General features: G+C 38.3%; 7 protein-coding genes and 1 non-coding gene across 17 annotated transcripts in view; 4 read left to right on the plus strand and 4 right to left on the minus strand.

The window, feature by feature from the left end:
• LOC134798191 (potassium/sodium hyperpolarization-activated cyclic nucleotide-gated channel 2) overlaps positions 1-3,887 on the minus strand; it is a 287,708-nt gene extending 283,821 nt beyond the window's left edge. For 6 of the 8 annotated variants that reach the window (XM_063770544.1, XM_063770542.1, XM_063770552.1 and 3 more), the window contains exon 1: positions 3,738-3,887. The gene's annotated coding sequence lies outside the window, so the exon portion shown is untranslated. The other 2 variants (XM_063770540.1, XM_063770541.1) reach the window with 2 other exon arrangements.
• A 15,481-nt stretch (positions 3,888-19,368) lies between these two features.
• Positions 19,369-51,384, plus strand: LOC134798179 (dynein intermediate chain 2, ciliary). The gene is made up of 18 exons (XM_063770527.1): positions 19,369-19,505; positions 29,062-29,172; positions 29,842-30,046; positions 30,878-31,006; positions 31,877-31,993; positions 32,629-32,762; positions 33,378-33,512; positions 35,078-35,207; positions 36,730-36,897; positions 45,153-45,296; positions 45,619-45,728; positions 46,618-46,795; positions 47,168-47,289; positions 47,639-47,745; positions 48,502-48,601; positions 49,804-49,937; positions 50,639-50,732; positions 51,211-51,384. Exons 1-18 carry the CDS (start codon positions 19,491-19,493, stop codon positions 51,295-51,297), a joined length of 2,220 nt encoding a protein of 739 aa, XP_063626597.1. The 5' UTR covers positions 19,369-19,490; the 3' UTR covers positions 51,298-51,384.
• On the plus strand, positions 50,493-50,565 carry Trnat-ugu (transfer RNA threonine (anticodon UGU)). Its single transcript has one exon. It is a non-coding gene; the product is annotated as a tRNA-Thr (tRNA).
• A 2,156-nt stretch (positions 51,385-53,540) lies between the features above and the next one.
• On the minus strand, positions 53,541-60,217 carry LOC134798180 (ribitol 5-phosphate transferase FKRP). Its single transcript, XM_063770528.1, has 6 exons — positions 59,408-60,217; positions 59,139-59,321; positions 58,415-58,587; positions 58,025-58,165; positions 56,902-57,040; positions 53,541-55,939 (listed from the first exon to the last, which is right to left on the minus strand). The coding sequence occupies exons 1-6, from the start codon at positions 60,137-60,139 to the stop codon at positions 55,817-55,819; spliced, it is 1,491 nt and encodes a 496-aa protein (XP_063626598.1). The 5' UTR covers positions 60,140-60,217; the 3' UTR covers positions 53,541-55,816.
• Positions 60,218-62,329: 2,112 nt separating this feature from the next.
• Positions 62,330-68,879, plus strand: LOC134798181 (ATPase ASNA1 homolog). The gene is made up of 5 exons (XM_063770529.1): positions 62,330-62,552; positions 62,639-62,744; positions 67,285-67,470; positions 67,669-67,806; positions 68,128-68,879. The coding sequence occupies exons 1-5, from the start codon at positions 62,434-62,436 to the stop codon at positions 68,587-68,589; spliced, it is 1,011 nt and encodes a 336-aa protein (XP_063626599.1). The 5' UTR covers positions 62,330-62,433; the 3' UTR covers positions 68,590-68,879.
• Positions 68,880-71,515: 2,636 nt separating this feature from the next.
• LOC134798182 (GPI ethanolamine phosphate transferase 3) lies at positions 71,516-84,965 on the minus strand. The gene is made up of 12 exons (XM_063770530.1): positions 84,246-84,965; positions 84,030-84,159; positions 83,567-83,788; positions 83,325-83,345; positions 82,782-83,029; positions 81,723-81,874; positions 80,167-80,822; positions 79,690-79,806; positions 79,189-79,440; positions 77,920-78,111; positions 72,250-72,389; positions 71,516-71,947 (listed from the first exon to the last, which is right to left on the minus strand). Exons 1-12 carry the CDS (start codon positions 84,780-84,782, stop codon positions 71,774-71,776), a joined length of 2,841 nt encoding a protein of 946 aa, XP_063626600.1. The 5' UTR covers positions 84,783-84,965; the 3' UTR covers positions 71,516-71,773.
• Positions 84,966-85,121: 156 nt separating this feature from the next.
• Positions 85,122-114,679, plus strand: LOC134798201 (olfactomedin-like protein 2A). 3 transcript variants are annotated; one of them, XM_063770566.1, is made up of 9 exons: positions 85,122-85,525; positions 86,301-86,476; positions 104,020-104,165; positions 104,946-105,059; positions 109,115-109,351; positions 109,987-110,062; positions 111,429-111,665; positions 112,155-112,191; positions 112,238-114,679. In XM_063770566.1, exons 1-7 carry the CDS (start codon positions 85,407-85,409, stop codon positions 111,464-111,466), a joined length of 906 nt encoding a protein of 301 aa, XP_063626636.1. In that variant the 5' UTR covers positions 85,122-85,406; the 3' UTR covers positions 111,467-111,665; positions 112,155-112,191; positions 112,238-114,679. The 3 variants fall into 3 exon arrangements, with proteins under 3 accessions (XP_063626636.1, XP_063626635.1, XP_063626634.1); XM_063770565.1 differs by lacking the exons at positions 85,122-85,525; positions 86,301-86,476 and adding exons at positions 91,225-91,337; positions 96,551-96,982; XM_063770564.1 differs by lacking the exons at positions 85,122-85,525; positions 86,301-86,476 and adding exons at positions 91,230-91,337; positions 96,572-96,982.
• Positions 114,680-114,708: 29 nt separating this feature from the next.
• LOC134798197 (2-amino-3-ketobutyrate coenzyme A ligase, mitochondrial) lies at positions 114,709-121,673 on the minus strand. The gene is made up of 9 exons (XM_063770559.1): positions 121,514-121,673; positions 120,201-120,364; positions 119,885-119,950; positions 119,704-119,805; positions 119,144-119,351; positions 118,729-118,909; positions 118,370-118,562; positions 117,552-117,729; positions 114,709-115,539 (listed from the first exon to the last, which is right to left on the minus strand). The coding sequence occupies exons 1-9, from the start codon at positions 121,542-121,544 to the stop codon at positions 115,379-115,381; spliced, it is 1,284 nt and encodes a 427-aa protein (XP_063626629.1). The 5' UTR covers positions 121,545-121,673; the 3' UTR covers positions 114,709-115,378.
• Between the last annotated feature and the right edge of the window lie 268 nt (positions 121,674-121,941).

The raw sequence follows: 121,941 nt of genomic DNA on the forward strand, positions 1-121,941 counted from the left end.
GTCATCACTTCTTTATATCTCGTTACAATCTTCGAACATAAATTATTTATTTCACGTCACTACTATAAACCACGCTCTGCTACCATATAAATATACTGAATTAAACTTGTAAAAACATAATAAAGGGAAACATATTTTATTAGTTAGACAGATACAGGAAAAACAAGAAGAACGAAATTTGAATTTTAAAAACCAAAGACAAGAATAAAAGCAAATAGGATTGTTGCCAGAGGTTACAATGTAAATGTACATTATATTAACAACACTAATAATATTTTTTGCAATATTATAGTTTGTATCTTTAGGTACATATTTAAATAAAGTAAACAAAATCTACCCTTAAAATGGCTCCTTAAGCCAGTTGAAGGTGGAATGATGAAAACATTACACGATCAAATAATGTAGGTTAAAGTCAGGTCGTTCAGTGACAGATCCAGGTGGTTTTGTATTTGGTTGGTTAACCAATAAATGTTATAACTACTCGAAAAAGTACAAATATTTGTTCACGTTTATTGAAATATAGGTACAGTCAAAGAATTTAATTATTTACGACCTGTTTCCGACCCATTTCGTACCTTAATTGTCACAGTGACAACGAATATGACAGTCGCTAGGGACCTCATACTATTGTCACTGTGACAAAGTACAAAATGGGTAGGAAATTAAATTATTTGACTGTTTGTACCTATTGGAGGTCTGTCATTGACGTCTACATAATGTAATTGACATCAGATTGAATGCGATCACTTAAGAAAACGAAGCTTGTATATGTATAATGAATTACTTGTGTTAATCACTTCTAATCGCGTAATTGCTAGTTTTATGGTGCTATATAACCGCCGAGCGACAATGTTCGCGAAAGGTTCGCGCGTTTTATGTATTGCCGGAAATGCTGCCATAAAACGTAAAGTAACGGCAACCCAGACCTCATTCCCGGGGTAAGTTTTACATACTTAATCATTTAAATACGTACTTGGCTTTCAGTTTCCTAATTCTTTCGTGTTGTTCTCCAATGGACAATGTAAATAATATATATAATCGTCATTAACACCGTCTTAAAGGCTACAATCTGCTACAATGGACCGGGAGACCGCCATTGTTACGAACCCCTAAATATTATTATACACGTTGTCGGTAAATTTAGGAGTTCATTAGCAGAATAAATTGATGGGATGAATGTGTACAGACAGCTGCAGAGAAAAGTGACCCTCCCTGCATAGTTTGTATGCAAAGGTGCTAAGCGAATAAGTAGTATGTCTGACTGTACATAAAAATCTTTTTATTGTTTTATTTTTGCCCCAAAAAATGTAACGGATTAGTGTATCATTATACCTTATAATCAAATGGTGGCTATTATTATGATTGGTACTTTTTGATAGGTACTTATGTTAATTTTTTTTATGTGGCCCATTTTTAATCAATATTTCAAATAATTAATTTCAAAGCTTTCAGTCACCTACTAAAGCTTGCCGATGAAATGTTTGCTAAAATATCAGAATATCATTAGACAAGGTATGTAATGTATGTATGTATGTAGTAGTACTAAATCTTGTTCCATCAAAACATGTTCCATTTCATAAACCCCGTCATAGCCAGACCCAACTATATCGAGATCTTCTATTTCTTAAACGAACGGTCTGTAGGTCGCTTCTCAAAAGTATAGATAAAGCGACGTCGCTTTTCTGTCACCAGCAGTATCATGATAAATGGTTATTTTCCTCGTCTGATTTTTTGTCCAACTGTCCTTCTATGTCTCCCTATAAATGTACTAAAAATGGACCATACAAAACATATTCTTTGTAAAACAGGTACCTACTCGTAACTATTCTTTTGTTTTTATTGTGTAACTATAGGACTTTCAAGTAAGTACCTATTTCACTCATATCGAGAGCTCAAGTCGAGATTGTATCAAGCTATACAGCAGCCTTACGTACGCGCCACATATAGAAAAGCTGGGTAAGAAACTCCAAATCCGAAATAATATCCTGCACAAGCTATCGGGTACTACTTGGGGAGCAAATGCTGATGTCCTTCGAACCACCTGCCTCAGCTTGGTGTACTCAACAGCAGAGTACTGCGCGCCGGTGTGGCTCAACAGTGCGCATGTGCATCGGGTGGATGTGCAACTGAGACAAGCTATGAGATGCATAACAGGAACCATCAAGAGCACCCCCGTAGAGTGGCTACCTGTGCTGAGCCACATAGCTCCTCCGCACTTAAGAAGGCAACATGCTTTGGTCCGAGAAGCTCAGAAGATTCTGGCCAACCCAAATCTACCCGCCTACGACGATCTCAAGAACCCTCCACCCAACCGGCTGATTTCACGTCAACCGCCACATAAGACTGCCTCGATACTCTTAAACACCTCCTTCGACGTTAATGAGAGATGGGCCCACGAATGGAACGAGAACTTGCCCGCCAACCTAATGACAAACATCGACCCTCTAGAAAAACCAGCAGGCTTCTCACTACCCAGACGAAATTGGTGCCAGTTAAATCGCCTACGAACGGGTTGGGGTAGAAGTCGTGAGTTCCTGCACAGATGTGGCTGGAGAGAGTCGCCAGCATGCGAATGCGGGGCTGCGGTGCAGAGCATGGACCACATTATCCGCGAATGCCCACTCACCAAATACCAGGGCAACCCCGGGGACTTGTTCACCCTAGACAACAATGTCACCCAATGGATCCAGCAATTGGGCGTACTGCTATAATATACTATACTCGTATATCATATTATGAACGATTGTATTTTTGCCATACGAATAAATAATAATAATATACAAGAACGTGGACAATTTTGCCGAGCTAGATATTCGCGGGAAATCTCGTAAGATTTAGGTCAAGTAAGGCGGGAATAACTAAACTAATATCGGTACATGTACAACAGCGGAACTGAGTTCGTGTTCTGGTTTATTTAACAAAATTGATTAGCAAGTAATTAAACATCCCGATCGCACATGCCTACCATGAATAAAAAGTGTTATTGGAGGGGTAGTTTCGATCGTATATTAGGTAAATTATACGGTAGTATCGATTTGTAGAATAACAAAACAGTCTATAGGTACTTATGGCGCAATCTACGTAGGTTCCCTAATATTATTGATTATGTAGTTTTAAATACATCATTCAAAAGTCGTCTGCGAAAAGTAAAAATTATCTTAATAAAAACCCGGAACTCTACCAGAAGCTTCCACGAGCGGGCAGAATTCTTCGCATTCGACCTTCCAATTAGGCAGTGCATGTGAACCTTTTTGCCTTCCGTCCCTCATTACACGTTTTTGAATAGACCAGTGTAGCAGCAACTTTAGATCTAGGAACTAAATAAAGCTGTTCTTGGCAAGGTAAATTATTACGACATATTTTATTTAAAAAAATGATGCTTTAAGGCTTTATGTATATTCATTTTACAAGATTGATGATTCATTTTGATGCTGTCCTCGAGAAATGGAAAGATTTTTGCAGAAACGGTTTCTCGACCGGCGTATCTAGCCGCTAGCTGTCTCGAGTCGAGGCTCGAGTCCCGTTACATAACGCACCTGCCGCATGCCAATATTCGCACTCGTCGATCACCGGTACTTACTGCATCGATTATGTCACCTCTCCAGCTGACGATTATTGCACAACGAACGTGTTAGCCGAACGCGCGATTCGCTATCGAGCCACTACGCGATCGCGCGAACGCACGCGCGATTTAGTCGGTGTTACGTGGGGTTGGTGGAGGTTAGAGGCAAACTCACCGTGTGGATGGTTACATAAGTCGCGTGGCGGGAACGAGGACACGTGTGGCCCCTCCGGGGCTTGTGGCGCGACTAGCTCGGGCGCCGCCCGCGCCCATTGAGGCTCGCGGGGCGCCCGCCGCCGGCCACCCAGACGCGATTAGACAGCCTTCACGTGCGCTCTCAGCCGAGGGGCTAATAAACCTTACGCATTCATTCCACCATTGCACTTTATCAACAGATACAAAAATACATACATAAAAGTTTTTCTTTAATATTATATCTTATTATTATATGTATAACAATTCAAATAAATCCGCCCCCAACTCATTTTTATCTATTTAAATGAACTTATCAAAAAAATTACCTACATGTTTCAACTTAAATACTTAAGTCTGCTTAAGTGATTAAGAATGCTTAAAAACTGGCCAATTCACACATGTAAAAATAGATACAAAGAACTCACTTACAGTACCAAAACATTCCAGCATTTCCAGCCGGCCTAGCCAAGGTGACAATCGGTTGCGCTACGACAACAAAACGCTTTCTGTCTCTCTATAGTCTCTATCACTCTTCCATATTAGTGCAACAGTGATAGTTGCGTTTCATTGGCTACGGACCGAAAGCGACTGGCATGTTGGCTACGCGGCCAGTGCTCGACATCCTAATGCCAAAGAGAATAGATAGTATAGAAGGGTCCTGTCATAGTAAATTTTGTAGTCACAGTAAATTTATTGCCATCTATCGACACACGACTAAAACTAAAAATGAAAACGTATAAAATTTATATATTTATGGATAAATGATTTTATTATTTTTATATCATTATGACCCATGTTCATTCACTGATATCTATGTGTTAAAATTATTAAATATGAAACGGTGTCGTCACGCCATCTAGCCGAGCATAGGCCAAAGGTGTGTGCGCCATCTATCCGAGAATGACCTTTTCTTGATTTGCGAGGCACGTTTTTTCCTTAGACTTTATTCATCTTATACGAAGTTACATATGTCTTTGCTAATGCCTAATATCGGCCCGATTCGAACATTAAGATACGTCAATTAATAGTGTCAAATGTGGCGTTTCTTCAAACAAAAACGTCATTTTTGACACTGACACATCTAATCCATATCGTTTCTGGATCTATTAATTGTCGTACTATCTTAAAGTTCGAATCGGGCAGAAGGTCCGCTGATACTATGCTGTCAGAGCTGCTAATGTCCTAATGACATAATATAACTCTAAATATGACATGTAGATACTAGGTAAAGCCTGACCTGGAATATATGATCACGCGCCATGTTGCGGAATTTCACTGGAACAAATTTTTTCATACTATACTGAGCTGTCGCCCTATACAATGAGAATAACAGCGCCCTCTTCAGGATGATCATTTATTACTGGTGGTGGAGAGGCTTTATGTATATTGGGACAGTGACAAAAATGACGTTTTTGGTTTAAGAAATGACACTTTCGACACTGACGGATCAGTATCATGTCAGAAACAGATCGGATTCCTAACTAAAATTGGAATACGCCGGCAAGTCAAAATATGTACTAGAGTTAGACCAAGACAAGTCTGCAGCGAATTTGATAGCCCACGCAGTGCAAGTGTTATTTATACGTTATAATTTAATAGAAGTCTGACGTTTGAAAAAACACCTGCACTGCGTGGGCTATCAAAATTGCTGCAGACTTTTCTTGGTCTAACTCTATAATAATTCATAATTTCATTAATAATGACTCAAGGATGTCTGTTAAAAACTGGGCACGTGCGTGTACATCTAAAAAAATTAAAGATCTCCCTTGATTACTTTATCGGGCTTCTATTATTGACGCCTTTCTGGTGGAAATTGGTCGGCGAAACAGTTCGGAATCGGAACCATCCCTAATATTATTTAGTGTGCGTTTGAGCATGGTACCGGAACCATACTGGAACCCCAAACCTAGAGACATTCATTCAGGATAGATAGGAATCTCCCGCGTGGTGACGTAGTCAAAATGGTTGTTAAAACTGAGCAATTCACCGACAAATGTAAAATTAAAACATGAAAAAAACTAAAAATATGATTATTAATTGATTGAATAAGAATATGATTGGTCTTTCATATATTTTTAATCCAGGTTTTTGTATTATAATACAGTATTATAATTTTTGTATTATAACTTAGCCAAATGACTTGACTCCAAATGTGATCCTAAATTCAGTCAAGTTTTCATCATAATGGGTACAATATTATCTGTAAAATTGAACTGTACTTAGTTCAGTGTGATTTCGCTCAGTTCGAACTGTTTCATGATATCAGACAGTACGTGCAAGTTATTTTGTCACCTCGCATTGGAGTTTCACAGAATTATTCAGGACATTCTGGCATGCAGCCCGGTGAAACTGACAGTGTCCCCTATTCCGAACTTTTCGAGGTTTCCAAGCCGTAAGTAGGTTACGTACCTAAATGGTAAAGTTTTATTGGCGTTTTGTATCTCGCTTTCAAGGGAAAGGTTTCGTGGTGAATTCTTACTTTGTGTGACAAATTTGATGTGTTTTGGCAAAATATAACATCTATACTGACGCCTTGAAAAAGGGTTAATATTAAAATACTTACATTGTAAATGCCTGCAAAACGAACGTTCCTAAAAATTTAACCAAGAACAAACCTGTATTCAAATTTCCGTAAAAGACTCTTATTTATTAAAAATAAACAGAGGGAGGGGTCTGCCGATACTTATTTTTTTCTTATATATTTAATTCCCCATTTAAAAATTATATCAATATATAATAATTGTGACAGATAAATACTTAATATTTGATTCACAATAGATGCTGCCACACAATGCTAAAATAATATTGCACCACCATCTCCAAAGAGAAAGGCTAAGGTTAAAGTAAATATTAATTAAGAGCCCATCAACGTGCACACTAGCGCCACTGCTTGACGAATCCACCAACATAAAAACTAGTTTGATGTATTAAAAAGGTACTTAAATACAAAAACAGTATGTAGTGGCCCCCTTCTTAAAATATACATATTTCGTTAAATCACGATTATTTAGCAGTAGCGCTAGTGTGCACGTTGATGGGCTCTTAATCCGTGAAGACCGTCCTACATGGTCGGAAATTAAGAACCGGAATCTCTATGATCACATAATAAATCCAGAGGGGAGGAGTCTTTCTCTATGGTATCTGATTTTACAGAAAAAACAGATTTTATTCCGTAACCATAAAGATTCAGGTTATAATTTCAGACCGCGTGGGATGCGCCTCAAGCTTCTCTTCACCTACTCACTTATAACTTCTCATTTCTAGCCAACTGTGTATATTTATAGTACTAACTGTACTCATGATATCCTTCTCATTTCATTTTTGTTTGTACTATCAAGTACTATCTAACTATCTGTTTCAATAACTATGTAAAATCAATGTGCCGTCCACAAGCGTATATTTTTTTGATTTTCAGTCGTAGAAAATAAACTTTTGATTGATGAAAATAAAAGCATTCGCTGCTTTGTCGACGAAATTATCACCTGTATTGTATTCACCTATCATATGTATTGACCTTAAGTACTAATTTGTTTTGCCAGTATTATTATGGAGACTGTACCGGCTCCAAATCCTAAGTGAGTTAATTAGGTACTTATCTCCATTCCTATGTACGCTTCATACCCCCATAATCTTTTAAAGCGTTCCGTGACGATGCATATTTTTTGTTACGATAACACAAGTGGCTCTTACTGCTCTTACATGATTATTCGAGTGAATCAGATACATTACCCTCATTTCCCATTCTCTTGTTTACGCGCAAATGTGAGCATTCCGGGAACACCGGGCGTCCTGTGATGGCTGGTTATTATGGACCAGGGATGTTGCGAATATTCGCATCCGCATCCGCATCCGCGGAACATCCGCATTATTTTCAACATCCGCATAAAATCGATGCGAAGCTCATGCGGATGTGGATGTCGACCAAGTCGGTAACAGGAACGTCTTAGCGGCGCCGTAAGTGCTAGGTAATTTCGTCATTATATATAACAAAATCGTCTAGATCTCGAAAAGTCGGCCAAGTTACTGTTTATTAAATAAAACGCACCTATATTCTTGCTCAAATACTAAACATTTCGTTATTTTAAATAAAAATTACTAAGAATGTAATATTTGACGTTTTTTAAGTACCATATCTTGACATCCGCATCCGCGGATGTGAGGCTTTAAATATCCGCATCCGCATGCGCATCCGCGGATATCAAAAAATCTGCATCCACAACATCCCTGTTATGGACTTAATCGAAAGTAACATGTCAATGTAGAACCGTGTATACTTGTATAGGGTGTAATATTTAAGTATTCTGATTGCGACAATGATTTTTTTAGGATTTGTCTAAATGGTGATCTGTTTTGATTTATTTTTACCTAAGTACCTATCCGCACGATTTCATAATTACTTCATATTTTATATTTATTTCTGTATTCTATCATTCCTCTTTATTTATTATTCCTATATTTAATTATTGTTATGGGCTCCGATTTTTTTCAACACTAAAATTGTGTCGCTTAACTTCGAACTCGGGTAAATCCATTCAACCCTCTCAGCAAATACCTACCCTATTACCTTTTCTTAATACCAAAATCGCATAATCTGACAGTTACCCGAGTTTGAAGTTAAGCGACTCAATTATTAAGACTGCGTCGACCGTCCAGTATTCATGAAAAATTCGCAGTTTTTCGAGTGGTGCAATGTTAGCACAGGGTCTTTTGAAACTGCAAACTTGGATATACGGTACTAATTAAGTTTATGCGATAAAAAAAAATCAGAAGTAGCTGTTAGTTAATGTTCGATATGACTGGCCTAACATAATGGCCTAGTAGAATTACGTTTTGCAGACGTAGTTGCAACGCCATCTAACGTCGAGTAGTAGAATTAATTTTCACGTACATGAATAAAATAGCTACCGCTTGAGTCATGGGATAGTATTTTGTTATTTCAGACAGATGTCGTTTGGGAGCTCGAGTTCGAATCATTACGAACATAAATATTCATTTCATTATTAATTATTATTTACAGAAATAAGTAGAATGAGGATTTTTATTTAGCACTTTACAAGGCTAAATGATGAAATAATCTAAACTATCACCTACTTATTACCTACATATGAAAATGTTATCTATACCAGGCATGGCTCACTCCGCGATTTCGTCGCTTTGCTACAGGTAGCTAAAAGTACATCCGTTCCACACAAATATTGGTGGCTAGCCATAAGCAGGCGTGGCTCACTCCGCGATTTCGTCGCTTTGCTACAGGTAGCTAAAAGTACATCCGTTCGGCCCCAATTTTGGGGAAAGCCATAAGCCGCGCGTGGCGCTGTCGCCACCTAGCGGCCATATTTGTGCTGATCGTAACAGACGCGTTTTGTTAGAGAGTGAGTCTTCTGTACCTAGTACTATTATTTATTCTGTGTCTATACGCAATAAGTAACTGGTTATGAACCTGCTTACTTCGATAAATGTGACGTTCCATGAGTAAAGATACCTTATGGCGGGTGCGCTAACGTCGCTTAGCATCGCATTAGTATTGGAGCGTCGTTAATAACATCGTAAGCGCCGACCGCCAAGGTACCTTTACCTGTAGAACGACACCAATACTCAATAAATTCCATAAAATGGAAGGGTAGTAGACAAAAAAAAATGCTATTCTGAATATATTTTATTGTTGCCAATAGATTCTAGTTAACATTTTTTCACATAAAATTATCATACAATTGAACAACATTTAGAAATATTTCCAGTACACAAATAAATTACTTTTTGACACATTTACAGGTGGGTAAATAGATGACCCATCTTAAACAATTTAAATTTACATTCGTAATAAAATCTATCTTTCTTTCTCACTCTCTCATCTCTATTTCTTGGCTGATATTCCATTGATACTTATAAATGAACTTAAGCGCTAGTAAGAGATTTAAACTAATCGGTACTTTTGTTATTAAACTATACATGATGACACCTCCACACTTCGTTCTATAAAAGTCGGTACAGAGATTGCTTGAGTTATATGTATCTCGAAATCCGTACTATTATGGCCGTCCAAAGCACTAAAGCCACTAAAGGGGCCTCGGCCTATCGGGGTATCGGCCTGTCAGTTAGAACAAAGTTTTGGACTGTTAATCAGTGGGCCCCTTAAGAGTGAATGTCAAACGTTTCAACTATGTATAGTTTAGTAATAGCTAAGTACATTTAACTGCAGTGCAGATACCTCCATGCTTATTTTTAACGGGGTTAATTTGAAAATATTAGGTTAAATATAGACAGTTGAAGGTAATAAATATAACATTTTAAAATCAGTCTTTAATAACACGTACCAAAATATATTCTGAAAATATATATATATGGAGATATTATTATGTATTTCCCAAATTTTCATTAATTATTTTATAATTAAAAAAACTCACTGTTTTTATCTAGGCAGTGCATTATAAAACCTATAAGAAGATTTCGAAATCATTTTTTACCATAATTGACAAGAATGTGCACACGTTTCATTCATATAAAATTGACATAACTTAATTCTTCCTTATATACATAATTATATGAATAGTAAAAATTGGCCAAAATAATTAACTAAAATTGTTTATGCGAGATTCTGCAATTCAATTGCAGATAAATGGCATAGGTACGGTCAGCCAAGAAAGTGGTTTACCACTTTTCGACTCTATCAATCAGATGATAGAGTCGAAAAGTGGTAAACCACTTTCTTGGCTGACTATACCTATTGATAAACTTGTAAGGTCCCTTAACTTTACCTATATTTCCGTATATATAATTACAGTAAATATAATTAGATAGAATTACAGATTGTATATGTAAATATAGAGGGTGAAAATGTAACCACGAGCCATACCTACTCTGCGTAGTGACCTTATAGGTCATACTGAACAACTTTTATAATGGGACCAATGCCGAAATCGCGAAAAAAAATTTGACTCTCAGAAATCAGCGGGATCACATCAGCCAGAATGTATGAAACAGCCAAAATTGATTTCGGCATTGGTCCCATAATATTATATACTGACTACAGCAAGTGTTTCGATAGGATTGATCATAGGTTACTGATATCTAAGTTGTGTGACATGGGAATACATATCTTATATCAATAATAGGTCTCAGGCCGTCGTGGTCAACAACTATATATCTGGATGGGTGTCAGTCCCGAGCGGCGTCCCTCAAGGGTCCTTGCTCGGTCCTTTATTATTCAACATTTTTGTTAACGATATAGGCAAGTGTTTTTTGCACTCTAAATTTCTTTGCTTTGCAGACGACATGAAAATCATTAACAAGATAAAATCCAACCATGACTCAATGTTATTGCAATCCGATCTTGAACGTCTTGATGAGTACTGTGAACTAAATAGGTTAGAGCTTAATCCCTCCAAGTGCTTTTCAATTACATTTTCCCGTCAACGCAATGTAACCTCCACATCATATACATTAAAGGGCCACCCGCTTGAGAAAATAACTTATATGAAGGACTTGGGTGTTATTCACGATTCTAAACTTATATTTGACAAGCACATTGATAGTATTATTAATGGAGCACTAAAAGCGCTAGGCTTTATAATGCGAAATTCTATATACTTCACCCAGGCTAAAACCCTTAAAGTGCTTTATTGCGCATATGTGAGGAGTAAACTGGAGTATGTGTCACAGGGCTGGAACCCTTGCTATAGTACTTACGTTGACCGAATTGAACGCGTCCAGAAAAAAATTATAAAATATTTATGCTATAAACTGAAATATCCCTATAGTTCATCCAATTATTTAAGTATTTGTAAGAAACACCATCTAGTCCCGTTACAAAAAAGACGTGATATATCGGACATTACCTTTCTCCTGAACATCACCAGTGGTGTAACTGACTGTTCCGAGCTACTTGGTAAACTTTCTTTCAATACTCCCAATCGTTTTAAAAGGTACTATCCCCCATTATCTGTTAAAACTGTATCATCCAAGTATAGACAAAATAGCTTCCTAGTTCGCGCGAGTCGAAGGCTAAATGAGCTATCGAAGGAAGTTGATATCGATATATTCAATTGTAAAGTTCCCAGTGTGAGGCATAGTTTGGTTAAGCGGTGTTTTGTGTGAGCGACCTTTCTACTAATGTATTTAATTCATGTACCTACACTTTCTGTTTTTCTTTTTATTTTCTTCATTAGGCGAGCAAATGCATTGAATTTATCAACTTAGTGTATTAATATACTGACATTACATAACATATTCATTAACTAATACCTTTCTATCTGATAAATTTTATTTTAATTTGTTTTCATCTTTTGAATTCTGAGACCTCTGTTATTCTAGGTGCTATAAGTGTAAAAACTTAGCTATAAGTGTTAAAACTTAGGATCCATTTATTGTAAGGCTTCTATTGCCATTTTCAATTATGCTTCTTTTTACTCTCTCTTTTTGTACGCATGTGTGTGTGCGTAGGTGCTAGCATTAGTTTTAAATATAATACTTTGTAACTACCTGTGAGTTCCTGTAATTGGCTTCCTGTTTTAATCTTGTTGTCTATTGTAAGTTTTAAAGCTGTTGGTTCTCCTAACATAAATAAATAAATCAATAAAAGTTATTTAGTATGACCTATGAAGTCACTACGCGGAGTATGGCTCTATGATTTAAATTTCACCCTAAGATGTCATCTTAAACAAATAAATTATATTTAAAAATTTAAAAACTTTTACTTATAACAGTTATGACATAATAAAAAATCCATAGCATTCATTTAGATTACATTTGTGATATTTTAATGGTAATACCTGTAAGTAATATTTTCCCTTGCGGTAATTAGATAAAATAATTGCGTTGCACTCGATAGAAAAGTTCATCCACCTCTCGTTTCTAGAAACCCTCGCCCTCTCCCCTCGCTCGCTGATATTTGTCTTGATATTGATTATATTTGAGCATTATATTTAAGTAGATAGGATAATTCTGGCTTATTGTGTTGAACCAAAAACGAACTCTACCAACATTTATAACCACTCACATTCAAATATTTGTATTTGTATAGGTATGTATACCTACCTATGCATTTAGGCAGACGGACGGTAAAACAACCAGGAGAAACGTTAAATTAAGTTGATTAAAAGCCTGTGTATATACCTACCTGCATCTCCCGTTTAAAAACTGACAAGAAATTACGAACTAAATGAAAAACAAATATCTGAAACTATCCAACTTGGGCCTGGGGTAAATATCGTCACCCATAAAACATAGAGCATTAGGATTTTGTAAGTAAAATAAAGTAATAAATCAAACTTATTGTATACCAGCACTGTCCTTTCATTATCCATTGTATTGTTTCAATAAGCTTTATCCTCCATAAGGGCTGATTTAGACGGCGCGCGAATTCGCATGCGATTTTAGTTACATTGCCGACTGTTGGTTACGTCCAATTCAACCGACCGATCAAAACCCGCAATGTAATGAAACTCGCATGCGAGTTCTCGTACCGTCAAAATGAGGCCTTCAGATACCTATAAAGTGACCATATTGACAGTTTAACTTAAGGTAAAGTACCTACTTAATTACGTACAAATTTATTGTGCCATTACAGTTACGTAGAGTGGTTAGGTACTGCAATTAAAGTTATGACTTTATGAGCACGTAGTTAATGACTAACGAGCCTCGGCCATCTGCTATCTCGGCTACCATTTACGGTAAAATGAGATTCTACTTAAAGTGGACCAAAACACATTGCCAAAGATTAACTTTATGCGTAAGTACCTAGTTAACTGTTGTATTTTTCATCTGTATGACTTTGATCTGTATTATAATAATACTGTGGGCTTAAAACCATATCCATGAAACAACATTCGACTAAGTAATTCACGTATTAATTAATTGTTTGTCCCATGACTGTTTCTACTTACGAAAACAGCATAGAAACCCGAGATACCTTGGAGCTCTGACCTTAGTTTTTAAGGGAGACGACGTGGGCAGCTTTTGGTACCGTGGCTGTTGATATGGTATTATAAGTTCGAGTACCGAAACGTCGTCTTCATCGGAAGCGGTGAGCTCGACTTCGAAGAGCGACGGTGAGACGCGCACGGAGCGCTCCGCGAAGGACCGGTTAGGGTGTTGTGCACAATACGGAACGGGCATTTCGATCTCGACGGTGACATCGCTTTCTTCGTCGACACTGTCCTGTAATAGTAAAAATATTGATCTTAATGATACTAACCCCAATGGACTTATTACGTCTGAAATAAATGATTTTTATTTATTTTTATTTTAAGGCGCGGTGTGTAGTAAAATGCGCTTTTTTGTCACCATATTTACAGACTTTTACAAGGATTTCATGCATTATTTTCTAGTATGTATAACTTCAGTCCTTGAACTACGTTATTGCTTGTCAGAAACACGACGGCTCATTATTTTCTCGATAGAATCTTAAGTTGAAAACATGCCTAACACTGTCTTTATTTCCTTATGTTAGAAGTACTACGACGAAAATGTATATGAAACTTACTTCAGTCGATAGCTTTTAAGTAAATCTTCATTATTGCTTGTCCTTTTTCGATACGTTAATTTTTTCATTCATCATTTGATGAATTCAACATTTTGCCTACTAAATTACATCCTACGCGGCAATACCTTGCGCCCATTCCTCACGCCAGTACGCCCGTGACCACTGTCAGCGTCGGACCTATGCTAGTTTAGCGGACGTTTCATAAAATGGGTAATCACAGTATAAATATGCAAATATGTTATACACACAATGTTTTTCAACATACTTGCGAAGAAAAGCAAAATAATTCTTAAATACGGTGACATTTCAGACATTCGTCCGTCATATTGTCATTTTATAGCAAGTTGGGCAGCAACGGCACACACCCATCTAACCAATCCGGAATTCAGTCACGATTGATAAATTGTGTAAACATATTTTAAAAGGCTATAAAATTAATCAAATTGAATAATTTTTAAACATAGATATACAGGATTCAAATATTTTAGACGGGTCATATTTTTCATAAAATCGATTTCAATTGGCAAATCGTATTACTTTTTGGCAACCGGGTTTTTTAACCTAATTAGACCCCGCTGAATCCGAAATTGCTGGTTGCTTGATCGAATTCTTGACCGGAAGTGAGATATTTGATATTAAAGGACCCTTATTTTAGTTTTTCGTAAATAACTCTTAAACGGTGGCGCATAGCAAAAAATATTCTATTACATAAGTAATCTGCATAAAATTGCCTACAAGAAAGATTTAGTACAATTTTTTGCTAGGATCAATATTCAAAGAGATATTAACGCGGAAAATTCAATTATAATCAATTCTAAGGTCCCCTTTTTTAGATTTTCGTAAATAACTCGTAAACGGTGGCCAATATCAAAAAATGTTATAAAACGTTAATAATCTACACAAAATTTTGTACCAAAAAGATTCAGTACACTTTTCGCAGGGATCAATATTCAAAAAGATAATAAAGAAGGAAAGTTAATTATAATAAATTCTAAGGTTCATTGTTTGTATGTTTTCGTTAATAATTTGAAAAGTATGACTCATTGCATCTTATACATAAATAATAAACATAAAATTTCCTACTAAACATGTAGAACTTTTCGCTAGGATCAATATTAAAAAAGACAAAGCAGCGGGTAAGTTAATTATAATCAACTTTAAAGTCCCTTTTTAGTTTTTTGTAAATAACTCGTAAACGGTGTCCCATAGCAAAATAGGTTTTAATTAATAAATAATTTACATAAATTTTTCTCCAAAAACATCTTGAACTTTTTTTCTCTAGGATCAAATTTAAAACGATATTAAAGGAAGAAAGTTAATTACAATCAGTTCACAGGTCACTTTTTTTTTAGTTTTTCGTAAATAACTCGTAAACGGTGGCCCGTTGCAAAAAAATATTATACATAAATATTGAACATAAAATTGTCCACAAAAAAGGTTGTTTACACTTTTGCGCTACGATCAATATTTAAAGAGGTATTAAAGGGGGGTAAGTTAATTAGAATCAATTTCCAGATCCCTATTTTTAGGTTTTCGTAATGATTCGTAAAATAAGGCTCATAGCAAAATAAGTTCTTAATGTTCTTGTAAATAAATAATCGGCGTACAATTTTCTACGAAAAACATAACACTTTTCTCTAGGATCAATATTTGAAACGACGAAACGTTTTCTTAAATCAACTTTTTATCTCTTTGTTAACTTTAACAACCCTAAAGTATTGATCGTAACGTAAAAATAAAAAGATCCAAATTTGTAGGAAGTTTTATGTTAAAACTTTTGTTATTGTTTTGTACCTATGCTATTCGTACAGACATTCGAGATATGAGCAAAAATATGAAAAAGGTACCTTCACCCCCCTCCCCCCTACACCCTCAGCACACCCGCTAAGCTCGAGGACATTAAGTATGGTTATCTGGACACCACAAGGTATAACTGTGCCAATTTTCAAAATTATACGAATTATTTCCGACATTTTTTTTATTTTCTTGAGCTATTAACTAACTCGAATGTCGAAGTAGAAGTGTTTTTTGTCATTACAATCTTTAAATGCTTGACTTTTACTCGTCAATTCAAAATTAGAAAAATAGTGAGTAATTACAGTTAGAGTTATAAATTGTTATAATTCTTTTTGTGAAGATAGCTAAATTATCTTAGCTTTGCTAGTATTCTTCCTTATTTTCACTACCTACTTGCCCGAAATCGACTGCTAGAGTTAGACCAAGTCTGCAACGATTTTGATAGCATAGGCAGTGCAAGTGTTATACATAATTTCATAGAAGTTTGACGTTTAAAATAACACTTGCACTGCGTGTGCAATCAAAATCGTTGCAGACTTTTCTTGGTCTAGCTCTATTACATTTCTAATGTCTATTAGTAAGAACTATTATTTGTCTCATAATAATTTGGTATCATTTGATTAGATTCTCAGTTTGTCGCGGTATACACTCATATTGTATATATAATTAATAATTATTTACACTCACCGTCTTACCTACCATTTTTAATTTCATTAAGTACTCATCAAAATTCGAATTTGCTAATAAATCTTATTCAATATTAACTGCCGGAAAAAATCCCGGAACTGACAATTCAGAATACCGATGTCGTCAGAATAAGGACGTAGACGTGCTGCGCGGGAATGGTGCGGTGCGCCGCGCGGGGCGCCCGCCTGCCCGTTCTACCACGCGTCTGCTTCACCCCCTTGAAAACGTAAAACTCGAGTATAAGAGCACGGGAACAAAGCTGAGAGTGACATGGTTATTGCCTACACGGTAAGATTTGTTGAAGTGGAATAACCTATTGGCTTGGTAGTGTAGTGGATTTTTTCGGTAATGCTGCCAAATAATTTTAGCTACCTTATTGACTTATACTCATCCCATCCTAGTGGAATTATTTGCTGTTACTATCAATATTGCTGCCAAGTCTCTTCAGTCATCTGAGACTCTTAAGACACGGGCATCTCGACTTTGCACTTACCTCATTCTAGTCTAGTATTCGCTGCTGCCGACGATGCTGCTGCCAAGTATCTTACACAGCCTTTCTGTGGCGTCAGCCTTCGTTTTGCTGGCGCTAGGCCAGCTCTTGTACACCGTAACTGTGTGCTTACCTCATTCTGGTATTGGCGGTAGTGGGGCTTACTGTCTTTACCAGATGGAGTAGATGGGTTCACGTCCGCCCAGACTGAGGCCATCCTGATTGTGTACTAGCCTCCTTCTGGTGATGTCCTCGTTCTGACTGATGGTGACGACGTCTATCTTTGTACTTACTAATAAGTGACTGTATACCGATAACATTGTTAATTGCGACGGCAATATCGGCCGCGTCGCTCGCTGTCCATCACGTCGCTGTCTACCGGGCAGTAGCAGCAGCTCACCATCTTAACCTACATCTATATTAGCTAGTATCTCTCACAAATTCATGTCGACTATATATACCCACCTCGTTCTGCCGTGCTTGGCGTCGGCCGCGTCGCTCGCTGTCCGTGGCGTCACTGTCGATGCCGCTGTCTGCCGGTTTCTGTGCCGGCAACACCCATGAGCTATAGCACTTTCAACTATACCAACTACCGACCTCGTTCTGTCGTGCTCGACGCCGCCCGCATCGCTCGCTGTACGTGGCGTCGCTATCGTTGCCGCTGTCCACCGGGTCCTGTGCCGGCAACAGCAGCCGACGCGTCCATGTGGTCTGTATACCGACCTCGGTCTGCCTTGCTTGACGCCGGCCGTGTCGCTCGCTGTCCGTAGTGTAACTGTTGATGCTGCTGTCCGCCGGCTCATGTGCCGGCAACAGCATCTCAGGCGTCCATGTGGACTGTATACCGACCTCATTCTACCGCGCTTGGTTCCGGCCGTGGCGCTCGCTGTCCGTGGCGTCGCTGTCGATGCCGCTGTCCACCGGGTCCTGTGCCGGCAACAGCACCGACGCGTCCATGTGGTCTGTATACCGACCTCGTTCTGCCTTGCTTGGCGCCGGCCGCGTCGCTCGCTGTGCCGGCAAGCCGGCAAAAGCAGCTCACACGTCCTTGTGGACTGTATACCGACCTCGTTCTGCCTTGCTTGGCGCCGGCCGCGTCGCTCGCTGTCCGTGGCGTCGCTGTCGATGCCGCTGTCCGCCGGGTCATGTGCCGGCAACAGCAGCCGACGCGTCCATGTGGACTGTATACCGACCTCGTTCTGCCTTGCTTGGCGCCGGCCGCGTCGCTCGCTGTCCGTGGCGTCGCTGTCGATGCCGCTGTCCGCCGGGTCATGTGCCGGCAGCAGCAGCTCTCGCAACTCGGGATCCGCCAGTGTGAACGCTTGCACCTTTGCTGGAAATTTAAGTCGTTTTATCAATAAGAATATTTTAAAAACAGGGCAATACTGAATTAAGAATTAAATTAACAATCTGTTAAAGTTTTGATTTGTTTATGATAAGACCTTGATTCGAATCCCAGTGCATTTCGCGTGTACTAATTAGCGAACGCGAGCGTCAAGATGGCATCATAACAAAGAATCGACCTTCAACTCAACAATATAAAATTTTTTGAGGATTTTTACTGTCTTGTCCGTTAAATTAAATAGCTTAAAATTAATCTTATTATTTATGATGCGCACCTTAAATATAAAAACGTAAATAGAGTTTGGCCAAGAAAAGTCAGCAGCGATTTTGGTAGCCCACGCAGTGCAAGTGTTATTTATGCCTCATAATTTCATAGAAGTTAGACGTTAAAATAACACTGGCACTGCTAGGGTTGTCAAAATCGCTGCAGACTTTTCTTGGTCTAACTCTAAAAAGGGAACATATTGCTACATCATATATATAATTCTGGCATATCGCCAATTTCTTTAATCACAATAACAACACAGAGCACTGCGATGACCGTGAAAACCAGGATTCCTATTATATCTTACAATGCCGATATACGTCGATAGTAATTCTTTAGTTACTTGCTAGAGGTGCACAGAAGCAAGTTCGAAATAAATAAATTAAGGCTCTAAAACTGATGTTAAATAATACATACATTTTCTCTGCAGTTCGCTGTAGCTTTTAATCGTTACACAGACACGCGTGAAGCACAGTAGATTGTTGCGAACGGGCTACGGCCCGGCCACGTCTCATGTAGCCCCCGTCCTTGGTTGCCATAGCAACCGGCGTGCGCGCGCAACCCATTCTGACGTTGTGTTTTGACAAAATTGTTTCGAATTTGTCAAACTTTTCTTATCGCTACATTCTGTAATTTTGTGTTTATTAATAAAGTAGACAAATGAATTAAAATGCCACCGAAAAAGGTATGTATTATTGGAGTAAAGAATATATTATAGTAACAACTTTACTTAGTATGTTAAATAATTTTGTAAATTAGACAAAGATCAGTAAGCAATTTTTAAAGTAATTCCTCAGGCTTATTTTATTATTTCTTATTTAGAAGTATATTGTTAAACTGATAACTATAGTAAAATGTATTTCTTTATTTTATTAAGGGTATAAAAAATATGTACTGATTATGTAATGCATCATTCACATTGATCAAACACATACCACGTTGCTACTCCACGACCCTCACTACTAGCAAGACACGTAACAAACTACGTTATATAGCCTCACTAATCTCAAACGGTATCCCGCCGCTACTAAGAATTACTTACATTAAATTTTCATATTGCAACGTTACGTTTACCTATAAACTCTAGCCCATAACTTTGGATATGATAGTAAAGCCTTGCTGTGCTAGGGGAAAATGATGTCATCTAGTTTTGGTTAGTCATAGAAATTGGTAAGTAAAAATGTATTTCTCTGCTCAATTTACCGATTCTCTTGAAATTTTGTGAGCAGGTTCGGTAGTTATACTCTGTATCTTTAGGTACTGAAATAATTTGTACATTTTCGGGTGGTTATAACATTTATTGATTAACCAACCAAATACAAAACCACCTGGATCTGTCACTGAACGACCTGACTTTAACCTACATTATTTGATCATGTAATGTTTTCATCTACCCTCAACTAGCTTAAGAAGCCATTTGAGGGTAGATTTTGTTTAAGTACTCTTTTTTAAATACCTAAAGATACAGACTTATACATAGATAGAACTTTTCTGTCGTTTTGTGGAAAATATTCAAAATCGCGGAAATTGGCATAAAGAACTTGTGACAATAGGGTCTAAATACAAAGGGTCGATGGCAGTTAACACCACTTTGAGTTGGCTGTGATAATGACTCGACGTAAGGTAACGGGCCCCAAGTCCGTGTTAGTACGTTATTTCGTTTGTTTTGTTTCTGGCGCAAATAATAAGGAATTCAAATATTTTTTATTAAAATTATACATATGAAAAAAATCTGTATAATTTAATCTCTTCAGTAAAATAATAACTTAATAACCAATATTTTAGTGATTAAACTGAGAGTATTACGGCGGTCGAAACTGTCAGACGGCCGCGAACAGCTGTGTTGTATGCGTGCACTTTTTTTAGGTGTAAGGTGCGCGCTCTCACTTGTTAAGCTTATAGGAAGGAAAAGCTATTAAACCCATTCGAATAAAAGTTTTTGGGAATGTTTCTGTGGGTTCCTTAGTAATTGATTTTATAAGAAAAAAAGATTTAATATATGCATAGAAATACCTTAAAATTGCAATAAATCGACTCACGAAATAGCGGTCATTTTATTTTACGTGTGTCTCCTATTTCGTGCCACTAACGAATCAAGGATTTTCTAGATACATTTTGAGTGCTTGTTTTAAATATAACAACGAAGATAATTAAAAAAATAAATTAGAAAACAATTAATGTATTTAATGAAGTTTCGTATGAGCGAAATTCGGTATATGTTTTTTTCACTAGAATTCTCATAAAACGAGTTTGAATGTGACCCGATTTAAAATTTTAAGGTATATTCCACGTATATTCTCATATTAACTACTAGCACGATTTTATTTATAATTAAATTTATTTGATTTATTTTTGTGTATGTTTATATATATTTAACGTATAAGATAGTTAAAAAATTTTTTGTAAATATTTTAATTTTTTATTTCTTTTTTTTTTTTTTTTTATATAGTTCGGCTTTTAATCAAGTATTAAAGTACCCATATGGTTTACAAAGTCTTAATTCAACCATTAAAGTCGACGAGTACAAAAAACTTTAAGCTAGCTCTCAAATTAACATTTTTTTTTAATATTATTTTTAATTTGACCTTACAATTACTCGTAAGTAGGTAAGACCGTTAAATATTTAAAATGATTATCAGTAAATTATCACCAATTACTCTAAGAAAATTACGACACGAATTCACGAACTTAGGAGCTGAGCTAAATTTGTATCACGAAATGGGAGCCAAATAAGAGGTTCACGAAAAAATTCATATAAAAAAAAGTTTCAACTAAAACCCTATAGGCCTATAGTTTATACATTAAATTATTAACATAAAACTAATATAACTTACTCAAAAGCTTTCAAGGTATTGATATGCTTAGTAATATTTAAAAAAACATACAAACTCTCAAGAGTAAGGCTCTGACCTGCCGAAACAGGGGCCCTTTACCTTAAGTACTTTTTTATTTTCACATTTTTTAAGCTTTATGAAGCTTGTCGCGAGGTCTACAGCTCACAGAGCCACTAGTATAGTATATAGTAGGTTGAGGAAGATACCTTCTAGCATTAGCAGATAGCAAGACTGTGAGTATGTAACGTCCCTAAGAAATTATTTTTGGTCTAGCAAGGTTTAGATGAAGATTATTTTAGTAACGTAATTGTAATTAAAAACGGGATTTATTAATTTTCTTAATTAAATCACTCATCATTATGCAGAACAAATACAGTTCTAATTGCATGTTAAAGTAAGTACACATTACATTTTGTAAATTATAATTTTATAACCAATTCAATACAAAATACATTGTGTCACTAAAATATTACGCTACAGATACTGTCACAATACAATAACTGAGAAAACGACACAAGAAATTTGTATTAACGATTTTAATGATTTGCTTAGCTCCCTACTCTACCAGGGATGAGTAAGCAGGGCTCGGTAAAGTTGCCAGAGCTCTGGCGAAATAAGTCCAAGGAGAAATCTCTTGGGACGCTACTAAAGCGTCTAACTGTAAGTATTGAGTCAATAGGACCCGATCAGTCATGTCTAGACGCTTGTGCTGACGTCATATTGTAAATACGTGTGTTCTGTCTGTCTATGTTTGTGTGTGTCCTTGGCCAGCTTCTGGGATGTTCGCGAATATCATAGCTTTCCACATGTTTGAGTGACGTCACAGGTTGCAAGCATTGCGACGAAAATGCCTGTTTGTGTCTGTTTCGCATAAAAAAACTAGTTGTTTCATTGCGTGAAAAGGACCGGTTTGTTTAATTTTGACCTGAGTTTAGCATGTCTGTTCATAGTGTTTATTCAAGGTGGCCCTAAATAACCTGCTCAACTTTAACCATGACTGTTGATAAGTGAACCTACTTTATAGGAATTTACGCTCTATTCAAAATCTATTATTTTTCCAAAATCGACAAGTCGTAAACATTTTAGGCATACTCATTAGTTCTTATCGATTGTCATACGCCAATCATTGTTTAGCTATCAATTGTTATTACCTTGATGCAACAAGGAAAAGTAAATCTAGACCAAGAAAAATCTGCAACTCTGCAGCGATTTTGATAGCCCACGCAGTGCAAGTGTTATTTATACATCATAATTTCATAGAAGCTTGACGTTTAAAATCTATTAAAACCGCTGCAGACTTTTCTTGGTCTAACTGGTCTAATTTTATTTCAAAACATACTTATCATCATATATATAAAATTGAAAAACCAGAACGGGATAAAAAAAAACCAGGGAAGAAGCGAGATGGCGCCTTACAAATTTCTAAAAAAGTTTTTGACACGTTTCTCGAATACGACGCACGTATGATAAGAAAAACCTGTTCGAATCAATTATCTACATATGGGAATAGAACTAGAGCATAAAAACTATCGCTTTCGATGCGTATTTAATTTACAATAAGGAAAAGAAAATTTCATAACAATCTTCATTTTACGACATCGGCCATTTCTCGGCAACTCTCGGTTGCTTTCGTTTGGCGGTGCTACAGATTAGACCAAATAATCCGTAAGTTAAAGTAAACTAAATTATGTTTGTCATGTTGGTATACAGTTATTTCGTCGTTTTTTTACACGAAGTAAAATAAAAAGTGCCGTCAACCTCAACCTTAGTCTATAGAGCCCATACGAGTGGTTTATGTCATATATGACTTATCATTCTTATCAATCAAAGTAATTACTATATTATTATTATCAATTTGTATTTTGTTGTTTTAAATTTATTTTTGAGTTATATTATTCAGATTGACTTTCACGGCTTCGGCAAACATTGCCATTCATCCGGGGAACGGGCTAAGAATGCTGAGATGGGCCAAAAATACAAAGTTGATAGTAAGTTATGTAGGTAGATTAAAGTGCATGTTCAGATATTATTGAGCGACCTGATAAAAAATAAGCAAATGTACAGTCAGCAGTCAGCCAAATATCGTAATATAATTTTGTTGCCATAGAAATAAGGATGTGGTCCGATATAGTGGCGAAATATTGAGAGACAAAAGCGGCTAAATTCAATGGTGGCTCGGACACAGAGAGAATGGGAGAGGATCGTACCGTGAAGAGAGCGCAGGTACTTGGGACAACAAAATGGGAGACGCCCGAGTGGACGTCCTAGGTACCGCTGAAACGACGTAGTTGCTCAAGACCTGCTCAACCTCGGCCATGGCGACTGGCGAGAGCTATCGCAAGACCGAGAGGACTAGACTACCTATGTTTGTATGAAAAGGCGATTTAAGGGCGGTGGTCGTCCATATTCGTCTTAAGGCGAAAATTAATCTAATGAACGTTTTTGCAACTAGGCTTATAAGAACAAATAATAATTTTATCATGAAACAAGTTTTAAATAAATACGTGTAGATGAAAAAATACAATCTTGCCTTTTATCAAATCACATCATTTTTTGACAAATTTGCGAATTGAGTTATCCAAATAACGGCTACAAATAAGAAATCCCTATCACAGTTTTAAACCATGGCTGGGTTGAATACATAATAATGTCGGTATTTAACTAAACATTAGACGAACTCTTTATTTCATTTACGCGAGCGGAGCTGCGGGCCCGTCTAGTCTAAAATAAAACGGCAAAATGGGATCAAAGATAATATAACATTATTTTCTCGTAATATCATCAGGAATACGCGATTAAAGTTTATCAGGTTATTGGGGACCACATCATACAATATTTTTAGTCAATAACTTGCAATGTGAATGTCCTATCACCATGCGATCTCTTTTAAATATTATAGCTGGGGCCTAATTTAACCCTTGTCCAGGCCACACCAATCTACAAGGTTTTCCCAAAAAATCCAAATATATTCCAATTAATCCAGCTTTGATGATTGATTTGAAGACAAGTCACATTTCCCGAAAATCCAATCTAATTTTAACCTTAAATCGGATTGCTAGGGTTGAAATTCTCTTTGCGCGTATGTGGTCGATTAATGCCTGGAAAAGGGTTAAGATCCTATATGAATATAGTCATACAGTCAAACGATTAAAGAAACATTAGTTACATAAAATCTATTTCCAGTCTGCGAAATGTCAACCTGAACACCGAATAGACCTTGAAGGGTATTCTGATTGTAATAAAAGGTTATGAATTTGATCTGGATTTGTTACGGATAAGATCTGCCAGTATCAAAAGTGACGTTCATAGTTGAAGAAATGTTACCTTTGACAGGTCATATGCCATAACAAATCCTATGATATCATATGATATTTACCAGTTGCTTTTCGGTGAAGGAAAACATCGTGAGGAAACCGGACTAATCTCAATAAGGCCTAGTTTCCCCTCTGGGTTGTAAGGTCAGATGGCAGTCGCTTTCGTAAAAACTAGTGCCTACGTCAAATCATGGGATTAGTTGTCAAGCGGACCCCAGGCTCCCATGAGCCGTGGCAAAATGCCGGGATAACGCGAGGAAGAAGGAATAAGGATATCCATAACAAATCCAGATCAAATTCATAACCAGTTATTAGGTACAAGCGGAATACGCCTCGCGGATAGACCGGCGATAAATATATATGCAGACGTAGCTGAAATTTCTAAAGGTTAAAGCCTTTCAACATGCTAGAAATGTCATAAACCAACTTACCTTCCGAGTCCAATGTAGAAATGCACCCATCAAATACGTCTTGCTGTACACGACCCGACCGAAGGGCGAAACATTCTGGAATGGGAAGTTATAGTGGAGTACAATCGATATTAAATCGTATTATCTCGTTACGCTTATCGATATCAGCGTTATGTTCCCGTCGATCCCCTGGCTGTCATCGTTCATTCATCAGAAGCACGCAAGCATAGACTAGGAATCCTCTAGACGGAGTTTAGAGCAATTATTTCATGAAACCGATGCTGCCAAAAACACGGGGGTGCGGGGGACGAGGTGAGCGAGTTCCCGTGCCGTGATTGGTCCGTTCAAAGACACGGACGTCACACAAAGACACTTTCGACTCGAAAATGGAGTAAAACTATCGTATTTGTGGCAGAGGGGGTAGAGCTACTATGCTCAGTCTGGAGGATGTCTTGTCTGTGCACGCAAGGGAACTCGGAAAGGACACCCGATCATAAAATTTTATGCTTATATCAATAAACTCTCATTTGTATTTTGCTTCACCCGGTCACGGCACGTTTGTAAACGTTTGTCTGAAACTAGCCATAAATAGTTTGTACTTTCTCGGTCATGTGACCACTTTTTATGAACAATTTAATGAGTTATTCTTTATAGTTGACGCAAGCTACAGTATAGTATTTCTAGTGTAACTTGCTCGTACTTAAGTAACAATACAAAATGATGTCAAAATGTGGTCCATTAAAAAAATAGAGTGCCACTTTTGGTCTCCGTCTTCAATTTTGATTCATTTTATACTAATAATTTTATTATAACCTCTGAATAGCCCCTTCAAGCTTTATAGCTCTGCTACGAAGTGCTACGCCGTAGCTTGTAGCAAGTAAACTTCGTTACCTATGGTGAATGATCACATAAAATAAGAAATCCGATAACATTCTGTACTAGACGGGATTGGGGTTTTTCAATGATTCTGAAAGAAATGCTGCAAGTTAATTTGCATTAATTGGAAGATTGTGAGTAAACGAAAGTATTGATATACAAAAACAAAATAATAAATCACAAAAATCAAAAACCCACTCGCAAAAAAACAAGTCAAGTAAGTGAAGGATTTTTTTACAAACGCCATGCATTACAAAAACCTTTCATTTACTAAGCGCCACTTGCACCATCCCAGTAACCCGGGGTTAACCGGCTAAACCGTTAACCCAGTGTCTAATTGTACTGGTAACCATGGTAACTCCAGGTTTAACCGGTTAACCCCGACTTAGTGAATGGTGCAAGTGGCCCTAAGCAATCCTAACTTACCAACATACGTGATTAGGAAAATTTATGCAATTTTCTTTGTTATCAGTAATCACTGCACGTCTAAACAAAGGCTTATCACTATTTACAGATAACGTTTATCCTTTAGAAAGTTCTCAGTGAAATGCCAACGGGTGGTATGCTTGATAGCGAGCCGGCTAGTCCGCGGGACCCGATGTCGTGCCTTAGCAGTACTAGCTGATGCCAGACACGGTGGTAATTAGAATTTGGTGACACGCTCAGCCTGGGGACTCATTTGCGAACTTAGGACCGTCTGCAAATGATACAATTCAATGTTAATTAATATAATATTGCCGTTAAGAGGAGCGTCCATCAGACGAGTTTGTCCACTTTATTTTTTGACAGCAGGTGTGTAGATGTGGCTATTGTCCGCCGCTCCAGCAATACTTATTTTTCTTCATTTATTTTATACTTCACGCATTATTTTATGCCACAATAATTAGGGCGCTATACAAGTATTCAATTCGATATATTCATTGAAATGTTTCATCCAGATATTTCAGAGCTCATCTGCTATGATTTAAGCCCAGTCATTACTTTAAATAAATAGACCTATCATAAGTTTCCAATAAAATTTAAAATAAGGATTTGAAATCACTAATAATATTCGAGTCTCGTTGCAATGTTGATTTACACTTTCCTTTTGCTACTATTATTTATTTTCTACATGAGTAAAGAAAGAAAAAAGAATTCACCTCGCTATAGGTACACATAACGACATTTCATTAATATTATGTTGTCGTTACTTTTAGCTGATTTGATACAATTTACATTACGGTTAATGTTGGTAAGTAAGGAAGTTGAACGCTATTAGAAACAAGTTACTACAAAGTTGCTTAGTGGGTACAATGCAGCAAACGCGTTCGCAACGGTTCGCACCGCAGTCGTTTTAAACCGTTCGCCGAAATACGTTAAATAATTTCGTAGCTACTAATAAATAATGTCTTTCGAAATGGATAGTGACAGCGATGTAAGTAATTATAAATGCTATAAAAGATAAATAGGGAGACTGAACCGATCGAACGTTTTTATTTAGTTCTGTTCGCTAGAAATTTCTTCTAACCATAGTAGGTACCTATTGCGTGACGTTAACTTTTTGATATTCATTTCATACCACAAAACTACCATAAAATTATATTTATTGGTTAACAGTGGTTTATTACCGCCATCAATACTACTGCCATAAAAAATAATGGGAGCTATTATAAAACCACTTGTCAAAAAGACAATATGAAGCTCTTAATTCAAAATGTTAAGTATATTTTGGTTTTATTGTGTGTATGTACTTAGCGATGTCGCTCCAAAGCTGCGTATAATAAATGAGTTCTTTGATTAGTCGTACGTCGTAGCTACTTGTGTTTTTTGTCCATATCAAAAAAAAACATTAAAATTTGTATTTTACGTGACTCGTGCGTTCTCCTTTGGATTTTATCACATTGGAAGACGTCGTTTATTTTTTTAATATCAGACTACGTAACCGCGAATTGGGTAATTTGGGTTTATTTTTTGGTACATAAATATTTACATACACATTTCTTTGAAAATTGCGCTCAAAGTGTTATAAGCATTGAGTTTTTCCTGTTGATGTTGTGTATGCATCGCCTGCTTTGGTCCTTCTCCGTCCATGGTCCATGAAAGGTTATATAAAAACTCTTTAATAAAATAAAGTAACAATATCAAGAATAGGCTTGTTATAATAGATAGTCTCGTAAATGTTTGACGACTTGGCGGTTTAGTCATTTTTACACGTAAGTATTTAGACAATGAATATATCTTATGTAATTATTAGTAACATGTTTGTGATCTTAACTGTACTTGCCTGTTCTGAAATACCACTTATATGTAAAATGCTGTAATATATCAGTCACACAAGTCTAAAATTGAAGCATTATACAAGCACGCAAACCTCTTTAATAGTTTGTTTACGCATGCCCTGCTCGAATTAAGTATGTTAGCCATATTTTAATAGTCTATTTACATGATCAGCCCTAATAAAGACCTACAACGAATGCCATGCTAATTCGGCAAGCTTTTCAAATTGATATAAACCTGAACAGTCTCGGTTTTGCTGCCAACCGAGACTCGCGTGTCTCGACGACTTAAAGACGAAAAAAGATTTCATTATTTTTTCCATCATGCTGAGGGCTATGATAAAACGTGCTCTTGACGGAGACGAAGAAAATGCTCTTTTAAATAAGACGATTAACATTTTAAATGTATGTTGTTCAAATGTTCATAGTAATGTGTTCGGTTGTATAACTAACCCTTTACCAGGCTGGCATTTTTAAAATATATATATATCCCTTAACCTGGTAAAAAGTTAATGGTTAATTTTGTGTAATTAATGGTTGATTTTGTGACAGAAAGAAGCGCAGAAGTCGAAGGGCAACTTATCTGAGGGAGACGACGCTCTAGATTGGCTGAAGCCGCGGACGCTTATCAAACCTGACGACCAGGAGGACATTCCAGAAGCCGTAAGTTTTGTTTAATTAAATAGCATTTTTAGAAACAAACCACTTAATCTGTCTTCTACCACTTCTCTTCATCTTAATGTGACCTCTTAGATATAATACCTAATTGAGTCGCTTAACTTCAAACGCAAGCCCACGACTGGAATCCCCAAGGAAAGCGGAAACGTGGCCGCCCTAAGCAATCCTGGCGACGGACGATCATCGCAGAGGCGGCGACCATTGGTAAGACGTGGTGCGAAATGAAGCGCGTAGCTCAAGACCGAACGGGATGACGTAGTACTGTGGATGCCCTCTGCCCCATCTAGGGGACATAGGATATTAAAGAGAAAGAGAACCTCAAACTCGGGTAAATCCATCTGTCAGATTATGCAATTTTGGTATTAAGAAAAGGTAATAGAGGGTAGATATGTGCTGAAAGGGTCGAATGGATTTACCCGAGTTTGAAGTTAAGCGACACAATTATGGGTTATACTCGTACTTGTATAGATTTTTGTATCAATTCTTAAAAACGACTCTCACGATATTTAATGACATTTACAATATGAAAGAGTATACGGATGAAAATTAAATCTAGCTTCCTTTGCTTCATAGGAATCCTTCCCGTTCATCCAGACATTAGGTATACGTATTTTTTCAAAAAATGGTAAAATATTTGATGCAATAATTTCCTAGGACCTTGACGAAGATGTCGGTCGGATCCTGACACAGATCAACCCGCAGTGGGTCGCGGATGAAGTCGCGTACCACTACGGAAAGGCCATGTACACGTATAAACCTAAGCCAACGTTTGGGAAGTCGTACCCGCTGTTGGTCTACCAGGGCACCGCCATTCGTAAAGATTCCGACGAAGCTAAGGCACAAATTGCGGCCGGTTATGGTAAGTTGATAAATTACGATATTTAGACATAGGTAATTAATATTCCAAGTGTTGATTTTTTTGATACCTATATAAAAGGTTTTCGATATTTGGATAATGGATTAATTATCCTGTTTTACTTAAGAAACCAAACATCTTTTAATAGTTTTAACACACTAAGCGCCACTTGCACTATTACGATAACACGGGGTTAACCGGTTAAACCTGGAGTTACCATGGTTACCAATACAATTTGACACTGGGTTAACGGTTTAATCGCTTAAACCCGGGTTAGTGGGATGGTGCAAGTGGCCCTAAGTAATGGAGGTAATTAATAGAGATTTTTTCTTAGTAGCAACTTGTGCCACGGAATATCTTTTTGAATTGTAACAAACCACATGTTTGTAATATAACTTCATTCTATTTAATTTCTCAATAAGTATTAAGTTTTACAAAGTGTCAAAGAATGAAAGCAGAATGAAATCAACGACGTTATAAATATTTGATACCTAAACAAAGATAAATCTTGGAGACCTACATATGTTATATATAGTATGCTATATGTAGTATGTATGTATGTATAAGTATTATTATATTGTTGTAGATTTAATATTTATAGGTATATTCTTCAGAAGTATGTAGTTTCCAATTTAGTTTTTTGCACCTCCTAAGTAGTTTAATGAACATTATCATTTCTCCACTACCTAAAGGTTGTCTGGAAGAGATCGCTCTTTAGCGATAAGACCGCCTTTGTTGCCTCTGTCTTCATGTATTATGTATGTCTCTCTGTAAATGTTTTATTGAGGTTGTGCAATAAAGAGGGTTTGTATTGTATTGTATATGTTTAATAAGGTATGGTGAGTTTCGACGACGCGGGGCCAAAGCGCGTGAAGGTGAAAAAGACGAAGCAGGACGCTGAGGAGGAGGAGGAAGCAGAGCCAGAGGCGCCGCCGCCCGCCGGCGAGGAAGCCAAAGTGGAAGGTCATACAATATTTTACAACTATCTATTCTTATTGTACTTTTATGCGACCATAATAAGAGCGCTGGCGGCCTAGCGGTAAGAGCGTGCGACTTTCAATCTGGAGGTCGCGGGTTCAAACCCCGACTCGTACCAATGAGTTTTTCGGAACTTATGTACGAAATATCATTTGATATTTATCAGTCGCTTTTCGGCGAAGGAAAACATCGTGAGGAAACCGGACTTAATCCAATAAGGCCTAGTTTACCCTGTGGGTTGTAAGGTCAGATGGCAGTCGCAGAAGGCGCGATGGTCGCTTTCGTAAAAACTAAGCCTACGCCAATTCTTGGGATTAGTTGTCAAGCGGACCCCAAGCCTCCCATGAGCCGTGGCTAAATGCCGGGACAACGCGAGGAAGAAGAAGAGAATACGAATACCGATAACGTAGGTAAACTTATGTTTATGATGCCCAAACTTACATCACTGGAGCTTGCACTATGTGCATTTTGCCGCTCGAGCACATCATTATTTTAAAGTCTTTATTCTAAATTTAACTTTATTCCTTTTTGATGAATCGTACCAAAAAACATCATACAACTTTTCTTGATTAGAATTGAATTTATTATTAATTCTTTTATAGACACATTTTTTCCTAAATTTAATACTTTTCTCAAAAAACCGTCAACAGGGACATATTTATTTAATGCTAAAATTGTGAAACGGGGGACTTTAGTGTGAATAGCCATACCCAAGGATATTCATACCTACTATATTAGTTTCAAAACTGAATTAATTATTTTCACTTCCCCATACATTGGAACCTAACTTGACCGAATCAATTAGATATAGATTAACGAAATAAATGCAATTACCAGTTAAATGTTTAAATATAGAGGAGCAAAAGCCGGAGGAAGAAAAAGAAAAGCCAGCGGGGGACCAACCTCCAGAAGTGGCCGAAGGCGAGCAGCAAGAAGGAGAGGCCGCTGATGATCAGGCCGAAGCGGTTGAGGGTAAGCATTAGGTTTCATAAATTTTCCAACAGGCATTTTCGTGGAAAAAAAAAATCTGGGTTTTCCAGCGTGAAGTAAAACTTTAGCACTTGTGATAACAGCTTAATGGCTAAGACAATGACGTCATTCTTGTGGATGGACAGAATTTTCTGATTTCGACGAACAATTTTTGTTGTCTTAACAATAATTTAGAAAATTTTGTAAGGATAGTGGGAAACTGTTCTAAATTTTACAATTATTTGTCAACACCATAAAAAGTTATCATCGAAGGACAGAAATTTCTCATGTCCAATCACAAGTATGGTGTCGTTCCACAGTGGTCAGTTTGCACATACCACAATTGATAAACTGATCAAAGTCACTCAGAGAGATCTTAAATTTCCCATGAAGTAAAATTTCGCGAACGTTTTAACGGTAACAGATGATTTGTTTCTGACTCCAAGGAAAGAAAGAACACACAAATAACGAGACCCGTGTTGAGGAGCAAATAAAATGTATTTTATTTTTTATAACGGGTTAAGTATGTACCTACAAAGAACTAAGAAGACACATGCCAACCCCCGACTTAGTTCCTATCTCTCCTATCTTATGTACCTATAGATGACTCCACATTTTGACCACTCTTATCAACATAGCCGAGGAAAAGGGTGTGGATGCCGAACCACCCTTAGGAGATGAAGACATTGTCATCAGGCCCCGCGTCAAGAAGCTGGCCAACCAGTTCAACTTCTGCGAGCGGGCTGCTCTCACATTCAACAACCCTCGACGTGTGAGTCCTGTTTTTATTTAGATCAGTGTCTCAATTTATCCCGTTGTAGCTTAAAACGGCCCGAGAGCTTAAATCGGATTTACATTTGAAAACCTGGCGGTAAGCAAGGGCGAAGAATCGTACAAGAAATCTTATAAATTGGCATTACCTAACTCAGGGTAGTCTTAAACTATGCTGGGGCCCTTGGGCACATAAGAATTTGGGGCCCTTTTGGAAAGTAAAGAAAGCGAATTAAACTACCATTTTTCTACTATGATCTTCTATTTATTATGGGTAATCAAATATTCTGTTACTATCTGTCCTTCGGGGCCCCCCAAGGATGGGGGCCCTGGGCACGGGCCCCGTGTGCCCTTATGGTAAAGACGGTACTGGCCTAACTTAAGTATGTACATATGAGTTTTCAAGTGAGTGAGCGTTTGAGTAGTTTTCGAATCCTGACCACATGTTCAGTCGCCTTCCTGCATTTTTTATTAACGTTTTCTTTTGGTGTACCTATACGAACTGACCAATATTACTAATTTATTTATTTCTGGATATCTTCGTGAATATCCTACAACCTTTTAAACATTAAAATAAAGTTGTAATTTAAAAAAAAAACGATAATTGTAACTTCAGTCAGTGGAAACTCAAACGATACCACCGGCGCGAGCGAACTTCAGTGCAGTGGCCCTACAGAGCATCATATTCGACTTCTACCAAGAGGACTATGCCAGGAAAATGAAAGAGAAGGAAGACGAAAAACCTAAGAGAGTAAGGATAGTTACGCTATTAACCTGTAAGATTTTAGCACTTTATTCTTCATAGTTTGCTTAGTTCTTAATTCATAGAAATGGAACATAATGTAGATCGTTACCACTTGCGTTCCATTTGTGTGAAATAGGTAAAAATATTGTCTCCGATCGATTTCATAGTAGGTACCTAGCTGTGTTAAGTAGGTACCTGTTAGCAAAACTATTAGCTTAACAACCCTGCATACAAACTTGTATGCAGCGGTGCCAAGCTAAAGCTAAAGTCAAATGTTTACGTCGCTTTTGACGCATTTCATTATTTGATGAAACGATGACAAAGCAGTATTAAAAAACCGGCCAAGTGCGAATCAGACTCGCGCACGAAGGGTTCCGTACCATTACGCAAAGAACGGCAAAAAAATCACGTTTGTTGTATGAGAGCCCCACTTAAATATTTATTAATTTTATTATAGGTTTGCGCGATGTACAAGGGAGGTAAAACTTACCTTATTTAAAACGTACTGTACTTCCCTGTATACGTGCAGCCTATGGAGGTTCTATACCCAGCGGGCCTACGGGGCCCTTCGGATCCAATACAACAACGCGTTCCGGGTATTGATGGGGCTGCCTCGTTTCTGCAGCGCATCAGGGATGTTCGCAGAAGCACGCGTGGACTGCTTTTATGCGACTATGCGCAAACGATGCACATCCCTGGTGCGCCGGGTGCGGGCCAGCCCCAACCCTATCCTGTGTGTGATAGCGGACAGACTTGACTGCCCGTATATGAGACACTGCTGCGAAATGCATGTTTCCAGCAGTGTATATATATTGTAATAGTTAATTAGGTACTAACATTAGGAACGTAAGTCTACTAACAAATCTGTATGAGTCCATAGTTGCTCGAAATAAATATTTTTCATTCATTCATTCATTCATTCATTCATTCATTCATTATTGTCTGTTTTTAATATTTGCTGTTATAGCGGCAACAGAAATACATCATATGTGAAAATTTCTCCTGCCTAGCTATCACGGTTCATGAGATACAGCCTGGTGACAGACAGACAGACGGACAGCGGAGTCTTAGTAAAATGTCCCGTTTTTATTTTTACTTTTTGGGTACGGAACCCTAATAAATGACAAGACCTTTTAAGCACTATGAGGCATTCTACCAGTGTCGCTTAGGAATATTATTCTTTTGAGACGCCACACTATTCTTATGTGTACCTACTTCTGAAATTACAGGAAAAAACGGACTGCTTCGTCTTTTTAACCTCCTCAGTGACATCACTATAGATGGCGTGTACTTTCATATACAAAAATGCCTTTAGGTATTAGATATACCTTGCTGCTTTCATTGTATAGTTTTGTGCCTGTGACAACGTTCAGCCGAGTCCAATTTTGCTTTTCATTGTTCTATAATATCAGTGAAACTGTCAGACGCACAAAACTAATCTCAAAAATATAATAAATAAATAAGAGAAGTCAAATACGTAGATAAAAAACCATAGTCAAGTACAAAAACAAGCTCGTTAATAAAAGTGTTTTAAATGAGATACAAAGTTAATTCAATAATTTTACGTCCAGTTGCGAAAGAAAGCGGCCAAGCATGCGAAGTCCGCGCAACAGATTCACGACGAACAACTCGCACAGCGCGTTCGCGAAGCTTGGGCCGTGCTAGAGCGGCTGGTCAACCAGAACATCTATGACGATATTGGTAAGGCGAATGCACTGCTTATTTCTCACACACTTTTAAGCATCAACATGACTTTAGGTACCCGTTACTCTTCCAAATAGATTGGTATTTCAAGTAGGGCTCGCGGTCGTGTCCGGGTTTCGTGTACACGTGTTCGGTACCCGTTTCCGAACTACACGTACACGGTTTTCTGACCCGTTCTACACGTGTAGTCGGGTACGCGTGTAATTAAGATCCGTGTATCCGGGTACCCGTGTACCCGTGTACACGGCGAAACGGACCTTAACACATTCAACACCAAGAACCCGACTGTCGGGTACACTGTTCGTAGCGACTACGCGCTACATACGACGAAACCGTGAATACGCGCTACGAGCGTAACCCGTAGCACTTAGTGGTATTGAATGTGTTAAATACACGCGGGCCTAACCCGTCCTTAGCGTGTAGCGGAGATTGAAGTAATGTATAGAGTTTTAAATAAAACAAAGGTTCAGGTTCAGGAGCTCCGATTGTTTAGCAGTTTTATTTTTATCGGATGTTCAATGTGATTGATATGTGTTGTACCAATTTAATTGTTTTTTCACCTCAGCAGCTCGAACAAGGGTACTTTGCTACTTAAAAACAGTGAGCAAAATGCGATTTTGCTAAAGGAAAATATAACATATTCCGTTCGTGATAGTTTCAGTAAGCATAACTATGTACTTTTGTATTAGATAATCATTTAGGTTTACTTTAATTATCAAAAAACTACATCAATTAAGAAAATGAAATACCTATCAATGAATTCAACGGTTACTAAGATATTGTTAATTTTAATATTATGATTATTGAAACAAAGTGTACTTACCTACCTATTATTGACATTACCAATCAATCCAGTAAAACTGCAAAGTAGGTAATTGAATCTTCCTAACCTCCCACATATTCAATCGTATGTCTTCATAGCACGAATCTCCGCTACACGAGAGTGAAGGGTCGAACCGGCGGGTAAATAAGATCCGTTATTTCGGGTATCCGTGTACCCGTGTACACGGGTACCCGTGTAAACGTTTCCGAATCCGGGCGGGTTCGTGTAGTTCGGGTTCTTAAGCCCGGCGGGCTTAAGAACACGGGTACCCGTGTCAGCGTGTAACACGTGTATCGGGAGCTCTAATTTCAAGTTTCCTATTTCAACAGAGGTAGAGAAGAAAGAAAGGTTACCAAAGCATGAATTTTAACCAAGATTGACGATTTTATAACACTTTAAACTGTCGCGTTTTGTACACATAACGTTGGAATTTAAGGTAGAAACAATGATATTATATCGCGGTAGACCCGTTTTTGTAATTGAATATATTGTCGATTTTCTTCTCCAACAAACCGCTCATACGAAACGTTACTCTTATTCTTATTCAACGCCTAACATCCGTTGCGTTCCGTCAGCGTCATACATTCTGCCTCTAATCTGTAGATGTCTTTCAATCTGTGCCGCCCTCAGTGGGTCAACTGTGTATAGTTTGCAAATTACAAATTGGCAATCAATATCATGATGTATTGTCCTCAGCTCAAGACTACCGCTATTGGGACGATCCGTCGGACGAGTTCCGTGAAGGCATGGGCTCTCTGCTGCCGCTTTGGAAGTTCCAGTACGAACCTATGCGCAGCCACGCAGTCTGTGAGGTCGCCTGGAACCCGTACTATCAAGATTTGTTCGCTGTCGCATATGGATCGTGTAAGTAACTCATTATGTGAAGCTTCTCTGGACTGGTCAAGTTATTATAAGAAAGTATTAGCTAGCGCAAGTTCGCAATTTCATGTAGGTAAGTAGGCAAGTTCTGCAAGGATAGCCGCTACTTGAACAAGACCACTTGAGTTGTTGTGGAAATGCACGGACTCGTTGGAACCAGGCAATCAGTTACAGGTACAGTCACCACACGGGATTGTTATGCCATTTTGGGTTCTTGCTAAATTGGAAATTTTATACCTAGCGTAAGTATTGAACCAACCAATTTAGCTAAATAGACCCTAAATGGCGCAACAATCGCGGAGCGTGATGGAGTGGTATATAATAATATACGTCCAATAGGACGTGGTATATTGGATGGACCTATAAATTGTTCGTTGAAATATCAGCATGAGCATCCGCGGGGTGTCCGAAATTCGTTCTGATTAAAGTTACACAACGAGTAGCATTACGAATGGGTACCTAAGATTATGGGTACAACTTTACTTAGCCGTTTTTTCTGGTATTATATTTTTATTAAAAAATTACACATATAGTTTAACTAGACGGGCCCGCAGCTCCGCTCGCGTAAATGAAATAAAGAGTTCGTCTTATGTTTAATTAAAGCCTGACAACAGTTTATTTAACCCTGAGATAGTGTCGCTGCAAACAGCTTACGTATGGCAATAATGTGCGTACGTCATGTATAGTCGGGGTAGTGGGCATTGGCTTCATGTTGATACTCGTATAATGTCAGAAACATTGCTTACAGAAAATTCGGTTCATTCAGTTTACCTATTCGTCAAAATCTGATTCTAAATATTCAATATTAATATATTCATCGTTTTCTGAGTCTGACGAAGTCTGATTTTCATCAGATGTTGTGTCGCTTTCAACCACCAACCTCGATTATAAAACGTTCAGTTTCCAATTCGATTATAGGATTTTTATCGTCGATCTACATAAACCTTAAATGAAATATTAAAGTTTAAACCAAACAACTAACCAGTTCAATAAAATCGCACTATAAAATGTCAATACCGGTCATGTCAACAACCAACTTCAAAACATTGTTTATTGGAATGCTATGTAATCCTTCGTCTTTTTTAAGCTGTAAGTATTTGATTGCATTCACTACAATTTTTTCGCATCTTTGGTATTATTTTTTGGCATTTTTGTAATAAAACCGTTTATATTTGAATATATTCGTAGATATTTTCCGTTTGTTTACATCGGTGACATTCGATGACATCCAACGTTCGTTGTCAAAGAGTACTTGTTGCCAGTAAAAGAAATTAGTACCATTGAAAATCCGCAAAATGGCGAGGGTCAAATAAACTGTTGTCAGGCTTTAAATACCGACATTATTATGTATTATGTATTCAACCCTGCCATGGTTTAAAACTGTGATAGGGATTTCTTATTTGTAGCCGTTATTTAGATAACTCAATTCGCAAATTTGACAAAAAATGATGTGATTTGATAAAAGGCAAGATTGTATTTTTTCATCTACACGTATTTATTTAAAACTTGTTTCAAGATAAAATTATTATTTGTTCTTATAAGCCTAGTTGCAAAAACGTTCATTAGATTAATTTTCGCCTTAAGACGAATATGGACGACCACCGCCCTTAAATCGCCTTTTCATACAAACATAGGTAGTCTAGTCCTCTCGGTCTTGCGATAGCTCTCGCCAGTCGCCATGGCCGAGGTTGAGCAGGGGCCTATTTCTCGTACGTTACAAGTTCACAAGTCTACAAGCTTACATTTAAAATTTCATTGTACAAGTGTGTTTTAATTCTGTTTCTCGTAGGAATGATTCAAGGCGGCTGTCTAAAGTTAGAAAATAGGTTTGTTTACTATGCAAAAAGGAAATGCAATGGCCATTATAAATGTTATCTTAATGTCAATGTCACTGTTATGCATCATAATCTTAATAAGAGCAAAATAAAATGGCTGACTTGTGTTTTCGGAATATACAAGCGTATAATAATACAAGTAGTAATGAAAAGCGTTTCTCAAAATTATCAATTACAAGTGTAAAATCAAACTCAGTTTCGTCAGTCACTCTATGAATGTTTACCTACAAGCTTCAGGGTGGGTCAGTTTTTTTTTATAATACGGGTGAATTCGTTACAAAATTATTATGTTATTGGTCATTTACTGGTTCTTTCCCAATTATAATAATTTCATAGGAATGAGTTTACTGTTTTTTTTGGAGAATAAAAGCTAAATTTAAATAATATTACTGATTTTAACGAAGTGCATTCAAATCTTACACGTTTAAGATCTTAAAAATGCAATATCTTCATTTATTTATTAATCGATTTTTACCAAAAACGCATATTAGCAGTTTATACTGACTCCTCATTATTTCGTGATAAGTCACAAGCTACAAGTATAAAGTACAGCTTTTGAGAAACGAAATTACTATTTTAGTATATAATATCTACTAGTGTTTGTCAACTTGTGAGACAACAACACTTGTGAAAACTCTTTTATCCCCGCTCTTGTAACAATTATACATTTACGTGAAACGGAAACTTGTAAAAAATATAGAAATACAAGCGTTACCATAGATACACACTTGTATTACAAGACTTGTAACGTACGAGAAATAGGCCCCAGGTCTTGAGCAACTACGTCGTTTCAGCGGTACCTGTCCACTCGGGCGTCTCCCATTTTGTTGTCCCAAGTACCTGCGCTCTCTTCACGGCACGATCCTCTCCCATTCTCTCTAAGTGTCCGAGCCAACACTGAATTTAGCCGCTTTTGTCTCTCAATATTTCGCCACTATATCGGACCACATCCTTATTTCTATGGCAACAAAATTATATTACGATATTTGGCTGACTGCTGACTGTACATTTGCTTATTTTTATCAGGTGGCTCAATAATATCTGAACATGCACTTTAATCTACCTACATAACTTACTATCAACTTTGTATTTTTGGCCCATCTCAGCATTCTTAGCCCGTTCCCCGGACGAATGGCAATGTTTGCCGAAGCCGTGAAAGTCAATCTGAATAATATAACTCAAAAATAAATTTAAAACAACAAAATACAAATTGATAATAATAATATAGTAATTACTTTGATTGATAAGAATGATAAGTCATATATGACATAAATCACTCGTATGGGCTCTATAGACTAAGGTTGAGGTTGACAGCACTTTTTATTTTACTTCGTGTAAAAAAACTCAGAAATACCTGTATACCAACATGACAAACATAATTTAGTTTACTTTAACTTACGGATTATTTGGTCTAATCTGTAGCACCGCCAAACGAAAGCAACCGAGAGTTGCCGAGAAATGGCCGATGTCGTAAAATGAAGATTGTTATGAAATTTTCTTTTCCTTATTGTAAATTAAATACGCATCGGAAGCGATAGTTTTTATGCTCTAGTTCTATTCCCATATGTAGATAATTGATTTGAACAGGTTTTTCTTATCACACGTGTGTCGTATTCGAGAAACGTGTCAAAAACTTTTTTAGAAATTTGTAAGGCGCCATCTCGCTTCTTCCCTCGTTTTTTATCCCGTTCTGGTTTTTCAATTTTATATATATGATTGCGAAATTATACGAAGCGTCTCGTTCGAAGATGATAGATAACATGTAGTACTGTTAAGTATGCTTAAACTTCACAACGTTTAGAGATTTAAATTTGAAAAATATTCCCGCGCCCGACGCTATCACGTCGCGCGCGCCCGTGCCGGACGCCATATATTTTAGAGTAACTATGCGATATCACAGTTTCGTGTAAGATGATTACAGGGATGGGTTTCACTTTTTACGGTATTCATTTGAAATATCACTTCTTTTTTATGGGTGGGAAGTGATCATCTTCGAACGAGACGCTTCGTATAATTTCGATCGAACTTCGGCCGCCTTCGGCGGGCTCGTTTGATCGAGCAATTATACTACGCGTCTCGTTCTCGATGATAGATAACATGTAGATTTTTAGAGTCTGTGATAGAGCTATGTTTAAAAATATTTGTACTCTTTAAGTATAACATTTAAATTAAATGATACAAATATTTTATAACTTCGGCACAGTCTTTATTAATTATTCATAATCAACAAGAAAATAACAATTACAATATTTATGACATGCATATAATTAGCACAGCCTTATTTATTTTTAGTTAGAATACTAATAGCGAACTTATTATTTGTTTCTATAATAGGTTTGTTATAGAAACGTGCGAATGTTGTTGACCCCTCTGTCCAACCCGCAGTTCTTCTAATTGTATCAATGTCTATACCTCTCCTATAAGCAGTAGACACAGAGGCATGTTTTGCACTATATGCACTAAATTTTTCAGTATCAATGCCAGCCTTACCGAGTAAGGATTTGATCCAATGACCAATTGTCTGAGGACTGATTCGATTGTGAGGTTTCACCGATGACAGAAATAGTTTTTTATTTCCTCCTCTAATTGTTTCTGTTATTTTTAAATAATGAAGGATTATGGTGGCTACACAAACTTTTGGTCGTTCTCTGAAGAAAGGAATCATGAGTAGGGGTTGATTTTTTCCAAGTTTTGATGTCTTTATCCTATCAGGAATTTTTATTTGGAGCCCTGATGAACTTATATTTATCTCATCTATATTAATCAAGGCTATAGTTTGTAACCTATGGGCTGTAACGAGAACTAATAGTGTAGTCGCAATCTCTGATATTATTTTTAGGTTTAGATTCTCTAAATTACCTTGGCTTTCAATATATTCTAAAACTTGCTCGATATTCCATGTTTCTGAGTATTTAGGTGCAGAAGGACGTCTTCTGAAAATGCCCTTAAAAAATCTGGATATAATGACATCATTGGATATGTCTCTATTTGCTATGAGAGAAATTGCTGATCTTGTAGAATTTAATGTACCATAACTTGCATTTTCGTTGAATGTCATTGTCAAAAACTCTATAACATTAGCACTGGTAGGATCAAATATGTCATATTTATTACTTGTAGCAAAATGTATCCATTTTTTGAGACATCCTTTATATTGCTTAAGAGTGGATTGTGCTATTGAGTCTATAATAAAATCAACCGACATCTCTGGAACTCCTTTTTTCAGGTACGCCTCCCTGATAATTTCCCTACCACTAGAGAAAGTTTGTGTGATAGAGGATGTATTCTGCTCCTGCAAGGAGAAAGGAGTAGGTCAGTTGAAGGTTCCAATATTATAGGAGATTCACACAAAAGTGATGTAAACATCGGGTACCACGCTTGCGTGGGCCAATTTGGTACAACTACTATCCCTGTTGCTTTATCATTAATTATTTTCCTCAATACTGGTAATATTACAGCAAAAGGGGGAAAGGCGTAGAAATGTTCTTTTTCCCATGAAATCGTAAACGCATCTACTACTACTGATGCTTCTGGATCAGGGTAACGGGAGCAAAATGTTTTGCATTTGGTATTAATTCTGGATGCGAACAGATCAATACTACATGTACCAAATTTTTTTACAATATGCTTAAAATATTTGCCCGCTAGCTCCCATTCGGTGTCTAAGTTCGTATCGCGGGAAGCAGCGTCTGCGTCGACGTTTTCTTTTGACGCAATGTAAGAAGCTATATACTATCCATATTTTTCTGCTTTCACACCACTGCCATATTTTACGGGCTAATTCACTCAAGTGGGGAAATTTGACACCTCCGGCCTTATTAATGTAAGAAATAGCTGTAGTATTATCTATTCGCATTAGAATTTCACAGTTACTTAGTTTAGAGGCAAAACACTTGAATCCGAAAAAGGCAGCTAGGAGCTCAAGATAATTTATGTGAAATTTTTTATCATCCTGGTTCCAGAATCCACGGGTAGTTATTGAATTGGATTCTGCACCCCGAAGATATTTCATAAGTTGCATGTGGTCCACTCCTTCTTCGGGGTTTTCCATTAACATTGATATAGCTGCCCCGAGTGAAATCAGTCCGGTACCCACACAATTTTGGGTGTCGGCAAAGTGCTGATCTCTCTTTTTAGCAATTTCTGTTAAGTGGCTCACTATCTCCATATTTATTTTGGGTGCTTCGGTGCGAAGAGGTCCTTCTCTAGAATATTTTTTGATAAGACCCTTTCGAGTCTCCTCTGTTAGACCCTTTGCGATCCAATGAGTCCACTGTTTCTGTATAGTCTCATCAATATTTGTGGTTGCATTAGAGCAAGGTAATTCCTCTCCCATCATTTCTAGGAACTCCTGGTTCCAGTCTTGTGGAGCCTCAGTTGATTCTTGAATATTATCCTAGGGTGTAATAATATCAACGTCGGAAGAAGTGGAGAGTTGTAAGTTACAATTATTAGCAGATTTGTCAGAGTCTTTATTAGATTAGATTAGATATCTCTGGTATATTTTCTTTATTAGCCTCCACAACATCTGTAAATGAAAATATATGTATATACATATATATATGACGTATTACGATATTGCACTTGTAGTGACGCAAATTCTTTTAAAAGTGAGTACTTTTTGTACAAAAAGCGAACAAGTTCTTGTTGAACTTCGTCCGATTACAGCAATAATTGCCGTATTTTAAAGAAAATATGCTTGTATTTCGAATGGAAAAAATTATAAACTCATGTTCGTATAGAACTGAACAAGCTCGTGTGGAGCTGCTCAATATATGATGTTCGCGTAGAACGTTCATATTTAGTAGCTTTGACATACAAAACACCTTTATATTCCTTACCTGGAGTATTGTTATCCTTTTTTTGGCTTTGGATAAACTCCGTCATACATTTTGTTAGGTTATCAATTTGTTCCTGCATTAACTTGAGTTTTTTACAAGTTTTTCGATCTTCCCGGTCTTTAGATCGCGAACGTGACCTCTTTGGCATTGTTGAAACGTGGTTGAAACACAATAAACGATAATAATTAATTAATTTAGTTTCTCGAACGTTAGAAGCTTTGCACAACAAAAACAATATAGCGTCCGGCACGGCGCCGGGCGACGTGATAGAGTCGGGCGCGGGAATATTTTTCAAATTTAAATCTCTAAACGTTGTGAAGTTTAAGCATACTTAACAGTACTACATGTTATCTATCATCGAGAACGAGACGCGTAGTATAATTAGTGCTTTAATAATAAGTAACATTTAGTCCTGGGAGATCACGTAAAGCATATGGTTTGGACAATATTTACCTAATCCTCCCGAGTAACTACAACGATTTTGGACAAATACTATATTAGTTCGTTTTTTTAGCATTAGAAATAAGGTAAACAATCTTGATGTGTCATTTAATTGAAAAACTCATTTTATAAATAAGTTACGGCAAATATGTAACAATTATGAATCTAATACGATAATTTATATTCTTCTGCTTTCATAAGTAATAGTTACTGATTTTTTAAAAAGCGTTTTTCAATTAAAAGAGATGTCAAGATTGCTTACCTTCTTGCAAGTTCTTTCTAATGCTAAAAAAAACGAACTATACAAGATAATTTGCGGTTTGCGAACAGACGAGATATTACACAAAAAAAACGTACCTACTATGAAAACAGCAATTACATATGATTCGTAAAGCGAAACATCTGGGCCTAGTCCAATCATTTCTTTTAGTTGGAAAAAAAGTTTTGGATCTGTGCATGGTGGCCTTTTAGAGAATATGGCACGTTACTTACGACAACCCCGACTTTGGTATACAATATAACCATCATGGAGCGTTTCTATCGACCTGTTCTAACCATGGTTCAACGCCATGAATGTCCGTTAGGCTTTGGATTTCGGTAGATTCTTTTAGCTGTTTCCCTCATTTCGCTGGCGTCAGAAATTGACGGGAATCCAAAATGTTGCATAATAAGTCGTTTTCATGTAAAGATAAAAAATTTACCACATTTATTCTGTGGATGTTCAATTGAGCAATCATGAAAAGGACACTTAGATGGCATATTTTGGCAGCATATTAACCCTTTGTTTCTTTAAATCGTACCAAGGAATCGGTGAAATAGTCTCAAATTAAGCTCGATAGGCTTGTCCAAATTATATTTGCTAGACGGTATTAAAATCATCATAAACTCCCTAAAATAAAATAAATGTAAAACCTTCTTATATCAGATATGACTTAAAAATACCCCCAGATTATACCTTAAGAACATAGTAATACAAAATAATACACACGTCAACAGTTAGACCAGGTTTTATCTGTACCCATAATAAACGATACAGTCCTTGTTTTTGAATAAATTTCTTCTATTCTATTCTATTCTATTCCTTACTTAATCTTCTTATATTATTCGCGTTTTTTCCTTCCAGTGGATTTTTCCAACCAACAAAAGGAGGGATGCCTGTGCCTGTACAGCATCAAGAACCCCGCATACCCCGAGTACGCTGTCGTTACTGAATCACCTCTCATATGCCTCGACGTCTACCATGAGACTCCTTACCTTATTTGCGTTGGTAAGAATAAATACGAAACAAACTTTAGAACTTAAATATAACTACTTTCCTAACGTCCCTAAAGCCGACCAGTGACTAACAGGCCGCCGGACGATATCGGCCTGTCAGTTAGAACAAAAATTGGACAGTTCCCAACAACTGAACGGCCGATATCGTCCGGCGGACTGTTAGTCAGTGGTCGGCTTAAGCAGTAGGTAATATTTATTTTTTAGATAAATACAATACTTAATACCTATGTTTCCTTTATGCAGATCGTAATGTGCGGGGCACACTGTACAATTTCTTAAATTTGGTAGAATCTTACAGTTTTCTTGTGTGACAGGCCGCTACGACGGTAACGTGTGCGTTTACAACGCTCAGTTGACATTGGAGTCTTCTTACCAGTACAAATCGGATTCCGTCAAAGATAAACACACCAGTATTGTGTGGGAGGTAAATTGGACAAGCTTATTTTTATCTTTGATTAACCTTTCATATGCCTTATCCCCGTATAGGACCGTCCCGGACAAATTCGGACTGTACTTTATAAGTAATTACAAGGTTATTCATTCAGTAGCAAAGCTACAGGCATAGAAAGGGTTCAAATTCATAATTTTTTAATTTTTAGGGTTCCGTACCCAAAGGGTAAAACGGGACCCTATTACTAAGACTTCGCTGTCCGTCCGTCCGTCCGTCCGTCCGTCCGTCCGTCCGTCCGTCCGTCTGTCACCAGGCTGTATCTCACGAACCGTGATAGCTAGACAGTTGAAATTTTCACAGATGATGTATTTCTGTTGCCGCTATAACAACAAATACTAAAAACAGAATAAAATAAAGATTTAAATGGGGCTCCCATACAACAAACGTGATTTTTGACCAAAGTTAAGCAACGTCGGGAGTGGTCAGTATTTGGATGGGTGACCGTTTTTTTTTTTGCTTTTTTTTTGTTTTTTTTTTTGCATTATGGTACGGAACCCTTCGTGCGCGAGTCCTACTCGCACTTGCCCGGTTTTTTTTTGTTAAAACGAGGCCTTATTTTATTTACTTGCTCACCTTCTTGTTCCATTATTAATCCCTCATCATCAAGTTTAATAATGACATGGACATACCAAATAAGTCCAAACTTGAAAGGTGTCTTTCTTTAGCCACTGAAGAGTTCTACTATCTATACATTCTATACCATGGTACCACTAGCCATTTTAAACTTTTATAGACCTGTTTTCTGAATTTAAGCATGAATTATAATAGACCTTTTCAGTTTGCGTTAAAGTCCAATTAAAAATATGACGTTCCCGACATGCATTGCGATCTAAAAGTCCGACAATGATTTTATATCATCCAGATCCGCTGGGGTCCCCGCCTGCTCGACGGCGAGGCCTCCTTCTTCTCTATATCCGGCGATGGTCGCGTGGTCCAATGGGCGGTGATGCCGGGCGAGCTGCAGGCCACGACCATCATTACACTGCAGTCGCCTGTAGCTCCGATCCCTGGACCAGACGGGACCATGCTCACCGTTAACAGTAACTACATTTATTCTGTAATCCGTCCCGGCGAGCGTGCATTCTCAGTATTCCTAATCAGCTTCATTAGTGAACAGAAGTCAAGGAATGTTTAAATAGGCATTGTAATTACAATTATTTGATCCAATAATTCCTCCTGATGCTTTTTAAATGATTCCTGCATATTACTTTAAATAGTTTAAATCCGTCACTCGATCCACTTTGCTTGTAGATACCCCTCCTACGTTTGATCTCATTTAATTAAACGTTCAACTCACCGAGCATATTGGGGATCTTCTTTTGTCCAGAGCGTTGAGAAGAAAATAATATTGGAAGATTCCTAGTTTAATGTAGATCCTTAAATAAACTATGCACTTCTAAATTTGATTTAAGGTTGCGGCAGCTGTATTTGCTTCCACCCCGAGAAACACGAGATCTTTATGGTGGGAACGGAAGATGGCATGATCCATACTTGTTCCTTGAAGTACAATCGTAACTACGTGCGCTCTGTCCAGGTATTGTTTTACATTAGTTAGACTATAAGAAGCTCTTAATAACTTCACTGTTTCTTAATCCCTAAATACGGTGGCTAAAAAATAACTGCATTCCCGTTGCCAGGGAGGTTTTGGGATTATACTGAGCTACTTTTACTATTCGACCAACACCAAAATCGCGAAAAAAAGTTTACCCTCCCATAGAAAATGGACCATCCAAAATGTATGAAACGGCCACATTTTTTTTTCGCGATTTGGTCCCATAGTAAAAGTTGCTCAATATGATCCCAAAACCTCCCTGGCAACGGGAATGTAGTTATTTTTAGCCACCTGTATATACAAAACGAACCCACTAGTATTTATCTTCCAGGCCCATCACATGCCGGTGTACAGAATCAACTACAACTACTATAATAACAGTATTTACGCGTCTTGTTCCGGCGACTGGAGGGTTAAGATATGGGAAGATGGAAGAGAGTAAGTAATTTATGGAAAAGGTAAAAAATGCAGGTTAGCTCCCGAACCGAGCAAATTCAATGCCAGCTAGCTAACGCATATATTTCATTATATTTCATCACCACTACATGACGGAACGCACACTACTCGTTTATTTATTTTTTTTACATTTGACTCTTTAACACGAACTTGCAAAAATGAAGGTACAAACTTTAGTTTTTGACAATGTCAATTTTTATTTGAACTTGCATCGACCTTGGTTGATATCCACCGAGCTGCGCCAAACTCGGCCACATAAATCTCGTTTTTTGTGTTTCCACATCATGACTGGGTCTTTATGTCGTAGAAAGAGATATGACGTGGAAGAGAACCAATATCGACGCAAGTTTCATATAAGAGCGCTGGTGGCCTAGCGGTAAGAGAGTGCGACTTTCAATCCGGAGGTCGCGAGTTCAAATTCCGGCTCGTACCAATGAGTTTTTCGGCATTTATGTACGAAATATCATTTGATAGTTAGCAGTCGCTTTTCGGTGAAGGAAAACATCGTGAGGAAACCAGACTAATCCCAATAACACCTAGTTTCCCCTCTGGGTTGGAAGGTCAGATGGCAGTCGCTTTCGTAAAAACTACGTCAATTCTTGGGATTAATTGTCAAGCGGACCCCAGGCTCCCATGAGCCGTGGCAAAATGCCGGGATAACGCAAGGAAGATGAAGAAGAAGAAGATCGACGCAAGTTTAATCAAGTATCGAAGTATTAAAGCGGTTGTTTATTACAGTGAGCCTCTGTTCATGTTCGAGCTGGGCGCCGCGGTGGGCGACGTGAAGTGGGCGCCCTACTCCAGCACCGTCTTCGCGGCCTGCACTGCCGAGGGAAAAGTAAGATCGTTTATATTATATTATTCTTTATTGCAACCATGGTATTCATACAGTTCTTAAAGATAGAGTAACAGAGTATCTCATGGACCCAGGCAAGGGCATAGCAAATCACTGATACGGAACCACACGAGACAGCTCTACCGCTCACTCTGATACGAAGCCGCACATCACACGCAAGCGGGACATCACACTCATATACCGGAGCGACGTGCGAATTCGCATCCAATGCGAAGACAGTCTATGCACGTATATAGTGGTATCCTGCTCTCACATCGGAGCGGCGTGAGCATCCGCATCCGCAACACGCAACGAATATGAAGATCGCCTTCTGTCTGGCCGATCAATATTAAAATTGCATGCAATTCTAAAACAAAAAATATGACAACCGAATCTAATATAAATACTTACAATATATATACAGTGGTACTACTAAACGAAATTAATAACTAGCTTAAATCTAAAATAGGCCCTTGAGGCATTGTACCAAGGATGCTGGCGGCATTTCCTCGCTGTATCGCAATGCTGATACGTTGTGCGAGGTAGCCGCCAACTCTTCGGTCACCAGTTACGTCAACCAGACGCTTCGCGATTTCTGCGAACAACTTGTACTATAAACCTTTTAGGCTTCGGTGATGCATCCGAGCGTGCATATGGAGGTGTATAAGGAGACGAAGTGACAACTCGGCTGGTGTGTTCCAAGTCGAAGGTCAGTCCCCTTAAAACAGTCTCCGTTGCGAGATTGGAATTGTGTGCTGCAGTCCTCCTGGCGAAGCTCATGCGGAAGGTGCAAGATAACTTCTAATAATATAAATACTTACCTGCCTTATAAACTGGCCATTTATAAGTGATGGTCATATAAACATGAGTGAAGAAATGTTCCGGAAAGACCTTTAAAAGTTTACAGGGAAAGGTGGACATTTTGATATTCACTTAGGTACCTAAATAATATGTATTCTTAAGAAAATGTAGGAGAGAGGGCCTTCGTATAAGCAACGTATAGGTCCGTTAAATCTCGTTTGTTATCTTAGAATACCTAATAATTAAATCTTATTATTGTTTCGTTTCTATATTAGGTATTGTATTGTAATATATAAATACTTAGGTAGAGTCGTAGTGTGTTTGACATACATAACTAATGTGAACAGTATGTGACATTATAATATAAACGTCGTATAAAGACGTAATGGCAATTATAATTTCAGGTGTACGTGTTCGACTTGAACGTAAACAAATACCGGCCGATTTGCGTTCAAGCCGTGGTCTCCAAGAAGACGAAAAAATTGACACGGCTGGACTTCAACTCGCGGCTGCCTGTCATTGTCTGCGGTGACACTAAGTATGATATTGATTGATATCTACAGATTATACCTACAGTGAGCAACAGAAATAGCTACGCGAATGAGGTGTTCGAAATGATCTACACGGTCAGTAGGTATACATACCTTACACACGTGGCTCTACTTTCTTAACGACAAAGTTGATTACACAAACGGGTCTACCGCGATATAATTTCATTGTTGTTGTCTTTCCGTGACCACAGCTGGTGCAACTCAGCTGAAACGTCGGAATTTAAGGTAAAAACAGTTAAATTATATCGCGGTTTGTGTAATTAAATATGTGTACAAAACGCGAGCGTTTATAGTGTTATAAAGTTGTGCTTAGATCATTTTGAACACCTCGCTCGCTTAGTTACATTTATGCTGATTGTATAGTCAACAAGTAAATTATCTTGACACCAATTTTTTAGGATATATAGTATGATGTATTATAATAATTCCACATCGTTTTATCTAACCAAATGGGAGGCCCATTTCGACGCGACGACACGTCACGTTATGTTAGTAAAATGGACGCTTAGTTTCTAAGTTAATATTTCGCCCGCTCTCGCATCGCCTCCATAGCTCAGGGGTTAGAGCACTGGTCTTGTAAACCAGGGGTCGAGAGTTCAAATCTCTCTGGGGGCAGGAAGTTGAAATCTCTTTTTTGTTTTTTTCTTCGTTTTATTTGGTTTTATTTTTAAAAGTATTATGTTTTCAGGGGCACCTGTCACGTAGTAAAACTGTCACCGAATTTGCGAGTCATGTGCAAGCCGCCTAAGAAAGCAGTTGGTGTTGATCAAAGAACGCTTCAGGTAAGAACATTTTTCATTTATTATTATTGTTTAAATAAAATTATATTGACAGGTTTTAATAATATTCTATATCGTAATGTACATTTTTATCATGACAAATGGACGCAACTATTTTTTGTTTCAATGATAAACTTTTGTCGTGAGACTCTCCAATTAGGTATCATAATTCTTTGTAACGGTTACTTTATGCATTTTTTTCTTTATTACTCTTTTTTCTTGATTTTGGACCTTATTTTACAATGATTAGTGCCAAGTGCGACTTAAAACATCCTGCCTGGCCTATTAACTACCAATACTATAATAGAACATTTATAATATAATAGAACATTTGCTAGTAGTAGTAAATAAACGGGCCATTAAATACTTAATTTTAATTACCTGATTATAATTATTTAATTGTACTTACATTCTTTTCTTTTGTTTGTTTTCATAATCGTGTTTATTTCATTAACAAATTGTATAAATTATTGCATTACAGATAATGAAGTTGGATAAACTGTTGACTTTAGTTCGCGATCCGCCTTACAGAGTGGGAGTCGTGGATGAAAAATTTGATGACGACTAAAGATTTACTTACTTTTACTTTTTATAAATTATTTACGATATTATTAATTATATAACTATTTATATTGCAAATAAAACTCCTAAAATATTTTAGACTCTTTATTTATTTATTAAAACTCTGAAATAAAACAAATAGGACTAAGTCTATGACTACATTAGTTATTTGTAAACTCTAAAAAACAAACAATTCCATTTTCAATGGCTTCCAAAAGTCACATACATGTTTAAAATAGAAGTAAAGAAACAGGTGGAGAATTTTTTGTCATTACCTGGAATATTAAAATACTTACTTAAAACAGGTAAACCTATGTAAGTCATTGCATGAGGTCGGGTTTTTAACCCTTTTCCAGGCATAGTACGTTTTATCGACCACATACGCGCCAAGGGAATTTCAACCCTAGCATTCCGATTTAAGGATTAAATTAGATTGGATTTTCGGGAAATGAGACTTGTCTTCAAATGAATCATCAAAGCTGGATTAATTGGAATATATTTGGATTTTTCGGGAAAACCTTGTAGATTGGTGCGGCCTGGAAAAGGGTTAATTATTAATGCATTTTGTTCCGATGCAAGAATCATGAACAATCGAGCACAACTACAATACATGAGTGATTATTTGAGCTATCGATTTTAAATTAGTACGTTTAAGGAGTATGGGATGAAAATATCCCCCACTTCTTTTTAGATTTTGGAAATTCGAATTACAGTAGAATCCGCTTATAATGACATCGAAGGGAAGTGACAAATACGTCATACTAAGCGGATGTCATATAAAACATAGTTGTACAACTTCTTATTTTTGTTATGTTTTCCAAATTAATCTCAAATTCCTTTGTGAGAAATGAGTTTTATTAAACTTGTAATAAATATCAACTTGTCACTGAGAATCAAAACTAAAATACCTTACACGCCACGAACACACCAAACATCCTCGCAGGGAAAGACGTGGTGACGGCCACGAAAACCAGCGAATGTGTCAATATAACCGGACATAATTTCATGGAAATAGGATTTTTACGTCATAGTAAGCGATTTGTCACTATAAGCGAAGTCATCTTATCCGAATTTGTCACAAAGAATTTTATATGAAAACCAAACTTCGCACAGTATTTACGTCATAGTAAGCGGTTGGTCAGCATAAGCGGAGTCATAATAAACGGATTCTACTGTATTATCCGCGCTCCAATTTGCCACAAGTGAGCATGTTTCTTTTACATAACATTCTGATACCTTTGCCGTATAACCTTCTAAAGTGTCATTCTATAGAACTTGCTAATTATGTAAACCATAGAATTAGATGACAAAGAACAACTGTCAATCTTCAAAAGTGTAACCAAAAACGAAATGCAAGTGTGTGCGTAAATTGTCTATGTGAGATCAAAAATAGTGATGTCATTGTTACAACATATTAATAATCTGTCGATGTTTGATTGCTTTATCGACTACTTTTTCAAATGTGTTATTTTAAACGTTAAAATTCTACGACGTTATGACGTATAAATAACACTTGCACTGCGTTTGCCATCAAAATCGTTGCAGACTTATCTTAATGTAACTCTTACTGTGTTGGAAAGTGAAGTTTAAGTTTACCGCTATACATGAACTCCTTCAAAAAGGTATAACAATCGTTATTATTTGAAGTCGGTTATAAAAGCTAATATCTTAATGATGTCTTGTGAAGAAATAATTACATAGCTATTAATATACCGACAAGTTATCGATACTGTCATATGAACATTTTGTCAAGCCCTAGCATAAAGTAACAGATTATGTTTTTACACAAAATATTTTAAATTATAGACTAATATGATAAAATGCTAGCACACAAAGGAAGAAAAACTTATAATGAACTGTATAAACCGGCTTCTTACACTTTTTACGCTGTTAATTTGACAAAATATCGTTATGAAAATTTCGCTCGGAATATCATAAATCCTCTGAAATGAGTATTTGCTTGGACTATTTGGCCCTGTGACACTGCAATCCGGCACACTACAAGACACCATCTTCCCCGAATTACTTTATTTAATACTTTTCGTCCTAATCCGTGTATATTTTTCAATTTGAAAATTACCGTGATAAGCTCTTGGCCGTCCGCGGCCGTCGTCAAACTCAAAAGTGGTTACGTTTTCTCTTTAGTAGTCTGACTCTTTCGCACTCATGGGATGTTCATATACGTGATGGCTTCCCTTTCGCACACTTCAGCTGTCTGTCAAGCGCGAGCGGATGGTAGGTCTATGATGTAAACAGACCGCCATATTGAAACTGTCACTGAATGATGATTTCAGTATGGCGGTTTGTTTACGAGGGTACATCAAAAAGTCTTTAGAATTGATATCAGCTAAACACATAATGATACGTTTTGATTATTGGTCATGATACATCACTTTTTGGTAGGTAATAAATTGCATAAGTAAAGACATAAATAAATTAATTACTTTTTATGTTATCGATAAACAATGACAGTAGGGTAGGTGATGTCTTAATATCAGTAAATTCAGGCAAGTTTTTGTGATCATTCAGGAACGATTTTCTCAAAATTTTTGGTGAAGAAGTCATAAAAATTGGTACTTAAATTAAAACTTGGGTTTTTAAGAATGAATTAGTATTTAATAATATGTTGTAAATTTTAATTTTCAGGCTAGGATGTCCTTTCAATGTTAAAGGTAGTAATTTTAGGTCTTCACACATTTATTTGTTCAATTAAAAAAAAAAATGGAAACATACCACAAAAATAAATATGAAAATACAAAATAATGCCTATCAAACATTGTTCAATAAAAATCGGAAGAATCTTTTAAAGAAAAACGCAATTAAATAAAATACCTACTTTTAAGATGATTTTGGGCCTCAGACCATGCAGTTTCCCAAGAATGCTGCGCAGAATCTTGTGCTTGAATTAAAGAGTTGCGTATTGCGTAATCAAGAGTATGTCTTTTGCAATTACTGCACATTCTTTGATTCTTAAAAATCTCCTATAAATTGGCTGTACTAGCGATAAACTAAAAAAAAAAGGAAAATTAGTACCTAAAATTGTGATTCTTTTTTTTTATGGACGAAGATGCCAGATTTTTTAATACTGAATATGCAGATAAACTAATAAAGAGGTTGCCTAAAAGTAAAAAATAACAGGATACCTGTAATTCCATGATATCATAGCGTTTCTAATTTCTTTTTGATTCCCCCTCGTACATAGCAAGTTCCATAGAATGACACTTTATGACAATAATGGAATCTAGTAACAATACAATACAAATACTTTTTCTTGCACACCGCAATCCAAGATAATTATACAGATAATACAGCAACTCAACCAGTGGTAAACAATAGGCAGTTTTATCGCAATAATGCAATGTCTTCCAGAATTTATGAACAATTTAAGAATGATTTGGAATAGTTTTTGTGCATCTGAGGATCGAAAGTGCTCGTGATTCCGAGTAGAAATAAGTGAAATAACGTACTACATCCAAAGTAAGAAAGTCATGGTTTTTTTTTAATAGACCTCAATATCGTTTACAATAAAATCTCCCTAGTATGTACGATTCCCTCGACCCTAGAATGATTGTCATTATTATTTATAAACCTTGTATACGTGCACAGAATCCGTGCTGAGACAGATATTTTGGGCATCCCACAATAAGTTTTAATTTATCGCGGACGTGACGCGTATGGCAGCTACCTTAATAAGCTGCAGAAATCTGTAGTATATAATATACCGTTGAATTTATAGCTAAGTTATCAAATGTTACCATGCCAAATATCGGTTTCTTAGCTTTATCAGAAGTCTTTAAAAAAATTGCGTCACGTACCCGATACTTCTGGAATGCCCCATTTATTACTTTTTGGTTTGTAACATGACAACCTTACCCACAAACATCTTCATATTTTCCTTACAACATATGAAATGCTTTGGAGACCAAATGTAGGTATACTAGTCAAAATCTAAACACATTTCATTCAAGGCAAGCATTACAATTATCTAGTAGATTCGAAAATACTGTTAAAACTTACTTCTAATTTCTTTGGTCGCGGTGAAATCATGATTCATGACTAGACAATGAGATCAGACTCGTATATAAGGAATAGGGATTTCATAATAATTATTTTTAAAACTACTTTAACTACACGCGTGTTGTGCCTTGTAACGTGCCCTTAGAGCATTTAGTAACTGGAGATGTCATCGCTGTCATTTTCTTTACGAAATAGTCTGCCGATTTTGCGGGGGAGGGGACGTCAAATGTATTCCTATTTCTACATGATTTGTATGTAACATACAAATAGCCATGTCCGTTCATACAAGTTTGCACAATTGAGCAAGTTTTTCGGCAGAGGGGTAAGCTCTTAAAGGCGACTCCAGTTATTAAATGCTCTAAGAACGTGCCTCACAAATAGACCTTTCATATTTGTATTTAGTCGTAAATTCAATATCAGTCCTGAACACTTCTTATTCCAACATTCTTCAGACTAAATTTTGTTTGTAACAGGTTTTCATTTGTGAGTGATCTAATCTAAAATGACCCTTATGGGTATAACAGCTTGGGTCCAATCCGGTTGCACCGCTCGACGGCTGCGGCGCCGAGCTTGAGGTCTAAGAAAGCGCTTGCGTCATTTGGCGCCGGCGCCTGGCGTCCAGCAAATTGTATCTGCGAAAAAAAACACTATTATTAAAACAGTTGGTTCATCACTATTTCATCAAATCCTCATACCTATACATATCTATAGTAAATTTGGTGTACAAATAATGGCTTTGTTTAGATTTGTGGGATAAGTTTCGCGAAGTGCTCTTTATGGATTTGATGACTCAACCACATAACAGAAAAATTCCAAAAAATAATCCATTATATTCATATTGTTCTGTAAATTAGCCATTAGTGAGATAACTATTTAAATGTTTATTACTACGATTTCTTTGATGGGTATAGTATAAAATAAGAGAAGATAGGCCAGCCGATTTAGATAAATTATGATTGTTTCATGTTTATCTTTGAAGCTTTACGATTTAAAAATGTCTACCCTGCTTAGTATAGATATATTTAAAGGCGATTGTATGCTAACACAATTTATTGGTAGCACAGATTTTAGCCACCAAATATTTACTAAAACCCTCTACCTGCGCAAGTGGATGCAAGTGCCTCACCGGGAAGGGTTTCTGATGCGCCAGCACCCAGTCCGCGGGCACCATGGTCCCGTTCTTGGCCGCGAATGGGAGCACTAGCACGTATACGTTGTTGGTAGCAGAGTAGGCCACTAGCCACCAAATAATAAAACCCTCTACCTGCGCAAGTGGATGCAAGTGCCTCTCCGGGAAGGGCTTCTGATGCGCCAGCACCCAGTCCGCGGGCACCATGGTCCCGTTCTTGGCCGCGAATTGGAGCACTAGCACGTGCACGTTGTTGGTAGCAGAGTAGGCCACTAGCCGCCAAATAATAAAACCCTCTACCTGCGCAAGTGGATGCAAGTGCCTCTCCGGGAAGGGCTTCTGATGCGCCAGCACCCAGTCCGCGGGCCACATGGTCCCGTTCTTGGCCGAGAATGGGAGCACTAGCACGTGCACGTTGTTGGTAGCAGAGTAGGCCACTAGCCGCCAAATAATAAAACCCTCTACCTGCGCAAGTGGATGCAAGTGCCTCTCCGGGAAGGGCTTCTGATGCGCCAGCACCCAGTCCGCGGGCCACATGGTCCCGTTCTTGGCCGAGAATGGGAGCACTAGCACGTATACGTTGTTGGTAGCAGAGTAGGCCACTCTGTGAACATGAAGATACATGGAATCAATATTAGTACTATAATCCTCATCATTTACCAATTGCGTGTTGAAAATCAGCGGGCCTTGGCTGATTTTTACGAATTAATTAGGTTTCTTAGGATAGTATTCCACCTATCCAATTTCTTTGTCCAATGTGTATTGCGTCTCACATTTTGCTTAATAGGAGAGTGAGACGCAATGACATTCGGACAAAGAAATTGGACAAGTGGAATACCACCCTTAACGGCCTTAACCGCGTTTTCTTTTACCAAAAAGCAACTAGGAAATAACACAAGCAATGGCGCTAGGCAAAATGGAGCGTTGGCGACATTGACCTTGGAAGGTCCCTGTCATTTTTCTATCTATTTTTTAAAGACTGTTTTTTCGATTTTAACTTATAAACTTGCGAGGCCCTCGCAAGCCGTCGCTATGTCGCTAATACCCAGCGTCGCCATTGCTCAACGGTACACTCAGCCGCAAAAGTGCATACTCTTTATGAATGAATTATATTCATATAGCGGGTACCGGGTGCCGTGTCTCTTCTTCGTCGAAACCTCATGACTGAGGGTCGTGACCGCCATAAGTCGCTTTAACTTGGATTGCTCTCCAACCTGGCCGATCTTCTGCCTTCCGCATAGAGCCCTGGAACTTGACACTTGTGACTTCCTCAATGGCATCAAACCAATGTGTGGGTATTCTGCCTCTGCCTCTTCTGCCCTCAACCTGGCCACCGATCATCAACTTCTCTAGACTGTCGGGTTCCCGCCGGGCCAAGTGCCCAAAGAAACCGAGGATTCTACTGAGACAGATAGTAGAGAGACGGGTTTTTATGTTGAGCTCGTTCAGAATAGACACTCTGGTGCGATGCGCTGTCCTTGAGATACCCAACATTTTGCGCCAGCACCACATTTCGAACGCGTCTATTCTTGCCCTTGTGCGAGCTTTTAGGGTCCAAGTTTCCGCTGCATCAAGAGTTCAAGCTCACCTATAGTAGTGCCCTTTAGTTGCGCGTTCCCACACATAGCCCTCGGGGTCTGCGCCACCGCGCTGCAGCCACGGCACGCGCGGCACGTCAGACTCGTGGATGCCGATCTCCACATGCTCTGCCCAAGGTAGGAGGTCCCCCCTGCAACATAAAAGTGTGGATTGTAGTTCTGGCTTGTCATAATTATCGCCTGATGATAGGCTATAGCCGGGTCCACACAGAGTGAGCATAGGCGCGAGGTTTCCTCGCGCACAAAACGGCCAGTGTAGACATGCCTCGCGCGCGCCGCCTCGGCCGAGGCACGTCTACACTGGCCGTTTTGTGCGCGCGTATGCTCGCTCTGTGTGTGTGGCGTGTGGCGATGACACAGATGTACAAGTAGACATATACCGCACGACGGCGCCCAGCAGCGACGTGGTCTCTAGCCAGCAGCGCGCGCCGGCCTGCGCTAGCGCTCGCAGCACGTGCGCGGCGCTCCGCCTCATGTTGCGCCGGCAACATGGCGGCGTGTTGCGGTGGGACAGGATGTATGAAGGTGTTCCTTGCACTGATGGGAAGCAACGCTAAAATAGATACGTAATCAAAATTAAAATGTTGGCAAAAAGCAAATCTATTACCACACTTTTTTTAAATAAATATGATTCCAGAGCCTGTTTTAATTTTTTAAGGGTTGATAAAATGTAATAATTGCCAAAATAGCCCCTTGTCAGTTGTTTTATCTACACAGCTACTTTTAGGGCCAGTTGCACCAATCACAATTAACAGACTGATCATCATCACACATAAGAGAACTACGAAATTTCCCATACAATAAAATTTTGCGCAAAACTTCAATGGAGACAGACGGTTCAGTGCTACCAACCATTAATGTATTTACCAGATTCTTTTACTACACTTAGGGCCACCTGCACCTTCCCACTGACCCGGGGTTAACTGGTTAAACCGTTAACTCAGTGTCAAATTGTAATGGTAACCATGGTATCCCCAGGTTTAACTGGTTAACCCCCGGTTAGTGGAATGGTGCAAGTGGTGCTTAATAAAACATTACAATAAAATTCAAGCAACTATAAGTACACCTATCTTTTTCAGTTTGAGCATCTAGCTCATATCTTACTTGTGTTTCCCGTTTACATCCAAACCACTGCACCCTCCCATCTTCCCTAATCATAGCTTTGACTCCCAACATCTTGTAAAGAGCAACTCTTGTGTCCCTCATATGGCGAATGGACTTCTGTCTTGCAGATGGACTTTTCAACACTCCTCTGCCTCCTCCTAACTTTCCTTCAAGAATTTGTACCTGTAATACAAATAATGTTGTCAAGACTAAATGAAATAATGGACAAAATGAATCTAAATTTCAATGCATATTCAAAATTTTGTCACCTTCAGATCTTTTGCAGACATTTGCAAATAGAGTGACTCGGGGAATGGCAATGCAAAAGGCTGTGGGAAGCTGTGCAAATATGCTGTCTTAATTAACAAGGCATGCTGCCCGTGAACTGCATCACAGATCTTCCCAGACGCATCCTTATTGTACTGAAGAGTCCAATCGGCATAATTCCACTTGATATGTTGGCAAATAAGACGCGCGCTTGCAACTCCTATAGCTACAGCAGGGGCTGAGGGTGCCGTGGCGGCGATGGCCGCTTGCTGCAGCACCCGCCGCGAGACGCGCGTCGAGTCAGGTACAAATAGCACATAATCAGTGTGAATATACGTCAAAGGATCCAATTCTTTTGGCGCTGCGTTGAGCCGCAGCTCTAATGTTACCACCTTCACGTTCCGAAGGGTCTCGTTGCTAGCGGAGAATGGGAAAGGTGGGTACGGCGTCGTCTCGCTAACCACAACCACTGGCACGTTAGGGAACGCCGATACGAACGACTGCACGCTGTCCGCGACGTCATTTTCGAAGTCTTCAAATTGCCGGAACACTACAGTCAGCAATTTTGATATATGGCGGGACGTTCTGGGATGTGAAGGGCTAGGAGCTACAGTCACAGGAGCAATCGGATACAATTTAAACTGCGGACACAAGTAAACACATAGTCCAGTAGCAATAAATATAGTTATTAATATAATGCGACATCGCAAAACGCGTAAGAGCATTATTTTCATTCATGCGCTTGAACATTTCATTCGCGACATTTTGTAGGGCAATTGAATTTCAAATTTTTGGACAAATCAAATAACTACAATAATCATAGACCTATATAATAGGGACAAGACATATTGTTCTATACGTACAATTGCTTATAGAAATAGCACCCATTTTGACGGCACACACATAAATATATATCTATCTCGTTTTTACTCAGCACTGTAACCCATAGCAAAAAAAGGTGACAGTATTTCAGTACGGACATAAAGTGTTCCATGAAAATACGTAAATACCTAATGCGGCCGAAAATCCGCCATGTTTAGTCACGCAAATGTCATTGTCTGTCAGTTCAGCAGGTACTTGTCCTGTCAAAAAGTCGTGGTGAAAATTAAAATTATTAATTATCTTTCAATATTTTGCTTGTGATTGAAAATAATTGAAGCCAAATGTGAATAATTACGTCGCGAATATGCCAGTGTGTAGTGTATTAGGGTGCGGCATAAGAAAACCACCAAATCAGCCATCTTTAACCATACACAGGTACGCTATAATTTACATGAAAAATATTGGTTATTGTTAATGTTCCTGGGAAATTTAAGGATGTTTCACATTATAAATAGCAAGGTTCTTCTGTGCAGTTATAGATCATGAAGTGATTGGATTTATTTAACTATATTTTTACGCTTAAATAATGTAAACATTTCAGCTAGGGTTGTACTTTATTTATCGACTTTGATATCGATATATTATGATTGCCTATTTATATTTTCTTATTTTATCATGCTACCCCGCTTCAAACCAACTAAATTATCTTAATTTAATAATTAAATCATTTTTATAGCTTACCAAGAAATGAACATAAAAAGAAAGAGCTGGAGATGGAGACCCTGACCGACTCTCGGGAGCACTCGGGTCCGTGGGGTCGTTACTCCACAAGCTGCCCTGCGGGCTTTTTTATATCATTATTATAGTTTTTTTTATATAATTCGACATTAAGAGACCATATACATATAGTTGTAATTTATAAAATGGTTAATGTATTGTTATTATTTTGACGTATAAAAATGCCCTTGTGGCCTATTTGCTGAATAAATGTTGAAGAAGTTGAAGAGCGGAAGTCATTCCTTATTTTTGTAATAAAAAAATGTTCTGAAGGTGTTTTGTTTTTTTTCACCCGTCGCTTAATAAGCTTGAATTTTGTATCGCTCTCACTTATAGATACGGCGCACCAAGGTCGAGGTGCAGTGCGGTAGTGTGTTACAGACTTCAGGGTTTGCAACACAACAAAATTGATTGTAATAGAGAGGTAAAGTCCAAGAAAAACACGTACACTTATTCTGACATCCAAAACAGATGGTGCTGTACTGCGCCATGTGTTTTGCGGTCACTAAGTTGTCAAACGTCAACTTTTGTGTGTAGTACAAAACGTCAAACGTCAACTAGAGTGTGTACAATATGTATTGAGTAGTACAGCGTCATCTCGTTTACCTGTCAAATTTGAAGCACGAAATTGTCCTAGACTCCACACATCTTACTAAATCAAAGTATCTTTTCACATAACAATATACTAATAAAGAATTTTTATTTATTTACTTACTTCCTATTAAAACATAAACTCCACAAATAATACATACTTAGTATTTTAAATAAAATGAGCCGAGAACGTTAAAAAGGTATCGATGTATCGATAAAACCTAGTAACAGTAAAAATCTTCTGGGCAGCACTAAAACCGCCATGTTTAGTTCTAAGATGACGTCACAGTGGCACGCATTATTCGTTGACGTTTCACTTCCATAGGTTTCATATTTCAGTGACAATAATTAATACACTTTAGTTAGTTTATATTCCTGTCAAATATTAAGCGAATGATTTGAATGAATTAGAATGTGAGGACTGTAGGGCTACCGCCAATACCGAAAATCGTCAATTGCGGGCATTTTTCTCTGTCACTCTAATTACACCTTCATTGGAGTAAAAGAGTAAGATCCCCGCAATTTGCGAATTTCGGTTTTCGCGGTAGCCCCTCTGGAGAGAATGAAATGAACGGACTTGAGAGCGAACGAAGAGCTGTTCCAGGCAGTTAAAAAAACTCTTATCTTGGCGCTGCGATCATTTTTTTCTCCAACATTCATTCGTTCATTGAAATGTCATTATTTCTAAATCATTCAATTCATACCATCATCAGTCAATCATCAATATCATCATCATTCATTCATTGTCAAAATTTCGAACACTATATTGCACTAATACTCGTATGTCGTCGCATGTTTACCGTTTTAAATATTAATTTGACTCATTGCAACTGTTATCATGGGAGACAATCAAGCTTTAGATGTGTTGGAGCCCTCTCTACGTAATGTTATAGAACAGACCTCCCTGCGATGGATATTCGTTGGAGGAAAGGGTGGTGTTGGCAAAACTACGTGCAGGTAATATAGAAAGTCATTGTAACCTCTTAAAACAGTCGTGTTTTTAGTATATGGGGGCAATATATTCAGCTGATTTGTGTTTTCAGTTGTAGTCTTGCCGTCCAACTGTCGAAGGTTCGGGAATCGGTACTCATTATTTCAACTGATCCGGCTCACAACATATCAGATGCATTCGACCAGAAATTTTCTAAGGTAATTATAACTAGCAAAAAGCAGAGCTTTGTAAGGGCTCGCGGAGTTTTTCTACCTAAACGTACCGGACCGCGACTTTGATCCAGTCCGAGGCTTGTTCCATGTTCGATCGAATGGATACGTAACAAGTCCGTTAAGGACGCAGCTATTATAAGTAAGAGCAAGAAAGAAATATACCTACTATTTGAACCCCGGTCGCTGTCCGGTACGCCTGTCTGTTACAGCTTTTACTTTGTCTTAAAAACGTGTCCAGACGACAAAATCAAATTGCCAATATCATCCACACGTAATATACAATTTCATAAGCGCTTATTACATCCTACACGGTCGCCCAGTACTTTTTGTAAGGAAGCCAACTGGCTTTCCTACATAATGTTGGGTCAGCGAGTCATTGTCCTTGAATTTGTTTATGAGTCCACACCACACAATTGAGCGTAAAACTATCCCGTCTGGACACCTACCGGCGGTAATCATGCTGCTCCGCACATAAACTTACGTATAATTTGCTCTCTTAAGTGCTCATCAAGACGAGTGAGATGACCAAAACAGCGTGTGCCTATGTTGCAACAAACGTGAGTTCCACTAAATACTGCCAGGGTTCAGCTACAGCTCTATCGTGAGTATCTCCTAAGTGCTCAAAAAGACGAGTCGGATGACCAAAACAGCGTGTGCCTATATTGTATAAAACCCGAGCTCCACTAGGTACTGCCAGAGTTCAGCATCAGCTACCTTGGGTACTACTCTACCAAGTGATCATCATGAGTCGGATGTCCAAAAGAGCGTGTGTCTATGTTGCACCAAACCCGAGCTCCATTAGGTACTGCCAGGGTTCAGCATCAGCTCTATCTTGGGTAGTACTCTCCTAAGTGCTCATCAAGACGAGTGAGATGACCAAAACATCGTGTGCCTATATTGCAACAAACCTGAGTTCCACTAAATACTGCCAGGGTTCAGCTACTGCTCTATTTTGGGTATCTCCCAAGTGCTCAAAAAAACGAGTCGGATGACCAAAACAGCGTTTGCCTATGTTCAGGGGCGTATTTACCATAGGGCCAAGGGGGCCATGGCCCGGGGCGGCAGGCCGCAGGGGGCGGCGAAGCCGCCCCCTTGCGGCTTTTTCTGGGCGCCTTTTATAATCAAACTTAGCTATTTTTTTATTATATTTTAATTGACATTTAAATTAATAAACAAACGAACGCTTCAAACCCCACCAATTGCTAAAAATATGTAGATGATGATGTAGATGAATACCAACATGAAGTACCTAAATTAGGCAACATTTTCGTCAAGAAGTATTAGTACGGCGCAGTGCCGGATTTACCACTAGGCTGAGTAGGCTGAAGCCTATGGCGGTAGATTTTAGGGGGCGGCAAATTTGGGTCAAAAAAATATTTTATTAGCTGTTCAGATAGGGTCGACCAGAATTTTGTCGCTCCCCTATTTATTTGTAAATTTTAAATAACAAGCCTTGTCGATTTTGCCGCCCTCTGTCATGTCAAGACCCTTTATATTGAGACAGACAGACGGCCGGACGGACAACAAAGTGATCTTATATGGGTTCCGTTTTTTTCCTTTTGAAGTATGGAACCCTAAAAATTTACCTACTATTTTCTCAAAAAAATTTCGCGCTCGCTACGCTCGCGTTTTCACTTACGTACCTAACATTATTTGTGACCCATCTGACTATATACATACGGGCGGTTCTTGTGTCTTCGTGGTATTGAATCTCACTAAATTGTTCCGATACCATGCCGAAACTCAGTACAGATAGAGTGCTCTCGATATCAGATACAAATACAATACTTTTCATGACTTTCCAGCACCACATAATGAGGGATAATGGTACGGCCTGTGTAATACGCATCCCTACTACTGTCGTCTGCATAGCAATGATTATCATTGATATGCAGCAATGACAGCACAGAACCTAGTGCAACGCCAGCGGTAATGTCCACACTATCGGAGCAGCTTCCGTCTACTATACGGCTCATGTGCGTCTACCGGAAAAAAAGCTAGCGATCCATTTGTATAACATAGTCCCTCGAGCAGACTCGATGCCAGACCCGACCGAACTCCTTAGCTATATCCAGCCTGACTGCCATGTCTCACCTTGATTCTCAATGGCCAAAACCCAGCAGCGATCACCGATCAGATCAGGCAAATATAACGAGGTCGCATCGTCATTGAGTGACAAAAACGGCCCATATAAATCTGTATCTAGAATAGTGACATTAGTGACGTCACCTTTCTGCACTCAAAAGAATAAAAAATTATCTACGTTCCACTATCAGCGAAGAGCGCTTGAATAGCTTAGCTCTTCTTAATATAGAAGCTGAGCTGACAAACGTTTTAAATTACGACAGCGTTATTGATGATTTTGTCAACCAATTTGTACATAGGAAAACAATGTAAATGCCTATGTGAGTAAATGGTAAATGTTTTAGTTTTTTTTTATTTCTCACCCCAAAGGTACTTGTTGCAGGTTTTTTTTTTCTTAAATAAAATACTTTATCGTCACTGATGAAGGGGGGCGGCAAATCAAAATGGCCCGGGGCGCCAAATTTGTAAATACGCCTCTGCCTATGTTGCACCAAACCTGAGTTCCGCTAGGTACTGCCAGGGTTCTGGCTCATTTTGTTGAACTGCACGCCGACGTTGCAATTGGCGTGCAGTCGGCGTGCGGCTTCCATACAACTTGCAGTCGGGTTGTAGTCCGTCTGTATCGGCCCTAAATCACTGAAATTTGTTAATACAAACTTCAGTGATTTAGGGCCGATACAGACGGCCTAATATCTGCCTAATATGCTTATCTTTATTTATAATTTTGGCAGTTCCAAGCAATAGTAACACTAAAACTGTTTCTCGAACTGAAAATACCCGATTTAAGTTTGCTAACACAACATGACTGATCAGCTCATCGGCGTCACGGAACAGAACATATACGAGTAAATTGACCTCCGCAGTGAATATACAGCAAGATTGAATGTTCCAGTATTCACAGAAACTTAATTGCTAAATTGGGAATCAAACCGACCGAAGCGAGATGGGTCAGAATCCAAAATTTTAACCCTTTTTAGGGTTCCGTACCTCAAAAGGAAAAACGGAACCCTTATAGGATCACTCGTGCGTCTGTCTGTCCGTCTGTCTGTCCGTCTGTCACAGCCTATTTGCTCCGAAACTACTGGACCAATTAAGTTGAAATTTGGTACACATATGTAAGTCTTGTGACCCAAAGACGGACATGTAACGTCAACAAATGAATTTTAAACATAAGGACTACTTTTGGGGGGTAAATGAGAAAATTAAAAAAACTAATTTTTGCAAACTATATCGTGTTAAGTACATATCAAACGAAAGGGCTCATTGTGAGAATCTCAAAAATATTATAAATTTAGGATAAAAAGTTTAGAAGTTATTCAAGAAAATAGATAAAAAATGACCATTCCCCCCTCTATCTCCGAAACTACAGGGTCTAAAATTTTTAAAAGAATACACAAAATAGTTCTTTACCTAAAGATGACAGGAAAACCTATTAAAAATCTAGAGTCAAGCGTGAGTCAGATTTAAGAACAAAAATGCGATTAGGCTTTTTTAGGGACACAGCGGCAATGGCCCACGTGAAACGTGGTGTAGACAGCTATTGCGAAGGCACTAGGCCGATAGCCGCATAAGAACGAAGCCCCGAAGCGTCCCGATGAGGCGTGCCTTTATGATCAAGCGTGAGTCGGACTGAAGACGAAAAATGCGACTAGGCTGTATCTGGCACACAGCCGTAATGGTACTTGTACTACTGATTGAGTAGGTTACTATTGTTACGTGTTTAGAAAAGCACTATAGGTATTACCCTTTCGCCTTCGCTTTTAAAACACTTGCGGAAGTTGTGGGAAGCGCGAACCCGTCGGACGCTCTGAGCTTTCAGCTCTACGCGGAGCTCGGCCTTCAGTCTTCGCATTTGGACAGTTGTAGGTACTATTGTTCGGGATGTAATCTTCCTATCCAAGCTACTTTGCATATTTGCAGAGATATAAGCCACCGCTCCGTAACACTTCGTGTTACATCTGGTTTTTGATCTGACCAATTCGGGTTTTTCAAGATGTTTAACTCACGTCGTTTCACGTACAAAAAAAATTGTTAAAAATTGTGTGATGTACGGAACCCTTAAAGTGCGAGTCCGACTCGCACTTGACCAGTTTTTTGTATTCATCTTTGTCAGCACATAGTACATTAGCACGAATTTTAATTCATAATTTTTCTAACAGATGGCGCTAGTAGTAATACAAAGTGTTATTCCTTTATTTTATTTTTTTAGGTTTATAAAATGATATTTTTATGTTTGATAACACATCTAGACATGAATTTAAATAACTATGTTAAATTTCAAACCTATAAGTGCGATAGTTTTTCCGTAAAGTGTACCACAAGAATGCATAGTTTGTCGAATAGTGATAGGGCTCGCTTCGCTCGCCCTAATTAATAAGTCCTTGAGTTTCCTCAATCAGCTCATAATTATATACCAGTCTGACTTGAAAAATTGTTTTAGGTCCCCACAAAAGTAAAAGGGTTTGAAAACCTATTTGCAATGGAGATTGATCCCAATGTGGGATTAAATGAGCTGCCAGAGGAGTACTTCGAGGGAGAGACAGAGGCCATGCGGCTGGGCAAAGGAGTCATGCAGGAGATTGTTGGCGCTTTCCCTGGCATAGATGAAGCTATGAGCTATGCTGAGGTACTTAGACCTAGAACTTAGACTTAAAAAAGATAATAGCCATTTCTTGTATTTTACGAGTGCTACTTATTCATGTACCTATCTATTGTTTTTTCCATTTCATTTCTTAATATTATAACGCAATGTGACAAGATATTTTGGTTTTTCCAACTATCATCCAATCATTTATTTGAGCGTAATAATGTTTGCGGTTCCCAGGTAATGAAACTAGTGAAGGGCATGAACTTCAGTGCTGTGGTGTTTGACACCGCGCCCACAGGACACACCCTGCGTCTGCTGTCTTTCCCACAAGTGGTGGAGAAAGGACTTGGAAAACTTATGCGGCTCAAATCAAAGGTCTGTAACACTTAGTACATAATCTACATTCATATCTCATTTTCATTAACCCTTTTCCAGGCATAGTACGATTTATCAACCACATGTATACGCACCAACAGAAATTCAACTTTAGCCTTCCAATTTAAGGTTCAAATTAGATTGGAATTTCAGGATATGTGACTTGTCTTCATATGAATCATCAAAGCTGGATTAATTGGAATATATATATGGATTTTTTGGGTAAATCTTGTAGATTGGTGCGGCCTTGAAAAGGGTTAATGAGTAGAGTAGTGATTGCCATTCTATTATAGGTAATAAATCAATTCTTGTTCACTACAGGTGGCACCCTTCATAAACCAAGTGGCAGCCCTCTTTGGATTGGCAGAATTCAACTCAGACATGTTCAGCAACAAAATGGATGAAATGCTCTCAGTGATCAGACAAGTCAATGCACAATTCAAAGATCCCAACCAAACTACGTTTGTTTGCGTGTGTATAGCGGAATTCCTCTCCCTGTATGAGACTGAACGGCTCGTCCAAGAGTTGACGCGCTGCGGAATTGATACTCACAATATAATTGTTAATCAATTACTACTGCACGCATCCGCGCCTTGCCAGCTCTGCGCCGCTCGCCACAAGGTCCAAGAGAAATATTTGGAGCAAATTGCAGACTTGTATGAAGACTTTCATGTTACAAAACTACCCCTATTGGACAAAGAAGTCCGTGGGGCAGCCGCCGTCACCTCTTTCTCAGAGCACTTGATCCATCCCTACACAGTCTCGCCTTCAACATCCACATGAAGTATTTATTCATAAAAACCATATCAAAGTTTGTTCCAATTGTTGTGGTGGTCTCAAAACTTCGGTAGGATTTATTTATTACTTAATTATGTATTCTATATTCAGATTATTTTGGCAAAAGGTGCTATCCCTAACAATGGAGATTGTTTATAAGTAATTTTTTTTTTCATAGTTGTACCTAGTGTAATGTTTGGAATAAATAATTGTCTACATATTTATACAAGTGAGACTACAAACATTCATTAGTATATAGAACTGTCTATCCTAATAAATGTAAATAACACCTCAAACATCTGTTTCTTTATCTTTTTCTTGAAAAATTAAACAAAAACTAAGTTTAATCGATTTATTTAAAATTATAAAAAGAACAATTATTCTCATAACGCCATGATAAAATATAAACCACACAAATTAAGACACTACTTTGGCTTCTCTTTAAATTACACCAAAGACCTTATGCCAGGTGTGGCAGATTGTAAGGCATGATGACTAGCTTACATAAAATATGGGGCTCCTTTGTTTCATATAAAGTTTTAAGTCATAATGTATTGTTTGTCATATTATTATCAGTCCTAAAACGGAAACCGTTAACTTTTCAGGATTTTCGTAAGATTATCCTATAGATAGGTTAGGTGTGTTTTATGGCAATCCTGAACTAAGTTACGCGTTTCTGAACCAAACAAATTATGACTAACGAAAATGCGGACAAACAATACATTATGACTTTAAACTTTTTGGGAATCAATAGAGACCCTAAAATACTGATGGTACAATCTACAACACAAGGTTGGTTCTCTACATTGCTACAATGACCGCTATAATATCACTGTCATAATAAATTCATCCCTATTGGATCTATAAATTTGTTGAAAAAGATTTTCAGTCTAACAGCACAATTTTGTCAACATTAAAATACAATATCCTTTAAAATTTTGTAATTAACTATAAAAACATCATGGTCATTTATTGGCAGTGAATGAGTGATGTAATGTATATAATTTACATAAATTAAATATTTCATTTCACATTACCTTAATAAAATATGTACACATACCACGCCCATTAAACTGTTAAAGACAACCCGATTTGTGACGACACGACGATTGTACTCTTGATAGGTAATTCGTCTATTACTATGACGATTCACCCAACCTAGGATAATTTGATACAAGCAAACAACAAAAAAATACTTCTCAATCTCTGAGCACCAGCGCCAAAATGGGCACAAGGGAAAACATTTCGAGTTTTGCATATTGTTAACCTAAACTTTTAAATGCAAAATGATTCTTTATATATTACAATAAAGTTCATTTTCACGTGTAATTTAAACAATTAAGTGATAATGTCAATCAAGCAACAATTTATAAACTCGATTTCACGGTCAACCCCTACACAATTTGGTTCACTTTTCTATTTGGTTCTAAGCTGGGTTTTCTAAAATGGCAAAAATGTAATATTATCCTTGCTACAACATCCTTTCAGAATTTCAACAAACAAGCTCTACGGCAGTGTCAGTTACAATCTTATTTTACATGAAATATCATAAAAAATGTATAACTATTAATACTATTACGGCAATTTCTAGGAGTCCCAGTCCTCAAGACTAGACCACATTCAAAATTAAAACGACTTTTTCGCCAGTTATCGTCACTAAGAGGAACTGTTGAAAGGAGATGACTATTTGAAATTGCCTTATTTGACAGTGAATGGGTACAATCACTAACCGCAACTCAAACCCATATCTCAATGGAGTTTTTAAATTGTACCAGCCATACAATTTAAAAATTATAAACATTCCCAATTATGTCATTACATTTCCATCACGACACAAAATGCAAAAACTAGTATTAAAGCTATATCGTACATAATGCCATCCACCAACATTGATTGGCATAAAACAATTTCAGTTCATATCTCGTACTATGGTCTAAAGCAGGGGTCTCCAAACCTCGGCCCGCGGGCCAAATCCGGCCCGCGACGCGTTCCAATCCGGCCCGCCGACACCCAAAGCGAGTTCCCACCGTCCGGCCCGCGGTAACCAGGCTCCAGGGGTTCAGCATTCATTGAAAGTGGAACTGTTCCCAACAGCAGCAACCAGACACCTTCCCGCGGCGCATAAACCGACGGTGGCCCGCGCAAAAGTTTCTGAAGCGCAATATGGCCCTCACTAAAAATGTTTGGAGACCCCTGGTCTAAAGCAAAATAGCACACCTAAAGCAATATAATGTATAATTAACACGAGTGTCAAGCATAACACCCCTTTGCGGAACAATTTTCTTCTCGTGATTTATATCTACTCTGACAGTGATAGCATTTTTTCTTTTGTGACATAAATTATTACATCATTCGAATTTACGTGTGTTTTCCAAATTAACTCGATCTTCAGAACAATAGTTATTTGTACAACAAGAGATCAAAGTTTGATATTTCTTCGAGTGCTTATTTTGAGTCCCGTGCAAGCGAAAGATTCTATAATAGATTCACGAGCGTAGCGAGTGAATCTAATTTAGAATCTTGAGCGTAGTAAGGGATTCAAAAGCGCACGAGATGTAAATAACTTTGATCTCGTGTAGTACACAAAATTTTTCACCCTAAGCAGTGAGAACATACCTAGAGGGACAGAGATAATAGAACCCAAGTATATCGAACTTGTATTAGACCCCGCATGTTGAAATGACATTTGACTATAAAGGTCACTGGAATGTCATTTTGTCTCACTCAGTGAGCAAAATCGCATTTTGCTCACTGAGTGAAACACGCTCAGTGAGCAAAATGCGATTTTGCTCACTGAGTGAAACACGCTCAGTGAGCAAAATGCGATTTTGCTCACTGAGTGAGGCAAAATGATTCAGTGAGCAAAATCGCATTTTGCTCACTGTTTTTAAGAAGCAAAGTACCCTTGTTCGAGCTGCTGAGGTGAAAAGAATATTACTTTGTCCAACAAAAATCCTACGATAAAAATATTAGTCTCACTAGATGGCATCCCTAAAAAGCCCATTCCATCGATATATACTAAGTGCGATACAAGAAGGCCATCTAATAAAAATAAATATATTCACATCTCATTTACTTTTACTTTAGCTTCTCCTCTCACTAACAAATCAATCACAACTTGCAACAGCCAATCAACGTCCAGTAACCTAATATTTGAGTCATCATTCCTTGGCTAGGTTTAATGTTTATGTCAACTGTTTCTCTGGTGGACGGGAGTGTGCCAGGCGGCGATGGCGGCGCCCACGGTGGCGCCCAGCAGCGCGGCGCCGCACGCGCCCGCCTCGAACAGGAGCTTCGGTGTGAACACGCCCCAGATCATCAGGTGCCGGCAGTGGATGGTGGCGGACAGGGCGCACACGAACGACTGCCACAAACGATACGAGAGTTAGTAATTGCCTAACGGTTAGCACGTTATAAATAACGACGTAAGGGTATTGCAGTTACTGATGTGCCGATGGAAAGTTATCAGATTGTTGAAGCTTTAAATAAAGCTCAGAAAATCCTATGGAAAATTTGTGGACGGAAACAGTTCACTGCGAAAAATCTTGATCCTAATGACCAGTAGGTATCTATATGAATACCTGCTTTAACTGGAATGAATTCATTTACAACACTAATATATTTATTTGTGTTAGATTAGAAGGCAGACATTATAATGTCACTAACCCTGATAGCGAAGCAGAGCGCGAACTTGAGGCACACGAGGAAGACGGCCGCGAGCTGCGCGCGCGCGCCCGCCGCGCCGGCGCCGGCGCCGCGCCACAGCGCGAGCAGGGGCGCCGCAGCGCCGAACAGCAGCGGCATTCCTACAATAGTACATTACTACAGAGGCCGGGACGAAAGGGGTTGCCGGCCGAAGACATAGACGGCCGAGCGAAGCGAGGCCGCATAGGTCTGAGCGCGGGCAACCCCATTTCCTGCCGAGGTATGTATAGTGCTTTTCTCAAACATGCAATGAAATAAATAAAATAAAAAATCCACGAAACCCAAGTTTTATTTATAGAAAAAACTAAAAGTAAAGTACACCCAAAATATAACCAACACCGTACCTATATCATTATCACGCGTATGTTTTACACGAGTCGTGTATTTTTACTACCCGTATATTTTCATGTATCTTTGATTTTTTCGCCTTGTAACCGCCTGACTGTCGTTTTCGTCACATAAGTTTACATAGTCTTTCATGTTGATATCATGTTTCAAATACATCGTTGCTTTATACACGGAATAAATAAGTATAATTTCCACAGTGTTGACGAATTTGTAGTTACATCCATTTAAAATACGCCACAAAACTGTTTCTAATAAACTGTAAGCCATTTTTCTTAGTTTCTCAAATAATAAAATTGCCATAAGCAACCATATATATACTTCGTCTTTGACTTGGCGGCAGAGGCAGCAAGTTATTAAAATCAATTCTGCTTACGCTGCCAATTCCAACGCCTACGATTACAATTAATAAGTATTAATTTCATTATTTTGACGACCGGTCTGGTCTAGTGGATAGTGACCCTGTCTGCTAAGCCGATGGTCCTGGGTTCGAATCCCAGTAAGGGCATTTATTTGTGTGATGAACACTAATATTTGTTCCTGAGTCATGGTTGTTTTCTATGTATATAAGTATGTATTTATCTATACAAGTATGTATATCGTCGCCTAGTACCCATAGTACAAGCTTTGCTTAGTTTGGGGCTAGGTTTGATCTGTGTAAGATGTCCCCAATATTTATTATTATTATTATTTATTATTTCGTCGGAACTCATATTTAAGTCAAAAAATCAACAACGCACCATAAATCCAATAAAACAGAATGAATATTTTTCAACTTTACCTCCATAACAATTTAAAAAATATAACTACGCGTGTTTGAGTAGACCTTTTTACCGCTAACGTTTAGATGAAATATTTTAAATGTTTTTTCTCAAAAATGAACGGCAAAGTCGACGTTGCCGTATAAAAATTTGGTCGCGAAGTGCGGAGTTTATGGTCAGTCAAAAATTAAAAAGTTAAAAACATTGCAGTCTCGATTTTGGGACTGCAATGTTAAAAAAAAAAAAAAAATAATACAAAAATTTATTGTAGGTAATACACAAAAACATTTTCAGGGGTGCTAAGATTATCCTAATTATGTACAATTGACAAAGTGTAGGTACCTCAGCTAAGAAGTATATTATATGAAATTTATATCAGGTTGCTCTGGTTCCTACACTAGGCTCAGCCTGTCTCGTAGGTAACCCAGACTCAAGTGAGTTTATACAATTGAAACTTAAAGCCAAGGAAGGGGAAATACTTACTAACAGAAATTATTTTTACATTTTTACAATAAATTAATTAAGACACAAACAATTGTAAAACTATCTTAAATTATAATAAAAATAAATTAACCTAGATAAAACTTAAACTTATCCATCAGCGTGCGACTCAATCAAGTTAATTCTTGCTAGTGAATGTGTGTGTGTGTGTGTGTGTGTATATATATATAAATGTATGTGTTTGTGTATGTGAAAAGAAAAAGTGGTTATTTATCAACTTTTAGAAGTTCTTCTATGTCCTCGTAGGAAAGGGAGCTGAGCCATGAAGATATTTTTTTCTGAACTTCCCTAACAGTCAATTTTTTGATGAGGATTTTAGTGTTGACTTTATTGTAGACAAACGGATGGATGAAGTTAGGCAGACGTTGAGCGAAAGCTGATACAGTTGGGGGAACTGGGACTTTGAATGTGCGTTTTTGTAGCATGCAGTCGTAGTTGGAGGACTTCAAGACTTCTCCGTGAATCCTTGACACCACACGGAGGATAAAAATACCACGAACACTGAGGACATCCAGATCGCTGTACACTATTTTGGTAGCGTATCTAATTGGTTTTCGAAGGGAGACCTTGATGACAGCTCGTTGCGCCCTCTCCAGAGAAATCAAGTGGGTTTTGCATGCTCCGCCCCAAGCAGTTATGCAGTATGCTAGTACAGATTGGCAGATGCTAATGTAGACTGTTCTGAGCAATGATTTGTTTGCGGAGTTACGTAAAATTTTAAAAACGTAAATAAGTTTGCGTACCCGATTTGCTGTGGTTTTTATGTGCTCCTTGAAATCCAGCTTCTCGTCAATTACTACCCCAAGATATTTTACGGAAGTAGCTCTGTCGATCGGCTGGCAAGAACAGGAAGATGTTGGTGATTGCGTTCGGTTACAAGTGTGAATTTTGATACTGGGTGAAATAGTAGGAGCTGAGGATTTTGTTTTATGAAAACATATGAGTTTTGTTTTTGTAGTGTTGAGTGTAAGCAAGCTGCGTTTTAGCCAGTCAGCTACAACACCCAGCCCTCTCTCTGCGGCTTCAGCAACCTTTGTCCAGCTGCGATCGTGGAAGATAATTGCCGTGTCGTCGGCATAGCAAATTATATCAGCGTTGGGTAAATTGCCTGAAGCTATGTCATTAATGTAAACATTAAATAATATAGGAGCCAATACACTACCCTGCGGGACTCCGAAACCGATTTCCATATGGTTACTTATGTCTTGGACTATCTTGACTCGCTGTGTTCGGCCTGACAGATAGCTGCTAAACCATTTCAAGGCGATCCCTCTCACTCCTAGAAGTTCTAGTTTTTTTAGTAGGATTGGGATTGAGACAGTGTCGAACGCCTTGGTTAGGTCCAGGAAGACACCGATGCAGCTTTCGTTATTGTCGAGGTATCCTGATATTAACTTTGTCATGAGTACCACTGCGTCTTCAGTCGACCTTTTTTCGCGAAAGCCAAACTGCCGATTTGAGATTATGTTATATTTTTCCAGGAAACTGACCAAGCGTTTACTGACCAATTTTTCTAGGATTTTTGAGAGAGCCCCAAATTCCATTATTTGTCGAGTTCCAAACTTTTTAAAAGTTTAAATGGCCATATCAAATGAAGGCACAGGCCCATTAAACAGCCAAACAGATGATTAGTAATAATTATTATAATGTTGGTATCGCGACTATTTAGCTGCCTCAAATAGCTTGGCGTATTTTCGGCAGAAAAATACACTTCTATTTTAAAATTTAAAAAATAAAAAGGCGGCAAACTTTTTTAATTGTTTCTACTTTTTTCTGTGAAAATATATATGTAAGAACGTTGCTTCTGTAAAATATTCCTATTATATTTATATTTGTTGCACCATTTTTGAGAAAAGCACTATATATGACTCGGCTGGAAGGCTACTTGCTGGCTTCGGATTCAATTAAACGGACTCCCAAGGTCGTCCATTTAAAACGAATCCTCAGCCTGCAAGTAGCTACTTCCGAGCCTCGACAATGTACTATTATTTGTGTAGTTAAATTTATAATTTAAAATTATAGAATGTATTATTTATTAAGTTCATGTTGATTTTATACAAATAAAACTGCAAATTTTAGCAAACATTGTTTTTTGTTTTTTTTTTATAGGCGTAGTGGCAGAGTGTCATTACGAACCATAAAGCAAATGCTGCCTCTAATTTTTTTTAATGGATGAATGCCACGATGCTGTGTCACGAATATCTGTGAAATGAAAATTAAAAAAAGAGGACTTTGCCGGCCTAGGCCTGCAAGATGTGTATGAAATTCCATTAACGACCTTTTGTCCTAGCCGCACCTGAAACGTCATACTTCGCAGCCTATTATAAGGAACATAACATCAATATTTCATTGCATGTTTGAGAAAAACAAATTACATATCTTATGGGTTTATTTTCTTTCGACATAATATGCAGTCACCCAAGAAACAAATAGTTCTTATATATTTGGAGGGCGATCGCAGTAGTGAAATAGTCCACTGCCGGCGCTGTTACCGACATCTAGATATCGAACAGTTTATTATAGTGTCGTGCAGATGGACCGCAACCGCATTAAACCGAAAACTAAGGCCATATAAACCTGTATGTGTGATCAGAAAAAGGAGTCGCCCTGTTCTCTCATCGTTCGACAAATGAAATTAACGAATAGCTAAGAAGCAAGCCGGTATGTAGGTTTATTGAGGTGGAAGGCCGGCTACCAGCGGATGTGGCCGATGGTGGCGTGGTCGGTGCCGTAGAAGTGATACAAACCGAGCATCAGTCAGTCAGAGACACGGTACCTAAGTGGTATGCAACGACTTTCACCATATACGGCTTACCGAATAGCTCAAGCATCATAAAGAGACCGATGATAGCCGAACCGAAGCCGGTATAGTGCGGGTCGCCGGCGTGGAAGGCCGGCGCCCAGCGGATGTGGCCGATGGTGGCGTGGTGCCCGGTGCCGTAGAAGTGATACGAGCCGAGCAGCACCACAAGATATACAGTACTTGAGTGGTGAGCAGCGACTTTCACCATATAGGGCTTACCGAATAGCTCAAGCATCATAAAGAGACAGATGATAGCCGGGCCGAAGCCGGTATAGTGCGGGTCGCCGGCATGAAAGGCCGGCGCCCAGCGGATGTGGCCGATTGTGGCGTTGTGCCCGGTGCCGTAGAAGTGGTACGAGCCGAGCAGCACCCAGAGATACAGTACTTATAGGGCTTACCGAATAGCTCAAGCATCATAAAGAGACCAATGATAGCCGGACCGAAGCCGGTATAGTGCGGGTCGCCGGCGTGGAAGGCCGGCGCCCAGCGGATGTGGCCGATGGTGGCGTGGTGCCCGGTTCCGTAGAAGTGGTACGAGCCGAGCAGCACCACAAGATATACAGTAAGAGATACAGTACTTGAGTGGTGTGCAGCGACTTTCAATGTATAGGGCTTACCGAATAGCTCAAGCATCATAAAGAGACCAATGATAGCCGGACCGAAGCCGGTATAGTGTGGGTCGCCGGCGCCCAGCGGATGTGGCCGATGGTAGCGTGGTGCCCGGTGCCGTAGAAGTGGTACGAGCCGAGCAGCACCCAGAGATACAGTACTTATAGGGCTTACCGAATAGCTCAAGCATCATAAAGAGACCAATGATAGCCGGACCGAAGCCGGTATAGTGCGGGTCGCCGGCGTGGAAGGCCGGCGCCCAGCGGATGTGGCCGATGGTGGCATGGTGCCCGGTTCCGTAGAAGTGGTACGAGCCGAGCAGCACCACAAGATATACAGTAAGAGATACAGTACTTGAGTGGTGTGCAGCGACTTTCAATGTATAGGGCTTACCGAATAGCTCAAGCATCATAAAGAGACCAATGATAGCCGGACCGAAGCCGGTATAGTGCGGGTCGCCGGCGTGGAAGGCCGGCGCCCAGCGGATGTGACCGATGGTGGCGTGGTGCCCGGTTCCGTAGAAGTGGTACGAGCCGAGCAGCACCACAAGATATACAGTAAGAGATACAGTACTTGAGTGGTGTGCAGCGACTTTCAATGTATAGGGCTTACCGAATAGCTCAAGCATCATAAAGAGACCAATGATAGCCGGACCGAAGCCGGTATAGTGCGGGTCGCCGGCGTGGAAGGCCGGCGCCCAGCGGATGTGGCCGATGGTGGCGTGGTGTCCGGTGCCGTAGAAGTGGTACGAGCCGAGCAGCACCCACAGGCACGCCACGCTGGAGTTGCAGCGCGTCGCCATGGCTGGAATATTGGGTTTTCATTAGACGATTGCGTCACTGTTGTTCTGACTTTTTATTATTGTTGAATTAAAGGAAAATTGAAATTTTTCATAATCTTTTATATATCTGTTTGTTAGTTTTTTTTAGATCTAATGCAAGCGAAAATTAAACCAGAGTCCTGATTGTCCTGAAGTCTAATTCAATTTAAATTGAGCAAACCACCGAAACTTTGGTGGTAGGTACCGCAATGAAATGGTACAGTCAAGTGTAAAAATATAGGTGTAGACAACTTACTTACTTGACTGTACCTAATATTAAACTGATAATGTCGGAAACCGTCAGACACGTGATAAAAATTAGGTGTTATATCAGAAACATATTATACCCAGGATTTCGCCCAACGATTTCAAGCTCTGTTGAATATTTATATTGATATTTATATTTATTCGGCGTGAGAGAGGTGTGGAAGAGAAAGACATGCTGCGCCGCCCCAAGTGAATGGGACAAGGGCAAGAGAATGATGATGATTTATATTTATTCAGGGATAATTTGACAGCATTACAGCTAGCGCCAATGCGATACACACTATTAAATAAATAAATAAATAAATAAATATTACAGGACATTTTTACACAAATTGACTAAGCCCCACGGTAAGCTCAAGAAAGCTTGTGTTGTGAGTACTCAGACAACGATAAATATAATATATAAATACTTAAATACATAGAAAACAACCATGACTCAGGAACAAATATCTGTATCATCAATTCATCATACAAATAAATGCCCTTACCAGGATTCGAACCCGGGACCATCGGCTTCATAGGCAGGGTCACTACTAGGCCAGACCGGTCGTCCAGACTATTACAATATGTTATAGTAAAGCTATTATAATAATTACATGATGAATATGACAATAACTAAGCTGAATGAAAGCCGTCAAAGAATATCCGTATATACATACGCCACACCTAGTACAGTCGGTTCCCTAACAATAACATATCTATCCACTTTTCTATACAATTAGTATGGCACCTTAGGTACTTAAGTTGGGGCACCAACCGTATTAGAGCAGCAAAATACAAACTGAACAAGTTACATGACTTAGCAGAGCCATCGGTCTTCAACAGCGCCACGATATTCAAAGCCAAATAACCAGACAGTAGTGCTATCGCCGCGGCCGGAGCATAAGCGGCACCCAATACTAATGTGTTAGCCACATAGAGTAGTAGCGAGCACACGAGTAGCGGTAGCACGGCGCCGCGGCCGTCGCGCCGCAAGAGGAGGGCTAGGCCGGCGGCCAGGGCTAGCCATGCTGCGCGCGCCAGCAATCGCGAGCGGCCTGCTGATCCTAGGATTAAACAAATATTTTAGTATAAAAATACAATCAGGGTATTCTAAAAATTAGTTACAGTTTCTAGTATAGACAATAAATAGGGTAATAACTTAGACCCTTACTTCATTAAAATTTATCTCTTGAAGTACAAAGATCATTTGATTTTGGCTTGAAAACGTCAAAAACACATTTGAAACACACGTGATTGTTCCTCTTGTTACCCGGATGATTTAATTACCAGCATAACCTTGACTCGGGACTAACCTAAAGCACCCCAGCCCACGGCCCAGTGCGCGCACGCCAGCAGCCCCGCCGCCGCCGCCGCCAGCCCGCGCCAGCCCGTCGCGCGCCGCCCCACCGCCACGAAACCCGCCACCGAACCTACGAATTAAAACCACATTCTAATTTTATATGCAAACCTATTAGTAGTAGTAGATTATATAACCCCATTGCATGCATTACATTGATTGCAGATTTGTAGCGGTCCATTTATTTAGGTAACTATCAGGTGGTGTTACGTTATATAATATCAAATATCTTACACTTTAATTAATTGCAGCGTCATTGGGTAAAATAGCGAAATCTGTATAGTTTGTGTCGCTTTTCAGCCGTAGGAACAGTAATTTTAATTCTACATCGGCTTTATTAGACGCTACCTGTACGGAAACTTACGAAATGCAAAAAGCAATACTCGTCAATATTAGATCAAAAATAAAATAAAATGTAAGTAAATAAATTTACCTAGTGCCAGCACCAGCGCCGCTCTAGACGCCTGCTCCCGATTCGCCGCGCCGCCCGACGTCCAACAATCCCCCTGCTCCTCCCGACATCCTCTATAAGGCCGCGAACACGCCAACACCACACCAAAACACGCCCACAGTCCTGCCGCTTTCAACGTGCCCACATTCCATGCCATCAAACCGAGCACTGATAAAGATAGAAAGGCTAAACCGGCTCCCTCTTCTATTATGTAGCTGTTTGATACTAAAACTGCAGCAGAAGCGACTAGGGCGCCTCTAGCGAATCGCTCGTAAAACGTCGATCGGCCTTCGTACCATCTTGTGGATATGCCGTCCCAATGCATTACGACCAAAGCGCCTGTCAACACTCCAGACACTATGCCGGTACTTAAAATAATCGAGTGTAGGACGTTTTCGATTAGTTGCAAATAATAAGCGGTGTAACATATCCCTATGCATACAGCCATAGATATATATCCAGTTGGAACGAAAGAGCTCGCGAATATTAGCGGGACTCGGTCTATCGGGAGCCCTTCAGTGACAAGCCAGTTGAAGAATATGGCTAGAATGAAGAGTAGCAACGCTCGTAGCATTGACAGGGAGTCGAATTCCACCCATACTTCGCGGAATATACTACGTGTGGTGTTAACCAATGCCCTGAAATAGAGTGAATTCAACATCATTAAAAACAATATATTTGTATTTCTGGCAAAAGCAGCTTTGAGAGCTCTGTGCTTCGAGCAACACCGGCTTCCGACACATCGGAAGGGAGGGGCCCAAGCGATATGTTACCGTACAAATGTTTCTGCCATTTTTTGCGGGGGGAAAGGTGCACACAGAGTCGCACTTCTCACACACTTACATACAAAATCCAATCTGTAATGACGACACAAATACTTAGAAAATGACACACGTCAAAGACAAATCTTGCAAACCTCGATCTCTTTTTGTGTACGGACGAGTCACAAGTGTCACAACACGCACACTAACACATTTTCGTCGAAGTATTTTATTGTATTCTGACAGATGAGAAGTCGGTTTTGTCGCGCTCGACCGATCCGCAATTTGTACTGGGCGAGCAAAATCGATAAATCCAACAATTACATGAGACTAAAATATAATAATAGTGTTTAAATGTAATTAAACGTATGATATGTAAAAAAAATATTACATGTGAAATGTAACACCTTCTTTTTGTAAATTTGATGTCTCCGACCTCTTTTTACGACAAAAAACCAAGCAATTAGGCATTTTTTCTGCTGCTGTGTTCACGCGCGCGTCTGGACTCGGTCTAGTGAAAAATCCGAGCGCAACTAGTTTTATTATCCGCGCTAGATCAGTTGATCTTGTAACTAGGCAGAGGGGAAATAGTGCGAATGCCGCCTCCCTTCCGTGTTGCTCGAAGGCTCTGTGTGTATGTGAATATGCTCTACAAAGTTTTATCTATTGTTTTATGGTAGAAGGGGTCTTAAAATTTCATCTAACAAGAAAAAAATATTGAATAATACTGAAACTCCCCAAATATTCAGTCGAAATAAAAGTTTCAGAATAACTTACTTCACATCAGCAATAAAAACATTCAGTTCGTCAACAGTTTCCACAGCAGAGGCCTTGCTCATCTGCTCCCTCGTCGCGTTTATCAGCATGGCCAGTTTATCGAGCGGCACTTGAGTCGACTCCTCGCCATACCTTACTAGGTATTGTGATATCTGTAACATATATACCAACAAAATTATTAGAAAAAGAACAAAGAGTTATTTGACGTAAAATGACAGTGCTCGTAAATTTTACTTAAGTATATACAAAATATACCTAAATGCCTAGTTTGTCTATGTCTTTAGTATTAATAGCTATTTTGGTTACTGATAAAAATGAGTCCATATTCATAGAAGGAACTTCTAAATGTATAGTGATTCTATTAATCAATTACTGTATCCTGTAACTAATGTTAGGCTGGTATAGTAATTTAATCAACATAATCAAAACCAAACACGTTTATTAGTGCCTAATACCTATGTATTATTTACTATCAAACTATGTATTATTAATAAAGCCTTTAAAATGATAAACTGTCCAATAACATCGCCTTGGCAGCAAACTATTTGTCTGGTTAGTTAGTAAGTTAGTTAGGTTAGATTTAAGAACTAAACTAAGAATTAGCTTTAGGTTTTTTTCTGGTTGGGGACTGAAAATCAGCAGTTTCGCTGAGTCTCATCCATTTTACTGCACAAATATTTGTAAATTCAACCTGTTTTTTTTACTGTACTTGCAATTTTAATATTTTATAATAGTTATAATGGTTTTTAAATTGTGTACTTATTGCTTGACATTTGTATAATTATAATCAATTCTTATTTTCCTACTTGACGATCATAATATAAATTCGTATAGATTAGTGTAAAATAATTTATATTGTAATTTCATATTATGAAATAAATAAATCTAAATCTAAATTTGTTGTATTTTTTTTGTGTCGGTAACTAAATATTTTTTTATTTTTTAACTGGCTGGTTTAGTATTTGGTTTGTAATTTTTTCTTATGGCCTATGGTTTAAACACGCGTAGTGGAAAAGAAAGCACAGATATAGTGATTAAGAAAAGACGATTACACTACACCTGTTTCAAAACATTAGTCATCTGCAACAACATAACTGGCACAGTGGTTTTAGGTAACACAGACAGCTGAAGATTCCCTAGCGAAGGCGCCGGTGGCGGCATTCCGAATGCCGCACTGACTGTAGGTGTGAAATCAGTCTGTTGCACTTCACTGCCCGGTGAAGTTGTATCCACACCTGAGAGTCCCGCGCCGCGGTAAGCGAAAAAAGCTGCTGTACGCTCTGCTTTGCTCTCTCCACCATGGTCACCTGTATAAACAATTGGTGTTGTTTTAAACTATAATTTTGGTTAAGTATCAACACATTTGACAAATTCAACCATACCCTAAAAAGTATCCCTTTCCAAACAAACAAAAGAAGTTCGAGTAACATAAAAAAACCATGCCAACAGTTTTTTTTTGTCTAAAATCAGTTAATGATGGAAATGTTAATGAACAATAAAAATCTTGCTTCACAATCACATACACATTTCCTTGGATAGTAATAAAAATCAACAATGTTATCAGTAGCATAGCAAACACAAGCCATAATACTCAATACAAACCATCATTCCATGTATGCCAGTCTAAAACAATGTGAAAAAAGTGTTTACTTATTTAACATTTACAAAAAAGGATTTAACGCAGGCAGGCCTAAATAAATGAAACTATTTAAATAATCTAAAATAAAACTAACACAAATTGTAATTAGAAAGGTAGATAAAAAATCTTTTCGTACAATAAAGTGTTTACATACTTACTTAAAATAGATTAATCTAATCAAATGTAAGATAAAACAATCTAATACCTGTCTCAGTCATGCCGTGGTCACCAATGACATAAAGTAGGACATCTGGTGGCAGCATTTCTATAATCTTTTCCAGTCTAGCATTAGTTTCCTCAAGTTTTCTGGTCATCTCTGGGTGGTTTGGTCCATATCTGTGCCCTGCATGGTCTACTCCTAAGTAGTGGGCTAAGAGTAGGTCCCAGTCAGATTTTAGTGCCTCATCATATATTTTAGAATCTATTTCTGTAAAGATGGATATAACAATTTCCAATTAAAATTCAATACAACTAGCAAAACAAAATACAAGTTTTGTATTAGAATACAAAACTTGCTCTAAGTATATTCATGTCATATGATAAAGTTTGGTTAATAGTATTTATTGGAGGTCCAAGTGAATAAGCCTTGTAATGTGTTAGTATTTGTTTCTAAGTCAGATGTCTCCAAATGGCAATAACCTAATAGTTGTTACATAGTAAATAAGAACCTGAATCAACAGTATCCAAGTCCCAAGTGTGGAATGAGTACATAGCATGGGATCTCATCCATCTGCCAGGAATGATTCTGGACCAGGTGTCATCTCCCAGCAGCACAGCTTTGCCTCCTGTTCTAAACAACTGTAGCATAAAAGATTAAAATTGTTATAAGACTTTTTCTACAACTTAAATAAAAGAAACTCTTTCTCTTTCTACTTCAATGTTACCTGGTCTATTGTATTATCTTCCTGCATCTCTGCAGCAGCAAAATTAGAGCTGACATCTATGAAAGTGGGCAGCGAGCCTGTGACGAGCGCCTTGATGCGTTGCAACGTGGTGGTGGGCGGGTCAGCCATGAAGCGGAACAGACGCGCGCGATCAGGCCAGCGCTCCATTGTTCGCCGGATCACCGGCAGCCGGTTCTGGTACGGCAGCGGCTTGACCAAACCCTCGTCAAAGTCCGTGAAGTCGTAACGTAGCGCGTCCACCAACACAAACATAACCCTGTTCCGTTCACCCGCGCATACTATCGGCGCACCAGGATTAGATAAAATACGACGAATCTTCTCATTTTCACTACACGAAACTTGACTAGAGTTCGTCTCTCGACCGTCGCACCCTATCCTGCTTAAAGGCACGCATTCTGTCACATCGCTCAAAGTCTTGCGGGATAAAAGAAAACCCTGGCCGAACATGAGCACAGCGGACATAATCAAATAAGAAAACCATAATAGGTATAAAATAAAATTCCATTTTTCTTTCATGTTTAGTACTTCGGCTATAGTTTTAAGTTACCATTGATTGTTTTCATTAAGGATAATGAGGAGAGGAGACGGAAAACAATGTCGCTGATCAAAATTAGCTAAAAATTAAAATTGGATTGTCAATGTCAAGCTCAGTCTGACACTGACATATTCCTTCTTTTTTTTTATTAAGTGTCATGCGAACTCAACATAAAGCAAAAGTTACCGCGATTTTAAAGTTGACTTAAACAGCAAACCGGTAATTTTTGTAGTGGCAGCACTGAAAAGAACGAATGAAACGAATGAAAAAAAAGCATTGAACTGTCAATGTCTGATTGGTCATGTGTGTGTCAAATGGAATATTATGATATGAATATTTGGGATTGTATTTATTTCCTTTCTTTTCTTTATTATAATCTCACTTACCCTGGACAGTAATTAGTGCGCTAATATGTAAAGTTTCTGGCGTATGTACTCATCTTTTTCTGTTTTTTAATGTAATATATAAAGTTTAATAGATCAACTTGTACTCTGTACTTTGTCTACTAGTTTTTGTTGTATATAAACGAGTTTACACTGTGGAGCCTCTGAAATTCTGAAAGCGGAAGTTGTGGATAGCATGTTGTACTTGCACCAAGTACAACAATGTCACTACCATCTAAAGTTAATAAGGAAAACTTTCGCCTGCTGGACCTCTCAAGTGACGAGGAGTCCGAAGACTTGCAGCTAGAAATAATTCCTAGCAGAAAAAAGAAAATCACAAGGTAAATAATTACTATTTGTTTGTATGATCTGATCTCTGTATATACTTGTCTTGTTTGTGATTGTACCCCTCACAGTACGTTGAGTTGTTTTGATAAGAGCAAGATAAAACCTGTTCCATGCTGCAGAGTAACCTACTCCACAGTTCTCAATATTGGCCATCTTGATGTTAGGGCACATTATCAATATGTGCCTTCCAACAGAGAAGGGTCCTTATGCTTCAAGTACAATAAAGTCTGTTTTATCTGAAATTCTAATAGAAATTCTCATAGAAAAGGTCCTTATGTTTCATGTACAATATGGACCATATTGTACATGAAACATAAGGACCCTTCTCTATGGAAAGCTACATATAGCAGTAAGAGAGGGATGTTTTACATTGTCCTACAGTTAAAATTCAATATGGGCAAGTTGTTTTTAGATTATTTTGTAATTGCAGTTAGTCAGTGCAATTTGCCACATACATGTTTGATAAACTGGTACAAACAGACTGCACAGTGAAATTGTTACAATAAATTGTTGTGTAGCCTGCTTAAATGCCACTAATGTTAATATTATAATTTATGAATATTCCTTTACACCAGTGTTTTTCAACCTGTGGGTCTCTACCAGCCTGGAAGCCTGTAATGGCCGTAAAGCAATATATTATACAATTTTATTTTACATACTAAGAGGGTTGCACAATGAAAAAGCTTGCAAAACACTGCTTTACACTATTATTGTATAAATTTATTATGTGTACTTGAAAACTGTCAGTTGTAAATATATTATTTACAGACGGGAACGCAGCAGAGGCACCCCAAAAACACCTGAGCCCAACATAGGAGCAGAGGTGCGATGCGCGCTCCGCTGGGCTCTCCGTGGCACACTATTGCTCTGGCTGCTCATACTGACATGGATCTGTGCCGCACTCTACGACCAAGTGTCTGCAATGAGAGCTGCTGTTGACCATGGTGAGTGAACTGATTACTATACATATGTTTGATGGGAACCGAAGATATAATACACATGCTATTTGTTTTTAACTGATTGCTATTTAAAAAATGTAGAACATAATTTAAAGTTTTATACTCTATTCCAAAATTTATATCAAAATGAACAGGTTAAAGATTACCTTGATGCTGGTCTGTCCATGTGTTTCAGGCGTATTTTTGTCTCTACTAGTTTTATTTGGAAAACTAGATTTACATTTGCTCAGTAGATATATTATTGAACAAAAACTTTAATAAAAAACATGTAGGAAATTTTTATTGAAACGAGCATTAAAAAAAAAAAAGAATATCAGAAGACATATAAGACATAATAGGGCAAACACAACACAACTTGTCAGGCAGTAAGAACCAGAAAAACTATTACCTATTCATCCCTTTTTTTTAGGTTCTAGTACTCAGTTAGGAGACAAAGACAGTATGATTCTCTCTGTCTATATTTGAAATGAGACAGTCCTGGGCCAAACTAGGTACATCTATAAAATTGTCTAGGTGCTAACATTGTTAGCTACAAAACCCTAAAAAAGCTGTTTATAGTTCAAATAAAAAAATAATATTAAAATATTAAAATTAGTTAATAGGTACCTAGTTCTAGGAACAGGTAACACTAACAACATAACTCTTAAATTTAAAAACCTGGACAAAAATTGTAACAGCTCCCTCTAGCGAATTTATCTTAAGAATCGTCATATATTACGTTATGACGTAACCTTTACCGAAAACCGCAACCAAATCGGCCAAGCCGTTTTGGAGATAAATGCAAACATTTATTAGTGTGCACAAACATCGTCCTAAATTCATATACCGTTTCTGTTTTAAAATAATACATTTGTAAACGGAACCTCCATTTTGTCATCAACACAACTGTGTGTGTCTGTGTTTACAAATACGATATTTATTCGCCCCCCGTCCGAAAAAATCACCTGAGATAATTCATACTATACGCACATCTGTACTTCCATGTCCAACCCCGCCTACACTTCACTTAAGTGCCTCCCTTGATAAGACATTATAACATGGGTTGTAATTCCGTATGAGAAATGTCTGCTATTAACTGCTTTGACGTCAAATTCCTGATTGCTTTGCGACATGGTATAATAATATACTCCGCCTGGTACTCCATCCCCGTCTTTTCTAGGTCACCTAACTGACACGGGCCTACGTCATCATGCGACAGCGCTATATGATAATATGCGATAGCGCTATATATAGCGGCCATGTTGTTGTGACGTAGGCCCGTGTCACTCTGGGAATGGAAGACCATGTTTTATTAGACTATGGCTTTGCGATTGTTGTTTGTTATAGTAAATGTATTTAACGTTATATTGCAAACTAAGTGGGTATTGTTAAGATAATCTTACACCTATCATAGTCTAATAAAACATGGTCTTCCATTCCCAGAGTGACACGGGCCTACGTCACAACAACATGGCCGCTATATATAGCGCTATCGCATATTATCATATAGCGCTGTCGCATGATGACGTAGGCCCGTGTCAGTCAGGTGACCTAGAAAAGACGGGAATGGAGTACCAGGCGGAGTATATTATTATACCATGACACCTATTACGCATACCTCATAGTGACGCAGCACAATTCATTACACGATTGACGATAGGTCGTCTTTCTTGCGCCCTTTAAAAGCTGAATCTGTCAATAAACAAGTAGGTGGGACTAACTTACATTTTCAGTTGGGTTTTCTATAGAGTGAACCTAATGAAATTCCTTTAGAGTCACATTTGCGTAACTATAGTCTGTATCTTTAGATATTTAAATAAAAGTAAACAAAATCTACCCTCAAATGGCTCCTTAAGCCAGTTGAGGGTAGATGAAAACATAACATGATCAAATAATGTAGGTTAAAGGCAGGTCGTTCAGGGACAGAGGACAGATTCAGGCGGTTTTGTATTTGGTTGGTTAACCAATAAATGTTATAACTACCCGAACATATGCAAGCAAGCAAGAACATATGCAAGAAGCAGTGGTGGCCGAGTGGATATGACGTCTGACTTTCAATCTGGAGGTCGCGGGTTCAAATCCTGGCTCGTACCAATGAGTTTTTCGAAACTTATGTACGAAATATCATTTGATATTTACCACTAGCTTTTCGGTGAAGGAAAACATCGTGAGGAAACCTGCATACATCTGCGAAGAAATTCAAAGGTGTATGTGAAGTCCCCAATCCGCATTGGGCTAGCGTGGGGACTATAGCCCAAGCCCTCTCGCGCATGAGAGGAGGCCTGTGCCCAGCAGTGGGACGTATATAGGCTGAGATGACCCGAACATATACAAATTATTTGTTTACTTTTATTTAAATACCTAAAGATACAGAGTATACATAGCAATGTCAGTAGGTAGGTAGTTCATCGTAGGTAGGTTCATAACAATTTTAGCCTTCTTCGAAACTTTTCAGAATAGTTCTCTATTTTGTGAAATCCCATCGGGGCAGTTGAGGTGAGTTTGTTTTATAACCTTTTCAAAGCAAAACCTGCTTAAATTTTCCGTGCAATATTAGTTTTATTTATTGTTGTAAGAAATTGAATTAATAATAAGTTTTATATGCGTGATATATCATGACGTGGGGTAGGGTGTATCAATATCATCATATCATATCAAGGGTAGGTATATCAAATTCCGTTTCAGGGTTGAGAGCTACGCAGGTGTTTCGGCAATTATAGGTAATTTAATGTACTGTTGTACCAGCCTAATACGCGTATTGGATTTACGGTTTTAGTTAAAATGAGTATGTGGATTCGATATTTTATACCTTGAAACGACAATATTAATAGGCATTGCGGCAAGCAGTCCTCATGCTCCCTAAGTAAGCCTTGGCAAAATGCGTGGTTGGATGATGATGATGATGGCACATTCAAGACGGGAAAACAGCCAATATAAAGATCATTTGGGACATGCGCGACGGCTGAAACAACGTTGATTTATAGCAGTTACACCTAATTACCGTGTGAAGTTAATGTGTAGTACATAAACATAGACATTAAAACAAATTGAAGTTAACTGGGTGCTACTTAGTAATAATTGGACCTCTAATTACGCGTAGGTACTAACAGACTGCAGACATAGAGAAGTGTGAAAAGACTCGTAGAAAAGTTACTAGTTATACACGTATGTAGTGACGGAAGTAGTGTCACCAAATGTATGGGACGTGCAAATTTTGGTATCGGATGAATTCACTTGGCACAGATATAGTACAGGTACGTAAAGCTAAACCAATCCAGCCCGGTAGCCATCCGCCACCCCCTGGTGGGTAGGCAGGGGGGCATCCAAAGGTACACGCCGCATATCGGCTTCTATTTACCTACCACCTCGAGTTTGGTATCATTTCCAGATAAATCCGGCATGAGGAATTCATTTTTGAGACCTTTGATGTACGGTTTAATAGAAAAAAATAAATATATTGACGAATAAATCAAAATCGGTGTGCTATTTTTTTATTCAACTATTACTATTATCAGCCGAAACTAGAAATGCTAGAAAGTTGAAATTTGCACACCAGGTTACATTTATAATGTGTACAAGAGGTAAGAAGCGATTTTGAAAAATTCAACCCCTAAGGGGGTTAAAAGGGGGATGAAAGTTTGTATGGGGTTCATGTTTTATTTTAAGCTAGTAATTTCAAACTTCGTTAAAAGATATACTATTAAAATACAAGAAAACTAATTTCAGCGTTTTTGAAAATTCATCCCCTAAAGTGGCGAAATAGGGGTTGAAAATTTGTATGGAGATCAAATTTTTTTTCGAGTGTGGGGCTTGAAACTTTTTATATGTGCATATTATTAGAATACAAGAAAAGTAATTTCAGCGTTTTTAAAAATTCTTCCTCTAACGTGGTTAAAAAGGAGTTGAAAGCTTGAATCCATTACAAATTACTTTGACTGCCCCCCCTGCCTACCTGCCAGGGGGTGGCGGATGTCTACCGGGCTCAAATAGCTTAGCTTTAGGTATATTACATCTGTGCTAAGTGAATTCATCCGATACCAAAATTTAAACGTGCAATTCTTGTATATTTATTTATTTATATATTTCGGGGATCTGGGATGATAGGGGTTTTCGGGGCCGAAAAATCGATCTAGGTCTAGGTCTTATCTCTGAGAAAACGCGCAATTTGGAGTTTTAATATGTTTTCCGAGCAAAGCTCGGCCTCCCAGATATTTTGTAGTTATAGGTAGTTAGACTAAGATAAGTCTGCAGCGATTTTGATAGCCCAGAGTGTGCATGAGTTTTAAATGTCAAACTTCAATGAAATTATGATGCACTTGCAGTCTTTGCTGTCAACATCGTTGCAGAGTTATCTTGGAAACTATTCAAACTATTCTATTCTATTTTCTACGCCTTGACGTTTTCCCGCATGCATCGTAAAAGGTACCCAAAACCCAAGTTCCGGCAGGCTAATATCGCAAAAATTTGCACCGATATTTTTTTTATGAAAGCGATTCAGTACCATCTGCCCAAGAGACGTTACATGATATTGAAGGTTCGTTGGTTCCAAAGAACTTATGAGTAAGAGTTCGAACACACGACCAATTTGAGAGTCCCGCGTCGCAAGTATTACCATCCACTACCGATAGTACCGATGCTTTATTTATCTATGATTATCTCCAGTAATACCTTATCTAGGTATGGATATTTAGATTCTAGACGGTCAGGTCATATGATTTGGCGATGCGATGTCTTATCCAGCGGCTCTATTTCCGGCGTCAGCAGTACGCACGCGCGTCGCGCCTGCGTGACGTCACGGCTAGTTCGCTCCCCAAAGTCCGAGGGGAGTACCGCGTACTACTCGACTACAAAAACATTTCTAGTAAAGGTAGTCACCGGGAAAACAACCGTTTGGACACCTAGGGGACCTATTCTAATAGACGTAGTCAGTTAAAACATTACGCTGTTTTGCAACTTGGTCGTTTTCAGAGTGTTTTTAGTGACAAGAAAGAGTTCTAGTTGTTTGTATTTCAGTGATAGTGTTTCGTGTTATATGAGGTTTCAGTGTTTGTGTAGTGTTTCATTAAAATTACCTTTTCCTAATACTGCACTTTTATCGCAGACTTTAATATACATACTTACCCACGAATTTGTTGCAGTTTGCGCTATTATTGCCTATTACATCAAATGTTATAACCGGAAAATGGCTTCTTCGAACTAATTATCTTTGAAGATACCTAATTGAAACCAGCCTTTCACGATAATGAAGCTATTAGCACTTTATCGACCTTTATTTATAAGCAGAGCCATACGTAACATTAACCGTACTTTACGTTAATATTCTTTGGAAAATCATTCCAGACTTAAAGCAACGGTAGTTCCAAATGGACAAACAGCTTGAAAGTTAACACTTTAATGTTTATCTAACCCCTTACCCAAGGGTAGACCCACGCAAATACTGCAGACGTCATAACCCTTATGTAGTCCGCAGTAGACATATTTTCACTTGCATCAAATGCAGCAATATCGTGGTTCGTCCTTACGAGTGTTACTGCAGCTCCGCGCAAGCGCGCGTTCATTCACTAGCTCGTGGTCGATATTTCTGCCACAATGTGAATTCCGAAACGTCATAAGAATGTATGAGTTGTAACGGCACTTGCGCCATACATGCTTGAACATTATAGCGCCTTTCTCTGTCTAAAGCTATGCTGTTTATCTTATAACTGTTGTTCATGTACCTACAGCCTTTTCAGTGCACAAAAATTCGGATACAGTTTATCATGTAGGAAAGTGAGACCTAGATAGGAGGGGGTTCAAAGTCGCAGGAATTAAAAAAGTAACATTATGCTGCGCCTTTTATATGTCAAAAGAGGTACATAGTAACATTTTTATTACTTTTAATTTAGTTTTATCCCTCAAGCTTTCAATATCCCGAATATGACCTAATACGTGTTATCGATAGCTCAGCTTTATAGTAAGGCCTGATGTGCCGTCGAAAATTTTTCAAAAGCGTAAATTTCCAGTCTGAATTTTCTTATTTTTGTATAGGAATTTTAGAAATGAAAGTTTCCTTTGATTCCAAAATTTTCTAAATAGCAAATTTTTCCATAAACTTCCGAGAACTTTTCCAACTTGTTGGAAAATTTCTGCAACTTGCACATTTGTAACTCCTTTGTGTAGTTTTCTTACAATAGGTACTTATGCTATGAATTCTTATACTTAGAACGAGCTCTTATACTTAGACCATCTTCCATCTACTAGCTAAATATTTACGGAAGCTAATACCTTATTCAACAAACAAATCGATGTCTACACAACACGGCCTTCAACTTCATTTGAATTATTACCTATACTAATGGAGGTCTGCTGTTTGTCTTTGTATACATTTGTATATGCGTGATTTACATTTGCTCACAAGTCTGGTACGATCAAGCATGTCGTCTAACAAAACCAAGGTTCGCCAATCGCTTTCATTGTCAACGAGTAATGACCTCAAACACTATTACTTACCTCTCGATTCCTATTTTAGTAGTAATAGCACAGAATAAATAATAGTACTAGGTACAGAAGACTCACTCTCTAACAAAACGCGTCTGTTACGATCAGCACAGATATGGCCGCTAGGTGGCGACAGCGCCACGCGCGGCTTATGGCTTTCCCCAAAATTGGGGCGGAACGGATGTACTTTTAGCTACCTGTAGCAAAGCGACGAAATCGCGGAGTGAGCCACGCCTGGTAATAGTACTTAGTATTAGTATTAAAACATTCCACAGCAAAACAAGTACACAGGTAACATAGAGAATACAATGAATGCGAATAAAAGTGAAGTTATCCCTTTAAGGAATCTCTTCCAAACGCCTCGCAGGATTTGCGTTCTGGCTAGGGTTTCTGGTTACTCGACCTTTTTAATTCCTCGAGGCACGGGAATTCTCGACCATGATTTCTCGAGTATCTCGAGAAATTTTGAAAGTTCCAAAAAACACCATGTTAATTTATTTTTTTGCTTTTTTACAAATCATACTCATATGAATCGTAGGTGAAATCAATAATTAAACATATGGTAAAATTTTAGTCATGTGAACAAACCACAATATGGTATTTTATCAGGCAACAATATTCAAGCCAATAAATTTAACTCGATGTGACAAAACTTACAGAAGTTTTACTACGTAATATTAATACTCATACTTATTGAACGTAAAAATAAAGCTGCTAAAAATGTGATATTTTGCTAATAGGAATATATCGGGATGATTTGATTTACCAATAGTCATTTAGTTTTGTAAAATTTGTTATTTCGTTTTTTGGTCCTATAATTCGTTTTTTCAGCATTAGAAAGAAGATACCTATAGATCTTGACGTGTCTTTTTATTGAAAAGCACATTTGAAAAAATAAATCACGGCAAATATGTAACAATTACAATCATATACATTTACATTATTTTGCTTTCATAAGTAATAGTTACTAATTTTTTAAAGCGTTTTTTGAATAAAAAGACTTCATGAATGTCATGATAGTTCACAAGTTTCAGAAGCTAGAACGATAGGGGACAGGGAAGGGGATCAATGTAGTTTTTTATTTGGTTGGTTAACTACCTAACAAATGTTTTAAGTACCTGTAAATGAAAAAAAAAACATTGTTCATATTTATTTAACTACCTAAAGAAATACATTATTGACACATCATGTGTTATACGCGTTTTTTCTTTTTACTTATCACAAGAGACTTATTTCTCGAGTTCTAGAGGCATTGAGTATTTTTTTCCCGTCTCGACTTAGGACAAATTTCTCGAGCAGAAACCCTACGCGCGACTATACTCCATACTTCAAGTATAGAGACCCGAGCGGTCTGCAGGTCTTAATTTTCATGGGACCCCGACAGGTGAAAAAACTAAGAGTTAATTTTTATTAAGTAGTAACACAAAAAGATATGGTTATATGGTTAGAATACTTAGAATAAATAACTAGTAGACGGAAGAAATCCAAAGGACAAATATAGCAAAAAACATACTTACTCTTATAACAGCAATTTACTGACCATGGGTAAATCTTATTCATATTGAGTTAAGGTCTACAGCTTGTCAGTTACGTATGTTAATATATACTGGTAGTAGGTTAGGTACAAGCATAATAGGTAATTTATTTATCAATATGCCAGTTGTCACGTAGACCGTTCGGTGGCCTTAACAAGCTTGCAGTAAACATCTATTAGTGGTGTTTAATAGAAGCAGACAGTATGTAGATAAACAGGAGTTATAAAAATAGAAGTTATATAATAATTCTGTAAAGAGATACCTATTTGAAAACAGAAATCCCAATACCTCTCTCATTGCAAATTTAAAATAAGTACAAACTTTAATGACCGACTGTACCTTTATTAACAATCATCTACTCATCGAAACGATTCCAAGAAAGCATCAAGAAAGTATATCTTTGGTCTCCAGATCAGCTCAATGTCATCTTGGTATATTGTTACTAGTTTTTCGTATGCCAAATTTCAGCTCGGTTGATTACCAACAAGCGTTCGAAAAATGCTTAGCAAAATCAAGACAACTTACATAGTAGTTTAGATACCTTCGTTGCCTCTTTTGACTACCAGTGCTATCGCAAAATACGGGGCCGTACATTGACAGAGTCTACTTCAGCTTTCAGCTGTCAAATTCTTCTGGTAGGTATTCATAACTCTTTGCAGCTCTTTGCTCTTGTCCAGGCCATTTTAAACAAAACTTCCACCCTTTTACTAGTTCTAGTTAACAATATGTATATGTATAATATTTATAAACGAGGCCAGATCAGGACGATAGATATTGTTTCCGTGCAAACTGCAATCATGTTATTCTCATCCACCTATTTTCCATTCCATACTGCTTCCATTTACGACAAATTGCAGTAAGTAATGTTACTCTTAGGGTTGTAAAAAAACGGTTTTTTTTCTGACTTGAAAAAAAACATGAAAAAAAACCGTGAAAGAAAACCGTTTTTTTTTTGGAGTACGTTTTTTTTCAAAAGTATGAAAACTCAAAATTTGCAAGGCAGTTAATACTTTTATACGGTTGTTTTACTTGTTTTAGACTTTATGTTAACCATTAAACCAATTTAATTTAACAACTTTGATTAATAACAACATACATGAAATCTGTAGTGGTAGTTATCGCAATTTACTGTTGGCAACACCAACGCCTCTCGTCGCCGCATCGGGGAATTCAGGGATTCCCCAAAAATTACTTAGTTTTAAGTTACATATACAAATAAATCACGAAAAACCGTTATTGTGGCATATTTTTGTTCATCTGAAAAAAAACCTAATTTAGAAAAAAAACATGGTGCCAGGTTTTTTTTCATGTTTTTTTTTCATAAATTTGAAAAAAAACATTTGGTTTTTTTTCTATTTGCAACCCTAGTTACTCTTAGTCATCGCGCAGGATTGAATCGATGAAATAACCGTTTGAATGATAACACTGCTTTCCAATTTCAGTTTCTAAGAAATGAGTATGAAAATCGATGAATTTATCACGAATATACTCGTACGCCGCGAAACCTTAGGCACAGTCAGATCAATGCTTAGTTAGATAGATAGATGTAGTGTAGGGACGCCCGGCCGGAAGCAGGCGGATTGTTGATCACGTGTTGCGTTCATTCAGCCCAGTTCCCTGGAGTTGGAGCTGCAGGTTACTGTCCCGGGCATCCCGGCGGCATTCCCACACTATTCTCCTCAAATCTTCTTATTTTCCTACAGAACAGAAGGACATCTTTAGTTTGACGTCCTTTAGTTCGTTTTCTTCCAGTGTGTCTCTAGCGAATGTGTTATATCGCGGTGCCGCGTATATAATACATACATTCTGCTAGTAAGTGAAGGCTAGTGTCCTGTCCACACTGTGGTATGGAACCTAACTAACCTAGGCCTACAAGTATTAGGCAAAGGAAGTTGGCAGACGGCCTGGAAAAATGGAAACATAATCTACATGTAGATGTTTCAAATAGTTTCAAATAGGCGTAAAATAGACAAACATTTATTTTTTTCTTTAAAACAGATACATCATCCTAACTACGCCAACGCCTGAAACCTCATGACCTTTTGTTTTTAATTCAACTCTTGACAAGCTTAAGCACATTGATTCTCAGCCGAGAGGTGATCAACTCGCGCTATCATTCGCCGCTCGAGCGCCGGCTAGTGCACACGCGTTGTGATAAGTGAGTGAGGAAGTGTACGAATGCGGTAGCGATCCGGAGACATGGAGAGTGCGGTTCACGCGGCGGTGCCACTGCGGGTTGGCAAGAAGATGCGCAAGAGGCGGGAGCTGGACGCTCTGGTCGGGGGCGGCGGGGCGAGGGGGGGCAGGCTCCTGTCGGCTTCGAGTGATGAGGGGGAGCCCTGGGGCCGAAGGACCTCCCGCCGCCGCCGATCCCGACCCTTCGTCCGCCTCGCCGCCGCCCTGGCCCTATGCGTATGCGTCGTTTCCGCCGCTACGGTGCTGTGGCTCTTCGTTGATGTTCGAAGACAAATCGTCTCTCTTCGCATTGAAATGGATAGAGGTTCGTTAATTGATTGATCAATTAAAATAACTTCATTGTGATGTTTGTTATCTTGGAATTTATAGGCAAGGGCTATATTTTAATAGACATACGAGTACTTACATACATTCTTTGAATATAGTAATAGGTATTTACATTAGTTCGCACTTCACATTGCTGATATGGCTAATAAAGAGAACGATCGTATTTTATTCGCCGTAAAAAAGGTAGCTGCAGATAAAAATATTTACTGCTGCTGTTGAAGATGATATGATAATACCTATTAGATTAGTGAGGTACTTGTTTAAGGCGCTCTTATACTCGAGTTTTACGTTTTCAAGGGGGTGAAGCAGACGAGTGGTAGAACGGGCAGGCGGGCGCCCCGCGCAGCACGTCTACGTCCTTATTCTGACGACATCGGTATTCTGAATTGTCAGTTCCGGGATTTTTAGTTCGGCAATTAATATTGAATAAGATTTATTAGTAAATTCGAATTTTGATGAGTACTTAATGAAATTAAAAACCGGACAAGCGCGAGTCGGACTCGCCCACTGAGCCCACCGAGGGTTCCGTACTTTTTAGTATTTGTTGTTATAGCGGCAACAGAAATACATCATCTGTGAAAATTTCAACTGTGGTGACAGACGGACGGACGAACGGACGGACAGCGGAGTCTTACTAATAGGGTTCCGTTTTACCCTTTGGGTAGGGAACCCTAAAAATGGTAGGTAAGACGGTGAGGTCGGTGAGTGTACCTAAATAATTATTAATTATATACAATATGAGTGTATACATACTTGACTGATCATGTTTTTGTAAAAATCGATTTCGACTGGCAAAACATATTATTTTTTGGCAACCGGGTTTTTTAACCTAATTAGACCCCGCTGAATCCGAAATTGCCGGTTGCTTGATCGAATTCTTGACTGGAAGTGAGATAGTTGATATTAAAGGTCCCTTTTTTTTAGTTTTTCGTAAATAACTCTTAAACGGTGGCGCATAGCAAAAATTTTCTTAAACATAAGTAATCTGCATAAAATTGCCTACATGAAAGATTCCGTACAATTTTTCGCTAGGATCAGTATTCAAAGAGATATTAAGGCGGGAAAGTTAATTATAATCACTTTTTGAAGGTCTCTTTTTTTAGTTTTTCGTAAATAACTCGTAAACGGTGGCCAATATAAAAAAAAATTGTTAAACGTTAATAATCGACACAACATTTTCAATAAAAAAAGATTTAGTACATTTTTAGCAGGGATCAATATTGAAAAAGATAATAAAGAGGGAAAGTTAATTATAATAAATTTTAAGGTTCCTTGTTTTTATTTTTTCGTTAATAATTTGAAAAGTATGACTCATAGCAAAAAACAAATTTTACACAAATAATAAACATAAAATTTCCTACAAGAAACATGTAGAACACTTAATTTTCGCTAGGATCAATATTTAAAAAGACAAAGCATCCGGTAAGTCAATTATAATCAATTTTAAAGTCCCTTTTTAGTTTTTTGTAAATAACTCGTAAACGGTGTCCCATAGCAAAATAGGTTTTTATGAATAAATAATCTTCATAAAATTTTCTGCAAAAAACATCTGAACACTTTTCTCTAGGATCAATATTTAAAACGATATTAAAGGAAGAAAGTTAATCACAATCAGTTCACAGGTCGCTTTTTTTTTCGTAAATAACTCGTAAACGGTGCCCCCGTTGCAAAAAAATATTATACACAAATATTGAACATAAAATTGCCCACAAAAAAGGTTTTGTACACTTTTTCGCTACGATCAATATTTAATGAGGTATTAAAGGGGGTAAGTTAATTATAATCAATTTCCAGGTCCCTATTTTAAGTTTTTCGTAAATGACTCGTAAACGGTGGCCCATAGCAAAATAGGTTCTTAATGTTAATTAACCCCCCTTGGCTAAAAAGTGGCCTCCATGTTTTAAATTCATTTGTTTACGTAAGATGTCCGTCTTTGGGTCACGAATTTACATGTGTGTACCAAATTTCAACTTAATTGGTCCAGTACTTTTGAAGAAAATGGGCTGTGACAGACGGACAGACAGACAGACAGTCGCACGAGTGATCCTATAAGGGTTCCGTTTTTTCCTTTTGAGGTACGGGACCCTAAAAACTAAAAAAAGTGACATGTGAATTGATTGTAATGAACTTTCTTCCTTTAATATCGTTTTAAATATTGATCCTAGAGAAAAGTGTTCAGATATTTTTTGCAGGAAATTTTATGTAGATTATTTATTCATAAAAACCTATTTTGCTATGGGAAACTAAAAAGGGACTTTAAAATTGATTGTAATTAACTTAGCGGCTGCTTTGTCTTTTTAAATATTGATCCTAGCGAAAAGTGTTCTACATGTTTCTTATAGGAAATTTTATGTTTATTAATTATGTGTAAGATTTGTTTTTGCTATGAGTCATACTTTTAAAATTATTAACGAAAAAATAAAACCAAGGAACCTTAGAATTTATTATAATTAACTTTCCCTCTTTATTATCTTTTTAAATATTGATCCCTGCTAAAAATATACAGAATCTTTTTAATTGAAAATTTTGTGTAGATTATTAGTTAATTTTTTTTTATATTGGCCACCGTTTACGAGTTATTTACGAAAAACTAAAAAAAGGGACCTTTAATATCACATATCTCACTTCCAGTCAAGAATTCGATCAAGCAACCGGCAAATTCGGATTCAGCGGGGTCTAATTAGGTTAAAAAAACCCGGTTGCCAAAAAGTAATATGTTTTGCCAGTAGAAATCGATTTTTACAAAAATGTGACCAGTCTAAATTATTCAATTTGATTAATTTTATAGCCTTTTAAAATATGTTTACACAATTTATCAATCGTGACTGAATTCCGGATTGGTTAGATGGGTGTGTGCCTTTGCTGCCCAACTTGTTATAAAATGACAATATGACGGACGAATGTCTGAAATGTCACCGTATTTAAGAATTATTTTGCTTTTCTTCGTAAGTATGTTGAAAAACATTGTGTGTATAACATATTTGCATATTTATACTGTGATTACCCATTTTATGAAACGTCCGCTAAACTAGCACAGGTCCGACGCTGACAGTGGTCACGGGCGTACTGGCGTGAGGAATAGGCGCAAGGTATTGCCGCGTAGGGTGTAATTTAGTAGGCAAAATGTTGAATTCATCAAATGATGAATGAAAAAATTAACGTATCGATAAAAGGACAAGCAATAATGAAGATTTACTTAAAAACTATCGACTGAAGTAAGTTTCATATACATTTTCGTCCTAGTACTTCTAACATAAGGAAATAAAGACAGTGTTAGGCATGTTTTCAACTTAAGATTCTATCGAGAAAATAATGAGCCGTCGTGTTTATGACAAGCAATAACGTAGTTCAAGGACTGAAGTTATACATACTAGAAAATAATGCATGAAATCCTTGTAAAAGTCTGTAAATATGGTGACAAAAAAGTGCATTTTACTACACACCGCGCCTTAAGTAAGAAAATCCTCATTTGGCCCACTAACCGATTTATAAGATCCAATTTAGTACCTAATCATTTCTTAGTAACTATGTTTATCTTTTATCTGTGTATATTTAAATCTCGTAAGACTTGTAAGGATTACGTTTATGTAAGTATAGGTATTAGGTAGGAACCCTTTTTCACTTCACACATGTACAATGATATGATATGTAAGTACACCTAGATAGATCATACATAGTTAGGAATATGACATAAAAATAAGCAGATAACTAAGTAGGTATACATAATGCTCTCTCTGAGGATAAAATGCTGTTTCCATCCAAATAAGTAAATCGAAATACTTAATAACGGAAAATTTTAAACAAAAAATCCATAACTTTTTTGTAAACACTTACAAAAAACAATTGAACTGCATTCAATTGAACTTTAATTGAACGGTACGTTCGTTAATTAAAATACTGAGACGAAGAAACCGCTCAAACGTTACTTGCGTAACTTTTGAACTTTCTTGAATGACCTAACGAGCCGGTATCCGAATATAGAAAGCTCTCGTCAATATTACACCAAATATTCCATGACCTAGAGGCTCGACCGTGAAATTTGGCTTCCGTGCCGTTTATTAACTTATTTACATGAAATTAAGTGATGTAAATAGCAAACGTTGTTTATCTCCAGGGAAACACACGAGACAAGAGCTTATTTGTACATTGTGTGACCTCTATTGTTTTAAGAAACTGCACATATTAAAGACATTTGACACAAACACAATATACAATTCCTACCTTCTTTGGTTAGTACTTAGTTTTTCCACAGACCTATGATCCGCTATCTAGTTCTGTGAGTTTTTCAATGCTGCCATCACTTTTCTGCTATTTGTGGATTGGATGCTCTTTAAATTTTATATATTTGGTCTTCATTAACTCGAAGGAAGGAAGGAGGGAAGGTTCTAAACGTTGTGTGTCAATTGAATTGGTGTGTGTGTTACCTAATCGTTCTTGAACGAGATTACTGCAACGATTTTGTGATTAAACAGGGTAAAATTAAACTATATTTTAACTATGTACCTAGTATATACATTTTTTTTCATTTCGAGAAGCTCGTGCTGTGTTCGTATATGTAATTGTAATATATTGTTTTGTTTTCCTTTAAGTGAAGACTCCCATGGTTTACATGTTTCGCATTAGAAATAAAAATAGAAAAGATTTATTTGGCATAAAAAATATACAGTAATTGTATTAAAGCAAAGTAATTTATAACTTTCATGCGCGTCAAGTTAGTATCAATAAACTAATCTGTTATACTTACTTCATTCCTCATAACTTGATAAAACACAATTGTTGAAAGATATAACTACCTATATGGTCTGTCAAGTAAGTAACTTGTAAATCAGTGGGAGTGCCGCTATTGTTCGTAGACAGGGGGCCCGAATCGGATTTTGAAATAGACATCTATTAGACATCACCAAGATATAACGATATGTTTAAGATCTAACCTGTCAAATTTGACATTTGCGCGATTCTGGAGATACTGTTGAACGATTTCCACAGGATATGACTTTAGAGATCCAATTCATATCTAATAGATATCTTACTCTATCTAACGTAAAAGTGACATTGGTTGCCCGAATTGCGCTGCAAAAAGGGAACTAGTTGATATCTAAACTATAACGTATCTAGAAGGGATCTAGTATGTGTCGTCTCTTGTGAATATCTTGAAGTTCGAATACGGCACAGAGGCCCCAAAACATGTCCCGCCCACGCCTGGGAGATTCGCATCTCTGTACCTACTCCGTCGATTACTCATCGTATACTTACTTTTACTTTCAGTTCAGTAGAATTATTCAGTGTTAAATTAATCTATTTGGTTTCCCTGTAGTGATTTTGTTAGATTACGAAGGTTACATAAAATAATGCTTAACCTAGTTAAGAAACCCTCGTATTATCCTTGTTGTATCATAAATATGAAATCTATGTACTTACCTATTTATATATTTACGCCACCACTTGTCCTCTCATTGGACTAACTAAAGCATCAGAGCCTAGGTAGATTATCCGTCAGAACCTATTATATTGAGGCCTAGGTATGTACTATATGTAGGTAGGTTATCTGTCTACTACAAGTTCTTCAAGTTTCAATTTTATATGTAGTTCTTCTTTGTCGTCACACTCTAGTCAGAGTGGTCGTTACAGTATTTCCTGTCGTACCTACTTATTGTACTTATATACTTATTGAAAAAATAAAATGTAGGGAAGTGTACGCTGTAATTTGCCAAAGCTATCCGCCATATATTCCACCAAAACACTCTGTATTTAAAATGCATTATTATTATTACACCAACACGACGATTGTATTTTGCAAACAAAGCCATATCAGTGAATGATATCAACCATAATACGTATCAATAAACTGGTAATACGTATTATTTAGTATTGTATCATTTGTATCTAGTCGTCTACAAAATTCGTAAACATTTGCGTTAGTTTGGTGCGAAACCTAAGCTTATATATAATACTTATAATCACTGTTGAAAACTGGTTACACTAGTTTTTGTTGAGCCCTTGAACCTCTCGCGAATCAAACTTCCTATTATGGATTAGACAGTCACACGTCTATTAGGTACCTATACAGATTACAACCAAAAATGCCTTCATACTAAATAGTCTAAATACCTGCCTGTGTGTGACGTTGCCCAACCTTTAAAAACATTGTAGGTGCCTAGTCAGAAAAGTCCATTAGGCACTAATTTTTTTTTATTGAATATATCTATCTCTTGGTGCGTAGCGTAGTAACTTGGGTTTATAGAGTCAATCCGAAATTAGCCCACTTATTCTTGGAAACAATCAAGTCTTAGTACTTGCTAATTGAATTTCCTGTTCTGCCATAAGTACAGGAAACAGGTATAGGTCATAGGTGCTTATAGGGTTGCCAGATCGAAAGGCGCTATTATCGGGAAACAATATAATTTTTTCGGGATTTTGGGACTTATGTCGGGAAAAAAATACATTCAAATTAAAGTAATTGTATTAAAAACAACGATATTTTACATTATTGGCACTACGTCAGCCCGCTCGCTCGACGACAGGTTCAGAACTTGAAATTATTGTTTTATAACGTGAAGCTGTTTTTCGGGACAGTTTACACTTTGTCGGGAATCGGGAACACATGCTAAAAATCGGGAGAATCCCGCCAAATCCCGACCATCTGGCAACCCTAGGTGCTTAAGGTTGACAAGTCGTCGTTTTATATAATAACATTATTTACCTACATTCATAATAATTTTACGGTTTAGACTCACTTGTTTTTAGTCACTCGCGCGACATGTTTCGGAGAGCCTAGGTCTCCTTTCTCAACATCAACATGTCGCGCGAGTGACTAAAAACAAGTGAGTCTAAACCGTAAAATTATTCAATGCCGGATGTAATTCTATCTAAATTACGGAAGTATCCCGATATAAATAAATATGTATTTTTTATATGTATGTATGTACCGTTGGAAAATTGTCATCATCAATAAATAGTATGTATGTATAAATACCAAATAACAATATGAATTTCCATTTTATTTTTGTCAAACAGTATCAACAACCAGCGGCGCTGTCGGCGACGCGCTCCAAGTGTGCCACACAGCGTCCAGAGAGCTCCGAGGAAATGCGAGCATACTCAGCGCTCGGCTGGATAAGTTGGCAATAGAACATGCAGAACTCGTGAAACGAGTTGAACAGGTAATTTGGACTTTGGTTGGCAGCTTACAAGAGTACCGCCTGATGATGATACAGTCACCTGCAATAATATGTCACAACGAAGGCCGCGAAATATCTGAAACGATCTTTTTGTACTTGTAGAGCTATAAGAGCGTGTCACATATTTATGCGGCCTTCGAAGAGTAACCCTGCTTACCATAACGCTGGCTCAGGAGATTGTGTTGTGATTTTGATCGCAATCAAATTAACTTTTAGATGAGAGACTGTATTACTCGTATTGTGTAAATAATGCGCGGCCTAACACATTCACTGCCAAGAACACGTTATGTGTGTTCATTTTGTACTGGAAACGAGGCCCGGCACCGAAAGTGTTAAGTTCTTTACCGAAGCTTGAGTGACTGGTTACTATTGCCTCTAACAACTATTTTACAGACCACACTTCTTGTTTCCAAGAATATTATAGTATCGTTTATTGAACCAAAAAAAATAACCACCATGAATAATATTCCTCCTTTCCACTACTCTCTGTATAGTCGAAAACAGCAGGTGACGTTTTCAAACCGTACGGGAGAGACATCAATTGAAAATGCCCTTGATTTAGTTACTTACGAATGCAATTATATTCCTATCTTTTGTGTTTTCTTCATATGACTGAACCAGAGTTTTTAAAAACAAGTTAAATTGTAGGACTTAAACCTTTCACTTTAAAACTTGTGAAAATGCACCTGATATTAAAATATTCCGATCCCCTATTATCTCATATCTCATGCAATGGATTGTTTACTCTTTACTTATTTTCAGACGGCCAGCGAGCTCGCGGCGGTGTCGGGCCAGCTGGCCGCCGCACCCAAACTCGCTGACACGCCGCGCAGGATCGCTGAGCTTCAGCAGACCGTCGGCTCGTTCGGATCACAGGTAACTGATAAGTGATAATAGTGGTAATATGACATTAGTATTCAAGTTAATCGACGCAGTCCTAAAGTTATCGGGGTGTCCCTGTGTCCATGAGAAGTACGATGGAGTATATCTCCAAATCTTTTGAACCTCTAGGGCTATCCGTAGTAGTCATGTCAACTTCTTCTTTGCATCTTATAGCTTGTAGCGTTGAAGCTGGTAACATCGCATACACACGTCGTGTCATGATAAACGAACAATATTAACGTGACCTAGCCATGTCTCTTCGTTAACTTAATTTAATCTTTTTTCTGAATGTGTTTAAGTTGCTGCATTTTTTAGTCATGTTTTGTGCATTTATTTTAAGAATCCTTTAAGAAAAAAGAAAGAAAAGAAAATTTATTCAGGACGCTTACAGTATTGCTTAAAACTAATACAACACTTTTATAGGTATAACACATAAACGGCTATATGTTATGCCTATACAGCACAACCGTTGCTTGAACCCACTATTTTAATACCTGTACAAAAGGTTAAGCAGACCGGTCAGCCTTAAAATGGTTATATCTTTCAAAATAGATTTGTTTTTAAAAACAAAAATATCCGCTTTGGAACGCACGTTAAAACTTGTGTTCATTCACATTTCAACTTGCCCTTGGCTTATTTTGAACACAAAATTGTGTTAAAAATAACAAATTTACAGTAAATATTGAAACTGGTAGTGCTTCTCAATGTAGACATGTTAATGTATCTAAAAAATTGTGCTGGCTAGGAACATATTAACACAGAAAGGATTTTATTTTAATTTGAATTGTAACAATTGGTAAAATCCTAAAAAAACGATTTACGTAGGTAATCAAAATACTGTAGTCCCAAAACGATACTTACGGACGGAACTGCTAACCTTTTCTCGAAGTGCTTCGTCATATTTTCGAACCCTCATACTATGAGGATAATACCAGATGACTTCTTTTTAGGCTACAATTAAGGCGCTCTTATACTCGAGTTTTACGTTTTCAAGGGGGTGAAGCAGACGCGTGGTAGAGCGGGCAGGCGGGCGCCCCGCGCGGCGCACCGCACCATCCCCGCGCAGCACGTCTACGTCCTTATTCTGACGACATCGGTATTCTGAATTGTCAGTTCCGGGATTTTTTCCGGCAATTAATATTGAATAAGATTTATTAGCAAATTCGAATTTTGATGAGTACTTCATGAAATTAAAAATGGTAGGTAAGACGGTGAGTGTAAATAATTATTAATTATATATACAATATGAGTGTATACCGCGACAAACTGAGAATCTAATCAAATGATACCAAATTATTATGAGACAAATAATAGTTCTTACTAATAGACATTAAAAATGTAATAGAGCTAGACCAAGAAAAGTCTGCAACGATTTTGATTGCACACGCAGTGCAAGTGTTATTTTAAACGTCAAACTTCTATGAAATTATGTATAACACTTGCACTGCCTATGCTATCAAAATCGTTGCAGACTTGGTCTAACTCTAGCAGTCAATTTCGGGCAAGTAGGTAGTGAAAATAAGGAAGAATACTAGCAAAGCTAAGATAATTTAGCTATCTTCACAAAAAGAATTATAACAATTTATAACTCTAACTGTAATTACTTACTATTTTTCTAATTTTGAATTGACGAGTAAAAGTCAAGCATTTAAAGATTGTAATGACAAAAAACACTTCTACTTCGACATTCGAGTTAGTTAATAGCTCAAGAAAATAAAAAAATCTGCGGAAATAATTCGTATAATTTTGAAAATTGGCACAGTTATACCTTGTGGTGTCCAGATAACCATACTTAATGTCCTCGAGCTTAGCGGGTGTGCTGAGGGTGTAGGGGGGAGGGGGGTGAAGGTACCTTTTTCATATTTTTGCTCATATCTCGAATATCTGTACGAATCGCATAGGTACAAAACAATAACAAAAGTTTTAACATAAAATTTCCTACAAATTTGGATCTTTTTATTTTTACGTTACGATCAAAACTTTAGGGTTGTTAAAGTTAACAAAGAGATAAAAAGTTGATTTAAGAAAACGTTCCGTCGTTTCAAATATTGATCCTAGAGAAAAGTGTTATGTTTTTCGTAGAAAATTGTATGCCGATTATTTATTTACAAGAACATTAAGAACTTATTTTGCTATGAGCCTTATTTTACGAATCATTTACGAAAACCTAAAAATAGGGACCTGGAAATTGATTCTAATTAACTTACCCCCTTTAATACCTCTTTAAATATTGATCGTAGCGCAAAAGTGTAAAGAACGTTTTTTGTGGACAATTTTATGTTCAATATTTATGTATAATATTTTTTTGCAACGGGCCACCGTTTACGAGTTATTTACGAAAAACTAAAAAAAAGTGACCTGTGAACTGATTGTAATTAACTTTCTTCCTTTAATATCGTTTTAAATTTGATCTTAGAGAAAAAAAGTTCAAGATGTTTTTGGAGAAAATTTTATGTAAATTATTTATTAATTAAAACCTATTTTGCTATGGGACACCGTTTACGAGTTATTTACAAAAAACTAAAAAGGGACTTTAAAGTTGATTATAATTAACTTACCCGCTGCTTTGTCTTTTTTAATATTGATCCTAGCGAAAAGTTCTACATGTTTAGTAGGAAATTTTATGTTTATTATTTATGTATAAGATGCAATGAGTCATACTTTTCAAATTATTAACGAAAACATACAAACAATGAACCTTAGAATTTATTATAATTAACTTTCCTTCTTTATTATCTTTTTGAATATTGATCCCTGCGAAAAGTGTACTGAATCTTTTTGGTACAAAATGTTGTGTAGATTATTAACGTTTTATAACATTTTTTGATATTGGCCACCGTTTACGAGTTATTTACGAAAATCTAAAAAAGGGGACCTTAGAATTGATTATAATTGAATTTCCCGCGTTAATATCTCTTTGAATATTGATCCTAGCAAAAAATTGTACTAAATCTTTCTTGTAGGCAATTTTATGCAGATTACTTATGTAATAGAATATTTTTTGCTATGCGCCACCGTTTAAGAGTTATTTACGAAAAACTAAAAAAAGGGTCCTTTAATATCAAATATCTCACTTCCGGTCAAGAATTCGATCAAGCAACCAGCAAATTCGGATTCAGCGGGGTCTAATTAGGTTAAAAAACCCGGTTGCCAAAAAGTAATACGATTTGCCAATTGAAATCGATTTTATGAAAAATATGACCAGTCTAAAATATTTGAATCCTGTATATCTATGTTGAAAAATTATTCAATTTGATTAATTTTATAGCCCTTTAAAATATGTTTACACAATTTATCAATCGTGACTGAATTCCGGATTGGTTAGATGGGTGTGTGCCTTTGCTGCCCAACTTGCTATAAAATGACAATATGACGGACGAATGTCTGAAATGTCACCGTATTTAAGAATTATTTTGCTTTTCTTCGCAAGTATGTTGAAAAACATTGTGTGTATAACATATTTGCATATTTATACTGTGATTACCCATTTTATGAAACGTCCGCTAAACTAGCATAGGTCCGACGCTGACAGTGGTCACGGGCGTACTGGCGTGAGGAATGGGCGCAAGGTATTGCCGCGTAGGATGTAATTTAGTAGGCAAAATGTTGAATTCATCAAATGATGAATGAAAAAATTAACGTATCGATAAAAGGACAAGCAATAATGAAGATTTACTTAAAAGCTATCGACTGAAGTAAGTTTCATATACATTTTCGTCGTAGTACTTCTAACATAAGGAAATAAAGACAGTGTTAGGCATGTTTTCAACTTAAGATTCTATCGAGAAAATAATGAGCCGTCGTGTTTCTGACAAGCAATAACGTAGTTCAAGGACTGAAGTTATACATACTAGAAAATAATGCATGAAATCCTTGTAAAAGTCTGTAAATATGGTGACAAAAAAGCGCATTTTACTACACACCGCGCCTTAAGTTAATAAAACATTTAGGTATTAGTCATAGGTATTTTACATTATTCTTATGTTCTTAGTTCCTACCAAAATTCCTACTCTAACTTCATCCATGTATGTATTATTTAATTTTCCCAGATCACGGGTTTCGACGAAACGCTAGCGTCGACGCGAAAGCAAGCGCTAGCGGCTTCCGCGGGCGTAGAAGAGGTGAAGAAGCTAGTCCAAGCGCTGGACGCACGGAGCAACGAGACCATAGCCAACGTGACCGCCAACGGGAGGAGGGAGGACGAGATCAAGCAGGAGATAGCCACGCTCAACACCACGCTCGTGGGACGCGTGGATGCGTTAGAGAATAAGATACAACTGTACACTGTAAGTCAATACTCAATCCAACTAATATTCAAAATTTAGAGGATATAACCAAACGGAGTAGCCATTAACACATTCACTGCCCCCAACGCACATGTGCGTTCACCGCCATACGAGTTTGTTCCTAGGCCACGCCCCCTGGCAGTGAATGCGTTAACAGGTGTTCCCCTCTGTCAAACTCTATGACCAATGGTCATACACACTGACGTTTATCTGACATGGCTATTTTTACGTTATGTATACATTCCCCCTCCCCCTCAAAAATCTGCAGACTGTTTTGTACAGAAAATTACAGACAAGGCGTCTCCATTTGGTTATCCTCCAAGATTGAAAATATAAAACAAAGAGGCGAAAAAAATATTTACGTTATTTGATGTTGACATGCTCCATCAGTTATGTTTTTGGGATATTTTTTTTTTGTTTCTTGGCCCTTGGGGTCTGTTTTCTTACTCGGAGAACTTTAACTACAAAGAGGATTAAGTTTATGAATACTTAATTTAAGATTTGGAAAAAGGTGTGATGGAATTTCTTCTGTCATATTTGTATTGATTAAAAAAGAGAATATTACTTTTAGGCGCCGGTGTGTTTTAAAGTTTTACATAATAATTATAAGAAATGTTGTGTCGTGTTGTTCACAGAAAACGACGAGCACGGCGGCACCGACCACCACCAGCACGTCGACGACCACCACTACCACCACAGCTGTCCCGCCAGGTACATTCAATATACTTCTAATCGTATGAATTCACAATACATAAGACTTACATCGACCGGGATATGAAACGTGATTACCTTTTGTATTGTTTTCGAGCTCCCGATATTTAACGGTTCACGGGTGACGGTTCATATCCGGGTCGGTCTAGTGAAACGAACCGTGAATCATTCAAAACTGTTCACAATACATAGTGTTAATTCAAGCATAGTCCATATTTTATACATAGCGAATATCGACGCTAAACTGGTTGTTTGTCAAAACCATTATTTAGATATTTATTCTATAAATTTAATAATAAATTTTATTGAATCAAAACTTGAAAAACCGGGCAAGTGCGAGTCGGACTCACGCACGAAGGGTTCCGTACCATAATGCAAAATAACGCCAAAAAAAACGGTCACCCATCCAAGTATTGACCCCGCCCGACGTTGCTTAACTTCGGTCAAAAATCACGTTTGTTGTATGGGAGCCCCACTTAAATCTTTATTTTGTTCTGTTTTTAGTATTTGTTGTTATAGCGGCAATAGAAATACATCATCTGAAAATTTCAGCTGTCTACCTATCACAGATCACGAGATACAGCCTGGTGACAGACGGACGGACGGACGGACGGACGGACGGACAGCGGAGTCTTAGTAATAGGGTCCCGTTTTACCCTTTGGATACGGAACCCTAAAAATGAGGGCACTAAATTACCGTTACAACGATTCATGAAACGAAGGGTCGATATTCCGCGCATGTATTGAACGACTGACGGGTAGTGTAATGCCGTCAGACTTGTGTCAACGAAATGGTACATTTTTTTTTTTTTCAAATTAGTGATGCGCTAACTAAAGCAAGACCACCCCCCAGCATTCGCATCTATCAGGCAATAATACACAGTGTAACGTCGCCCTGATGCCTTACCAGGTACCTGGGTTGGGAATTAATCGACCTTTGCATCGAATTTAATTGAAATAGTACTTATTTGGCAGGTTAGCCGCATCGTTCCATGAAAGTTAAACATTTTGTTATCCAACTTGGCATTCACACAATAGACTTTTATGCAGAACTATAATGTATTATCAATAATCGATATTCTTATCGACTTTCGTTATCGATCATTTACCTCCTCTAGTATTTATTCGTTGTCGACTGTTTTCCCCAAGATAAGGTAGTCCTTCAATAAAAGTAAGCACTAATCTAATATAGGAAATTATTTATAGATTGATTGAGGTAAATGTACCAGTAATTGATACTTTTTCGCTGCTAAACTGAACTACGGCAACGAGTCATATACGGTTTTTATCATTTCAATTCTTAGGTGCCTATATTTTACCTATTCCTTGGTTCACTTTTAATAAATAACTTTTATTTTACTTTCAGGTCCCGTAAAACCAAATGTCCTAGGCGTCGGGCAGTGAGGGAGAAAATCACTCCTGAACTCAAAACTAGAGTAAAGTATTAAACGAAGCGTAAAGAGATTGCTCATAATGATCTCAAGGGATCTTACGTCCACACAAATATACTGTAGAGTCAGAGACGTGGTAATGGAAACCCTCCTGTAAGTAAGAGATCTCTAGCTGTCAATATTTTTATGACAAAGAGATTTATAGATAGAAGGTATGGAAGGTAGAGGTAAGGAATACAATCTCCATGTATCAAAAAGTGTCCATCAAGAAACCTTAAATAGGTGGCACCACAATACCTTGAATGTTTGATAAAAATAATTGAAATCATTGACAGCGCACTTCACTCCGTCAATAACGCCTGCGTTCTTAGCTACTCTAGCTTGTGACGTCTTTATCTATTGGAAGTAGTAGTGTTGTCCGTAGGTTGAATGGCTTGTGTTTGTTTGTAGGGTGGATGGATACTCAACCGAACACCGTATATACATCACCGACGATCTTTATCATACTGGCCGTGTGTTATCCAACCTCGACACTGGCGGAATCATCAAGCCCTGACGGAGCCATAATACACAAAAATTGATTGATTGATAGCTACTCTAGCGCTACTCTGGAGAGATTTGGAACTATTATTTATAGCTGATCACTTTTGCAGCAGTTCTGCCATAAGAGATTGTTGTCCTTCCTCTACCGTCCATAGAAGGGACGTCTAGACATGTGGGTATTTTGGTTAGGGAGCCGTAAAGAGTATTTATAGCGAGCGCATACATGGAAAATCTTCGGTAGTATATAACCTCCAGATATGCTGATCACTGGACTAATCTGATGTTTCAAAGCACTTATAGGAGCTATAGTTCGTTTTTTTTAGCATTAAAAAGAACTTGAAAGAAGGTAAGCGATCTAGACATGTATTTTAATTGATAAACGCTTTTTTTAAATCAGTAACTATTACTTATGAAAGCAGAAGAATATAAATGATCGTATTAGATTCATAATTGTTACATATTTGCCGTAACTTATTTTTAAAACGTGTTTTTCAATAAAAAGACACATCAAGATTGTTTACCTGATTTCTAATGTTAAAAAAACGAACTATAACAGATATATTTGAGCGGCCAACATGCATACAAGCTAAACTCGCTGCTATTGTCATGCCGGTAGGGTGCAAGTCTTGGTGTTTTGAGAACCTTCGATGCATTTCATTTACTTTTTGTCGAGAAACATCGTTTGTCTTCTTAGCTACGGCCCCTGGGTGCGTATCCAACATGCTAACCCGTAGCGAACAAAACGCAACTATCACTACCACATTAAAAAGGAAGAGTGATAGAGAGAGATGACTACGCTACTCTACGCAGCGTTAATGATTGGCATGTTGGCTAAGCACCCTGTTATATCTGATAGCGATTGTACGTAGCCACGGATTAGTAAATACGCAGCTTGAGGTGATGAGGTTGTACGTTTGCATTATTAGGTACAGTGATATTTTTACTGGCCATCGGTGGACTTTATCTCGTTGTAACAAGGTTTACGGTTGGTCACTTACTTCTGCCGAAGATTGTACGATAGAAACGAACGCGACATACGAAGTGTCTGCGATTAGTCGCCAAATGATTCTATAGTCTTAATGTCTCGTGTGAATTTTTAATTTTATATAGGTAAATACCGTTGTGTGGATAAAGGAATAAGACACATAAAGTGGTAAAAATATCTTAAGTGAGTTAGCAGCGGAACTAAATGATGCTTTACGGCCTTATATGTACAGTCACCACACGGGATTGTTATGCCATTTAGGGTTCTTGCTAAATTGGAAATTCTATAGCGTAAGTATTGAACAACCAATTTAGCTAGGACCCTAAATGGCGCAACAATCGCGGAGCGTGATGGTACTTTATACACTGAGATATTTTGTACCACTTTCCAGGAACATATTCCTTTGTCGGTAATATGCATATGATTATTATATGTTTCTCGCTTTTGCCTTAAAGTAGTGTCAATGTTTCGTTGTCGCACCTAAACAATGTCGCAGGCACTTGGTGTGTTGTCGCCTTGTAATAATCATAAAGTAAATATACCAATAGTTTACTATTGGTACGTATACTTTAGGTTCATTCTGTGAGTATGGTATTAAATTTACTTTAGTGTTTCATTACTTTTAGGAAATTATTTACATTATGACAGTACTGATAAATTCACGAAAACTGTAATGTGGGTATAATGACCGACTTGTATAAAATGCATGGTTTGTTTTTAAAACAAAGAAAGAAAAAGAGCGAATTAATCCGTCACAGATACCAATATATTTTTTTAAATTAATAATATCTACTTGTGGAAACTTGTAATTGGCTTACTGTTTCTATGTTATTACCTAACTTGTTACTCGAGCTGTAAGTTTTCCTAATAAATAAAATAAAATAAATAAATATCAATACGATACGTCACAAAATTCTTACAGTCACGCTCAGGTTGTTGATATGTCCGAGTATTGTTCTCAAAATGATTAATAATTTAACCTTTTGGACGCCAATGACCGATATATCCGCACCGCAGTTTCAACGCCAAAGACCGATTAATCGGTCACAGACCACAGAGCAACATAGACCTACGTGCATATGCATAAAGTTCAATTTCAGTTTTGACACTTCGGTTTTGACAGTTTTTGTATTTGACACGGCGTCGAAAAGGTTAAGTAATTATCTAATAGTTTTCGTGAATTTATTGACTTGTGGACCATAGTTGCTCCATAGCAGCCATTTAGATAGCTTGAAGCTTCCACTGAGGTTTAGGTTTTACAAAATGTATTTATTTATTATATTCGTCACTAAATTAATTCCCTCCTTGTACGGTATAAGTTGCAATAATGGCGAAGAGTGAGAACGATACCAATGTAAATAGTTTACAATAATTAAAAATTAATTATAACTTTATATGAGCACAGGAGTAAAGAAACGAGACCAGAGTAACAGGCTTCATAAATCCGTGTTGTTTTTTTATTACATTATTAGCAGCGCGCGGCATCTAGTTCAATGGTTGTTTTTGTTCTAGGGACAACCGTTATAATGGGTGGTATAGTTTGTATGAAGCTGTTACTCTGTTTCGTTTGTTTATTCGTGTGATATGAGCGTAGAGATATATACAGTGTGGTCGCACTCGGTGTTACGTGGTTTTCAATAAGTGCGTGAGTTTTATTACTTGTAATAAATTATTGTTAATAGATCAATTATTACACAACCAACTTTGTTTCATTTAAACACATTAAGATTATTTTATTTGTTTATTTACATATTTGCACATAAATTCATTGTAACAATGCTATCTTAATAATTTTGCACACAGGTCTTTCACTGGATTGATGGTTAATCCTTCCTAGTAAATACTTTCAATTACTTACATATTAAAACAAGCGTCTCATTCCGAGATCTTCCAAACTTAAAACACCACCTCACCTCACTGATCTTAGATGTGCAATATTAGCGTAAGATCGCCGTGACGTCACGAAACTAGCATCAACGTTTGCTGGGCCTTAAGGCCGATTACGCTCCGATTCATGGCATACACTGCGTTTAGTACAGCGTCTTGTGCTATAGAAATGGTGCTCTCTTGTCTAATGTCAGTGGGGAGACACTCCTGACTTCGGGCAAACTCGGCTCCGTTCGGCTCAGCATTGATCCGAGCAATTATTAGGGTTGGCACAATAAGTTGTGTTTTCCTTTTCCGTGCACGACCACAGATAAGATAATGACTTGAATTTTGACAACCCTAAATAGCCGAAAGGAATAGGGCCATACATTAGCAAGGGATAGCATGATTCGTCCCTGAATCGCTGTCAAACTTCGGGTTTGTAGGAAGTGTCCTTTCTGTACGGTAGTATTATTTATTCTGTGCTAATGTGAAGGTTTACGCAGCGTACGTTATCAACTGGAATACAGCCTAACCCTTAACAAGGCCGATGGTCTTGCCGACGTCGGCGAACGCTTGCACCGCCCGGGCGACGTCATCCGGCGTGTGTGCCGCGCTCAACTGCACGCGCACTCGCGCGCCGCCCTTCGGCACCACTGGGTAGCTGAATGCCACCACGTAGATTCCTCGCTCTGGAAAATGTATAATAATGTATAAGTGACTACATACAATATTTAGCACTTAATATCCATCATTGTATAGAGTTAGACCAAGAAAAGTCTGCAGCGTTTTTGATAGCCCACGCAGTGCAATAGTTATTATTACGTCAAAATTTCATAGAAATTTGACGTTTAAAAGAACACTATCACGGCGTGCGCTATCAAAATCGCTGCAGATCTTTCTCGGTGTAACTATATATACCCGTGTTCTACAGGCAATAAATGAATTATGAACTTATGAATACTAATACTTAGTTACTTAGACTTGGCAGTAGGTAACAATGCAATATCCCATACATAATTATGTGCTACTTACGTCAAGTATGAACTTGACGTAGCACTTGGCAGGAAAACTTGAATGACGTGGCCCGACTAATAGTTACGACTTACGAGAAAAATCCAGCTTTATACCCAGACCCTCGCGGCAGCTGCGTGGATTTTGATGGTCACTTGCGAAGCTCACTACTGGGTCTGTCACTAGGACTAACAACTAATAAGTAGAAAGGTACGTAGCCTGACCAGCAACAACAGCTAGCGGAGCATCGTCGACCATGACGGGGCATATGGGGTGATCGTCAGCGGCCACGGTCAGACCGGCTGCCTTCAGACCCTCGCGGAAGCTGCGAGTGTTTTGCTGGAGTCGCTCACGAAGCATAACGCTGCCCTTCACTAGGTCTTGAATAGTAAGGTACTTACGTAGCATGCCCGAGGCGAGTTCAACAGCCAGCAAAGCATCGCACACCATGACTGGGCATATATATGGGGTGGTCGTCACCGGCCACGGTCAGACCGGCTGCCTTTAGACCCTCGCGGAAGCTGCTGTAGGCGCTCACGAAGCATAACGCTGCCCTTTACTAGGTCTTGAATAGTAAGGTACTTACGTAGTATGCCCGAGGCGAGTTCCACAGCCAGCGGAGCATCGCCGACCATGACGGGGCATATGGGGTGGTCGTCACCGGCCACGGTCAGACCGGCTGCCTTCAGACCCTCGCGGAAGCTGCGAGTGTTTTGCTAGAGTCGCTCACGAAGCATAACGCTGCCCTACACTAGGTCTTGAATAGTAAGGTACTTACGTAGCATGCCCGAGGCGAGTTCATCAGCCAGCAGAGCATCGCCGACCATGACTGGGCATATATATGGGGTGGTCGTCACCGGCCACGGTCAGACCGGCTGCCTTTAGACCCTCGCGGAAGCTGCTGTAGGCGCTCACGAAGCATAACGCTGCCCTTCACTAGGTCTTAAATAGTAAAGTACTTACGTAGGATGCCCGAGGCGAGTTCAACAGCCCGCTGAGCATCGCCGACCATGACTGGGCATATGGGGTGGTCGTCACCGGCCACAGTCAGACCGGCTGCCTTCAAACCCTCGCGGAAGCTGCGCGTATTCTGCTGGAGGCGCTCACGAAGCATAACGCTGCCCTTCACTAGGTCCTGAATAGTAAGGTAGTAATTACTGACTGGGCATATGGGGTGGTCGTCACCGGCCACGGTCAGACCGGCTGCCTTCAGACCCTCGCGGAAGCTGCTGTAGGCGCTCAAGAAGCATAACGCTGCCCTTCACTAGGTCTTGAATAGTAAAGTACTTACGTAGCATGCCCGAGTCAAGTTCAACAGCTAGCGGAGCATCGCCGACCATGACGGGGCATATGGGGTGGTCGTCACCGGCCACAGTCAGACCGGCTGCCTTCACACCCTCGCGGAAGCTGCGAGTGTTTTGCTGAAGTCGCTCACGAAGCATAATGCTGCCCTTCACTAGGTCTTGAATAGTAAGGTATTACTTACGTCAGGCGTGTCTCACTCCGCGATTTCGTCGCTTTGCTACAGGTAGCTAAAAGTACATCCGTTCGGCCCCAATTTTGGGGTTTGCCATAAGCCGCGCGTGGCGCTGCCGCCACCTAGCGGCCATATCTGTGCTGATCGTAACAGACGCGTTTTGTTAGAGAGTGAGTCTTCTGTACTTAGTACTATTATTTATTCTGTGCTTACGTAGCATGCCCGAGGCGAGTTCCACAGCTAGCGGAGCATCGCCGACCATGACTGGGCATATGGGGTGGTCGTCACCGGCCACGGTCAGACCGGCTGCCTTCAGACCCTCGCGGAAGCTGCGAGTGTTTTGCTGGAGTCGCTCACGAAGCTCGCTGCTTCCCTCCACTAGATCTAACGACTGTTGAGTAGAAAATATATCGTTAGCAAATTCGCAAGCGTGTGAAATATTATTGTTGAATTTTGTCATTCATGTGCCTAGTACGAGTAGGTGCAGTCAGCACCAGCAGTACCTAGCGTATGAAACAACGCGCCAACAGTATCTGCCACTCTCAATTACTTTTCCAATTAGAGATAGAAATATCTATTTCGGCAGTTTGAGTTCAATGTTTAAATGTTATATGTATATCTCTTTTTGTTATGCTATCAGAGAATGGTAGGTAGATAGGTACTTTTGACGCATATGCTGATACGTTACTTTTGATGCCGACTAAACCACAGAAAAAGTAGATACGGACTTGATGATTGAACATTCGTATTACATTTAAGCATAGACTAGGAATCCTCTAGACGGAGTTTAGAGCAATTATTTCATGAAACCGATGCTGCCAAAAATACGGGGGGGGGGACAAGGTGACCGAGGTCCCGTGCCGTGATTGGTCCGTTCAAAGACACGGACGTCACATAAAGACACTTTCGATTCGAAAATGGAGTAAAACTACTGTATTTGTGGCAGAGGGGGTAGACCTACTATGCTCAGTCTGGAGGATGTCTTGTCTGTGCATTTAAGGTAGGCAACATAAGACTCATTTACACTTCACCTTCAGTGCAGCTGCGACCACAGGCGGTGGCGGTGCGTTAGAGAACAGGTACGGCCTCGAAACGTTGCGCAGCAGTGTGATGAGCTCCTTAGGCCCCGTGGTGTAGCCGCCGGCAGCCCCGCTCACAGCTTTGCCGAGCGTTGAGCAGATGATATCAGCGGCACCCATTATGTTGCAATATTCTTCTGTGCCCCTGGTGGGCAAAGAAGTAAACTCATGAAAATAATATGGTCGCTCCTTTACATGGTTAATGCATGCATATTATCATCCCTAATAATTGGTCATATGGCCGGAATTAAATAAATTCAGAGCGAATTGATACACGTAGGTACTTGCATGGTAGTAAGAGTGAGTTTTACCTTCCAGTTGCTCCGAAAAACCCAGTAGCATGGCTGTCGTCCACCGCTAGCAATGCCCGATATTTGTCAGCCAGGTTTCGCAGTCCGGGCAAAGGAGCCACGTTGCCATCCATAGAAAACACGCCATCGGTTACTATCAGCTTGATGCGAGCTTCGCTGTGCGCCAGTAAGTGCTCCAATTCTGGAAGTTTACATACATAATCGACGTTTAGTTACGATAGTGGGACTTAGGCATATTACAATTATTAAGATCTGGGACATTGGGGTACCTAGCCTGGACTATACAGCCACAATAGATCTATCGTCGTAGCGTTCTCTGAAAAGAGTATGAACTTGAACAAACCAGCTTAGAAAATGGCATACTCTCAAACGTGGAACTGAACCAGAATATTCATCGATTAAAGGGTAAGCTCACCATTGAGATCTCTGTGCGGGTACCGGTACTTCTGTGCCTTGCAGAGCCGTATCCCATCGATGATGGAAGCGTGGTTGAGCGCATCCGAGAACACGGCGTCCTCTGGGGTAAGCATGGACTCGAAGAGGCCAGCGTTCGCATCGAAACACGACCCGTACAGGATGGCATCCTCGCGCCCGTGGAACTGCGCCAGACGATGCTCTAATTCCTGTTATAAATCATGATTAAGTAACAGCTTATAAAACGTTCTACTGGGAACAGGAATGAAAACAAACTTATAATCGTAGATTATGATGAGAATGTGAATCAAATTACTTATATTCTGACTGAGACTTGAAATTAGCCTGGTCGCACAAAAGACAAGTTCAGGGTTAACAGTGTGCACGCAATGCATGCCATGCATGTTCATAAATTGGTTCCATCAATGACGTAGAGAAGAGACCAAAGCCACGTGACGTGTGATTTATTCGCGATGTAAGTAGGTAGTCCCGTTTTAGGTAGGTAATAGGTAATAAGTAAACCCGCGAAACGTTTGTAGCACTGAGTGATATGATTCTTACCTTATGTAAAGTTTGTGTGCCACAAATAAATCTAACGGAACTGAGCCCAGCGCCATATTTCCGCAGGCCCTCTCTCGCTGCCTCTACCACTTCGGGATGGTTCTGTCAAAAATAAATTCAACATCAACACGCTACATGAAAGTATGCAGATAGTGATTATTTGATTAGAGTTAGTTCTTACCGATAATCCTAGATAATTGTTTGCGCAGAAATTCAGGAACTCCCCTTCCGCTCCCTGCACCCTCACCTATAAAATAAAATAGCGAAATTTACTAATCTAAAAATAATATGTACCTAGATAAAGTAAAGGTAGCACCTAAGTATGAGGAAAAATGCAAAACCGTTTTCATTTAAACTTCTTGCAAACATACTTACTGCTCGTCGTGTTTTTAATGTTAGACACTTGTATTTATCATTGTACAATAGCGGTTTTTCCTATAGGTACACATGTAACTTCACATGCCGACATGCCTGAGTGTGTTTAAAAACAAACTTACTTTTGTGTCCTGTGGTGAGCTGAGGATTCTCTCATGCTTCCAAGTCTTTGCCTTCTTGATTTCCTGCAGCCGGTCGTCGAGGACCTCTCTCAGTCTTGTCACTCCCGCCCGCTCCTTGCCTTTCAATCCATGGAGCTGGCGTGTTGCTTGCTTGCCAGCATATACTGAACATGTAAATAGTTTCATTAACATTAAAAATTCTATATTTGTAAGGGTTTCATTGGACAGTAATCCAATCCATTGGAGAGTAGCCAGGCTATCTTGAATATTTTTGTCTAAAACACCACCTGTAGTTACTTAATACGTCGCATACCTACCTACTCCAGTAACCTCTACCACGAAATCATATTCGAGATTGCAATTTATATACAATTTTTTCCGCTTCAACGACCTTAGTGCTTTTCAATAGTATTACCAAGCATGAAGCTAAATGGCTTTGCGTGCATTGTTTTCTTGCGCTATTAGGCACTTGGTGTGAAAAAAATATCGGAAAAATTAAGTCTTAATTACCTACATTACCTAGGGAGATCAAAGCACTTAGTGAATTAACTTGTAAATGTATTTCGTGAACGTAAAGATAAAATTAAGTCAGTGAAAACGATACGAATAATCATACAGAATTAGAATTCGGTTTGGATTCGATTAAGATACGCAGAATGCAGTCCTTAACTCTAAACGGCAACGACTACGAATAAAGTTGCACTCAATTGTGTAAATATTTCGCTTAGTATTTCCTTATACTGTGTAAATAATGTACTAACACAACACACTGCATGGGTATTGTCTGTTCATTTAACATACAACACACCTCTAGATATTATTATTTCAAACTAAGTAGAGCGGACGACCAGAATACGCACCAAGGTCACAATTGGCTGATTTTACTTGTACTATATATGCTACTATGTAACATACTTACATATGATATCTGCATCTGCATCTTCATATTAACGAAGTTAAAGTTAACCGGCAAAAACCATAACACTTACCTAAATAAGGTCACACATTTACCTTTTGTTTTAAGTTATATTTAGGTACACTGGTTTTGGTATATTCAAGATTTTATACATTTAAAGCAGAAAAATATTTAAGAAACACCATATTTACAGTACCTACTTGAAACTTCGTGGTATATTCAGTCAAGACGACCTTCATGACATCATTGATAAAAAAAACTCTACCAACAAACAACAAAAGATTGGTTGCTTTCTCGTAATAGTACATTTAACATTGGAACCATCTCCAAACCACATAAATCAAGTTTACAACTTGTAAATTATATATTTTAAAATTAAAATAATGTAGTACATTACCGGTGCGCAGGAGTTGCGAGCGGAGCGCCATCGCGTCGAATGGAGGCGCGGCGCGGCCGCCGACTCGTTAGTAGACTGGTCACGCAGGTTTCTGTTTACGTTTAATTTGTTTTCGTTGCTACGTGGTTCTTACGAATATCAGACCTCTTCTTGCCATCAATGAACTATTTAAGTAAAACTTAAACTAAAAGTTAAATTTAAAATCAGAGCTAACTAAGGTAAACTAACCCAACAAAATCGGTAACTGACCTAAGCTATGGCATAAGAGAACATAGAGTCGTGTTCAGAAAAAATATACCTTGGTGTAGTAGGCGCTTACGTTGTGAAGTGTGACATATGTATTAGAACATCGGCAATAATGCCGTAACCACCTGCCGCACTAATGCATTTTCCTTAAGAACTGCATATTTGTTAAGTAAGGTTTTACT

The sequence above is a fragment of the Cydia splendana genome, chromosome 16, assembly GCF_910591565.1.
Source record: "Cydia splendana chromosome 16, ilCydSple1.2, whole genome shotgun sequence".
NCBI classification, from domain to species: domain Eukaryota; kingdom Metazoa; phylum Arthropoda; class Insecta; order Lepidoptera; family Tortricidae; genus Cydia; species Cydia splendana.

Excerpts from the sequence above, each read along its gene's own strand:
- LOC134798179 (XM_063770527.1), top strand. Across the intron at positions 29,173-29,841 it reads AGGAGGACATTCCAGAAGCC|GACCTTGACGAAGATGTCGG; the intron begins GTAAGTTTTGTT and ends ATAATTTCCTAG. Across the intron at positions 49,938-50,638 it reads ATTGTCTGCGGTGACACTAA|GGGCACCTGTCACGTAGTAA; the intron begins GTATGATATTGA and ends TTATGTTTTCAG.
- LOC134798180 (XM_063770528.1), bottom strand. The coding sequence starts at position 60,139 with ATGAAAATAATGCTCTTACGCGTTTTGCGATGTCGCATTATATTAATA. Across the intron at positions 58,166-58,414 it reads CTGCTGGGCGCCGTCGTGCG|GGGGGACCTCCTACCTTGGG; the intron begins GTATATGTCTAC and ends TTTATGTTGCAG. Across the intron at positions 57,041-58,024 it reads ACTAAAGGGCACTACTATAG|AGTGGCCTACTCTGCTACCA; the intron begins GTGAGCTTGAAC and ends TCATGTTCACAG.
- LOC134798181 (XM_063770529.1), top strand. The coding sequence starts at position 62,434 with ATGGGAGACAATCAAGCTTTAGATGTGTTGGAGCCCTCTCTACGTAAT. Across the intron at positions 62,553-62,638 it reads GTTGGCAAAACTACGTGCAG|TTGTAGTCTTGCCGTCCAAC; the intron begins GTAATATAGAAA and ends TTGTGTTTTCAG. Across the intron at positions 67,807-68,127 it reads TTATGCGGCTCAAATCAAAG|GTGGCACCCTTCATAAACCA; the intron begins GTCTGTAACACT and ends TGTTCACTACAG.
- LOC134798182 (XM_063770530.1), bottom strand. The coding sequence starts at position 84,782 with ATGAAAGAAAAATGGAATTTTATTTTATACCTATTATGGTTTTCTTAT. Across the intron at positions 80,823-81,722 it reads GTTTTTATTGCTGATGTGAA|GGCATTGGTTAACACCACAC; the intron begins GTAAGTTATTCT and ends ACTCTATTTCAG. Across the intron at positions 79,807-80,166 it reads GGCGCTGGTGCTGGCACTAG|GTTCGGTGGCGGGTTTCGTG; the intron begins GTAAATTTATTT and ends TTTAATTCGTAG.
- LOC134798201 (XM_063770565.1), top strand. The coding sequence starts at position 96,682 with ATGGAGAGTGCGGTTCACGCGGCGGTGCCACTGCGGGTTGGCAAGAAG. Across the intron at positions 105,060-109,114 it reads TCGGCTCGTTCGGATCACAG|ATCACGGGTTTCGACGAAAC; the intron begins GTAACTGATAAG and ends TAATTTTCCCAG. Across the intron at positions 110,063-111,428 it reads CACCACAGCTGTCCCGCCAG|GTCCCGTAAAACCAAATGTC; the intron begins GTACATTCAATA and ends TTTTACTTTCAG.
- LOC134798197 (XM_063770559.1), bottom strand. The coding sequence starts at position 121,544 with ATGGCGCTCCGCTCGCAACTCCTGCGCACCG. Across the intron at positions 120,365-121,513 it reads CTCGCAACTCCTGCGCACCG|TATATGCTGGCAAGCAAGCA; the intron begins GTAATGTACTAC and ends TTACATGTTCAG. Across the intron at positions 118,563-118,728 it reads TTTTTCGGAGCAACTGGAAG|GGGCACAGAAGAATATTGCA; the intron begins GTAAAACTCACT and ends TTTGCCCACCAG.